Raw genomic sequence first — 144,179 nt, forward strand, 5'->3', positions numbered from 1 at the left:
ATCTTTCAACCTTTCCGTGTAAGTTTTATCCTGTAATCCATGAACCAGTTTTGTAGCCCTTCTCTGAACTCTCTCCAAGGTATCAATATACTTCTGGAGATACGGTCTCCAGTACTCTGCTTACCTTTAAGTCATCTGAAATAATTACCCCTAAATCCTTTTCCTCAGATGTTGAGGTTAGGACTCTGTCAAATATGCTAAACTCTGCCCTTGGGATTTTACATCCAAGATGCATTATCTTGCACTTATCCACATTAAATGTCAGCTGCCACAGCTCTGACCATTTTTCTACTTTACCTAAATAATTTGCCATTTGGCTTATCCCTCCTGCAACATCAACTCTGTTACATATCTTAGTATCATCAGCAAAAGTACATATCTCACCAAGACCTTCTGCAATACCACTAATAAAAATACTAAAGAGAATGTCCAAGAACAGATCCCTAAAGGTAGCCCACTGGTAACAAGACCATGCTTTGAATTTACTCTATTGACTACAACCCTCTGTTGCCTGTCACTCAGCCACTGCCGTGCCATTCAACAATATTGAAATCCAAACTTAAAGATTGCAGTTTATTGATAAGCCTTCTATGTGCAACCGTGTCAAAAGCCTTATTGAAATCTAGGTAAGCAATGTCTACTGCACCATCCTGATCTATTATTTTAGTTACCCAATCAAAAAAATCAATAAGATTAGTTTGGCATGATCTCCCTAAAGTAAACATGATGTCTCTGATCTTGAAATCTATGTGATTTTAGATGTTCAACAATCATATCCTTTAACATGGCTTCCATTACCTTCCCACTACTGCAGTAAGGCTTTCTAGCCTATAGTTGCCCGACTCCTCCCTACTACCCTTTTTGCGAATGGGCACAACATTTGTTAACTTCCAATCTTCTGGGACTACTCTTGTTAACAATGATTGGTTAAATAAATGTTTTAATGGTTTTGTTGGTACACCACTAAGCTCTTTTAGTACCTTTGGGTGTATTCCACCAGGCCCCATGGACTTATTTGTCTTTACTTTTGACAGTTGAAATAGAACCTTTTCCTCTGTAAACTCACATGTAACAAATGACTAAGTTATCCTTTTTCCTAACTGAGGTTCCTTTCCTTCATTTTCATCTGTAAATACCAAACAAAAATATTCATTGAGGCAGTTGGCTAGACCTGGATCCTCTTCTATATACCTTCCTTCTTTTGTTTTGTTTTGTCCTGCTTTTTTACTGACTGTGCTATTTTCTCTTCTTTGTTTGATTTGGAAGCTCTTATAACTTGCTTAGCCTTGTTCTGTCTAATCTTATAGATCAGTCTATCTTCCTCACTCTGGGTTTTTATAATTACTAAATGCTAACTTTTTTTTTTTTTTTTTTTTTTTTACTATTTTGGCCACTATTTTTGGTACTGGATTGTTTTTATGGGTGGCATCAGTCTGATATACAGTTGGTGTGTTATTTAAAGGTTCCCATAGCACATTTGAGATAAAATTTGTATGAAATTTCAGCATAACCAACCAAGCTGCTGAAATTTCAGTAAATGTTCCATAAAACTGCTATTTCACCAACCTTATCTAATCTGCTTCCATATAGCTCCCTATGTCTGAATTTCTTTTTATTTGCCTCCTGATTGCTGTAGTTTTCATAAAATACATAAAGAAGAGCAGGGATTACTCTTCCGTATGTATAGCAGTCAGGTTGACAAAACATGAAAATACTTCATAGAAAAGCATTGAACCTGAGCATCCGCGTCAGATGACCAAGTTTTACTCAGTCAGTGCAGCGTTAGTGCCTATTGCGGCTGTTTTCTTGATTGAAGTGGATTTAACTTTGCAATGTAAACATTGCAGTTTCCACAAAAAAAAGCTGCAATGTTATATTGCAGGGTTAAAATGGCATTGACACTGCACCCAGGCCGCTCTATTGAGATGGCATATTCTAGGTGACTATAGTCAGGCCCGGACTGGCCATCGGGCAAACCGGGCAAATGCCCGGTGGGCCGCGATGGCCACGGGCCGAGGCCGGGGAGATCCAGCCGGTCTATGCAGGGCCGGCGCTATCTGAGCGCCGGACCCGCTGTGTTGCATGTAGGGCCAGTGGGGAGATCAAAGATTTCCCTCACCGGCCCACATTGTGGGGATATTTATGGGATAATAATTGTAAACAGAGAGAATTGCCCACGATTTCAATTCTCAGATCCCTAAGAACGTTTATCGTTATAAGTGAAATGTATAACCATATACCGGTAATTAAAAATCACAAATTGTTATAAAAATAGATATTTATTTCTTAACAATTTAAATAATAATGATGAGTAACATGCATGATAATAATCAATGGAATTCGAGTATAACATGAATATGCAATACAATATGGTAATTTAAAACAACATTTCCTAATGACTAAGACGTAGTTTAAAATCTACACATTAGGTGTCAAGATTTACGACCCTTTCACAGAGACAAAGAATGTGAAGTTTCAGCGTGCAGCATGAGATCGTAAAAGAAACTTTCAGCTGGCAGTTTAGAAATAACCCTTGCAGTGCTGGCTAGACCTCCTAAGTAGTTAAGATCTACTCCTATGTAATTTAAATAAATAATATTTAACCAGTCATCAACCATTTCCTTGATTTTATCAAATGAGAGAAACCTACTATGTTATATTAGCTGATATTTTAATTAATTTGTCTAAATAGATATTTTATCTTATTTTAGAGCTAATCAATACAGCTGGATAAATGGTCATGATATGCTAACGTGATATTAATCACACAAATACATTAATGATTATATTGATCCCAGCTGCAGATGGGATGCTATAACCATATATATATTATTTAATAATTAAGATTTCTAAATATGAAATCAAACATGATTTATCCAGTCATATATCATGCTATTAATTTTAATTAATTTAAATTAATTAATTAAATGCCTGTATATTTACCAGTTATGTAGATATTTTCTCATCAGATATTCCCAGGTAGCTAAGTGTCATAGATCTCTTTCTCTGCATGGAGTGTGAGAGTTTCTTGGTTACTCTGGTCGCCCGATTCTGCCTGGATCTCTCTGAATCCCTAGAGTGTCGTAATGTCTCTCTCTTCAATCTTGAATCTTCCTACTCTTCCCTTGTCTTAACTTTTTAAAGGGGAAATTCCTCTAAGTGATAGCCAATCACAAATGTGGGGTGTGGTTGCCTTCTAGGTAATCATTTTAATATTTGGACTCTAGATGGCAGTATTGTTCCACTACACATACCTATCCAGGAAAGAGTTAACTTTTCCTGGTGGCTATTTTTGACGTCATTTACGTTATCTTTATGTAACCAATAACTTATTTTATCTGTCAGATCAAGAGAATTTCTTCAGACTATGCGTCTGCAAATTCTGCTATATTTCCTAAAATTGATAGTTTGTGAACTAAGTTTCACCTTAAACTATAATGGGACGTTGTACAATATCGAAAGTAAAATTTAATCCTCTGTCACCTAAGTCTGGGAATAGAATTTATTATATTCTGTCCATCCCCCGTTCTCAATGTCTTATCTCTTTGTTGTTTATATACACATTCCATTCAGCTCTGGCTAAACGGTCAGCAATAGAGAAAGGAAAGAAATGTTGTGTCTTTGTTAACTTGAAGATACAAAATGGAGTCTGGTCTATTTAGATTGACTTCAGAATATACACTTTGTACTTCTATCATAGCACAAATGTCTGCCGATATAAATACCCTGACATAACCCCCCTTTAGTGGATATCATAGTCAAGTAATTTAGCTTATGAGTAGGCACTATGGAAGTCACAAGACATATTGTGCAATCACATCATTTCTAACATAGGCTCATGCGTGGAATGAACATGTTTGTATATATTTGTACCTGTAAGTGTTTTGAACTTTATGCTTAGTACAATCAACCATAATATCATTATTATCATAATACACCCAATAACAATCTTAACATGGATGAACCAGTCAACACGATCAATAAGGTCAGTATCTAACTCAGAGTATTTAAATGTGTCCACAGAAATGTTATCTTTCTTGATTGACATTTGGATAGTGTGGTTGGGCTTATGGTCCAGCAAGAACTTTAGATTAGGATCTAGAGGGATATCTAGATTCTGGAAGGGATCCACCATCTCAATAGCACTTTCGAGGACGTCAGTGTACACTGGGTATAGCGTAACGTCACCGATGGCGATACGAGAGTCGTGGGGTACCTTGATCAATGATACAGGTGCTGGTAAGGCAATTACTTTATTAGTCACCTGGTCCCTGCGAAAAACACTCATGTTTTTAAGACCCGTGCTTACCAACCATTTATCTTTTACTAAGATAGCATGTACTAACGCATTACTGTCGGTTTTTGACATAGTCACTTGACATGTTTCAGAGCCATGTTTAAGGTACTCGATCCCACACAAAGCATTGGTAGAATCGTACACAAAAGGTTTTCCATCACATTGGAAATTATTGTCTTTGAATTTCTCACAGTCATTCAAAATGGGTATTGAATACCAATCTGGTATCCACGGTTGAAAAGCCAAAACATCTGGGGTTTGGACTTTTACATGGATATTTTCCTTCCATGTACCAACGTTGTAAATTGTTTTCATTTGAAAAATGTTTTTGGGAGTTACATATGGTATGGCCAATAAAAAGCAAATCTCCATACGTTCCGGGTCAATTAAGAGAGGTATAGCGCTCCCCATCTCAAAGGCCAGATTTAATTGCATAGGCTCAATTGTTTCTCCATCCACATTGGCAAGCATCGCATGAACAATATCCTTGGATACAAAATACAGAGGTATGCGTCCCCCTGCCAATTCGATCATTCCAGTTTGCACTTCGTCGAGAAAAGCAAGTGTGTGGAACAATATTGGGTCATGCAGAAATAGAAGTTCACGCTTAAATAAGTCATGACTTTGGTGCAACTCTGGATTTGGCAATTAACTCCGAATGCAAATTTGTTGTAACAACTGTGTCTTCCACAATAGTTAACACGTCTTGGAGAAGTGTTCTTTGCTCTTTTATCACCTGATGAATATCGTTAATGTGTTGCTTAAGCGCATAGATTTCCATATCCAGCTTTTGGACAGTAATAGAGTTGGCTGCAGACATTCCAGTTGCGACAACTGCACCGACAGTGGCACAAACTAATGCAGTAATTATAGCGGTGAGGAACCTTTTGGGTCGGTTGCTCATCGAAATAGAACTGGATACAAATGGTTTCCGGGCTTGCTCCAAGATCTTTCGCACACGGTCCTGTGCTCTTTGGAGGTGCATCTGGTACCAAGTCTGTAACTCAGGAAGCTGCATCGATGAAATGTTGTACGCCTTCTCGATGGAAATCTTGGGGTCCAAGCTGACGAACACACGTCGGGTAAGGATCCTCTTCTCTGTCAAGATGAACCCTGGTGTCTCTTGAATCAGGATGCCGGAGGATGGTCCCATCTCTGTGATCGGGTCGGTCCGTAGCTCTTGGCACAGGAGCAGTACGATCCAGAAACACGCCACATCCTTCTTGGACATCTTTCAACAGTCACGGATCAGGAACTCGTTTCAGACTTATCTACTAATGATTCAAGGTTTGTTAAGTATACAAACTTATAACAGTGTGACATCACTTGGCCTAGGACAACACATTATTATGATTCATCAACATATGTATTCTCTCTAATTCTATTTTTATAACTTCATCCCTCACTACATTTATTACTGACTCCTCAGCAATATGCCTATAGCAGTAAAACTAGCTAGTAACCTGCTTAGAAAATGTAGTTATTGGATGGCAAGGAAATGGTTAATGACATGAACGTACATGAGATCATGACACATCACAACATTTCACATCATACGATACCACGTGAATCAAGCATTCATCCAGGTTAGTTGTTCACCCTTCTGCATCCGAATCCACACCTAGAATCCTTAATTGAGATTTAGGATGACAAGCACGCAACTGGTTAATGTGAACCCACTTTTCGATAAAATCACCATCCTTAGGAATTTTTATTTTGTACGCTACTGGGGAAATTTTGTCAATGATGACATATGGCCCTTTCCAAGAAGGTAAAAAATTATTTTCCTTGACTTGATTTCGCGCAAAATTATACAGATAGACTTGATCTGTTATCTCATATTCCTTTTTCGTGGTTTTTAAATCGTAATAGGTCTTAACCCCTGTCGCTGCTTTCTCTAGATTCTTTTGGGCAAAAGCAAACGCATGTTGTAAATGCTTGCGCAAATCTTCGATATACTGATGCGTAGTGGCAGCATTAATCAAATTATGATCTGAAGTACGATATAGTAAATGCTGTGGTAAAACCATCTTTCTTCCTGTCATCAATTCAAAAGGTGACAATTTGGTAGCAGTGCTAGGTGTAGCTCTAATCGCCATTAAAACTAGGGGCAATTTAATGTCCCAGTCTTTACCAGACTCCTTAACATACTTCTTCAGAATATTGATAGACTGGTTATATCGCTCTACCCCCCCGCTAGACGCAGCGCGGTATGCAATATGTAGCTTTCGTTTAACACCTAGAATATTCCACATCTTAGCCATTACTTCACTGGTAAAATGACTACCTCTGTCTGACTCAATTCTTTGAGGCAGACCGAACCTGGAAAAGACATGGTTAATCAACAAAGTGGCGCACACGGTACTCGTGTTCTTCTTTACAAGGCAAACATTCTATCCACTTTGTGTACATACATGTAACGGTTAACATGTATTTGTTACCTCTTGAAGATCTTGTTACAGGACCTATAAAGTCAATTTGAATATCAGACCAGGGTAATGACACCCCCCTCTTCTGAAGTGGTGCACGATGGGTTGGACCATGGGGTTGATATTGAGGACAAATCAAGCATCCCTGACAGTATGTCTTAACATCTCTCAACATGTGTGGCCAATATGCATAATCACGCAATATCTCATATGTAATCTTATCACCACGATGCCCAGATGTAGGTGCATCATGTGCGTGTAGGAGCATTAACCCTCGGTATACAGTTGGGACTACCCATTGTTGAATACCATGTTTAGAAGTTCTGACCAGCAACCCATCCATGATACTAAATTGGACTTTATATCTCATCAAGATTCGTAAATCTTCATTATCTTTGCAATCCTCATCTGTGATGGGATTGGCAGTAGGGTCTTCTATATGTTTATAGAATATGCCTATGACAGGATCGTTCTTCTGACTGGTAATCAGGTCCTCACTAGGAGCTTCTTTAATCCATTGCACGACATTTAAGTCGGCATTATCTCTAGCCTGTCGTCTAGTTATGGCTTCAACCTGAATTGAACCCATAAGATCATCAATGTTTAGGGTTTCACCATTGATGGCTGCTTGTTTTGCCAGTGAATCGGCTAAGTCATTACCATCCTTGTCAATACCTTCTATTTTAGAATGGCCTTTGGTTTTCTTCCAATATATGGTTAAACCATGTTCTTTAACCAACTCATCGATTTTACAAAACAATTTCCCATGTTTAACAGGTTTGTTATTGCTTTTCAGCATTTGGTTACGTTTCCAGCTAGGCAGATATTCAACGAAACTGTTGCGAACATAGTTGGAATCAGTTATGATAACAAATTCTGTGATACTATATTCTATTGCCATTTGAATGGTCTTATATACTGCACAGAGTTCGGCTATCTGACTGCTTTTCGGACCAATACTGTATCCTATAGATACATTGGGATAATCACCTATCCAGGCGATTCCGATACCTGCAACTAACTTCCGTTCAGCACCAGCGACGTGGTGATATGAACAACCATCAATGTATACCCACGGTAGTGGTCGACAGTATTCCTCGTCATAAACTTTATAAGGGGATAACAATTGCTCTTCTAGGAAGTCATCTCCGGTGTCATTATCATCCAGAGATGGAGCAGTACAGTCATGTAATTCTGCTAAACCTTGGGCAACTGGGCTTCTCTTATTATGTTTATAACGGACTTCTAACGGCCATCCCTGTAAGGATAGAGTCCATGCAGTAATTCGACTGTTAGAGAGATTACCGTCTCTAATTCTTTCACTCTGCAGATACTGTAGAGGTTGGTGAGCTGTTTCTACAATTATTTTCTCACCTTGGATATAGCTACGAAAATTTTGTAGTGCCCAGACAGTCGACAATAACGCCTTCTCACACGTGTTGAATTTAACTTCAACAGGTGACAAAGTCTTGCTAGCATATGCAATAACTTTGTTTAAACTGTCCTGCTTCTGATACAGTACAGCACTTATGCTTAAATCGGTATAACCTGTCTCCAGATAGAAGGGTTTACCCCCCTCTGGGTATGCTAAACAGGGTGCCTGAGTGAGCTTCCTCCTCAGTTCACTTACCGCTAGGTCCTGAGGCTCCCCCCAGTTCCAGGTAGTTTCCTTTTTAAGCAGGTGTAAGAGTGGTTTCGTTATTTCTGCATAGTTATCTATAAACTTACGGGAGTAGTTAGTCATACCAAGGAACGATCTTAATTCCCTGATATTTGAAGGTGTTTTAGCCTTCAGTACGGCTTCAACCTTCTTCCTCTGGGGATTTAATCCTTCAGAGGTTACCTCATGTCCGAGGAAATTGACATGGGTGCGACACCATTGCGCCTTTTGTAAAGACAGTTTAATCCCTGCCTCTCTTAACTGAGTGAGAACATGTCTAATCTCTATGATATGCTTATCAAAGGAAGTGCTTTTCAGCAAGACATCGTTGACATATGATAACGTTCCTCTCTCTAGTGCGTCAGGCATAGCTTTATGCATGAACACAGCGAATTCATGACCAGAGTTTATGTAACCGAAAGGCATACGGGTCCAGGTATACTGCTGCTTTCCAAATGTGAAGGCCAATTTGTATTGATCTTCATTATGGACTGGTACAGTCCAATATCCCTGCGCACAGTCAATGGCAGTGAATATTTTGGATCCCTGCATTTGTACCAAACATTGGTCTATGTATGGCACTGGCCAACCAGACATATAGACGCGTTTATTTAGCTGTCGTAAGTCAGCGCATAAACGCCATTGTCCATTAGGTTTCAGAATCCCCAAGATCGGATTATTATACGAACTGTGCACTGGACGTATAATGCCCCTTTCCTTTAAATTCTGAATGATGTCTTGTAGACCATCGTATGACGCTAATGGGAGTCTATATTGTTTGATAAATACAGGTGGTAAATTTGGATCAGTTTGTATTCTGGCTACGTGGAGGTTAGTTAACCCACAGTCGTAGGAATCTTTGGCAAAAATATCTTGGAATTCCAAAAGGATTTCCTTTAGCTGCTGTCGCTCAGCATCGTTGGAGCAACCGTCAGCTAAAGATATTTGCTCTTCTAGCCTTTCCTGAAATCCTGGAAAGATTTCAGGCTGGCCTATCTCATAAGCTTCTTCAAGCCTAGAAGTTAGGTCAGTTCGGTGTTGACTCACCTTTTCTCTTTGGTCGTGATACTCTTGTGATTCCTGCTCATTGAGCGGATGATCGAAGGTTATTGATGCTTCTTCGATATTACACAAGCCGTCTTCGACGTTGAAGGGATATACAGATAGGATAGTGAATAATCCTTCTGGGGAGGAATGGAATATTTGATCGACAATTTCGTCCTCAGTTAAGTATTCTTCAGGGATGAGGCCTATAATTTGGTTTTGGAAACCAAATGTATAGTACTCAGCATCCAATGCTAGACCTAATAATGTTCCTTTTGGTAAAGTAACACTATTGGGTGTAACATTGTTAACCATTATACAGGTGGGATTCTTACCAATACTTACCATTGGTGTATGCGTTACCACCATCCCTAATTGTTGTATCCTGTTGGATAAACAGATTAGGGCATCAGGGTTTTCTAATCTCTGACCCTCCTTGACCTGTAGGGGTAAAAGAAAGTTACTTGTCCCTTGTGGAATGGTTATGTCACCAGGAACTTGGATACTTACCGCATATGGGAGTATTTGTCCTGATTTCAGGGCGTTTTCCTCGTGTAGGTATCCACAAGGATTACCTTTTAACCTTGTCCACAAGTTGGAATTAATCAGGTCAAGGTGTATGGCAAAGCGATGTATGACATCATTGCCAATGTAAACCTGATAGCGAGGTTCGTCTATCACTAGGAATAAATGTTTAACTGTCTTATTTCCGATGGAAATAGATAGTAAACATTTTGCTATCACATTGTGACTCTCTGATTCGCCATCCAGGTTCTGGATCCACCTGTCATGTGGGGAAGCGTACCTGATCATTTTAGGATTAGCGATCTGCTTTAACAGACTTCTGCTAATATAGCTGTTCTCACTCTGTAAGACCAGCTTTGCATTCCTACTTCTTCCTAAGTCATTTATCTGAATAGGGAAGAATAAGTTGTCATTAACCCTTTCAATTCTGGCAAGGAATTGAGCATGACCTGCCAGATCTACAGATTCAACATAGTCCCTGTGGAGAGAAATGGTTAAAACATCACCTTCCAGAGAGACATTCTGGATTCTCTCTGGAGCAATTCTTACGGAATGCTCATCTACAGGTGCGATTGCGTCATTCACTTGCAGGATAGTCACGTCAGGTGACTGACTATCCCTAAAATGTACCTCTATCGAGTCAGGTCTTTCCTCTATTACATGGCAGTTACGATCAGATTGTACATGTGATTTCTCATAGGTTATAGGAACCTTAGCTTGTGACCATACAATTCCATTCACACAGTCAATAATTGTGTTAAGTCTTCTGAGTAGGTCTATACCCAGAATCAATCAGTTATAGGGGAGATCTACAACTATCACCGGGTGTCTAAAGGTTTTGTTACCTATTTTAAACTTTAACCAAGTATTGCCAATAACATGAAGTGCATTTCCTCCAACACTCAACAGAGCATTGGGGAAATCTCTTAGCTTCGGCTTATCCGTTGCTAAGTCCATTACCTGTTGGAAGTAGGTATTGGATAAGATCGTGGCTTGTGAACCAGTATCTATTAACCCTTTGAAAGGCTGGGGTAGCGAATCCTGTATTTCTACAGACATGTAGTACCTTCCTTCATGTTCTTCTAATTCACATAAGAATTTAGAATGTGTCAACATATTACTTGTTTTCCATACATTACCGGTCTCAGCAGTAGTTTCTACCTGTACTGAGGAATGCTCAGTCCTACCCACAGGCCCATCCTTTTTAGGATTATCTTGAACTGTCAAGCGGGAACTAGTGGTCGGCATCTCATCAGTTAACCCTTTCAGGGCTGGATCCTGGAAACTAGTGGTTGCTGGGGCTATTTTAGCCTTTGGCTGAAATGAAAAAACAGAGGAACACGTTGCGCCTCCTTCACCCGGAAGTGAAGTGACGGGATTGGCAATAGGTTTCCTAACACAACTATCGTTTATTTGACTGTTAGTACCTGGAAAGGAAACAGGGTTAGGCATTACATCTACTGACAACCTATCCTGTTTAGTCACTGTAGCTATATTTGCTGCGGCACTTGTTGTTGTTGCTGCAGTTGCACAGGTGTCTCTGTAATTTGAGCTGTCCCTAAAAAAGGATTGAGAGCAAAGACTTGGTTAATTTTTGTCATTTGCTCCATTAATTTGCCCATCTGGTCTGTCAATTGACCAACCTGACGACGCAAATTATTTCCCCCATTGCCGTTTTGTCTTTGCCCATTAGAATTTGGCTGGGATGGCTGAGACTGTTGGGAGTTATTGGAAGCAGATTGGTTGTTTCTGTTTCCATATCTCCTATTTCCCTGAGGATTCCTTCTCCATTGGGAATTGCCTTGGTTTTTATTAACCCAGGGGCGTTTATTCCCATTGGTATTGGATTTTTCCGAGTTATTGTCAGAGGAGTTTGCAGAATTGCTTCTGGCGTTTTCCTGTTTCTGAGGCTTTGGTGTTTTCAAAACCTCAGAATAGGTCCTCTTTTTCTGTTGGGTTTCTAAACCTAACTGAATTTTAGTCTCTGATACCATTTTATCACCAGGTTTCTTAACCTTTGGCTGATTTTCGTCATGTGCATGGTGTATGGTATACAATTTCATGCACTGACTGACTAGCCATTCTAATGGTAGCTTACAATCATAATCTCTTGCTAGATTCATTTGTATACTTACCGGCATGGCATGAAAATACAGATCTTTGAAATCTGTGCTTTCATACCTGGGTTTTCTTTGGGCCACGGAGTATGCATTCTTAAGAATTACTAAAAATTCTCTGGGACTTTGATCTGGACGGCACTTTAAGTTATAAAGCGCCTTCTTTGCAGAAGCAACGGTTTTATACTTACCATATTCCATGATTATTTCATATTTCATCTTGGACCAGGACATTAACTGCATAGCTTGAAGACTTTCAAGATGAACACGGCACATTGAATCAAAGGTCCATGTAATGAACCATTTCTTTTGAATGTCATCATACATGCCCAATGAATTCATTGCTCTATCATAATTTTCCAGATGTTCAGATATGTTTCCTGAACCTCTAGAAAATTGTGGGACAGTCTCTCTAAGGAACTTAACAACCTTTGGCGATTCATAAACAGGCGTCGTTGATTTACGACTTCTGTTTCTGTTTTTGGGTAAACGTCTATGCGATCTGTCTGCTGAAGAGGAATTAGACCCGTACAACAGTGCAGATGGCATATCAGTCACATGGCCTTCAGAGTGGACAGTGCAATCACTTTCACTCCCATCACTCTGAGCTTCTTGTTCACTGTCACAATTCTGATCAGCATCAGAATCCTGCCAGTGTACAGAACCATGTCTGTTTTCATTCCTATCATCTTGAACTGGACTCTCCCTCTCAAGTTTGGCCAAGACAGCTTTTTCAAACTGTTCTGCCCAAGATTGCCAATGTTGTTTGGCAATGCCAGGAGATGGAGAATTCTGTTTCACAGGTGATATTCCTGAATTACTCACCTCATTCCTTACAGACTGTTTTATGAAAACCTGGTCTGGTGTGGGAACATCATAACAAGGAGGGGATTTATAGATAGTCTTTTCTTTCATTTTTGTGCAACTTTTTGGCACAGAATGATGGCTATCAACCTCACTGCCTGATTTCAGACTCTCCTCTTCATACTTATCCAATTGCATTTTGAGCTGATTTATTTCCTGTGCATATTTATCCATCAAAGCTGTCATTTCTTTTTCATGATCAGCCTGACGAGTTTTATGCTCAGCAAGTAAATCTTGGAGTTTCCCATCTTGAATGCCAAATTGTTCACTGTACGTGTCCAGTTTGGTATTCAATACCTTGTTTTCATCTAACGCCTTAAGAAGTGCTGTCATAAAGAAAGGCCAGGAGTGTATTATGTACCCCATCTTTTTCTCTATGTTCTTTTGTTCAGCAATTACTTTAAGTTGTTTCAGTATGTGTTCATCAGTCATAAGCGTCCGTTTAGCATCCCATTCTACGCTCTTTAACCAAACGTCATAGCTTAAATCATTTTTCATATGTGTATGAATATTGATTAAAGCATGTTTTCTTAGGTCTTCAATTATTTCAGTATTATCTGTTACAGATGTATCGCTGCCGCTGGCCATATTTTATACAGTGATTTAATCTCAATACAAAACTCTTTTCTTTATTAAGATTAATTGCATGAATTACACAAATATTATTATTGTATATGGAATATAATTTCAACTTAAACGATCTCAGCAGCGTGCCTCCAATTTGTGGGGATATTTATGGGATAATAATTGTAAACAGAGAGAATTGCCCACGATTTCAATTCTCAGATCCCTAAGAACGTTTATCGTTATAAGTGAAATGTATAACCATATACCGGTAATTAAAAATCACAAATTGTTATAAAAATAGATATTTATTTCTTAACAATTTAAATAATAATGATGAGTAACATGCATGATAATAATCAATGGAATTCGAGTATAACATGAATATGCAATACAATATGGTAATTTAAAACAACATTTCCTAATGACTAAGACGTAGTTTAAAATCTACACATTAGGTGTCAAGATTTACAACCCTTTCACAGAGACAAAGAATGTGAAGTTTCAGCGTGCAGCATGAGATCGTAAAAGAAACTTTCAGCTGGCAGTTTAGAAATAACCCTTGCAGTGCTGGCTAGACCTCCTAAGTAGTTAAGATCTACTCCTATGTAATTTAAATAAATAATATTTAACCAGTCATCAACCATTTCCTTGATTTTATCAAATGAGAGAAACCTACTATGTTATATTAGCTGATATTTTAATTAATTTGTCTAAATAGATATTTTATCTTATTTTAGAGCTAATCAATACAGCTGGATAAATGGTCATGATATGCTAACGTGATATTAATCACACAAATACATTAATGATTATATTGATCCCAGCTGCAGATGGGATGCTATAACCATATATATATTATTTAATAATTAAGATTTCTAAATATGAAATCAAACATGATTTATCCAGTCATATATCATGCTATTAATTTTAATTAATTTAAATTAATTAATTAAATGCCTGTATATTTACCAGTTATGTAGATATTTTCTCATCAGATATTCCCAGGTAGCTAAGTGTCATAGATCTCTTTCTCTGCATGGAGTGTGAGAGTTTCTTGGTTACTCTGGTCGCCCGATTCTGCCTGGATCTCTCTGAATCCCTAGAGTGTCGTAATGTCTCTCTCTTCAATCTTGAATCTTCCTACTCTTCCCTTGTCTTAACTTTTTAAAGGGGAAATTCCTCTAAGTGATAGCCAATCACAAATGTGGGGTGTGGTTGCCTTCTAGGTAATCATTTTAATATTTGGACTCTAGATGGCAGTATTGTTCCACTACACATACCTATCCAGGAAAGAGTTAACTTTTCCTGGTGGCTATTTTTGACGTCATTTACGTTATCTTTATGTAACCAATAACTTATTTTATCTGTCAGATCAAGAGAATTTCTTCAGACTATGCGTCTGCAAATTCTGCTATATTTCCTAAAATTGATAGTTTGTGAACTAAGTTTCACCTTAAACTATAATGGGACGTTGTACAATATCGAAAGTAAAATTTAATCCTCTGTCACCTAAGTCTGGGAATAGAATTTATTATATTCTGTCCATCCCCCGTTCTCAATGTCTTATCTCTTTGTTGTTTATATACACATTCCATTCAGCTCTGGCTAAACGGTCAGCAATAGAGAAAGGAAAGAAATGTTGTGTCTTTGTTAACTTGAAGATACAAAATGGAGTCTGGTCTATTTAGATTGACTTCAGAATATACACTTTGTACTTCTATCATAGCACAAATGTCTGCCGATATAAATACCCTGACATAACCCCCCTTTAGTGGATATCATAGTCAAGTAATTTAGCTTATGAGTAGGCACTATGGAAGTCACAAGACATATTGTGCAATCACATCATTTCTAACATAGGCTCATGCGTGGAATGAACATGTTTGTATATATTTGTACCTGTAAGTGTTTTGAACTTTATGCTTAGTACAATCAACCATAATATCATTATTATCATAATACACCCAATAACAATCTTAACATGGATGAACCAGTCAACACGATCAATAAGGTCAGTATCTAACTCAGAGTATTTAAATGTGTCCACAGAAATGTTATCTTTCTTGATTGACATTTGGATAGTGTGGTTGGGCTTATGGTCCAGCAAGAACTTTAGATTAGGATCTAGAGGGATATCTAGATTCTGGAAGGGATCCACCATCTCAATAGCACTTTCGAGGACGTCAGTGTACACTGGGTATAGCGTAACGTCACCGATGGCGATACGAGAGTCGTGGGGTACCTTGATCAATGATACAGGTGCTGGTAAGGCAATTACTTTATTAGTCACCTGGTCCCTGCGAAAAACACTCATGTTTTTAAGACCCGTGCTTACCAACCATTTATCTTTTACTAAGATAGCATGTACTAACGCATTACTGTCGGTTTTTGACATAGTCACTTGACATGTTTCAGAGCCATGTTTAAGGTACTCGATCCCACACAAAGCATTGGTAGAATCGTACACAAAAGGTTTTCCATCACATTGGAAATTATTGTCTTTGAATTTCTCACAGTCATTCAAAATGGGTATTGAATACCAATCTGGTATCCACGGTTGAAAAGCCAAAACATCTGGGGTTTGGACTTTTACATGGATATTTTCCTTCCATGTACCAACGTTGTAAATTGTTTTCATTTGAAAAATGTTTTTGGGAGTTACATATGGTATGGCCAATAAAAAGCAAATCTCCATACGTTCCGGGTCAATTAAGAGAGGTATAGCGCTCCCCATCTCAAAGGCCAGATTTAATTGCATAGGCTCAATTGTTTCTCCATCCACATTGGCAAGCATCGCATGAACAATATCCTTGGATACAAAATACAGAGGTATGCGTCCCCCTGCCAATTCGATCATTCCAGTTTGCACTTCGTCGAGAAAAGCAAGTGTGTGGAACAATATTGGGTCATGCAGAAATAGAAGTTCACGCTTAAATAAGTCATGACTTTGGTGCAACTCTGGATTTGGCAATTAACTCCGAATGCAAATTTGTTGTAACAACTGTGTCTTCCACAATAGTTAACACGTCTTGGAGAAGTGTTCTTTGCTCTTTTATCACCTGATGAATATCGTTAATGTGTTGCTTAAGCGCATAGATTTCCATATCCAGCTTTTGGACAGTAATAGAGTTGGCTGCAGACATTCCAGTTGCGACAACTGCACCGACAGTGGCACAAACTAATGCAGTAATTATAGCGGTGAGGAACCTTTTGGGTCGGTTGCTCATCGAAATAGAACTGGATACAAATGGTTTCCGGGCTTGCTCCAAGATCTTTCGCACACGGTCCTGTGCTCTTTGGAGGTGCATCTGGTACCAAGTCTGTAACTCAGGAAGCTGCATCGATGAAATGTTGTGTGATGGGCAATTGTAGGTATAATACACATTGCTAAATCGTATTTCTTTAAACTGCAACTGTTTCTTTAACTAATAACCTTTTACCTATTTACAGTACACAACATGTTTACTCCATCTTGTCTTAGACTAATGCAATAACAAATCAAGGCTTTGCCTATGTCAACCTAACGTCTAGTCCAAATAAAGATTAAAGATGTCTAGGTTATGACATTAGACTGTTAAGTATGTTTTTCTTTTATTTTAATATATGAACTGCTTTTAACCCTAAGATTAATTAACCCATACATTACCAGTAGTAATTAGAAATGCTATACTATATATACATGCATAATCAATGCTAGGTAGAGACTTACTGACCGACTCTGGAGGTGACATACTGAGAGATTACCTGTATATGCAGGAGGGTATGTTATACTAATACTTTTGCAAGCATTTATTCATTTAATTTTATATACTCTGCTTTATGATTTATTGATGGATTATTATATTCAATAAACTATATTAAAGACAAAGTTATTGCTTCCAACTCCTATTTTTATTGTATTCTCAATTATTTATGTATTTTAAATAGAGAAACTCTATACCGACTATACAAAATTTTAGCTAAGATATCTGTATGGTTAGCCCTGCTAAATTCTAGGTTTTAAGACGTTATAGCGGTAAATAGGAGTACAAGCGGTTACATTGGCGCCCAACGTGGGGCTGGAAGCACTAACTTTACGCATTTTAAACAAAATTACCTAGGTAACCTCTTATACGTAAGAGAAGACACAATTCTTTGTCATGGGACAATTATTCTTGAGATATCGAGAATTTAATGAACTATTTGCAGCCCAGGCACAGAGAGATCTTCATCATGGAGAAATGGTACTATGTGAACTTGTACAAGGCCCTTGGGGTGCAGGAGCCAGGTATGCTGTAATCAGCATTCAATTGACTGATGCGGAAAATGTGGATCTAGATCAGCCAACATTTACAGAACTACCTAATATTCTACCAGATTTAAGTACACAGACCTTAATTAATATGACAAGAGAGACATATATACAACTATTTGGTAGACGCCCTAATATACCTAATACAACAGCAAGACATGGTCCATTAGTCCCAGGACAGTGGGGTATAGGTAGGGGATTACTATATGTCCCCGTACACAGCCACGAACTACCGGCGCTTGCACAGTCTGCACGAGCAGAAAGAGAGAGGTTAATGCCAGAAATTATTTTCTTGAGAGACTTGTTACGACAAGCGCTAATAGCACCAATTGTTAGTGCTCCTATAGTTCACACCGTAGGGACAGGAATACAGGGTATTCCTATGTCAAATATTAAAGCTACTATTGGTACAGTACCAACATCTGCTAAGGAAATAGCATTATGGCTTAATGAAAAAACACATGCGTTAGATGGGGTATACCCAACTCAAACTGCAGTTCAGAGACAGGGGCTAGTAAATGCATTACTGCCCTCTGGACTGTCAATTACACAAGCAGAAGCTGAAAACTGGGATATTGTAATATCCACTCTATATGAAAAGACTTATGGCAAAGTGACAATTTCTACACTGTCAGACACACTAGCGGGAGTGAATACAAAGTCAGGGATTATAGCAGCATATAATTTAGGGATGAGATTCACAAGCAGAAATCATTCCATGGTTTGGGGTTGCTTGAAACCACTAGTAAAAGGTCAAGCATTAATACTTGACATAGAAAGAAGGTTGCATGGATTGACTGAGAATGAGAAAAGTGACAGAATGCCTGAAATCCTAAGGAGCACATACACACTCTTAGGTAAGGATCTTACAGGAGAGGGGTTTAAAAGCAAAGAAAAAACAGGAAACAAAGAGAGAAAAAGTAACGCAGCATTTACCCCTAGAAAAGACAGGCAGAAGCAAGATAGGAGAAGTTCTACATACATAAAAAGGGAATCTAGACCATCTACATCTTCAGATGGCACTAACAGGGATTATTCTCGTCCCTCATATAGGACATATCAAAGGGAAAAAGAACAGACTACAGAGATAGATCGTACTGAACGATATCAGTCAACTTCCAAAGGAGAAGCCCCAAGATATTCAGATTTTCCGGGATATAGCGGAGGATATAGATTGAGACCAAGGGTTAAAGGTCCAGACAGATACGGAGGGTCCCCAGGACAAGTCAGGGACAGAGACAGAACAGGACAAGATAAAACTCCTACTACATCATCATCATCATCATCTACACATCCTCCAACACATCCTCCAGCAACAACCAGAAAGATACAAAAAATAAAGAAAACTGAGAATCAAAACCCAGAACAAGAAGAAAATCAGGATGAATAATCTTGATTTGCAGATTACATATGATCTGAGGACATATGCAGGGGTTTTAGATACACAAGCAGAAATCTCACTTGTACAGAAAAACATATTAAAAACCAATCCATTTTCTAATGTTACTATTGAAACGTTAGAGGGCAATGGTACATATCCTTTATATCATGAGACCATTAAAGTTAATGGAAGGAAGGTTAATCTTGAACTGGCTGAACATCCTAGTTTGGATGTTTCATTCTTAATTGCCTATAAAGATGTTTCACATTTCATAGATATAGTTTCGAAACCTACATTACAGCTTACTGTACCAATTAATGTTGATTCACAAATAGAACATCAACTAAATTACACCTCATTGTCAAATCAACAAAAATTAAAAGAAATTCTAGTGCAGAATCAGGATGTTTTTCAACAATGGGAAAATCAAGTAGGACACAGGAGAGACATTTGTCATCATATAGCAACAGGTACACTTGCACCTAAGAAACAGGCACAATATAAAATTAACCCACTTGCAATACCTGATATACAGATCGTAATAAATGACTTGCTGAAACAAGGTGTTATTAAGGAACAATATAGTTCCATGAATTCCGCCATCTATCCTGTACCAAAATCAGACCATAAATGGAGAATGGTATTGGACTATAGAGAGGTGAATAGAGTTACACCACCTGTAGCAGCTCAGAATACACATTCCCCATCCATATTACAGCATATGTTTAGAGGAAAATATAAAACTACATTGGATTTATCCAATGGTTTCTGGAGCCATCCCATCAGTCCTGAAAGTTATAATATAACTAGTTTTACCTGGGCAGGTAAACAGTATGTTTGGACAAGATTACCCCAAGGTTTTCTTAATTCTCCCGCATTATTTACAGCGGATGTTATTTCATTGCTAACTGACATTCCTAATGTGGAAGTTTATGTAGATGACATATATTTTTCACATGACACTGAAAGCGAACATTTGGATGTTTTGAAAACAGTTCTTCACAGACTGAAAATAGCTGGCTACATCATTTCATTAAAAAAGTCACAAATAGCAAGACATACTGTAAACTATTTAGGATTTGAAATTTCGAATCAAGGTCGTGGTTTGACTACGTCCTACAAAGATAAGATATCGAATATTTCTGCTCCAAAGAATTTAAAACAACTGAGGAGTATTGTTGGCCTTTTAAATTATGCAATGTTTTTTATTCCAAACTATAAAGAACTGATAGTCTCATTAAACTCAGCCATCTCAAGAGAAATTAACAACGAACGCAATAAAATTGCTTTTGAATGGACAACAGAAAATGACAAGGCATTAAAAGCTCTTATTAATGCTGTGAATAACACATCATATCTTGCCCAACGAAACTGTGATACAAAGCTCATAGCTATAATCACATGTTCCCCACATGTAGCATATGCACGTTTATATAATGATAATGACGTGATTCCTTTATGTCTACTATCTTATGTTTTTACTAAAACTGAATTAAAATATACTCCTCTGGAAAAGGTTTTGACAGCTATTTCAATTACATTATTAAAATCAAGAGACATAGCTCAAGGACAACAGATTTTGTTATATACACCTGTTGCTTCACTAAATGCTCTGCAAAAACAAACGATTACAGAAAGAAAGGCTCTAAAAGGCCGTTGGCTCAAATGGTATGCTCTGCTAGAAGATCCACAACTGACCTTTATTCATGACAAAACACTACCAACATTAGATGATCTACCAACCTCATCAGATTCTGAAAATAAATGGGAAAGGCAGACACACCCTAATGATTTTTATAAAGCTATATTTTATACAGATGGGTCGGCTGTAAACTCTTTAGCCGAAAACAAAAATAAATCTGCAGGTTGCGGTATTGTAAAATGTGTGCCAGGACAAGTAGATCAGACTTGGTCAATACCCATAGGTGATCATTCAGCACAGTATGCCGAAATATATGCATATACACATGCATTAAAGGAAAGTTTGTCAATAGTGGGACCGGTTTTGATAGTGACAGACTCAGCTTATCTCGCAAGATCCACTGTACAAGACCTCTCAGCCTGGCGCTCAAATGGTTTTCTTACTGTACAACGTAAACCGTTGAAACATATTTCTTTGTGGAAACAAATTGATGCATATTTGCAAAAGAAACCTGACATTGAAATTGTGTATGAACCTGCACACAGGAAGTTAGGTTCTTCACCTCATACAGTTGGTAACCAGCTGGCAGACACTTTGGCACAGAGTGTCAGCCACAGCTATTCTGTTAATGTGGTCACTAGATCACAGAAACATACCCTTTCTCTCAAAGTAGATGCAGAGTTAAATGCTTGCCTGGATAAGACCAGACTTAATCCACCTGGCTATCCTACCAAATACGCTTATCATCTAGAAGGGGTTGATTGTATAGTAACCATTGATGGTAATAACTTCATTGTTCCCCCTGTAAAGGAGAGGGAAAAACTTGCCCTAGAGGCTCATTCGGGATTGGCACAAGCTCATTTGGGTAGAGATAATGTACTTATTACTCTAAAAAAGAAATACTGGTGGCCCAATATGAGAAGGACTGTTGTTCATGTTATTGGTAATTGTAAGCAATGCTTATTAGTGAATAGACCGAATCATTCAGTCGTACCATTTATTGAAAAATCAATACCCAATATACCTTTCGACTTGTTATATGTTGATCATATTGGACCATTGCCACCATCCCATGGTTATAAATATGTTTTAGTATGTGTTGATGCATGTACCAGGTTTACTTGGTTGTACCCTGTGCGAAGTGCGACCTCTAATACCACGATTGCTAGTCTCACTTCCTTAGTATGCATTGGTAAACCTAGGACCATCCACTCGGATGGTGGTCCTGCATTTACTGCAAAAGAAACCCAGAACTGGGCAACCTCGTTTGGGTTACTTTGGGAAATCAGTGCACCTAACCACCCCCAAAGTTGTGGGGTTGTGGAAAGGAAAAATGCTGAGGTAAAAAGACTATTAACCAAGTTGCTAGTTGCTCGCCCCACACAGTGGTATCCACTTATTCCTATAGTACAATTGGGCATTAACAACATACCTAATACTACTAATAGTAAAACTCCATATGAAATGTTGTATGGTGTCCCTTGTAACACAACGTTTACTGAACATATTTCTGCACCAGGGAGATTAGAACAGCTGGTTCTGTTAGAGGAAATTAGAGAATTGTTTTCTCGACCCACGACGCACCACAATCCGTCACCTACTACTTGGGTTCCTACTGTTGGCCAGTTCGTCCTGGAGAGGGTCCATACAGTACGCCCCCTGCGACCACGCTGGAAAAAGCCTGTGAAAATAGTGACGATTCTAAATCCGAGAACTTTTATTACAGAGAACCAACAAGGCCAACAGAGAACAGTAAGCATTGATAATTTAAAACCAGCAAAGCATTTCCAAAATGTCCACAGAGCCATTGACCCTGACACAATGGATACTGTCGAAGGAAGCAAGGGAAACGCAAAAGAGAATGGAAAAGCAACCCGTCTCACAGCCTCGCAATAGACTAACTCATGACCAGATGCTTGCAAAGGAGAAGGATCTACGGACAGACGATGATATTTTTACAATTGATATGGAAGAATTGGAACCTGAATCATCATTACCAGAAACACAGACTGTACATAAATTATGGAATATAGTAAGAAAGAAATGCAAAGATGGAAGCAAATGGATACTAAAGAATTGGATGTGGTGTCTCTTTATTACTATCTGCAGCATTATCATGATAACATCAACCCTAGTAGTCGTTTTGAAACTGCACTGGGATTATGTTAACAACCAAGAAGCTCCTGTATTGAATTGGACTGCACACAATACAAGTTCCGTGATCGTGAGGATGACCTCCAGGAACCATCTTATGAAAAGAGACACAATTCACAGCGAAGTAATAGCCAATGTGACTTACTCTGGTATTCCACAAGGAACCTACTGGAAACCATACCCAAAACCGATTATACACAAGAAACAGGTGATTGGACTATCTCAAATCCTAATATTAGACTCAGCAGTGATGGCTAAAGATGCTGGAATTAGGAGCGAGACGGGACAGATGCTTGTCAAAGAAACTTTGGATGCACACATGAAGGTGATTCAAGAAAAGACTTTGCCATATAGTTTACCATTGGATGACTATCGCAAACAGCCTTCTTATGCTGAAAAGATGTGCTATGCTACTTTTGGACATTGCTATTATGTTAATTTCCAGACAAACAGAAGATGGCCGGAATCAGAAATAAAGGCTGATCACTGTCCACGCCCAGGTATTACTCAAGATGGAATACAATATAAAGAATACCTAATTGATTATCTAAGCACCTCTCAGTATAAGACACAGATTTTTACTTACAATTCAGAAAAAAATGGTTACTGGGAAGGAGCAGAAGAAGAGGAGTATAGATATCCTGGTGGAGTGAGAAACCATACTGGAACCATATTTTGTAGTAATGAACTTTATAATGACTCATGGTGGCGTGTGAATCTGAATTCAGACGAAATACATCAATTAATGATAGAAACTTTGCAGCAATTGATGAGCAACAACAAGACAGGCCTACTAAAAGCAGAAGCCTTGCCGAAAGAATGGAATATAAATGGTCAACAAAAGCTTTTTAGAGATTTGACACCATGGGACACTTGTACTAAACCCCGATTTGCAGCATTCCTTAATTCTACATATTATGTACATACCTGCAAAGCAAGGAATTCCTGTAATATAACTACAGAGACATTAATAAAGCAAGGAATCTGTAATGGTTCTAATCCAGATATAATTTATCGTTGTGCCCCTTGCTCTCTCTGGTACAATTATACCAATCAGAACTTTAAATGGCTCCCTAAAAACATAGACCAAGGATTTTTGCTATATTCTGGACTTCCAGGAATGTGGTGCATCGAGAGAAAACCGATAAGTATTGCAAATTATTCAGTATACTCCCTGTATCAGAAATGTGTCAGTGACAGTATGATATATAATACAGATATTGTAATTAATGGTATAAAAACGCAAATGCATGTTTTAATTGCTAATGAAGATAGACCTTGTGAGTTTCAGACCTGTACTTCACAAAATGTTGCAGAGATGCCATTTGCAAGCGCAGCTTGGCCTACCAATAAAACATTTTTAGATATTACATATAAAAATATACAAAATAGTGATCCAGATGAATGTAACATGAGAAGTGTGTCTCGCAGAAGAAGGACTTTGTTAACTAATACAAACTCCTTCATACATACTGGCCAATTACTTGTCGAAGCTATTCAGGTTGTATCCCATTATTCTGATTTAAATGATGAATTGCTACGTCAAGGTATATTGATTCTTAAAGACCACCTGATAACGCTTACTGCAGCATTAATATATGACATTTCTACACTAGAAGAAAGTGTGAAAATATCTATGTTAAATCAGAAGATTTCTGATATTCGATCAAATTTACAAAATGGTTTAATTGATACAAGTCTGGTTAACATAACTAAAGTGCTTCAAAAGTTAAAATTAACTAAGAAACAAATTGAAGTGTTATTGCACATTTCACAGACCTTTGTTTATGATATCAGAGAAACAAAACATTTAAACAATGCCAAGGTTAGCCAGTGGGAAGTTAAAATCTATTATGAGTTAACTCTTCCAGGTGAAATATACACTACGAATTGGAAGCTTGATAATATAGGTCACCTGTTACAAACAGGTGAAAAGTTGGCAAAGATAACAATACAACATCCATATCAATATATATCAAAGACATGTGATCAGATATATTATTTGTCTGTTTCTAGATGCCAAGAAAAAAGTTATGTAATATGTGAAGATATAAAAGTACAGACTCCTTGTGGAAATAATCCTGCCACATCAGCTGATTGCTTACTTAATATAGAACCAATACAAAATGATTTTCTGTATTTTGAATCTTTAAGAAATGGCTCTTATTTAATTATGAGCCCTTATTCAGATTGCAAGTTACCTGCTTTACAGCCATTAATTGTAACCACGGATTATGACATTTACTGTTATGGAAGATTGTTAAAACCTCCTTTACAAAATTATAAACTAACAGATATCGTTAAAATACATATACCCCCAATATCTTTAAAACTTCCATACATGAGTGCTTTCTTGGCTCACTTACAACAATTCAAAATCACCTTAAGCTCCACCCATGAGCAAGTGCAAGATATATTAATAAGGGTTAGGCTTTCTCTTCTCAATATTCAAGCCCACGAGAGAGATTTCCCATATTGGCTGAAAGAACTTGGTAAGATATTGACTCCTATTTTACCTTCAATTGGTAAAACTGTTCAAAGCATAGCTGATTCTTTGGCAAATTTTGTTAAAGGGGTAATAGGAACAGGATTTAGTATTTTTTGGTATTTGAAACCAATAATGATAACTATAATTATTATATTTTTACTAATTGTAACTTGGAGAATAATTTCTTTTCTCCCTCACAGGGCAAAGAAACATGAATAAATTCATTTCTACCTGTTTTCAATTATCCACTATACCAAAAAGATCTAGAGAGATTTTGCATAAAAGAACAATCTTAACTTTTAAAGAAATTATACCAGGACAATATTATTTTAAATACCAATGTAGGAATTGCCATAAATATTTTGCTGATTCCAATAACCCATATATCTTTAGACCCAACAAAGGTTTTTGTTCTATAAAGAAATATCAGAACAATTATCATTACATATATCCAATCTATACACATTATAGGAGGTGTAAAAATGTATCACGGAAGAGGAAACATGCAAAGACAAATACCAAGACCAAAGGTGCCAGTGTCCTTATGGCAACCAATGATGTTAAAGGAATACCTGTTACCAATACTAACCCGGTATCCAGATGCTCCAAAACAATCACCACCACCAGAAATGCACCCCAGAAACCTGGATTACAAGAGGAAATTGATGACTTTGACATGCTTCTCCTTTCAGGATCCAGCCATGAACATTCTACCGAGGGATTTGATGACCTTCTTAAATTTCTGTCAGACAACAGCTCTATTGACTCATTACAACCAACCATCCATTAAATGTGTGGATCGAGTTAAAGAGATTTTTCAGCTATATACTTTAATCAAAGATATTGGTCATATTAACATTGTCTCTCATGGTGCATATGGGATCACAACAGTGATGGTGTGTACACGTAATTTCAACAAATGCTGGGGTGGAATTTGGAAAACTGACATGAGAAAAGAGTTTACTCAAAATGACATAACGCATTACATGCCGGGTGAATTTTATTATTTACATATTGATCACGATGACATAATGTGCAATCACACAGGTACATATGATTGTAACTGTTTCATTCCTGTCCCTTCCACTGTGTCCTATTCACCACAGTCCCCTCCCTTACATGAGCAGGGAAGTGTTAAGCACAGAAAAAAAAAAGATATCCTCCAAAGAAACCCTCAGTTTAATCAGGAGGGTGTGATGGGCAATTGTAGGTATAATACACATTGCTAAATCGTATTTCTTTAAACTGCAACTGTTTCTTTAACTAATAACCTTTTACCTATTTACAGTACACAACATGTTTACTCCATCTTGTCTTAGACTAATGCAATAACAAATCAAGGCTTTGCCTATGTCAACCTAACGTCTAGTCCAAATAAAGATTAAAGATGTCTAGGTTATGACATTAGACTGTTAAGTATGTTTTTCTTTTATTTTAATATATGAACTGCTTTTAACCCTAAGATTAATTAACCCATACATTACCAGTAGTAATTAGAAATGCTATACTATATATACATGCATAATCAATGCTAGGTAGAGACTTACTGACCGACTCTGGAGGTGACATACTGAGAGATTACCTGTATATGCAGGAGGGTATGTTATACTAATACTTTTGCAAGCATTTATTCATTTAATTTTATATACTCTGCTTTATGATTTATTGATGGATTATTATATTCAATAAACTATATTAAAGACAAAGTTATTGCTTCCAACTCCTATTTTTATTGTATTCTCAATTATTTATGTATTTTAAATAGAGAAACTCTATACCGACTATACAAAATTTTAGCTAAGATATCTGTATGGTTAGCCCTGCTAAATTCTAGGTTTTAAGACGTTATAGCGGTAAATAGGAGTACAAGCGGTTACAGTTGTACGCCTTCTCGATGGAAATCTTGGGGTCCAAGCTGACGAACACACGTCGGGTAAGGATCCTCTTCTCTGTCAAGATGAACCCTGGTGTCTCTTGAATCAGGATGCCGGAGGATGGTCCCATCTCTGTGATCGGGTCGGTCCGTAGCTCTTGGCACAGGAGCAGTACGATCCAGAAACACGCCACATCCTTCTTGGACATCTTTCAACAGTCACGGATCAGGAACTCGTTTCAGACTTATCTACTAATGATTCAAGGTTTGTTAAGTATACAAACTTATAACAGTGTGACATCACTTGGCCTAGGACAACACATTATTATGATTCATCAACATATGTATTCTCTCTAATTCTATTTTTATAACTTCATCCCTCACTACATTTATTACTGACTCCTCAGCAATATGCCTATAGCAGTAAAACTAGCTAGTAACCTGCTTAGAAAATGTAGTTATTGGATGGCAAGGAAATGGTTAATGACATGAACGTACATGAGATCATGACACATCACAACATTTCACATCATACGATACCACGTGAATCAAGCATTCATCCAGGTTAGTTGTTCACCCTTCTGCATCCGAATCCACACCTAGAATCCTTAATTGAGATTTAGGATGACAAGCACGCAACTGGTTAATGTGAACCCACTTTTCGATAAAATCACCATCCTTAGGAATTTTTATTTTGTACGCTACTGGGGAAATTTTGTCAATGATGACATATGGCCCTTTCCAAGAAGGTAAAAAATTATTTTCCTTGACTTGATTTCGCGCAAAATTATACAGATAGACTTGATCTGTTATCTCATATTCCTTTTTCGTGGTTTTTAAATCGTAATAGGTCTTAACCCCTGTCGCTGCTTTCTCTAGATTCTTTTGGGCAAAAGCAAACGCATGTTGTAAATGCTTGCGCAAATCTTCGATATACTGATGCGTAGTGGCAGCATTAATCAAATTATGATCTGAAGTACGATATAGTAAATGCTGTGGTAAAACCATCTTTCTTCCTGTCATCAATTCAAAAGGTGACAATTTGGTAGCAGTGCTAGGTGTAGCTCTAATCGCCATTAAAACTAGGGGCAATTTAATGTCCCAGTCTTTACCAGACTCCTTAACATACTTCTTCAGAATATTAACGATAGACTGGTTATATCGCTCTACCCCCCCGCTAGACGCAGCGCGGTATGCAATATGTAGCTTTCGTTTAACACCTAGAATATTCCACATCTTAGCCATTACTTCACTGGTAAAATGACTACCTCTGTCTGACTCAATTCTTTGAGGCAGACCGAACCTGGAAAAGACATGGTTAATCAACAAAGTGGCGCACACGGTACTCGTGTTCTTCTTTACAAGGCAAACATTCTATCCACTTTGTGTACATACATGTAACGGTTAACATGTATTTGTTACCTCTTGAAGATCTTGTTACAGGACCTATAAAGTCAATTTGAATATCAGACCAGGGTAATGACACCCCCCTCTTCTGAAGTGGTGCACGATGGGTTGGACCATGGGGTTGATATTGAGGACAAATCAAGCATCCCTGACAGTATGTCTTAACATCTCTCAACATGTGTGGCCAATATGCATAATCACGCAATATCTCATATGTAATCTTATCACCACGATGCCCAGATGTAGGTGCATCATGTGCGTGTAGGAGCATTAACCCTCGGTATACAGTTGGGACTACCCATTGTTGAATACCATGTTTAGAAGTTCTGACCAGCAACCCATCCATGATACTAAATTGGACTTTATATCTCATCAAGATTCGTAAATCTTCATTATCTTTGCAATCCTCATCTGTGATGGGATTGGCAGTAGGGTCTTCTATATGTTTATAGAATATGCCTATGACAGGATCGTTCTTCTGACTGGTAATCAGGTCCTCACTAGGAGCTTCTTTAATCCATTGCACGACATTTAAGTCGGCATTATCTCTAGCCTGTCGTCTAGTTATGGCTTCAACCTGAATTGAACCCATAAGATCATCAATGTTTAGGGTTTCACCATTGATGGCTGCTTGTTTTGCCAGTGAATCGGCTAAGTCATTACCATCCTTGTCAATACCTTCTATTTTAGAATGGCCTTTGGTTTTCTTCCAATATATGGTTAAACCATGTTCTTTAACCAACTCATCGATTTTACAAAACAATTTCCCATGTTTAACAGGTTTGTTATTGCTTTTCAGCATTTGGTTACGTTTCCAGCTAGGCAGATATTCAACGAAACTGTTGCGAACATAGTTGGAATCAGTTATGATAACAAATTCTGTGATACTATATTCTATTGCCATTTGAATGGTCTTATATACTGCACAGAGTTCGGCTATCTGACTGCTTTTCGGACCAATACTGTATCCTATAGATACATTGGGATAATCACCTATCCAGGCGATTCCGATACCTGCAACTAACTTCCGTTCAGCACCAGCGACGTGGTGATATGAACAACCATCAATGTATACCCACGGTAGTGGTCGACAGTATTCCTCGTCATAAACTTTATAAGGGGATAACAATTGCTCTTCTAGGAAGTCATCTCCGGTGTCATTATCATCCAGAGATGGAGCAGTACAGTCATGTAATTCTGCTAAACCTTGGGCAACTGGGCTTCTCTTATTATGTTTATAACGGACTTCTAACGGCCATCCCTGTAAGGATAGAGTCCATGCAGTAATTCGACTGTTAGAGAGATTACCGTCTCTAATTCTTTCACTCTGCAGATACTGTAGAGGTTGGTGAGCTGTTTCTACAATTATTTTCTCACCTTGGATATAGCTACGAAAATTTTGTAGTGCCCAGACAGTCGACAATAACGCCTTCTCACACGTGTTGAATTTAACTTCAACAGGTGACAAAGTCTTGCTAGCATATGCAATAACTTTGTTTAAACTGTCCTGCTTCTGATACAGTACAGCACTTATGCTTAAATCGGTATAACCTGTCTCCAGATAGAAGGGTTTACCCCCCTCTGGGTATGCTAAACAGGGTGCCTGAGTGAGCTTCCTCCTCAGTTCACTTACCGCTAGGTCCTGAGGCTCCCCCCAGTTCCAGGTAGTTTCCTTTTTAAGCAGGTGTAAGAGTGGTTTCGTTATTTCTGCATAGTTATCTATAAACTTACGGGAGTAGTTAGTCATACCAAGGAACGATCTTAATTCCCTGATATTTGAAGGTGTTTTAGCCTTCAGTACGGCTTCAACCTTCTTCCTCTGGGGATTTAATCCTTCAGAGGTTACCTCATGTCCGAGGAAATTGACATGGGTGCGACACCATTGCGCCTTTTGTAAAGACAGTTTAATCCCTGCCTCTCTTAACTGAGTGAGAACATGTCTAATCTCTATGATATGCTTATCAAAGGAAGTGCTTTTCAGCAAGACATCGTTGACATATGATAACGTTCCTCTCTCTAGTGCGTCAGGCATAGCTTTATGCATGAACACAGCGAATTCATGACCAGAGTTTATGTAACCGAAAGGCATACGGGTCCAGGTATACTGCTGCTTTCCAAATGTGAAGGCCAATTTGTATTGATCTTCATTATGGACTGGTACAGTCCAATATCCCTGCGCACAGTCAATGACAGTGAATATTTTGGATCCCTGCATTTGTACCAAACATTGGTCTATGTATGGCACTGGCCAACCAGACATATAGACGCGTTTATTTAGCTGTCGTAAGTCAGCGCATAAACGCCATTGTCCATTAGGTTTCAGAATCCCCAAGATCGGATTATTATACGAACTGTGCACTGGACGTATAATGCCCCTTTCCTTTAAATTCTGAATGATGTCTTGTAGACCATCGTATGACGCTAATGGGAGTCTATATTGTTTGATAAATACAGGTGGTAAATTTGGATCAGTTTGTATTCTGGCTACGTGGAGGTTAGTTAACCCACAGTCGTAGGAATCTTTGGCAAAAATATCTTGGAATTCCAAAAGGATTTCCTTTAGCTGCTGTCGCTCAGCATCGTTGGAGCAACCGTCAGCTAAAGATATTTGCTCTTCTAGCCTTTCCTGAAATCCTGGAAAGATTTCAGGCTGGCCTATCTCATAAGCTTCTTCAAGCCTAGAAGTTAGGTCAGTTCGGTGTTGACTCACCTTTTCTCTTTGGTCGTGATACTCTTGTGATTCCTGCTCATTGAGCGGATGATCGAAGGTTATTGATGCTTCTTCGATATTACACAAGCCGTCTTCGACGTTGAAGGGATATACAGATAGGATAGTGAATAATCCTTCTGGGGAGGAATGGAATATTTGATCGACAATTTCGTCCTCAGTTAAGTATTCTTCAGGGATGAGGCCTATAATTTGGTTTTGGAAACCAAATGTATAGTACTCAGCATCCAATGCTAGACCTAATAATGTTCCTTTTGGTAAAGTAACACTATTGGGTGTAACATTGTTAACCATTATACAGGTGGGATTCTTACCAATACTTACCATTGGTGTATGCGTTACCACCATCCCTAATTGTTGTATCCTGTTGGATAAACAGATTAGGGCATCAGGGTTTTCTAATCTCTGACCCTCCTTGACCTGTAGGGGTAAAAGAAAGTTACTTGTCCCTTGTGGAATGGTTATGTCACCAGGAACTTGGATACTTACCGCATATGGGAGTATTTGTCCTGATTTCAGGGCGTTTTCCTCGTGTAGGTATCCACAAGGATTACCTTTTAACCTTGTCCACAAGTTGGAATTAATCAGGTCAAGGTGTATGGCAAAGCGATGTATGACATCATTGCCAATGTAAACCTGATAGCGAGGTTCGTCTATCACTAGGAATAAATGTTTAACTGTCTTATTTCCGATGGAAATAGATAGTAAACATTTTGCTATCACATTGTGACTCTCTGATTCGCCATCCAGGTTCTGGATCCACCTGTCATGTGGGGAAGCGTACCTGATCATTTTAGGATTAGCGATCTGCTTTAACAGACTTCTGCTAATATAGCTGTTCTCACTCTGTAAGACCAGCTTTGCATTCCTACTTCTTCCTAAGTCATTTATCTGAATAGGGAAGAATAAGTTGTCATTAACCCTTTCAATTCTGGCAAGGAATTGAGCATGACCTGCCAGATCTACAGATTCAACATAGTCCCTGTGGAGAGAAATGGTTAAAACATCACCTTCCAGAGAGACATTCTGGATTCTCTCTGGAGCAATTCTTACGGAATGCTCATCTACAGGTGCGATTGCGTCATTCACTTGCAGGATAGTCACGTCAGGTGACTGACTATCCCTAAAATGTACCTCTATCGAGTCAGGTCTTTCCTCTATTACATGGCAGTTACGATCAGATTGTACATGTGATTTCTCATAGGTTATAGGAACCTTAGCTTGTGACCATACAATTCCATTCACACAGTCAATAATTGTGTTAAGTCTTCTGAGTAGGTCTATACCCAGAATCAATCGGTTATAGGGGAGATCTACAACTATCACCGGGTGTCTAAAGGTTTTGTTACCTATTTTAAACTTTAACCAAGTATTGCCAATAACATGAAGTGCATTTCCTCCAACACTCAACAGAGCATTGGGGAAATCTCTTAGCTTCGGCTTATCCGTTGCTAAGTCCATTACCTGTTGGAAGTAGGTATTGGATAAGATCGTGGCTTGTGAACCAGTATCTATTAACCCTTTGAAAGGCTGGGGTAGCGAATCCTGTATTTCTACAGACATGTAGTACCTTCCTTCATGTTCTTCTAATTCACATAAGAATTTAGAATGTGTCAACATATTACTTGTTTTCCATACATTACCGGTCACAGCAGTAGTTTCTACCTGTACTGAGGAATGCTCAGTCCTACCCACAGGCCCATCCTTTTTAGGATTATCTTGAACTGTCAAGCGGGAACTAGTGGTCGGCATCTCATCAGTTAACCCTTTCAGGGCTGGATCCTGGAAACTAGTGGTTGCTGGGGCTATTTTAGCCTTTGGCTGAAATGAAAAAACAGAGGAACACGTTGCGCCTCCTTCACCCGGAAGTGAAGTGACGGGATTGGCAATAGGTTTCCTAACACAACTATCGTTTATTTGACTGTTAGTACCTGGAAAGGAAACAGGGTTAGGCATTACATCTACTGACAACCTATCCTGTTTAGTCACTGTAGCTATATTTGCTGCGGCACTTGTTGTTGTTGCTGCAGTTGCACAGGTGTCTCTGTAATTTGAGCTGTCCCTAAAAAAGGATTGAGAGCAAAGACTTGGTTAATTTTTGTCATTTGCTCCATTAATTTGCCCATCTGGTCTGTCAATTGACCAACCTGACGACGCAAATTATTTCCCCCATTGCCGTTTTGTCTTTGCCCATTAGAATTTGGCTGGGATGGCTGAGACTGTTGGGAGTTATTGGAAGCAGATTGGTTGTTTCTGTTTCCATATCTCCTATTTCCCTGAGGATTCCTTCTCCATTGGGAATTGCCTTGGTTTTTATTAACCCAGGGGCGTTTATTCCCATTGGTATTGGATTTTTCCGAGTTATTGTCAGAGGAGTTTGCAGAATTGCTTCTGGCGTTTTCCTGTTTCTGAGGCTTTGGTGTTTTCAAAACCTCAGAATAGGTCCTCTTTTTCTGTTGGGTTTCTAAACCTAACTGAATTTTAGTCTCTGATACCATTTTATCACCAGGTTTCTTAACCTTTGGCTGATTTTCGTCATGTGCATGGTGTATGGTATACAATTTCATGCACTGACTGACTAGCCATTCTAATGGTAGCTTACAATCATAATCTCTTGCTAGATTCATTTGTATACTTACCGGCATGGCATGAAAATACAGATCTTTGAAATCTGTGCTTTCATACCTGGGTTTTCTTTGGGCCACGGAGTATGCATTCTTAAGAATTACTAAAAATTCTCTGGGACTTTGATCTGGACGGCACTTTAAGTTATAAAGCGCCTTCTTTGCAGAAGCAACGGTTTTATACTTACCATATTCCATGATTATTTCATATTTCATCTTGGACCAGGACATTAACTGCATAGCTTGAAGACTTTCAAGATGAACACGGCACATTGAATCAAAGGTCCATGTAATGAACCATTTCTTTTGAATGTCATCATACATGCCCAATGAATTCATTGCTCTATCATAATTTTCCAGATGTTCAGATATGTTTCCTGAACCTCTAGAAAATTGTGGGACAGTCTCTCTAAGGAACTTAACAACCTTTGGCGATTCATAAACAGGCGTCGTTGATTTACGACTTCTGTTTCTGTTTTTGGGTAAACGTCTATGCGATCTGTCTGCTGAAGAGGAATTAGACCCGTACAACAGTGCAGATGGCATATCAGTCACATGGCCTTCAGAGTGGACAGTGCAATCACTTTCACTCCCATCACTCTGAGCTTCTTGTTCACTGTCACAATTCTGATCAGCATCAGAATCCTGCCAGTGTACAGAACCATGTCTGTTTTCATTCCTATCATCTTGAACTGGACTCTCCCTCTCAAGTTTGGCCAAGACAGCTTTTTCAAACTGTTCTGCCCAAGATTGCCAATGTTGTTTGGCAATGCCAGGAGATGGAGAATTCTGTTTCACAGGTGATATTCCTGAATTACTCACCTCATTCCTTACAGACTGTTTTATGAAAACCTGGTCTGGTGTGGGAACATCATAACAAGGAGGGGATTTATAGATAGTCTTTTCTTTCATTTTTGTGCAACTTTTTGGCACAGAATGATGGCTATCAACCTCACTGCCTGATTTCAGACTCTCCTCTTCATACTTATCCAATTGCATTTTGAGCTGATTTATTTCCTGTGCATATTTATCCATCAAAGCTGTCATTTCTTTTTCATGATCAGCCTGACGAGTTTTATGCTCAGCAAGTAAATCTTGGAGTTTCCCATCTTGAATGCCAAATTGTTCACTGTACGTGTCCAGTTTGGTATTCAATACCTTGTTTTCATCTAACGCCTTAAGAAGTGCTGTCATAAAGAAAGGCCAGGAGTGTATTATGTACCCCATCTTTTTCTCTATGTTCTTTTGTTCAGCAATTACTTTAAGTTGTTTCAGTATGTGTTCATCAGTCATAAGCGTCCGTTTAGCATCCCATTCTACGCTCTTTAACCAAACGTCATAGCTTAAATCATTTTTCATATGTGTATGAATATTGATTAAAGCATGTTTTCTTAGGTCTTCAATTATTTCAGTATTATCTGTTACAGATGTATCGCTGCCGCTGGCCATATTTTATACAGTGATTTAATCTCAATACAAAACTCTTTTCTTTATTAAGATTAATTGCATGAATTACACAAATATTATTATTGTATATGGAATATAATTTCAACTTAAACGATCTCAGCAGCGTGCCTCCAATTTGTGGGGATATTTATGGGATAATAATTGTAAACAGAGAGAATTGCCCACGATTTCAATTCTCAGATCCCTAAGAACGTTTATCGTTATAAGTGAAATGTATAACCATATACCAGTAATTAAAAATCACAAATTGTTATAAAAATAGATATTTATTTCTTAACAATTTAAATAATAATGATGAGTAACATGCATGATAATAATCAATGGAATTCGAGTATAACATGAATATGCAATACAATATGGTAATTTAAAACAACATTTCCTAATGACTAAGACGTAGTTTAAAATCTACACATTAGGTGTCAAGATTTACAACCCTTTCACAGAGACAAAGAATGTGAAGTTTCAGCGTGCAGCATGAGATCGTAAAAGAAACTTTCAGCTGGCAGTTTAGAAATAACCCTTGCAGTGCTGGCTAGACCTCCTAAGTAGTTAAGATCTACTCCTATGTAATTTAAATAAATAATATTTAACCAGTCATCAACCATTTCCTTGATTTTATCAAATGAGAGAAACCTACTATGTTATATTAGCTGATATTTTAATTAATTTGTCTAAATAGATATTTTATCTTATTTTAGAGCTAATCAATACAGCTGGATAAATGGTCATGATATGCTAACGTGATATTAATCACACAAATACATTAATGATTATATTGATCCCAGCTGCAGATGGGATGCTATAACCATATATATATTCTTTAATAATTAAGATTTCTAAATATGAAATCAAACATGATTTATCCAGTCATATATCATGCTATTAATTTTAATTAATTTAAATTAATTAATTAAATGCCTGTATATTTACCAGTTATGTAGATATTTTCTCATCAGATATTCCCAGGTAGCTAAGTGTCATAGATCTCTTTCTCTGCATGGAGTGTGAGAGTTTCTTGGTTACTCTGGTCGCCCGATTCTGCCTGGATCTCTCTGAATCCCTAGAGTGTCGTAATGTCTCTCTCTTCAATCTTGAATCTTCCTACTCTTCCCTTGTCTTAACTTTTTAAAGGGGAAATTCCTCTAAGTGATAGCCAATCACAAATGTGGGGTGTGGTTGCCTTCTAGGTAATCATTTTAATATTTGGACTCTAGATGGCAGTATTGTTCCACTACACATACCTATCCAGGAAAGAGTTAACTTTTCCTGGTGGCTATTTTTGACGTCATTTACGTTATCTTTATGTAACCAATAACTTATTTTATCTGTCAGATCAAGAGAATTTCTTCAGACTATGCGTCTGCAAATTCTGCTATATTTCCTAAAATTGATAGTTTGTGAACTAAGTTTCACCTTAAACTATAATGGGACGTTGTACAATATCGAAAGTAAAATTTAATCCTCTGTCACCTAAGTCTGGGAATAGAATTTATTATATTCTGTCCATCCCCCGTTCTCAATGTCTTATCTCTTTGTTGTTTATATACACATTCCATTCAGCTCTGGCTAAACGGTCAGCAATAGAGAAAGGAAAGAAATGTTGTGTCTTTGTTAACTTGAAGATACAAAATGGAGTCTGGTCTATTTAGATTGACTTCAGAATATACACTTTGTACTTCTATCATAGCACAAATGTCTGCCGATATAAATACCCTGACAACATGCTCTCAAAAGCGGCCGCCGGCGGGGAGAGAGAGAGGGAGGGAGGCGGACCCGGCGGAGCTCTAACTTGTAGCTCCGCCGGGTTTCTCTCGCGAGATCCGGGCCGTTGCCATAGCAACCGGCCGGGTCTCGCGAGCGTGAACTCTAGCCCCACAGGCTAGAGTTCACTTACCACGAGGCCCACCAGGGATGGATGTCAGCTCCATCGCACAGTAAGATGTCAAACGTGCCACATCAGTTACAGTCTTCTTCAGCAGGAGTAGCCACCATGCTATACTCCACAGAGACTTCTGGTTTCTCATGCAGTGTTTCTCCAGGCTACAGGTAAGAAGGGAAGGGGGAGGGGATTAAAAAAAAAAACCACAACTCAATGTTGGCATTTACCTGCCTCCCCCAATACACAATCCTTGCAAACACACACATCACCCTCACCCAGCACCCTAACATTCACCTATCACCCTAACATACTCACACAGCACCCTAACATTCACCCATCATAGAAACATAGAAACATAGAATGTGACGGCAGATAAGAACCATTCGGCCCATCTAGTCTGCCCAGTTTTCTAAATACTTTCATTAGTCCCTGGCCTTATCTTATAGTTAGGATAGCCTTATGCCTATCTCACGCATGCTTAAACTCCTTTACTGTGTTAACCTCTACCACTTCAGCTGGAAGGCTATTCCATGCATCCACTACCCTCTCAGTAAAGTAATACTTCCTGATATTATTTTTAAACCTTTGTCCCTCTAATTTAAGACTATGTCCTCTTGTTGTGGTAGTTTTTCTTCTTTTAAATATAGTCTCCTCCTTTACTGTGTTGATTCCCTTTATGTATTTAAATGTTTCTATCATATCCCCCCTGTCTCGTCTTTCCTCCATGCTATACATGTTAAGATCCTTTAACCTTTCCTGGTAAGTTTTATCCTGCAATCCATGAACCAGTTTAGTAGCCCTTCTTTGAACTCTCTATAAGGTATCAATATCCTTCTGAAGATAGGGTATCCAGTACTGTGTACAGTACTCCAAGTCACCCTAACATCACCCTAACATACTCACCCATCACCCTAACATACTCACACAGCACCCTAACGTACTCACCAGCACCCTAACGTACTCACCAGCACCCTAACGTACTCACCCAGCACCCTAACGTACTCACCCAGCACCCTAACGTACTCACCCAGCACCCTAACGTACTCACCCTATCTCAAACAGCACCCTAACACTCACAGCACCCTAACACTCACAGCACCCTAACACTCACAGCACCCTAACACACACACAACCCTCACACAGCACCCTAACACACACACAACCCTCACACAGCACCCTAACACACACACAACCCTCACACAGCACCCTAACACACACACAACCCTCACACAGCACCCTAACACACACACATCACCTTCGCACAGCACCCTAACACATAGCACCCTCACACACACATACTGCACCCTCCCACACACACAGCACCTTCCCACACACACTATACTCCTCACAAATGCACACTACACCCCTCACACACACAGCAGCCCCCAAACACGCTGCACCACTCACACACACACTCACTAGATCTCCTATACGCACTCCTTCACACACACTAGATCCCCTACACACAGACGCTGCACCACCTACACACAAACTACATTTCTGACATACACACTCTGGATACCCTATGCACACACTAGATTCCATTTAAGCAAACACATAGTGTCTCCATAAATGGGATACCGTGAGTATCCCAATTATGGAAACCCCTGAGACAAGTTTCAAGCAAACACAACGCAAGCATGTTATTAAATTTGCTTGCGCTGTGCAGAACAAATACAGGGCCCTTTTCTCATGCCCTGGAAGAGCATTGAACCAACATGCTCACTTTGAGATGGGGCGTGCTTGTCATTGGGGATGACAAAACACACCCTATCTGGCCCCGCCCCATTTTCAGTGGGCCGCTGTGAATAAAAAATGCCCGGGCCGAATTTTTTCCCCAGTCCGGCCCTGACTATAGTTGTTCTTTAAAGTTGTGTGGGAGAGTCCGACAGAGTAGGTTAAATATTTATAGAGGGCAAATGCAACATGGGAAAATGTCTTGGTAAACAAATAGGTGAAAGTGATGGAAGGAAGGACTAAATCATATGCAAAATGAACACAGTTTTTTAGGAAAATTTGGAGATTAGTGAGCCAGAATGGACGGCATATTGCTATAGAGAGAAAAACAAATAGCAAGAGAGGTGAGAACAGACAACAGCTCAATTAGCCTGCCCTTCGGTGGGTCCCCACTCAGATCTCAAGCTGGTTTTAGCTCATCTTGTGCCATTACAGAGAGAACATATCTGAATCATATCAGACTGGTCTCACCCATACGGGCAGTCCAGATCCAAAATGTCAGCAAGTTCCCTCTGCACAAGAGATACAGCAACCCCAGACAATCATTTAACTCCTTAAGGACCAAACTTCTGGAATAAAAGGGAATCATGACATGTCACACATGTTGTGTGTCCTTAAGGGGTTAAACCTTGTAAGGTATCATCAGTGAGGTATAGCCAACATCCCTCTAGGCACTGTGAGCAAGGTTTCATGTCTGGATTCCCCTTTAAACTTAAGGAGAGAAAATCAAGTAGCAAGAGAGGTGAGAACGGACAACCGCTCAATTAGCCTGCCCTTCGGTGGGTCCCAGCTCAGATCTCAAGCTTTTAGCTCATCTTATTCCATTACAGAGAGAACATATCTGAAGCATATCAGACTGGTCCCACCCATACGGGCAGTCCATATTGCTATAGATGTCTCTTTATTGAGATTCCTTATATATCTGCCTATTTACCTCTGTATCTCTCTACCTGTCTATTTGCACATGCTCAGAGGGACAATATGCTGCATGCGCCCATTTGTTTTTTAAATAAAAAAAATTATCTCTAACGTTCTTGAAGCTCTTGCAAATTGAACGATAAGCAACTGCACCATGAAGCGGTTCTACCCATGAGGAGGCTCTTTTTCTGGCCTCCATAAAGTCTAATTAGTTCAGCCCCTCAGCAGCAATTCCAGTTATAATATCAGAGGAATAAAACTGCTGAATAAACTGATAACATAGAGACCTGTTTGGACATTTTGAGTGTAATATTTAGCCATGTTGAAATTAAAATCTTTACATTCAGGGTTACTCAATGCATAAGATATTAATTTTAACCAAAATGGGTAGGACAAGCAATATATTCCTTAGAATAATAACAGAAGGAGAATTGGCTTTGTAGGCTTGGGTGACATAACATATAACTTTCACTGTAGATCTAAAAAGAATTAGGCCGTGGCATACCATAGGTACGTGCAGGGATATACTGTGTGCCCAAACACTCCCTAGTATAGGCTAAAATGTCCTCCATGTCCACTGTTCAGATCTTTAAGGGTGTTTTTGTGTGAGTTTGGCATAGTGTGTTATATTTTTGTGAAAGAAAAAAATCACTAACGCCAGTTTATCACTAGGGCAAAAAATATAGTTTGGGCCTAATTTTTTTACTCAAGTATATCTATGTACAGATGAAATGCTGGTGGCACACTAATGATCACAAAACATGGCCAAGAGGCAGAGGTGCTACATTTATATTTAGAAACAATTGTTGGCATTCATAGAACTATGAAGAATATTTAATTTGTTTCTTTTTCTTTCTGCACAGATCTTAACCCCAGTTTCAGACTACCGGGACTCCCAGACTGTAAAGGAAAAAGTCAGAAGTGCATTCGGGAAATCCTAAACTCCAGAAATGCTGTTTTTACAATAATAACCGTGGGGCCCTTGTGATACTTCAATAAATACTAAATACCAAATGTACATTAGGTTCTGCTCTCTCTTTGTTTCCATTTTTCATAAATTATCCCAAAAAATAACTGAAGAAAACTGTTTTATTTTAATCTTGTCTCCAAACACATTCTTTCATTTGAAGTTTTGCTTATTTATATAAGACCATGTATGTTTTTTGTGTATTTTAATTGCTGTTTATTTTTTGTTTTAAATCTAATTATGAATATCTCTTAGTGCAATTAACTAAAATATGAACGTCTTAAAATTTTAAAATCCTTAAGAATTTACCTTGAATTCTCAACAATACACACTTTAGTCATTTATTGAGAAAAACTATCCTCCAGAAAAATTAGATGCAGCTCTTAATGTGGTTAACGGTAAAGATAGGAAGGACTTGTTAAAATACATAAGTAAAAGCGAAAAAGAAAAAGCAACGTCGACACTACCCATCATTTTAGACTTTAATAGCAAAAACAAAGTTATGAAAAAGATAATAAATAAACACTGGCACATCCTGAGAGAAGATCACCTCTTAAAGGACCAAATTCCAGACAAACCACATATCATATTTAGAGGAGCCCCCAGTTTCAAAAGTATGCTTACTAGTAACTACACCCCAAAAAATAAAAAATAAACTATAAGTTCCCTTCCGAAACCCAAAGGTTGTTTCAAATGCAACAAATGTATTGTATGTAAAACTACAGACTCGACTATTAAATAGAAGACTTCTCTTTTTTCCTCTACAAATACTGGTAAATCTTACCCAATTAAAGACTTCATCAGATGCAACTCTAAGAATATTATCTATTTACTAGAGTGCCTGTGCGGTCTTCAATATATAGGGATGACAAAAACATGCTTAAAAATAAAACTTGCAGAACACTGTCGTAACATCATTAAGTGATATGAAAACCACTCTGTATCAAAACATTTTTGAAAACATAATAAGGATCCTGAATTATTAAAATGCATCGGAATTGAACAATGCAATATCCCATGGAGAGGTGGAGATATAAGAAGAATCCTAGGCAAAAGGGAAATGTATTGGGTATTTGAGCTAAATAATCTCTCTCCAGAAGGTCTCAATGTTGAATTTGACCTTTTTAACTTTTCATAATTAAAAAAAAAAAAAAAAATCACATTTTTATTTTTCCATTTTCATTTTTTTTAATATATACTTCTCAATAATTTTTTGAACTAATGTTTTATTCTTATTGAATCATTTTATAATATACAGTTTTTTCATTATATATTTGTTTTCCGTTGTTGCCTGTTTTTTCCCCCTTTTTTCTTCTCCTGCTTATACATCCCACACCCCATGTATGTTTTTCCCTTTTCAGTGGTATTTACATATCTCCATTTTTGTTTTCTAAGATTTCCAAACCACATCTGTATATATTTAAGGGTTTGCAATCCATCTCTGGCCTGATAAGGTAGGCTATCTTATATATTCCTTATATTGTTTTAAGCCTTTGGTTCCCCCCCTTCCCCATTTTCCCTCTTATATATATCCCCTCTATGTCAGCTGATTATATTCAGTTTTTTATTCACACACCATTTTGTATAGTATGATCATTGTTTTTTATTCACACACCATTTTGCATAGTACAATCATCTTTTATTTATTTCATTTAAATATTTGTAGATTATCATGATTCTATAGTTATATGTGTGTCCTCTGGCCACATCTAGCCATTCTCCATCCAAGAACTTCATTTCCCATATTCCTTTTCGGTAACACGCACACACGTGTTGGGCTCCACCTACAGGTATCTTCTCAGACCAATCAGGTCACATTAGAGTTGGTATTGAACCACCATACATAGGATATTTCTGATGATTGTTTTCCTATATAGATATGATGTATAGTGATGTACCGAACTGTTCGCCGGCGAATAGATCCTGGCGAACATAACGTGTTCGCGTTCGTCACGGCGGGCGAACACATGCGCGGTTTGATCCGCCCCCTTTTCGCCATCATTGAGTAAACTTTGACGCTGTGCCTCACGGTCAGCAGACACATTCCAGCAAATTAACAGCAGACCCTCCCTTCCAGACCCTCCCACCTCCTGGACAGCATCCATTTTAGATTAATTCTGAAGCTGCATTCTTAGATAGAGGAGGGAAAATGTAGCTGCTGCTCATTTGATAGGGAAATTGATAGCTAGGCTAGGGTATTCTGTGTCCACTACAGTCCTGAAGGACTCATCTGATCTCTGGTGTAAGGACAGCACCCCAAAAAGCCCTTTTTAGGGCTAGAACATCAGTTTTTTTTCTGTGTAATGTAATTGCAGTTGCCTGCCTGCCAGCTTCTGTGTCAGGCTCACAGTGGATACTGTGCCCACTTGCCCAGTGCCACCACTCATATCTGGTGTCACAATAGCTTAAGCTTGCATTTAAAAAAAATTTTTTTCACTGTAATAGATTGAATAGCAGTTAGTTGTCTGCCAGCTTCTGTGTCAGGCTCACAGTTGATACTGTGCCTACTTGCCCAGTGCCACCACTCATATCTGCTGTCACAATAGCTTAAGCTTGCATGTAAAAACAAAAAAAGAAAAAAGGTTTCACTGTAATAGATTGAATAGCAGTTAGTTGTCTGCAAGCGTCTGGGTGTCAGGCCTTCAGCGTGTACTCTGCCAACCTCTGCAAGTGCACTTTGCCACTCATATCTGGTGTCACAATAGCGTGCCTTTAAAAAGCAAAAACGTTTTTCACTGTAAGCTAATAGCAGTCAGTGTCCTTCAAGCGGGTGACAGGCCTTCAGCGTGTACTCTGCCAAACTCAGCCAGGCCACTTTGCCACTCATATCTGGTGTGACAATAGCGTGCCTTTAAAAAGAAAAAAAGTTTTTCCACTGTAATAGATTGAATAGCAGTTGCCTGCCTGCCAGCTTCTGTGCCAGGCTCACAGTGGATACTGTGCCCACTTGCCCAGTGCCACCACTCATATCTGGTGTCACAATAGCTTAAGCTTGCATTTAAAAACAAAAAAAACTCGAGGAGGAGACGAGTTGGAAGCAGGGGGAGGTCGTCGCAAGGAGCTAGTGGCACAGTCAGACAGCATGCATCGGCACCCGGGGTCAGCCCGACAGCACGCCAATCAACGCATGCTGTGTCCACCACCAGAATGCCGTCATTGCAGAGCTCAGCAGTGTGGCATTTTTTTGTGTGTCTGCCTCTGACAACAGCGATGCCATTTGCAGCCTGTGCCAAAAGAAACTGAGTCGTGGGAAGTCCAACACCCACCTAGGTACAACTGCTTTGCGTAGGCACATTATCGCACATCACAAACGCCTATGGGATCAACACATGAGTACAAGCAGCACGGAAACTCAAAGCCGCCATCCTCCTCCTGGTCCAGCATCTTCAGCCACGTCAACCACTGCTGTCCTCCTTGCCCCCTCTCAACCATCCGCCACTCCGTCTCCAGCCTTGAGCAGTTCCCGCTCATCTGCCCACAGTCAGGTGTCTGTCAAGGACATGTTTGAGCGTAAGAAGCCAATGCCAGAAAGTCACCCCCTTGCCCAGCATCTGACAGCTGGCTTGTCCGAACTATTAGCCCGCCAGCTTTTACCATACAAGCTGGTGGAGTCTGAGGCGTTCAAAAAATTTGTAGCTATTGGGACACCGCAGGGGAAGGTACCCGGACAAAATTTCTTTTCACAAAAGGCAATCCCCAACCTGTACTCGATTGTGCAAAATGAAGTAATGGCATGTCTGGCACACAGTGTTGGGGCAAGGGTCCATCTGACCACTGATACCTGGTCTGCAAAGCATGGTCAGGGCAGGTATATCACCTACACTGCGCATTGGGTAAACCTGCTGACGGCTGCCAAGCATGGAATGCGTGGCTCTGCAGAGGAGTTGGTGACACCGCCACGACTTGCAGGCAGGCCTTTTGCCTCCTCCTCTACTCCTCCTACTCCATCCTCTTCCATAACCTCCTCGGCTGAGTCCTCTTCTGCTGCTGCATCTTGCTCCACATCAACGTCACCCCCCCAGCTACCCAGGTACTTTTCCACATCCCGGATACGGCAGTGTCACCCTGTCTTGGGTTTGACTTGCTTGAAAGCAGAGAGTCACACCGGACAAGCACGCCTGTCTGCCCTGAACGCACAGGTGGAAAAGTGTCTGACTCCGCAGCAACTGGATATCGGCAAAGTGGTTTGTGACAATGGAACAAATTTGTTGGCGGCATTGAAGTTGGGCAAGTTGACACATGTGCCGTGCATGGCACATGTGTGTAATCTGATCGTACAACGCTTTGTGCATAAGGCTTACAGGCTTACAGGATGTCCTGAAGCCGGCCAGAAAGGTGTGTGGCCATTTCAGGCGTTCCTACACGGCCATGGCGCACTTTGCAGATATCCAGCGGCGAAACAACATGCCAGTGAGGCGCTTGATTTGCGACAGCCCGACACGTTGGAATTCAACACTCCTAATGTAAGACCGCCTGCTCCAACAAGAAAAAGCTGTTAATGAATATTTGTATGACCGGGGTGCTAGGACAGCCTCTGGGGAGCTGGGAATTTTTTAGCCACGTTACTGGACGCTCATGCGCAATGCCTGTAGGCTCATGCGTCCTTTTGAGGAGGTGACAAACCTAGTCAGTCGCACCGAAGGAACCATCAGCGACATCATACCAGTTGTTTTCTTCCTGGAGCATGCCCTGCGAAGAGTGCTGGATCAGGCCGCAGATGAGCGTGAAGAGGAAGAGGAAGAGTTGTGGTCACCATCACCACCATAAACAGCCTGATCAGCATCGCTTGCTGGACCTGTGGCAACGCTGGAAGAGGATTGTGAGGAAGAGGAGTCAGAGGAGGAATGTGGCTTTGAGGAGGAGGAAGACCATCCACAACAGGCATCCCAGGGTGCTCGTTGTCACCTATCTGGTACCCGTGGTGATGTACGTGGCTGGGGGGAAGAACATATCTTCATTGAGATCACTGAGGAGGAGGAACGGGAAATGAGTAGCTCGGCATCCAACCTTGTGCAAATGGGGTCTTTCATGCTGTCGTGCCTTTACTGTGTACCAGACCCCGGCTAGTCCTAGTTTACGCTGTCTCTTTGTGCCCTTGACCTCGGATCATTCCTGACTCTGTACTTCTCCTATATACGTCGAGTCTGGCCACTCTAAGGACCGGTAGACGTATCTCCCCTCTGTGTTGTCTTCTGTTTAGCTGGATCCTGCGTGTTGGGGTATATTCTCGTTACAGATCTCCTTCATGGGAGATTTTTTCTTTTTTCAGTTTATTAGCATACCTGGGTACAAGCCTTCGGTGGGGCTGGCACCACCACCTGACCACATTTCCTTGTTTCTTCCACTCATACCGCTTTTTCCATCTTTGAAGGGGTTTGGCGAAACAAGGAAATAGTCCTCTACTCGTAACAGGGATTAAACTGATAAGAATAGTACTACTTAACACACCTTATAATAACGCAGAGAGAGGCAACGCAGAGAGAGGAGTCTGAAGAAGAGGAGTCAGAGGAGGAAGGTGGCTTTGAGGAGGTGGAAGACCAAACACAGCAGGCGTCCCAGGGGACTTGTTGTCACCTTTCAGGGACCCTTGGTGTTGTACGTGGCTGGGTGGAGACAGAGACCTTCAATGGCATCAGTGAGGACAAGGAACGGCACATGGCTAGCTTGGTATCCAACCTTGTGCAAATGGGGAGTTTGCGGTTGTGTAAATGGACTGTTTGCGGTTGTTTGCGGTGCGTTAAACGGGGAGCTTGGTCTGTCCCTATTCTGCTCTGTGTCAGTGTGTATCAGGGTCTCTGAGGACAGGTGTCAATCCATATCTGCCAAGTAACCCTATGTAGGAGGAACAGTCCCTATTCTGCTCTGTGTCAGTGTGTATCAGGGTCCCTGAGGACAGGTGTCAATCCATATCTGCCAAGTGACCCTTTGTAGGGGGAACAGTCCCTATTCTGCTCTGTGTCAGTGTGTATCAGGGTCTCTGGGGACAGGTGTCAATACATATCTGCCAAGTGACCCTATGTAGGGAGCACAGTCCCTATTCTGCTCTGTGTCAGTGTGTATCAGTGTCTCTAAGGACAGGTGTCAATCCATATGTCAAGATGTCAATATTTCATATGTCATGTGTCAATCCATATCCATTGTGATTTAGGAATGTTAGGTGATTTATGCCCTTTATGGATTAAAACCAGACTCTGCATCAACTGTGTAATTTTCCATGGGAGCTTTGCCATGGATCCCCCTCCGGCATGCCACAGTCCAGGTGTTAGTCACCTTGAAACAACTTTTCCATCACTTTTGTGGCCAGAAAGAGTCCCTGTGGGTTTTAAAATTCGCATGCCCATTGAAGTCTATGGCGGTTCGCCCGGTTTGCCGGTTCGCGAACATTTGCGGAAGTTTGCGTTCGTCATTCGCGAACCGAAAATTTTATGTTCGCGACATCACTAATTCACAGTCCTGATCCTCTCTCTCCTGACATAGGGGGATTAAAATTGGAAGTTTAAGAAGCCATCAAATTAGAAAGAAAACCCCATTATGCCAAGCTGATAGTACTCTTTTCTAGCTACTGCTTATTACCTGCTACCAGATTCTTATCTGTACCTTATACATGCATTCCTCTCCAACTTTCACACCATGCATTGTTGAAGGATTTTTCCCTCTAAATTTATGATGTGGATTTAATTTATGCCGCCAGCAGCAACTGGGTGTTAATTGATATAGATCCAAATATTGATCTTTGTTATATTCAGAGGAAGCCCAAATTATTATTACAAGTGCACTTGGAGAAGCATGAATTAGACACCAGACGTGTGTTGGTTATCAAAATAAGCCTCTGTCCTTTTATTCGTAGCTGGGTTTTTATACATTAAAAAGTAATTTCTTGAGTGCAAATACTCATAGGACAGTAGTAGGAAGGGAGTGAAAGGAGTACAGATAAGACATAGGGATGAACATCATGTACATATAACAAATAAGTTCAGAGAAAGAGAAAGATCAAAAAGATTAGAGTAGAGACATCTCAGGTGGGGGCTCTCTGCTCCCGGAACGAGACATATATGGTCTTAAGTGTTGTGTTAAGCATCAAGCATTTCCTGAGTCCAAGTTAGCCAATTTTAATATAGGATATCATTATATGACACTGTTAAGACACTCACAGCTTAAAGGACCACTCTAGGCACCCAGACCACTTCAGCTTAATGAGGTGGTCTGGGTGCCAGGTCCCTCTAGGATTAACCCTTTTTTTTTATAAACATAGCAGTTTCAGAGAAACTGCTATGTTTATACTGAGGGTTAATCCAGCCTCCAAATCCTCTAGTGGCTGTCTCATTGACAGCCGCTAGAGGCGCTTGCGTGCTTCTCACTGTGAAAATCACAGTGAGAGCACGCAAGCGTCCATAGGAAAGCATTGTAAATGCTTTCCTATGCGACCGGCTGAATGCGAGCGCGGCTCCTGCCGCGCATGCGCATTCAGCCGATGACGTCACGAGGAAGAAAGAGAGGAGGAGTAGAGCTCCCCGCCCGGCGCTGGAGAAAGAGGTAAGTTTAACCCCTTCCTCCCCCAGAGCCAGGCGGGAGTGGGTCCCTGAGGGTGGGGGCACCCTCAGGGCACTCTAGTGCCAGGAAAACAAGTATGTTTTCCTGGCACTAGAGTGATCCTTTAAATGGGTGAAACCGCCGTTTAGTTGATCTTCCCCCTTTCAGAGACACAGGCTCTATTGCAGTCGACCGCCAAACTCCCGAACGGAGTGCAAGGGAATGCGGTAAATCCACGAACAAAGAATCAGCCGAACCCCTTCCACGGCTAAAACAGGCGAAATAAATGCTTCCAAATAGCAATCCCCCCAAACACGAGACCAAGCTCCGTCTTGAGGGTAAAACAGGAATCTGCTTTAATGAGGGCTACCTGCCCGGTATTTATGCAGGTCTCCCACCTGGTGGACACTCCCCTAGGGGACCAGATGGAAGACTGGGACACATAACGTACAGTAGCCAATCACAGTGGCTCGGGTATAAACCCTCCCCTTTATACAAGTAAATCCCTCCTCTCTATCCTGGAGATAATTGGGAAGAAATCCAATTATCTCCAGGGATAGAGGCAAACCACCATCTTACATGGTATATTAAAAACACATAAAAATACATAACTGTAAAAATACCGAATACATTGGATTCGTGTAACGTATCCCCAGATAGCCTGGATCTGAGCGCATATTACTACCGAATAGTGCTCAGACCCAATGCACACAGTTCAATCGCCATGGAGTCAAAGTCTTTTACGTGTCTTTCGGTATACGATTGACTCCATGGGATGGCTATCTGGGTTAAGTCCAATCGGATCATCCAAACTCCCGAACGGACCGGTGTTCGTATGCCTCGACGATAAAGGAGGGCGATCGGCAAGTTCAGCGGTGTTCGGTAGGAAAAAGTGTCCGTTTATAGTTCTATAAGTTCTTCGTCAAACACCGCTGTTCATTCGCGTGTTTAAAATGGCCGCTGCCTCGTGGTCGGCATACGAACGACGGCCACCCTGTATACGGTTAGAATGAAGAGGTGTCTGCAGTTAACCACAACGTTCTAATTGGGGCCAAGAGGTTAACCAGCAGCACACTTCTCTTCTTGGTGGCCGTCCGTTTTGTAGTTTTGTTCGGTATAATCCTGCAATAAACTAACAGGGGCATACGAATGGAGATAAAACAGACGATCAGCAATATTAGTTATACAGATGGATCTGTCACAGACACCTATAAGCTTAAGCCTTGGAATCGAGATACATTCTATCACATAATTCCTCATAGAATTGCTCTGCAGTACTTGTTGTGCATCCTGCTGCTCCTTATTCTCAGTTGTGAAAATGCATTTTAATTTTATTTTAGAACATTTGTAGATATATTTTGGACTGCAATACATCAATTTTAAAAAAAATATTAATTTCAGAAAATATTGTTAGGCTTAGTAGATGAAGCCCACTATAATACAGGAAGCTGGATAAAATGATACCAAGATCACAGTACAGATAAGGGCCAGACAATAGTGTGGCCAGGTGGCACAGGTTCTTTAATGGTGAAACAAGCGAGGGTCGCATACCAGAAATCAGAAGCACAACAGGAAAGGAAGAGTGACAGCAAAGTATAACTGAGCGAAGAGGAACAGGAGGATACTGTTAGGGGAGAAGAGGCATGCCCCCCCACATTACTTCCACCTTCTCTACACACTCCCTGTTTGGGACCACCCCCTCTCCCTTTAAGTGGGCACTATTCCAGCGCATTTGCACCTATGGAGGTGGGTCTCCCCAAGTCTTGGCCCATCCGCCATGCATCTGTGGAGAGGGCCTTTTCCTCCAATTCGCAGGATGCTAATGGGAAGCGGCACCACTTTGAATGGAGAGAAAAAGACCAGCCACCAGTTTGCAGCAGCAGCGGCTAACAGGCTGAACCAGGAGACAATGGAGGCACTCACCTCCAAGAAGAGAAAGGAAGACACGAAGAGGGGGTAAGCCAAAGGGAGAGTGGGGGCCTGACAAATACTCTGTATTGAACAAGTTGAAAAACTTTCCCCCCATTCAGCATCTCCACAGGCTGTTCATGGCCCTGCTGTCTCCTAGGCAAACAAAGGGCATTCAGTTGTATGGCATGTTCCACCTTCCCACAGCTCAGTCAAGTAAGACCTCAGTCGCTCCTTGTCAATTCCAGAATGAGCAGGATTAGGTGACCTTCTTGCATGCAACCAGAGGAAAGACGCTATATTACTTTGAGGAGATGGAACTCACCTTTTTTGAATATCTCTCTTGCTTCACCTTGCAGTGGAGGAAATCTCTCAGACCTTTAATGGCGTCATTGTCTTCCCACTACCTGAAACATAGATGGGGCTACCCAAGTTTGCTCATTATCCACCACAAGAACACCAAGCACAAAGCAACTGATGCCTCAGAGATGGAGACTGTCTTGTTCGCCTTGGGCCTCAGTCAACAACCTCAACCCACTCTCTACTTTTGGAATCCAGTTAACATTATTCTCTTTACTCCTGTGACTGGAGGCACAGCGGGTGTGGTGGTCACCTAAGTTTAGTTAATAGTATTAGAATTATCTGTTTTATTTTCTTTCTTTCTATTATTTTCTATTTTTTCTTATGTTATCTTCTTACTTCAATGCCATGATTCTGTGGCCTATGTAGGTCAAACCAGGCATGTCCCAGACAAACTAGCTCCCAAGTTAACCCCCATCCCCCTGATTACTCTATTTTATACTCAAATCTACCTGTGGAGCTGTCTCCCCTAGTACACCACAATAAGTCGTTCTGTTGTATGCTAAATATATTTTTGCCTATTGTAGCTGTGTCACCAGGAATCTCAGTTATTTGTATAATGCGTTTCAAGTTCAGACACAGCTAGTGTTTGCTATAATAATCACAAAATCCACACTCAGATGAAATTCCCTTATGTTGACATTATGCATTGTCTGATCTTTGATCTTTATCTGCTTATGTATGATCATTTATGTATCGCATATCTGATTGCTAGGAAGCCAACCACTCAAAGCGCTGTGAAAGCCAAGTCTCAAAGAAGTGAGATTGCGGCAAGCAGTCACAGGGTGAAGATGGAATGATTAGATTATTTTTTTTTTACATCATTTTATTTTGTGATTAGTTTTATTGGTCCTCGTCAATATTATTAGGTTGAGGGGAGTAGATATGGGCAATTATATTTTATTGGGGTGGCTAGGGACTTGGTGACCCATAGCCACATGGGGAAGGAGGTGGACATAATGCTAGTGGGGTTGACAGTGATCGGCCTACCTTCCAGTATATTTTTAATCTTACCATCCCAATACCCACAGGTGGTTGCATGGGGAGCCCTATGTCCCCAACTGTTATTTCACAGGCCCCATGGTTGCCCAGTCACTAGTTTTATCCAAAGTAAAAGAAAAATGTCCAAGCACTCCAAAGCTCAGCAAGGCACATTTATTAGAACAAAGTTTTCCAGCAACATTTAAACCCTACATTGGGACTTTGTCAGGTTTGGCTTGACAAAGAATATAGGGTTGAAACGTTGCTTAAAAAAATTGTTCTAATAAATGTGCCTTATTGAGCTTTGGGGTGCCTGGACATTTTTCTTCTACTTTGGATTTCACTGTTTGGGGCCCTTGGCCTGGTTGCACCCAGTTATTGGTCAAATGAAATGAGTGCAGTTCTTTACCATTTTTGATGGTATACAGTTTTAGATATTTAGTAGATATAGGGAACTGTTACACTTCCCTTATAGTCATAAGGCTCAGGTTAACTTGAATGATTCTGTAAAAAGCTACACCCATCACATATATTTGTTGCGATATTGAATGTATTTTGCTGTTATATCTTTTATACAGATTAATACTTTCCACTTAGAATACGGAATCCATTGTGATTAAGAGCTATTTACAATAAGTATTTTTTACTATTATTTTTACCTGTTGTTTTGATTGACTCCCCTATTGCATTGCGAATGTGACGGTCACCGTCACAGATACCCCTTTTCCAAGAGAAATGGTAAATAATTCCCACAGGCAAAATATCACTGGGATAGAATAAACCCCCCACACATGAGCCAAGGCTTAATGATGGGTGAAGACTGATTTTAATGGAAGTACAGGCATCAAATGTATACAGTCCATAAACTCCTCCTCTGTGACTGCGAGATAATTGAATCAGTTAATATACTAAACTCAATTATCTCCAAGAACAGAAAAATAAACAAATTTGCAACACCCCAAAAGTACCCCCAAAATAAAGGGAAACCCCACATCCCTGGATGACTTGGATCTGAGTGAACAATATATCCAAAAATCACCCAGATCCGCTTGGTAGTTTTGAATCGCCATCGCAGGCAAGTTCTGACCGGTCTGCCACGAGGAGTAAGCCTAAAATAGTTAAATGGAAATGGTGGCAAGAGCCAGTCTCCGTTCATGGGGTTTTGTACGAATACCACATAAGATAGAGGAAAACTGGTTCATGTAGAATGCTCCCCATGTTCGTTAGTCTGTAACTCCTGAACGCCGTTCGTATAGGGTAACTGGAACTGGGACGAGCCGTAGGTCCATGGTGACCGGTGTTCGTTGGAGTTCCTGGCACTCAATGACCAAGTCCCGCTGCCAGCGTTCGGGAGACAAGATGGCCACCATCCATTGTTTCAGCCACGTGCGTTCATATGTACGAAATGGCGGCCACCCAGTGGAGCATTCTATTAATGATTTCCTTTGCGGTATTCATGTAGATACATAACGTTCTATGTTCTAATTGGTTTCCAGGGTGGTCTCGGTTCGAGAACCGAACGAAATAAACAAAATTAATATAGAAACAAACAAAATAGTTGAAAGGAGCAGAAAGTGATAGGGATATTCCTTTACAGTGAGTATCTCACATTAGAGTGTTTAATTTCTTGTTTTTTCTGCCGGTGGCACAGGGTATTGTTTTGTGAATATAGAAGCGCCAAGTCACAACTTATTTGATTAACTTATATAATTCTTGGTTGACGTAATACTTAGGCAACAGTAACAATTCACTTCAAACACAAAAAAACATAATGCAAATGATCTTGGTTATTTATACTTGGAAGTATAAGAATAAATGGTTTACTTTTTTATCACAAATGTCGCCATATCTGTGGGCTCCTACCTTGAAATCTGAAAATTGCTATTATCTTGAGAAGCGCCCACCACTCAGCCCTTTGCACAACAGAATCGATACCGGGATCGGACACTGAGTCGGTAGATGCCTTTCCTGCATACACCGAGGTCTGGCAAATTAAAACGCAGACCCAAGGCCTACCAAACACAGACCCTCCACGACTTGGAGAACCTAATCGGCGGAGGCTACATACATGGTGATTCCAACCCGGACAACGACTTCTACCCATACCAAATCAAAACACCCAAGACCAAGGGGAGGCATACACAAAAGTCTCACCCTGGACCTTCTACAGAACAGCACGACATCAGCGCCTTGTGAGTGTGTGTTTAACATTATTGTCCATTCTATTGTTATTACATATTGCACTATTATTGTATTATTTTTTCTTTTAAGCTATACCGCTGGCCAGTATTCCAATTATGTATGTACCTTCCCTATTGTTAGCGCTGTTCACCTTTTTTATTCTGTAAAATTTGCCTTATTACAGCAGCAGGCACAACCTAAAATGGCCCCCTCTGACCAGACGCCATCCCGCTCACCGGCCCACTCTTCTACTCAAACGGGCACAAAAATCACAATGCCGGCAACAACTGCAGCGCCGGATGGCACCTCACTTGCTACCAAGAAGACCACCAAAACTGGGTGCAGGACATACAGAAAATGCTGGCTATAGATGTGGGACTCTTAAAAGCTGACATGCAAAATGTCACCAACCGCATGCGAGCGACAGAGGAAGACATCATGCACATACAAATTGGCTTGACACACATGAAACACACAAGACATCAACTGCAAATGTCCACTCATGAAGACCGCGCCCGACGCAACCACATAAATATCCGAGGAATACCCGCCGACATACAAGCTGACGAACTACCACATTACCTAAGGAGACTCCTAGCCACTATCCTGCCACCGGCAGTTAGCCGGAAAATCGTGTTGGACGGCCTATACCGACTACCAGCAACTCCCAAGGTACCTGCTGCAGCTAACAGGGATGTCATACTGCGCTGTGCCACCTCTCATGATTGAAACCACATTATGTCCGCAACCCGAGGTAAAACTCCTTACATTTGAAACGGCCCAATTATCGTTCTTCCAGGACTTAACCCAAGCCACATTGCAATGGCGCAAATCGCTGAACCACCTCACAAGTCACCTACGCACAATAGGAGTGCCTTACCGCTGGGGAGCACAGAGATCCCTATTAATTACCTACAATGGAATCACCCACAAGATATCCTCTGACATGGAGGTACCCGCACTTCTAGATGGGACTGCCAGACATACCTGCCAACATACCCCAACAGGCACAGCCTAGGTATGGGACCCAGCCAATGCCGCACCATTCATCCCACGACTGATGGCATCTATGAGCCCAACGACCTGACCGGGACCGGAGAGTCTACAACCCAAGCAGTCCTAAACAACCAGTCAGCACTGACAGGAGCCAGTGAAAGTGTTCTCTCATTTCTTTATGTTACCTGTTATGAAAAGTTTGAATGTATTGTTTTTAATTGCTCTTGTACAGCTTCCACACAGATCCTTAGTTCATTAAACATTAAGACACCATGAGCACACTTCACCCATCCCCCCGCTATGCCCTTGGTTAGGGGTAACACAATGGCTTGAGTTGCCGCAGTCCCCCGAATGCCTCAGAGACAGGCCCATCTGAACCACTCCACAGGGCCACTCCTGACATCCCATTGGAGGATACGCACACCCAACGCCCCCCACACTCGCCGTCCGGCGAAAGTAAATACCCCGAGAGCTGTCCCTTTAACACATGCACAGGTACCACAGACACACTCTCGCCCTAACCGGCCACAACTTTCGACTCCCAGGTACGACAGGGCAAGCTGGAGGGCGGCTTAGATAGGTCACAGGCTCAATTTGAGCGCATATAAGGGTCCTCCTCACACGGGTCTTCTCTTTTTAACAGTTTTAATTTTAAATTTTTTTCTCCTGAATCTTAAATTAAACGCATTTTATATTATATTTTACAGTTTGCACCACCCTCCCTCGGCTATGCGCTCAATTTAACTCCCGAGCCTAAGTACTTGCCGAGCCCGGACACCTGATCAAGTTCAGTTCCTTACACAAACAAACACACACTAGATACCACCCAGTTTAAACAACCTTGTTCTTATAATGTACAGGCATGTACATTTCATCAAACATCACGCCCCAATGGATGCAATAACCTCATTGACTGCGAGATAGCCGTTTTCTCCTACTCAGGCAATTACTACATCAAATTATACTACATAAAATGTGCAGACAGCTCGTCATTGTTATGTTGATATATAGATTACCCATCTACTCAGTTACCAATTAATGTCTTGAATGCCTAACTGTTGTTTATCTACTGCACAACAAAAATAAAGAATTATAAAAAAAAAAATGTAATTATTAGTCACTATGTTCATGAATGCTACCTTATGCCATAAACCTGTCTTTACAAAATACCAAATAGGAACCGCACTCAATCCACATAGGGTATAGGTGCTAAACCAGACCATGGGTCAGCACAATCCCCACAAATGGAAAATTTCAATAATCAAGAAAATGTCCAAGCACTCCAATAGTTTCAAGCACATTTATTAGAACAAAACAAACACAGCATCTTTTCGACCCAAAATTGGATCTCTGTCTTTCTGGATTGAGTTTATATTGTTCTAATAAATGTGCCGGTAACTATTGGAGTGCCTGAACCTTTTCTCTATTATTAAAATAAGCCTACAATTAAACACATTTATATTTGTATAAATGTAATTTTATATATAAACGCTTTCATATCTTCCCATATATATTATTTTTTTTTTTCAGAAGCAAAGAAATAAGCTATTAATTTTCTGAACTTCCCTTTTAAAGTTTCACAAATATTTACAAGCATGTCAAGGAGAAGTGACAAAGTGTGGCAATTGGGAAACGATCAACAGATCTAGAAGAAATGCAGACTTGATTCTTAAGAAGTCTTTAAAATTCAGGAGTGGGTGTGAGCTACTGACTCAAGCAAAATCCCACTTCTGAAAGTACTAAAGAGAAAACAATCTCAGCTCTGTTTACCGACTAGAAGTCATCATGCCTTGCCAGTCCAATTTTCTGACACCAAAGAAGAGATATATTTTATTGACTGTGGGTATCTTCATTTTAATATTAATCATTGTGGCATCATGTGTCCTTGGTATATATTTAAAATCTCAAGAAGAAACAAAATCCTGGAAAGGAAATGGAACTTCTAGAAATCTGCAAGAAATTGTCCTTGGGAGATGTTATGGCTATTTGGCAAAAAATCCAAATTTAGGGTAAGATATACTATAGTTTACATTATCTGATATTGTCGAAATTAATTTAGTTGTTATGTCGTCCTAGACTGATAATGGTGTATCTTTAGCTTATTGTAAGTGTGCGAGCTCATTTGGATGTTAAGCTGGGGAATTACTATATATTTAACTCTTTCAAGATATAGATTCAGTCAATAGTTATGTAGGTGTCATCAAAGATTTATTTAAGAAGGGACAATGTTAACATTTTGGTTTGTAGAACCATATATAAAAGAAGTATTCTTCCGAAGGATTTTTATACTCTGCTACTTTTTTACATAATGTATTTTACTGTTTCACGTTTGTACAGCATTGTTGAATATATTTGTGGTTTGCATATACTATCTGGGTTATTCACTACAGAGAATGTAAGGACAGAGTAGCTGAACGGTAAGCATAGCTTATAGAATTTTCCCAGTTCAACTAATTTGCCTTTAAATTTGAATTTCACTTTATTGAATAACCCTGTAAATGATTATATGAAGAAAACGAAAAAAAGTCAACCTAGAGCCTAATTTTAAATAACACAAGGAAAAAAAATTGCTGAAGAAAATTGTAAACTTAAAAAGTAACTTTTAATAAATAAATCTAAAATAAATATGGAAAAGAAAAAATTCTAAGTAACCCTGTAAATGAATATTACTCCACACATGCAGATAATATGCTTGCCAGGGGTGGAGGTCACTTTCCTTCCACATCTGTGACCAGTTTGAGGATCACTGACCTAGGAATATATAAGGGATTGTAAAACAGTATCTTTCCCAAGGCAGAGGGGTCATGACACAATAGAGAAAGCTCAGAGGCCTGGGACAGCATACATTTTCTGGAAAATACACCGTTCAATAAACACTATAGCGTTAGGAATATGAACATGTACATGCACTCTTCACTGCTGTTCTGTCTCTTTGGCTGAGAGCATTAATGTTGATGATCTCAGTCAATCCAATGCTTCTCCATAGAGAAACACAGGGATGCCAGTGCGCATGCGCGGCAAAACACCTTCCTGCGCCATTAAGATGAAGAGGTTTAGCGGTGTATTTTCATATAAATATATTGTAACGATTTTGCATCACAATCTAGGTCATTTCTGGCATAGCCAAGGCACACATCGCATACGGATAGACTAAACATAAACATGACTTTTTTGCTTCTCCTCCTATCTCTAGCTCTCCCTATGGTAACTTACAAGTGCAAAGGTTACTTATAACTGATTGAAAGAGAGCCAAGTTAGAGATTTTTCAGTTGATACAATCCATACATTACTGTGGATTTCTGCATTTAATTTTTATTTTGCTAAATCGAGAAAAACACCTAAAAAATCCTGGGGAGTGACCGTTCCCCGTAAAGGTGAAATTACACCTATAAACCTCTTAAAGCACAAATAAAACAAACACTGCAAAATCTCCAGTAAGTTCCGTGAAATATCAAACAATACAGTTTTAGAAGGGCAGCAATCCCTACGGACACCAATGGAATGTTCATGCTGATTGTTATGGTCCATAACCCCCATAAGGTTTGAAAGAAGTCTGATCAGTGAGGTCAGAGGTTACCACTGCACAAATTCTGCTCCACAAGGCTTAGATCACTGAATAGCTAAACCATTCCATGTGTTTCTGGAGAAAAGATATTCAAACTACATTCATTTAAAGCTTCTTTTGAACGATACATCAGTATTGTGTCTAATAAGGAGAAGGGCTAATTTAATTCCCTGCAGCACACAAGGCTCCGTCATTCAGCGAGTCCATCTGGAGGCCCTAAGGAGGTAGAAAAGAAAGATGTAGATGTACCCTTCCCTCCTTCTTTGTTGCAACCAACAGGGCAAAAACTTGAAAACGAGAGAAGTCTCAATACAAGCTGAAGCTTCTTAAGAGTTTGGACTGTTTAGTAAAATATTTATGTTGGAAAATATTTTTTTCCCCCCACTTTATCATTCTAGATGAGAATATTTGCATATCTCTGGAAATGTGTGTCTATATTTGGAAATCTAAGGAACTTAACTATGGCAAATACTGGTGCCTGTATTTATAGCCATGAAATAGCGGCCTCTCACCCAAAGATGTGTTGAAGATGTGTCAGATTTAGTAAACTTTATATGGTGCTCCCTTGTATTTTACAAACAAAGAGGAGCATACTAAATGAAAAATCTATTTTATTCAATGCATACTAAAATATATCATATGGAAATACACACAAAATATAAAAGACATACAAAAACTACACCACAAACAATGCATATGTTAAATACAGATCTGCACAACAGTCAAGCCATAAGCCTTGCTTTTCCCACAAAAAACTGAAAACTAACACTCAAACATGAAAGAAATCGTTTGTGCGTGGAGAGAGTGCCGTTTGTGCATGGAGAGAGTGCCGTTTGTGCGTGGAGGGGTGCTGTGTGCGTGAAGGGGTGCTGTGTGCGTGAAGGGGTGCTGTGTGCGTGAAGGGGTGCTGTGTGTGTGAAGGGGTGCTGTGTGCGTGGAGGGGTTCTGTGTGTGTGGAGGGGTGCTGTTTATGTGTGGAGGGGTTCTGTGTGCATGAAGGGGTTCTGTGTGCGTGAAGGGGTTCTGTGTGCGTGGAGGGGTTCTGTGTGTGTGAAGGGGTTCTGTGTGTGTGAAGGTGTGAAGAGGTTATGTGTGTGTGAAGGGGTTCTGTGTGTGTGGAGGGGTGCTGTTTATGTGTGGAGGGGTTCTGTGTGCATGAAGGGGTTCTGTGTGCGTGAAGGGGTTCTGTGTGCGTGGGGGCATTCTGTGTGCGTGAAGGGGTTCTGTATGTGTGAAGGCGTTCTTTATGTGTGGGGGTTCTGTGTGTGTGGGGGGGGGTTCGGTGTGTGAAGGGGGTTCTGTGTGTGGGGGGTTCTGTGTGTGTGTTAGGGGGTTCTGTGTGTGTGGGGGGTTCTGTGTGTGTGGGGGTTCTGTGTGTGTGGAGGGATTCTGTGTGTGAGGGGGGTTCTGTGTGTGTGTGGGGTTCTGTGTGTGTGGAGGGATTCTGTGTGTGGGGGGTTCTGTGTGTGTGTGTCGGGGGGTTCTGGGTGCAGGCTGACTTCACTCTCCTCCCGCGAGAACAGCAGGCAGGTCGGAGCGTTGCCATGGTAACGCACGGCAACGCTCCAACCTGCCTGCTCGAGGGAGGAGCGTTCTCGCTTGCAGGTTCCTGTCAGAATGGGTAGGGGAACAGAAGCTCTCCTACCCGGTCTGCCTGCTCGGCCACGCTACATTCTGTGACTGGCAGGAGGGGAGCACATGATCACATCCCCTCCTGCCGGTCACCCTGTAATTGCGGCCCGGGCTGGTGCACACTAGGCGGCCGCGCACTGGCCCCCTAGTGTGCCGGCCCACCGGGATATTTCTATTGCTATTGAGGCTTGCCGCTACTTGCAAAGAACAAACCAATAGCGTTAGTGTGGGGAAAGAATTCTATTGGTGTTTGCTCTGCAACTAACTCCGAGCCTCAATATCAAGCCAGTAACCAACCTCATGCCTTAACAACAAAACAACTGTCCACGAGGGGTTCACTGGTTTTGCACCTTTTATTGAGTTGTGTTACAAAGCTGCTGTATACAGCAGACATAAACTCCAATTAATCCATACTTAAAGCGGAATAATGAGGAAAAAAGGTGTTTTTTTTGGTTGAACTAATTTGCATATGTCCACTAAAAATCACTTTCAGTAGTAATATAACTGCAAATGTGAGGTTTCTGTGGCAAAAACAAGTCTTATGGTTTAACTGGTGTGCAGATCTGTGTTTAACAATGTATTAACTATCCACTGACTTCAGGTGGACGGAGTTTTCAATCAATTTATTTTCCTCACCATAACTCCATTGGTTTTGTAATCCGCAACAATCTATCTGTGAGACAGAAGGAATATAAGAGATTTAAGCAGGATCTTGACCCACCTCTTATATAAGGTTAAACAACAAGCCAAAAGTGATATATAAAGGCATGAAGTCGAAGTAAAAACATACCAAAAAATACTGGTGAAACCATGAATAGAGAAGAGCGAGAGGACACCAAAAAATATCCCCCCCAACATTTCGACTGTGAGCCTTTCTCAAGCCTTAATGTTTCATTTAGTGTGCTGCTCTTAGTTTGTATATACCAGGGTTCTCCAAGCTCTGGCCCTCCACATGTTGCTAAACTACAACTCCCATGATTCTTTGAATGACATAGCAAGAGAATCATGGAACATCTGGAGAGAGAGAGTTTGGTATATAACATTGATGTATTAACTCCGGGGGAATGGGGTGATAAAAGAGAGCACATAGTTCGTAGGTACCAATTTTTCTCTTTAGCTATTTTTTCTTGCTTTTGATCTTGATTCACACAGTGTACCCTCCATGTTAATAGTTTATAAATGCTCACTTGTATTTCAACAGATTTATTTGGGTTTATCCAATATCAACTGAGTTCTACAAACGATAGCATAGCATCCTGGGAGTTGTAGTTTTGCAAAAGCAGGAGAGCCTGCAGTTATATATTTAGAACTTCCAGTTCATGGAAAACATAATAACTTCGACAATCTTCATTCACAGATAATAATTTGCTTAATTGCGACCAGCTGAGTTGCAAAACAGTGAATAGACAAACCACGATTAACAAATTCCTCTAGCTTCTAGATTAAAGAGAGGCATCCGATAAGAAGAAAATTGCTATTTTTGTTACTCCCCATAAACACAGCAGGTATTCGGACCATTAGGTCAAGACTTCTCAATGCAAGTGAACAACAAAGCCTTTAACCCTTGGAGATAAAGGTTAGGCACATCCTTCCAGCATTAACAAAACCTGAAATATTATAGAGGTTTCAATGTTGTGATGTTTGGAGCATTTTATAAGATGCCATCTCTGACACTGAAAGCAACAATGAAGCATTGTGGGTAAGCACATTTTATTCATTGCTATCCAACATTCTACATACTCTATACTTTCTTCCTATACAGTCTCCTCATTCTATTATTTTCCTCACTAGGCCTCCCGTTCCAGGCTGGTCCCGGCATGTTGTGACCACAGTTCATATCTTCTTAGAAAGAGAAGTACATTTAGTCTTTGTGGGCCGTTGATGTGTGCATATCAAATAAAAAAAAAAATCTCCCTCATTCCTTGTTGAATTGCATTCCCCATTTGGAAAACTAAAAGGAGCTGCTAAGGAGGTGTTTGCTTTGTTTATTTATTTATTACTAGTATTTATAAAGCGCCAACAGATTCTGCAGCGCTGTACAATTAGTGGAGAACGTACAATATACACAGACAAATACAAGACCTTTTAATCACTCCTGCTTTTTACGCCACCATTTCTGTATTGTGTGAAAATATTATTATCTTCCTTCAGGTTGTATTTCTGCTTTTTTTTTATTTATTTTTTTATTATTATTAATATTGCTCCCTTTCTGTTTTTTTTTTTTTTTTTTTTACTGATGATTTTAGCATTGATTACATTCCCAAAATAAGACAAATAAGACATATTCCTAGAAAACTAAAGTGCATATATACATTAAACAAAACAGAAAAGTTTAGCAGGACAGCAGGAATTGTCGGAAATAAAAGGTGGACTTTTGCACATACCTACATACAAAATAAAAACACAAAAAAACAAAAAAGAAACAAAATTTAACCGGAAATTAAGTTGACACAAGAAGCACAGTTAGGAGTCCTTTGGCACAAATAAGGGACTATATCTGTTCATATAGGGAAAAAAACATAAAAAACCCACATAAAACCGAATGCAGTAGGTTTCATGGAAAATAGGGAAATATTTTTCATAGATTGTAAGGATTTACTTAAATACTAGTGAACATGTATACGAAAAAACAAAGAATATTGTATATACAGTCATTAAAGTGCACGTGAAAATATAAATTCTGTTGGATCAGAGTGGGTGCAGGTTTCACTTTATAAATTAGATGAAATATACTGAATTGCACGGTGTCCAGCTATACCATCAACCCTTAATTAATACAACCAAGAAGTTTGTTCACTAAACAGTGAGTTTTGAACTGGTTGAAAAAACTCAATTGGTAAAACGGTCAACTCAATTCATGTTTTAACACCACAATGTTAGTCTAAAGATTGCTGGCTTGTTTCACAAATAAACTAGTATATAGCTAACTAGCATGTTTGTATTGAATACTTTTATGTAAAAAAAAAAAATTCTTGTTAATTCACGTTTATCTTCATTTTGTTTTTTAATCTTTAGCGAAAGGGATTGTAATAAAATCTGGCAAGAGCTGACGAATGCAGTGTACAAGAAAGACCCGTGCTCAATTACAGAAGACAGCTACAACAACTTAATAAAACTCACACAAGAAGCAATACCGTGTAACAAGGTAAGAAATATTTCTTAAACTTCAGCTAAGCCAAACCAGCGATCAATCATCTATTTAAAGAAAAATTGACCCATTTATCTTGAATAAATTGGCTATAAACATTGTTGAACACAAATTCACATGCTATTTTTTCACATTTGGGGGACAATATATTTCACTCTTTATATGACTATGCAATTAAGAATGAAAGCTTTCCAAGCAGTGACGTAGCAGCAAGGAGCAGTCTATCAAGTGTGGTGGAGAATTTCATATTCATTATCATCTGCCTGGTCTGACAGAGACTTGGTGGGGTCAGGGGTATGATGCCCAGTCAATGCATGCTGCAGTATCACTGCTTAATTCTCTGCCATTTAGGAGTTAACCCCCGAAGGGCAGGCTATTTCAGCTGCTGCCCGTTCTCAGTATACTCTTGCGACCCATTGTTTTGCTCTCCACAAGTTTAAAGGGATAATCCAGACGTGGACCCCTTGCTCACGGTGCCTAGGGAGATATCAGCTATGCCTCACTGATGATGCCTAACAAGGCTGAAACGATCGTCTGTGGTTGCTGTATCTCTCGTGCAGAGGGAACTTTCTGGCATTTCTGTTCTGGACTGCCCGTATGGGTGGGACCAGTCTGATATGTTTCAGAGATGTTCTCTCTGTAATGGCACAAGATGAGCAAAAACCAGCTTGAGAACTGAGCGGGGACCCACCGAAGGGCAGGCTATTTCAGCTGCTGCCCGTTCTCAGTATACTCTTGCGACCCATTTTTTTGCTCTCCACATTTAGGAGTTAAATCACTTTATTTATGCATCACTAGTCACACCTCCCTGCATGTGACTTACACAGCCTTCCAACACTTCATTCAAAGAGTCATCTAATGTTTACTGTATTGCAAATTCCATTTAATTTAGAAATTCTTACATCCTGCTGTATTAATAGCTTGCCAGACCCTGCAGGAGCCTCTTCTATGTAATAGTTACATAGTTACATAGCTGAAAAGAGACTTGTGTCCATCAAGTTCAGCCTTCCTCACATTTGTTTTTTGCTGTTGATCCAAAAGAAGACAAAAAACCCAGTCTGAAGCACATGCAAGTTCAACTTACAGAGCAGGAGATTTAAACTTTTAAAGTAAGTTACATTTAAATGAAAGTAAAGCCATTTTTCTCATGCAGGCTGTGTCAGTCACAGCCAGGGACAGTGTGGCTACGCTGAAGGCCTGAAACCCGCTTTAAGGACACTGACTGCTATTAGCTTACAGTGAAAAACTTTTTTCTTTTTAAAGGCACGCTATAGTGATACCAGATATGAGTGGCAAAGTGCACTTGCAGAGGTTGGCAAAGCACACGCTGAAGGCCTGACACCCGCTTTGAGGACACTGACTGCTATTAGCTTACAGTGAAAAACTTTTTTTCTTTTTAAAGGCACGCTATAGTGACACCAGATATGAGTGGCAAAGTGCACTTGCAGAGGTTGGCAAAGCACACGCTGAAGGCCTGACACCCGCTTTAAGGACACTGACTGCTATTAGCTTACAGTAAAAAACTTTTTTTCTTTTTAAAGGCACGCTATAGTGACACCAGATATGAGTGGGAAAGTGCACTTGCAGAGGTTGGCAGAGCACACGCTGAAGGCCTGACACCCGCTTTGAGGACACTGACTGCTATTAGCTTACAGTGAAAAACTTTTTTTCTTTTTAAAGGCACGCTATAGTGACACCAGATATGAGTGGCAAAGTGCACTTGCAGAGGTTGGCAAAGCACACGCTGAAGGCCTGACACCCGCTTTAAGGACACTGACTGCTATTAGCTTACAGTAAAAAACTTTTTTTCTTTTTAAAGGCACGCTATAGTGACACCAGATATGAGTGGGAAAGTGCACTTGCAGAGGTTGGCAGAGCACACGCTGAAGGCCTGACACCCGCTTTAAGGACACTGACTGCTATTAGCTTACCCTGAAAAACTTTTTTATTTTTAAAGGCACGCTATAGTGACACCAGATATGAGTGGCAAAGTGCACTTGCAGAGGTTGGCAGAGCACACGCTGAAGGCCTGACACCCGCTTTAAGGACACTGACTGCTATTAGCTTACAGTGAAAAACTTTTTTTCTTTTTAAAGGCACGCTATAGTGACACCAGATATGAGTGGCAAAGTGCACTTGCAGAGGTTGGCAGAGCACACGCTGAAGGCCTGACACCCGCTTTAAGGACACTAACTGCTATTAGCTTACAGTGAAAAACTTTTTTTCTTTTTAAAGGCACGCTATAGTGACACCAGATATGAGTGGCAAAGTGCACTTGCAGAGGTTGGCAAAGCACACGCTGAAGGCCTGACACCCGCTTTAAGGACACTGACTGCTATTAGCTTACAGTAAAAAACTTTTTTTCTTTTTAAAGGCACGCTATAGTGACACCAGATATGAGTGGCAAAGTGCACTTGCAGAGGTTGGCAGAGCACACGCTGAAGGCCTGACACCCGCTTTAAGGACATTGACTGCTATTAGCTTACTGTGAAAAACTTTTTTCTTTTTAAAGGCACGCTATAGTGACACCAGATATGAGTGGCAAAGTGCACTTGCAGAGGTTGGCAAAGCACACGCTGAAGGCCTGACACCCGCTTTAAGGACACTGACTGCTATTAGCTTACAGTGAAAAACTTTTTTTCTTTTTAAAGGCACGCTATAGTGACACCAGATATGAGTGGGAAAGTGCACTTGCAGAGGTTGGCAGAGCACACGCTGAAGGCCTGACACCCGCTTTGAGGACACTGACTGCTATTAGCTTACAGTGAAAAACTTTTTTTCTTTTTAAAGGCACGCTATAGTGACACCAGATATGAGTGGCAAAGTGCACTTGCAGAGGTTGGCAAAGCACACGCTGAAGGCCTGACACCCGCTTTAAGGACACTGACTGCTATTAGCTTACAGTAAAAAACTTTTTTTCTTTTTAAAGGCACGCTATAGTGACACCAGATATGAGTGGGAAAGTGCACTTGCAGAGGTTGGCAGAGCACACGCTGAAGGCCTGACACCCGCTTTAAGGACACTGACTGCTATTAGCTTACCCTGAAAAACTTTTTTATTTTTAAAGGCACGCTATAGTGACACCAGATATGAGTGGCAAAGTGCACTTGCAGAGGTTGGCAGAGCACACGCTGAAGGCCTGACACCCGCTTTAAGGACACTGACTGCTATTAGCTTACAGTGAAAAACTTTTTTTCTTTTTAAAGGCACGCTATAGTGACACCAGATATGAGTGGCAAAGTGCACTTGCAGAGGTTGGCAGAGCACACGCTGAAGGCCTGACACCCGCTTTAAGGACACTAACTGCTATTAGCTTACAGTGAAAAACTTTTTTTCTTTTTAAAGGCACGCTATAGTGACACCAGATATGAGTGGCAAAGTGCACTTGCAGAGGTTGGCAAAGCACACGCTGAAGGCCTGACACCCGCTTTAAGGACACTGACTGCTATTAGCTTACAGTAAAAAACTTTTTTTCTTTTTAAAGGCACGCTATAGTGACACCAGATATGAGTGGCAAAGTGCACTTGCAGAGGTTGGCAGAGCACACGCTGAAGGCCTGACACCCGCTTTAAGGACATTGACTGCTATTAGCTTACTGTGAAAAACTTTTTTCTTTTTAAAGGCACGCTATAGTGACACCAGATATGAGTGGCAAAGTGCACTTGCAGAGGTTGGCAAAGCACACGCTGAAGGCCTGACACCCGCTTTAAGGACACTGACTGCTATTAGCTTACAGTGAAAAACTTTTTTTCTTTTTAAAGTCACGCTATAGTGACACCAGATATGAGTGGCAAAGTGCACTTGCAGAGGTTGGCAGAGCACACGCTGAAGGCCTGACACCCGCTTTAAGGACACTGACTGCTATTAGCTTACTGTGAAAAACTTTTTTTCTTTTTAAAGGCACGCTATAGTGACACCAGATATGAGTGGCAAAGTGCACTTGCAGAGGTTGGCAGAGCACACGCTGAAGGCCTGACACCCGCTTTAAGGACACTGACTGCTATTAGCTTACACTGAAAAACGTTTTTATTATTAAAGGCACGCTATAGTGACACCAGATATGAGTGGCAAAGTGCACTTGCAGAGGTTGGCAGAGCACACGCTGAAGGCCTGACACCCGCTTTAAGGACACTGACTGCTATTAGCTTACAGTGAAAAACTTTTTTTCTTTTTAAAGGCACGCTATAGTGACACCAGATATGAGTGGCAAAGTGCACTTGCAGAGGTTGGCAGAGCACACGCTGAAGGCCTGACACCCGCTTTAAGGACACTAACTGCTATTAGCTTACAGTGAAAAACTTTTTTTCTTTTTAAAGGCACGCTATAGTGACACCAGATATGAGTGGCAAAGTGCACTTGCAGAGGTTGGCAGAGCACACCCTGAAGGCCTGACACCCACTTTAAGGACACTGACTGCTATAAGCTTACAGTGAAAAAACGTTTTTCTTTTTAAAGGCACGCTATAGTGACACCAGATATGAGTGGGAAAGTGCACTTGCAGAGGTTGGCAGAGCACACGCTGAAGGCCTGACACCCGCTTTAAGGACACTGACTGCTATTAGCTTACACTGAAAAACTTTTTTATTATTAAAGGCACGCTATAGTGACACCAGATATGAGTGGCAAAGTGCACTTGCAGAGGTTGGCAGAGCACACGCTGAAGGCCTGACACCCGCTTTAAGGACACTGACTGCTATTAGCTTACAGTGAAAAACTTTTTTGCTTTTTAAAGGCACGCTATAGTGACACCAGATATGAGTGGCAAAGTGCACTTGCAGAGGTTGGCAGAGCACACGCTGAAGGCCTGACACCCGCTTTAAGGACACTAACTGCTATTAGCTTACAGTGAAAAACTTTTTTCTTTTTAAAGGCACGCTATAGTGACACCAGATATGAGTGGCAAAGTGCACTTGCAGAGGTTGGCAGAGCACACCCTGAAGGCCTGACACCCACTTTAAGGACACTGACTGCTATAAGCTTACAGTGAAAAAACGTTTTTCTTTTTAAAGGCACGCTATAGTGACACCAGATATGAGTGGGAAAGTGCACTTGCAGAGGTTGGCAGAGCACACGCTGAAGGCCTGACACCCGCTTTAAGGACACTGACTGCTATTAGCTTACAGTGAAAAACTTTTTTTCTTTTTAAAGGCACGCTATAGTGATACCAGATATGAGTGGCAAAGTGCACTTGCAGAGGTTGGCAAAGCACACGCTGAAGGCCTGACACCCGCTTTAAGGACACTGACTGCTATTAGCTTACAGTGAAAAACTTTTTTCTTTTTAAAGGCACGCTATAGTGACACCAGATATGAGTGGCAAAGTGCACTTGCAGAGGTTGGCAGAGCACACGCTGAAGGCCTGACACCCGCTTTAAGGACACTGACTGCTATTAGCTTACAGTGAAAAACTTTTTTTAATTTTAAAGGCACGCTATAGTGACACCAGATATGAGTGGCAAAGTGCACTTGCAGAGGTTGGCAGAGCACACGCTGAAGGCCTGACACCCGCTTTAAGGACACTGACTGCTATTAGCTTACAGTGAAAAACTTTTTTTCTTTTTAAAGGCACGCTATAGTGACACCAGATATGAGTGGCAAAGTGCACTTGCAGAGGTTTGCAGAGCACACGCTGAAGGCCTGACACCCGCTTTAAGGACACTGACTGCTATTAGCTTACAGTGAAAAACTTTTTTCTTTTTAAAGGCACGCTATAGTGACACCAGATATGAGTGGCAAAGTGCACTTGCAGAGGTTGGCAGAGCACACGCTGAAGGCCTGACACCCGCTTTAAGGACACTGACTGCTATTAGCTTACAGTGAAAAACTTTTTTTAATTTTAAAGGCACGCTATAGTGACACCAGATATGAGTGGCAAAGTGCACTTGCAGAGGTTGGCAAAGCACACGCTGAAGGCCTGACACCCGCTTTAAGGACACTGACTGCTATTAGCTTACAGTAAAAAACTTTTTTTCTTTTTAAAGGCACGCTATAGTGACACCAGATATGAGTGGCAAAGTGCACTTGCAGAGGTTGGCAGAGCACACGCTGAAGGCCTGACACCCGCTTTAAGGACATTGACTGCTATTAGCTTACTGTGAAAAACTTTTTTCTTTTTAAAGGCACGCTATAGTGACACCAGATATGAGTGGCAAAGTGCACTTGCAGAGGTTGGCAAAGCACACGCTGAAGGCCTGACACCCGCTTTAAGGACACTGACTGCTATTAGCTTACAGTGAAAAACTTTTTTTCTTTTTAAAGTCACGCTATAGTGACACCAGATATGAGTGGCAAAGTGCACTTGCAGAGGTTGGCAGAGCACACGCTGAAGGCCTGACACCCGCTTTAAGGACACTGACTGCTATTAGCTTACTGTGAAAAACTTTTTTTCTTTTTAAAGGCACGCTATAGTGACACCAGATATGAGTGGCAAAGTGCACTTGCAGAGGTTGGCAGAGCACACGCTGAAGGCCTGACACCCGCTTTAAGGACACTGACTGCTATTAGCTTACACTGAAAAACGTTTTTATTATTAAAGGCACGCTATAGTGACACCAGATATGAGTGGCAAAGTGCACTTGCAGAGGTTGGCAGAGCACACGCTGAAGGCCTGACACCCGCTTTAAGGACACTGACTGCTATTAGCTTACAGTGAAAAACTTTTTTTCTTTTTAAAGGCACGCTATAGTGACACCAGATATGAGTGGCAAAGTGCACTTGCAGAGGTTGGCAGAGCACACGCTGAAGGCCTGACACCCGCTTTAAGGACACTAACTGCTATTAGCTTACAGTGAAAAACTTTTTTTCTTTTTAAAGGCACGCTATAGTGACACCAGATATGAGTGGCAAAGTGCACTTGCAGAGGTTGGCAGAGCACACCCTGAAGGCCTGACACCCACTTTAAGGACACTGACTGCTATAAGCTTACAGTGAAAAAACGTTTTTCTTTTTAAAGGCACGCTATAGTGACACCAGATATGAGTGGGAAAGTGCACTTGCAGAGGTTGGCAGAGCACACGCTGAAGGCCTGACACCCGCTTTAAGGACACTGACTGCTATTAGCTTACACTGAAAAACTTTTTTATTATTAAAGGCACGCTATAGTGACACCAGATATGAGTGGCAAAGTGCACTTGCAGAGGTTGGCAGAGCACACGCTGAAGGCCTGACACCCGCTTTAAGGACACTGACTGCTATTAGCTTACAGTGAAAAACTTTTTTGCTTTTTAAAGGCACGCTATAGTGACACCAGATATGAGTGGCAAAGTGCACTTGCAGAGGTTGGCAGAGCACACGCTGAAGGCCTGACACCCGCTTTAAGGACACTAACTGCTATTAGCTTACAGTGAAAAACTTTTTTCTTTTTAAAGGCACGCTATAGTGACACCAGATATGAGTGGCAAAGTGCACTTGCAGAGGTTGGCAGAGCACACCCTGAAGGCCTGACACCCACTTTAAGGACACTGACTGCTATAAGCTTACAGTGAAAAAACGTTTTTCTTTTTAAAGGCACGCTATAGTGACACCAGATATGAGTGGGAAAGTGCACTTGCAGAGGTTGGCAGAGCACACGCTGAAGGCCTGACACCCGCTTTAAGGACACTGACTGCTATTAGCTTACAGTGAAAAACTTTTTTTCTTTTTAAAGGCACGCTATAGTGATACCAGATATGAGTGGCAAAGTGCACTTGCAGAGGTTGGCAAAGCACACGCTGAAGGCCTGACACCCGCTTTAAGGACACTGACTGCTATTAGCTTACAGTGAAAAACTTTTTTCTTTTTAAAGGCACGCTATAGTGACACCAGATATGAGTGGCAAAGTGCACTTGCAGAGGTTGGCAGAGCACACGCTGAAGGCCTGACACCCGCTTTAAGGACACTGACTGCTATTAGCTTACAGTGAAAAACTTTTTTTAATTTTAAAGGCACGCTATAGTGACACCAGATATGAGTGGCAAAGTGCACTTGCAGAGGTTGGCAGAGCACACGCTGAAGGCCTGACACCCGCTTTAAGGACACTGACTGCTATTAGCTTACAGTGAAAAACTTTTTTTCTTTTTAAAGGCACGCTATAGTGACACCAGATATGAGTGGCAAAGTGCACTTGCAGAGGTTTGCAGAGCACACGCTGAAGGCCTGACACCCGCTTTAAGGACACTGACTGCTATTAGCTTACAGTGAAAAACTTTTTTCTTTTTAAAGGCACGCTATAGTGACACCAGATATGAGTGGCAAAGTGCACTTGCAGAGGTTGGCAGAGCACACGCTGAAGGCCTGACACCCGCTTTAAGGACACTGACTGCTATTAGCTTACAGTGAAAAACTTTTTTTAATTTTAAAGGCACGCTATAGTGACACCAGATATGAGTGGCAAAGTGCACTTGCAGAGGTTGGCAGAGCACACGCTGAAGGCCTGACACCCGCTTTAAGGACACTGACTGCTATTAGCTTACAGTGAAAAACTTTTTTTCTTTTTAAAGGCATGCTATAGTGACACCAGATATGAGTGGCAAAGTGCACTTGCAGAGGTTTGCAGAGCACACGCTGAAGGCCTGACACCCGCTTTAAGGACACTGACTGCTATTAGCTTACAGTGAAAAACTTTTTTCTTTTTAAAGGCACGCTATAGTGACACCAGATATGAGTGGCAAAGTGCACTTGCAGAGGTTGGCAGAGCACACGCTGAAGGCCTGACACCCGCTTTAAGGACACTGACTGCTATTAGCTTACAGTGAAAAACTTTTTTTAATTTTAAAGGCACGCTATAGTGACACCAGATATGAGTGGCAAAGTGCACTTGCAGAGGTTGGCAGAGCACACGCTGAAGGCCTGACACCCGAATTAAGGACACTGACTGCTATTAGCTTACAGTGAAAAACTTTTTTTCTTTTTAAAGGCACGCTATAGTGACACCAGATATGAGTGGCAAAGTGCACTTGCAGGGTTGGCAGAGCACACGCTGAAGGCCTGACACCCGCTTTAAGGACACTGACTGCTATTAGCTTACAGTGAAAAAACTTTTTTCTTTTTAAAGGCACGCTATAGTGACACCAGATATGAGTGGCAAAGTGCACTTGCAGGGTTGGCAGAGTACACGCTGAAGGCCTGACACCCGCTTTAAGGACACTGACTGCTATTAGCTTTCACTGAAAAACTTTTTTTCTTTTTAAAGGCACTCTATAGTGACACCAGATATGAGTGGCAAAGTGCACTTGCAGAGGTTGGCAGAGCACACGCTGAAGGCCTGACACCCGCTTTAAGGACACTGACTGCTATTAGCTTACACTGAAAAACTTTTTTCTTTTTAAAGGCACGCTATAGTGACACCAGATATGAGTGGCAAAGTGCACTTGCAGAGGTTGGCAGAGCACACGCTGAAGGCCTGACACCCGCTTTACGGACACTGACTGCTATTAGCTTACAGTGAAAAACTTTTTTTCTTTTTAAAGGCACGCTATAGTGATACCAGATATGAGTGGCAAAGTGCACTTGCAGAGGTTGGCGGAGCACACGCTGAAGGCCTGACACCCGCTTTAAGGACACTGACTGCTATTAGCTTACAGTGAAAAACTTTTTTCTTTTTAAAGGCACGCTATAGTGACACCAGATATGAGTGGCAAAGTACACTGGCAGAGGTTGGCAGAGTACACGCTGAAGGCCTGACACCCAGACGCTTGCAGACAACTAACTGCTATTCAATCTATTACAGTGAAAAAAATTTTTTTGTTTTTAAATGCAAGCTTAAGCTATTGTGACACCAGATATGAGTGGTGGCACTGGGCAAGTGGGCACAGTATCCACTGTGAGCCTGACACAGAAGCTGGCAGGCAGGCAACTGCAATTACATTAAACAGAAAAAAAAAAGCAGACTGATGTTCTAGCCCTAAAAAGGGCTTTTTGGGGTGCTGTCCTTACTGCAGAGATCAGATGAGTCATTTAGGACTGTAGTGGACACTGAATACCCTAGCCTAGCTATCAATTTCCTATCAAATGAGCAGCAGCTACACTTTCCCTCCTCTATCTAAGAATGCAGCTTCAGAATGAATCTAAAATGGATGCTGTACAGGGGGTGGGAGGGTCTGGAAGGGAGGGTCTGCTGCTAATCTGCTGGAATGTGTCTGCTGACCGTGAGGCACAGGGTGAAAGTTTACTCAATGATGACAAATAGGGGGCGGATCGAACCGCGCATGTGTTCGCCCACCGTGGCGAACGCGAACACGCTATGTTCGCCGGGAACTATTCGCCAGCGAACAGTTCGGTACATCACTAATCCCAAGTTAGCCAATTTTAATATAGGATATCATTATATGACACCTATAAGCTTGAGCCTTGGAATCAAGATAAATTCTATCACAACCCATAGACTGAAGGGATAAACAAAAGAAGAAATGAGTGTCCTAACTAATAACATATAACTTTTAATAGTAATACTAAAATCTAGTGATAGTTTTCTTAATAGAAATAATATTCACATAAATTATAATAAACTAAAGTATATACATTCTAATATTCAGAGGTATAATGGTAAACCAATGTATATATATTCTCTAATTAGTAACTTGTCAGTCAGAGAATATGTTGGGGAACCCTATAGACTCTTTAATAAAGTATAGGGCTGAAATAGATCCTATTTTAGAGTTACAAACCCTTATCTAGTAATATCTGCCCGTCTGTAATAGACCACAATGTAACAATTCTGCAACCGCTAAAAGACAAAAATGTAAGTTCTGAAACAGCAACAGAAGTGAGCTGTCTAGTATAAATAAAAAAGAGGGCTGTTCAAAAAGGTCACAAGAACCTTTATCTGAATGGTATGTGTTCAACGATGTATTCAAAACACATAAAATATTCGTTATATGATTATCAACTATAATAAGTGCTGCTGTAGGAAACACAGAATGCAGCCTCTTTGGATAATATGAAACCGTAATTGCTGTGGGAACAAAAGGAGGGCTATCCGTTCCAAACTAGTGACTTGAATCTGACTAGAGAAAAACTAAATGTAAATATGTAGCCCAAATTACTACGAGAAGCAAAAAACGGTAAAACATACTCGGGATCCGAGACTATGTAAATCAATTCTAAAGGAAGGGTAAAGTGAACATAAGGATAAAGTCTCTGGATCGCCAAGTGCCCCTGACGCGCGAGTTTCGCCGACAACTCATCAGAGGGGAACCGATGTGCGGGAAATAACCAGAGTTATAAAGAGAGATGACAGTTCTGATATGTAAATTCAAAAATCGTCATCATTTTGTAAGCCAATTAAAGGCATGCTAGTCGATGACGTAAGAGATTGTCAAAATTAACCCTAAACATTATCTTAGAGAATGGTTTTTAACCCTTTGTGAACTAAGTAATCAAACCAAGAAATTTGAGAACTATTATACAAGATTGGGAGACATGAACCAAGTCCTAACTGAAGGGTTATAATATAGAGTTTAACCCCTTAAGGACCAAACTTCTGGAATAAAAGGGAATCATGACATGTCACACATGTCATGTGTCCTTAAGGGGTTAATCATTTATCTCTGCAGATTGTCGGCAATACAGATATTTGATGTAATATAACATGTAGCCGGCTCACATGTATCCTTACTGTGAGCGCTTAGGTTCTCCATCCAACTAATATCTCCTGTGATGGGGGGATATTAATATTACGTTAATGATGAGAGTGAAAGGCATAGACCAATAAGAAACTATACCATAGCTCATGGTACAAAATACCGAGTAAATTGCTGACTCGTGGAGAAAATCCTGAGTCCGGCAATACATATGTCATATAGCAATTAGTCCGTTACATGATTGTCATGTTCATTTGTCACAAAAAAGGTAAAGTAAAAAAATACAAAACTATCTCATAAATTAAATATAAATGCACATGTGTCTTGCAGTGGATGTAATCCTACGTAATTATCACGTTTTGTTGATTCACCAAGTGATTGTCACATAGGATAGGTTACAAGAGGAAGAAAATTCTAAATGATAACTAACTTATAGATTTAATTCTAGGTATGACAATGCATTTATCCTTAGGGTGATGTAGTTATCACATTGAATTACAGTGTAATTGCCGATAATAAATCATAAAACACTGACTAATATGTTAGATCGAGCTGCACATATATTCAGTAATAAATGTGCTACGATATAGTTACCTCGCTTCATTAATGAACCAGGAAGTTATCACAAAATTATTGGAAATATTTTGACACTCAAAATAGTTGTATTGGAAATAAAGATATATATACAAGCAGTGGATGAAACCTCTTGATATGAGATTTTATCTAAGTTCTAAAAAGTAATAATGAGTGTCTATAAAAAAATGGTTTTTTTTTGGTGCATCGGCACACTTATCCTAATGGAAGTGTGCCTGACATATTCTAGCTGATACTTTGGTTTATTATAATTTCTGGGAATATTATTTCTATTAAGAAAACTCTCACTAGATTTTAGTATAACTATTAAAAGTTATATTTTATTAGTTAGGACACTGAGGACTCAAAATTACGACTATTACGACTATTTTGAGACAGTTTGCTGACATACACCGTGCACGACGTGTTTCTTAGATCGTTAATAAATAGCGGTCATAAACCCCAGGTTATTACATTCAGAATGAAACCAAGAGGGCTGCACTCACCTGAACATGCATACTTATAAGGGTAATGCTGGGGCCAATTTATACAACAATTCATACAACATACAAGATCCAGCGAACTCACTCTTTCACTAATTCACTAGTGAATGAGTGAGTGAGCTGGATCTTGTGTATTTTATTCAGCATGTTTGTTTATACGCTTGACATGCGCACAGTCGTTATTCGACTTGTGGCATTTTTTAACCCCAACAACTCCCCAATAAACACAGACACCGAATTTCTGTTGGAAATATAAAAGTCCACAGCTTTATTTAATTTTTTACTCAACAAAAACAAGATAACAAATTGGGGTCATTGCCATATAAAATTAATTTACCCCCACCCCCTTCCGTACAGCATTAACCCAGACAATGACCCCATACCATAAACAATGTATAACAATATAAATAACACATAATATATAACACACGGCCTACCGAAGAGGCCCCATAATCATAACTTTCTTAACTGTAGGGGTGTACCGAGATACCCCTACACCACCAGGTTCGGAGCCACCGATGAGCTCGAACCAACAGACCACTTACAACTCTGGCCTAATTCAGCCTAAGCTTAGCCTAGCCACTTGCTAATCCTCTTCCATCCCAATTACCCTAGCCCTACCCCGCCGCTGTGACCAAACGGGAACTGCTACAAAACCAGGGAGGGTGGGAGGGACAATAAACAGGTAAGTGCAGATTCTGATTAAAATGGCCACTTGCTAAAATGGCCGCTTAATATACTTGCACTTTCCCCACCCCCTATTACACTCCTTAGTAGCTACCCACCCCTAAATCTTTAGCTCCACCTGCCTACTCCTTGGCTCTGTCAAGGCCCATTCCCCTGACTGCGCTGATCCATGGGCTTCAGGTGCGAGAGACTTTGGTACATGTAAGTGGACTAGTGACATGGCAGGTCTGTGCATCTGTGTAAACACACTAGTGATATAACTTTATACACGCTAGTGATATAACTGTAGACACACTAATGGTACATAACATACAATAGTAACAATAATGCATAGGAATCACACTGAATTATGGCCTTTCACAAAACTAACTCACTTTCTTCAGTCACTACCTCGTGGTTGATTTTATCCCACGCATGCTTAAACTCCTTTACTGTGTTAACCTCTACCACTTCAGCTGTAAGGCTATTGCATGCATCCACTACGCTCTCAGTAAAGTAATACTTCCTGATATTATTTTTAAACCTTTGCTTCTCTAATTTAAGACTATGTCCTCTTGTTGCGGTAGTTTTTCTTCTTTTAAATATAGTCTCCTCCTTTACTGTGTTGATTCCCTTTATGGATTTAAATGTTTCTATCATATCCCCCCTGTTTCGTCTTTCCTCCAAGCTATACATGTTAAGATCCTTTAACCTTTCCTGGTAAGTTTTATCCTGCAATCCATGAACCAGTTTAGTAGCCCTTCTCTGAACTCTCTGATACCCTTCTTGACATGAAACCTGCAAACTACCCTTCAACAACGGTGTAACATCCCCAGATAAACTTTATGCTGTGTATGGCTATCATTTGTCTGTTCCTGGCTCTGTATTATGCTGTTTAGCTCTCTGTTTCAGGGGAAATAGAAAATAAACCGTAGAGTTAGTTGCTTGTAAACCAAACATAGCATCCATAACACTCTCTGCCAGCTCATTGGAATGGATCTGATGGAGCTCTGAATGTCTCACTCCAGGTATTTTTCGGTTGATGTTTATGTAAAGCAGGGGTTCTAAAAAGATAGATCCCTAGATGTTTTAAAACTACTGCTTCCATGATGCTCTTTCATTCTACAGGCGTTCATAGCATCATGGGAATTGTAGTTCTACAATATCTGGGGATCTACCTTTTGCACACCCCTCATATAAAGAATGCCAGAGATATACTAGCCCATTCCCTTAATATGGGTTAAGAAAAAAACAAACTGGTTTTAGGTTTCTCCAAGTGCACTGGTTAAAATACCAATCTTGCATTATGCACATGCAGCCAGTGTGTACATGTACCCTGGTGTGCATTACTTGCGTCAAATGCTAGTCACATGACCATAAGGATTTATATTGCACACATTTCAGTAAAAGAAACTTGTTGTGCTTGTGTGTGAACATTTTAAAGTGTAAATTGATAGGTACATATTAGATTTCAGTAAAACTATCAATACAGTTATGTTTTTTTTGTTTGTTTGTTTTTTAACCCCTTAGTCACTTCTTTGGAGCAGAACAAATATTCTTGTTCATCAGTTCACAAAAGTAAGAGAAGATTTCACAACCTTAGAGGATACATTCCTGGGCTCTATGTTCGATGGCCTTACGTGGTGTGGGAAAACCAACAGCGCAGGTATACATTTATGGCTTTTTTCTAGTCTGTTTTAACTCATCTTATCAGTATATTTCAGATCAACCAGGTTTTATTTTGTTGTTGCTGTAAGCAAGGGGATTTATTCACTAAACAATGAACTGCATTACATTACAAATAAATAATAACAATATAACTGAGCGTGATAATCTACTAGTTGAAGAAATAGCTAAAATGACAATGAAGGGGGAAGTTATCATCATGGGTGACTTTAATCTTCCTGATGTGAATTGGAAAACAAAAATAGCTACTAGTGCCAGAAGCACACATATTCTAAACTCCCTACTGGGATTGTCTCTAAAACAAGTCGTTGAGGAGCCAACTCGTAAAGAGGCCATACTAGATTTAGTGTTAACAAATGGAGATTTGGTATCAGATATTACTGTAGGTGAAAGTTTAGGATCCAGTGATCATCAGTCAGTGTGGTTTAATATAAGAACAGTGACTGAGTCACACCACACAAAAACAAAAGTTTTAGACTTTAGAAAAACAGACTTTTCTACAATTAGAATATGTGTAAAGGAGTCATTATCAGACTGGAGCAACTTAAATGGAGTCCAAAAGAAATGGGATTATTTAAAAGCTGCACTACTGAAGGCAACAGAAAATTGCATTAGGCTTGTCAGTAAAAGCAAAAAATTCAAGAAACCACTGTGGTACTCCGCAGATGTGGCCAAAATAGTAAAAAAACAAAAAGTTAGCATTTAGTAATTATAAAAAAAACCAGAGTGAGGAAGACAGAATGACCTATAAGATTAGGCAGAAAGAGGCTAAGCAAGTTATAAGAGCTTCCAAATCACACACAGAAGAGAAAATAGCACAGTCAGTAAAAAAGGGGGACAAAACTTTTTTTAGATACATAAATGAGAAAAGAAAAGTAAAACAAGGATTAGTTAGATTAAAAACAAAAGAAGGAAGGTATGTAGATGAGGATAAAGGTCTAGCTGACTGCTTCAATGAATATTTTTGTTCGGTATTTACAGCTGAAAATGAAGGAAAGGGACCTCCGTTAAAAAAAAAGGATAAATTAGTCATTTATTACACGTGAGTTTACAGAGGAAGAGGTTCTATTTCAACTGTCAAAAGTAAAGACAAATAAGTCAATGGGACCTGATGGAATACACCCAAAGCTATTAAAAGAGCTTAGTGGTGTACTAGCAAAACCATTAACAGATTTATTTAACCAATCATTGTTAACAGGAGTAGTCCCAGAAGATTGGAAGTTAGCGAATGTTGTGCCCATTCACAAGAAAGGTAATAGGGAGGAGTCGGGCAACTATAGGCCAGTAAGCCTTACTTCAGTAGTGGGGAAAGTGATGGAAACCATGTTAAAGGATAGGATTGTTGAACATCTAAAAACACATGGATTTCAAGATCAGAGACAACATGGGTTTACTTCAGGGAGATCATGCCAAACTAATCTTATTGATTTTTTTGATTGGGTAACTAAAATTATAGATCAGGGTGGTACAGTAGACATTGCTTACCTAGATTTCAGTAAGGCGTTTGACACTGTTGCACATACAGGGAGTGCAGAAGTATTAGGCAAGTTGTATTTTTGAGGATTAATTTTATTATTGAACAACAACCATGTTCTCAATGAACCCAAAAAACTCATTAATATCAAAGCTGAATATTTTTGGAAGTAGTTTTTAGTTTGTTTTTAGTTTTAGTTATTTTAGGGGGATATCTGTGTGTGCAGGTGACTATTACTGTGCATAATTATTAGGCAACTTAACAAAAAACAAATATATACCCATTTCAATTATTTATTTTTTACCAGTGAAACCAATAAAACATCTCAACATTCACAAATATACATTTCTGACATTCAAAAACAAAACAAAAACAAATCAGTGACCAATATAGCCACCTTTCTTTGCAAGGACACTCAAAAGCCTGCCATCCATGGATTCTGTCAGTGTTTTGATCTGTTCACCATCAACATTGCGTGCAGAAGCAACCACAGCCTCCCAGACACTGTTCAGAGAGGTGTACTGTTTTCCCTCCTTGTAAATCTCACATTTGATGATGGACCACAGGTTCTCAATGGGGTTCAGATCTGTTTTAACAAGGAGGCCATGTCATTAGATTTTCTTCTTTTATACCCTTTCTTGCCAGCCACGCTGTGGAGTACTTGGACGCGTGTGATGGAGCATTGTCCTGCATGAAAATCATGTTTTTCTTGAAGGATGCAGACTTCTTCCTGTACCACTGCTTGAAGAAGGTGTCTTCCAGAAACTGGCAGTAGGACTGGGAGTTGAGCTTGACTCCATCCTCAACCCGAAAAGGTCCCACAAGCTCATCTTTGATGATACCAGCCCAAACCAGTACTCCACCTCCACCTTGCTGGCGTCTGAGTTGGACTGGAGCTCTCTGCCCTTTACCAATCCAGCCACGGGCCCATCCATCTGGCCCATCAAGACTCACTCTCATTTCATCAGTCCATAAAACCTTAGAAAAATCAGTCTTGAGATATTTCTTGGCCCAGTCTTGACGTTTCAGCTTGTGTCTTGTTCAGTGGTGGTCGTCTTTCAGCCTTTCTTACCTTGGCCATGTCTCTGAGTATTGCACACCTTGTGCTTTTGGGCACTCCAGTGATGTTGCAGCTCTGAAATATGGCCAAACTGGTGGCAAGTGGCATCTTGGCAGCTGCACGCTTGACTTTTCTCAGTTCATGGGCAGTTATTTTGCGCCTTGGTTTTTCCACACGCTTCTTGCGACCCTGTTGACTATTTTGAATGAAACGCTTGATTGTTTGATGATCACGCTTCAGAAGCTTTGCAATTTTAAGAGTGCTGCATCCCTCTGCAAGATAACTCACTATTTTTGACTTTTCTGAGCCTGTCAAGTCCTTCTTTTGACCCATTTTGCCAAAGGAAAGGAAGTTGCCTAATAATTATGCACACCTGATATAGGGTGTTGATGTCATTAGACCACACCTCTTCTCATTACAGAGATGCACATCACCTAATATGCTTAATTGGTAGTAGGCTTTCGAGCCTATACAGCTTGGAGTAAGACAACATGCATAAAGAGGATGATGTGGTCAAAATACTCATTTGCCTAATAATTCTGCACTCCCTGTAGAAGGCTTATCAATAAACTGCAATCTTTGAGTTTGGATTCCAATATTGTTGAATGGGTAAGGCAGTGGCTGAGTGACAGGCAGCAGAGGGTTGTAGTCAATGGAGTATATTCGAAGCTTGGGCTTGTCACCAGTGGGATACCTCAGGGATCTGTACTTGGACCCATTCTCTTTAATATTTTTATTAGTGATATTTCAGAAGGTTTTGATGGAAAGGTATGTCTTTTTGCTGATGATACTAAGATATGTAACGGGGTTGATGTTCCAGGAGGGATAAGCCAAATGGCTAATGATTTAGGTAAACTAGAAAAATGGCCAGAGTTGTGGCAACTGACATTTAATGTGGATAAGTGCAAGATAATGCATCTTGGACGTAAAAACCCAAGGGCAGAGTACAGAATATTTGATAGAGTCCTAACCTCAACATCTGAGGAAAGGGATTTAGGGGTGATTATTTCTGAGGACTTAAAGGTAGGCAGACAATGTAATAGAGCAGCAGGAAATGCTAGCAGAATGCTTGGTTGTATAGGGAGAGGTATTAGCAGTAGAAAGAGGGAAGTGCTCATGCCATTGTACAGAACACTGGTGAGACCTCACTTGGAGTACTGTACACAGTACTGGAGACCATATCTTCAGAAGGATATTGATACCTTAGAGAGAGTTCAAAGAAGGGCTACTAAACTGGTTCATGGATTGCAGGATAAAACTTACCAGGAAAGGTTAAAGGATCTTAACATGTATAGCTTGGTGGAAAGACGAGACAGGGGGGATATGATAGAAACATTTAAATACATAAAGAGAATCAACACAGTAAAGGAGGAGACTATATTTAAAAGAAGAAAAACTACCACAACAAGAGGACATAGTCTAAAATTAGAGGGATAAAGGTTTAAAAATAATATCAGGAAGTATTACTTTACTGAGAGGGTAGTGGATGCATGGAATAGCCTTCCAGCTGAAGTGGTCGAGGTTAACACAGTAAAGGAGTTTAAGCATGCGTGGGATAGGCATAAGGCTACCCTAACTATAAGATAATGCCAGGGACTAATGAAAGTATTTAGAAAACTGGGCAGACTAGATGGGCCGAATGGTTCTTATCTGCCGTCACATTCTATGTTTCTATGTTTCTATGTTTCTTCAGGCTAATGTGCTGCTGTCATCAGAAGCTGCCAATAATTCATATATAGCACTCTAAACTAACTTGTTAAGAACGTTTCTAAAAAAAAAAAAAGAAAAGTGTATGAAAAAAGATTGAAAATGTGGCACATAGAAAGCTGGGGGGGCGAGGCACAAAGAGGGCTAAGGGGGAAGGCACACAGGCCTAAGGGGGAGGAGAGGCACACAGAGGGCTGAGGGGGTAAGGCAAACAGGGCTGAGGGGAGAGAAGAGGCCCACAGTGGGCTTAGGGAGAGTCACACAGAGGGTCTGGAGGGAAGAGGCACACAGAGGGTCTGGAGGGAAGAGGCACACAGAAGGCTGAGATGTGAGGCACACAGAGGGCTGAGAGGGGAGGCACACAGAGGGCTGAGGAGGGGAGGCACACAGAGGGCTGAGAGGGGAGGCACACAGAGGGCTGAGGGGGGAAGGCACACAGAGGGCAGAGGGGGGAGGCACACAGAGGGCTGAGGAAGGGAGGCACACAGAGGGCTAAGTGGGGAGGCACACAGAAGGATGAGGAAGGGGGCACACAGAAGGATGAGGAAGGGGGCACACAGAGGGCTGAGGAGGTGGAAGCACACAGAAGGCTGATGGGGGAGAGGCACGCAGAAGGCTGTGGGGGGAAGAGGCACACAGAAGGCTGAGAGGGGAGGCACACAGGGCTGGGGGGGAGGCACACAGAGGGCTGAGGAAGGGAGGCACGCAGAGGGCTGAGAGGGGAGGCACACAGAGGGATGAGGAGTGAGGCACACAGAGGGCTGAGGAAGTGGAAGCACCAGAAGGCTGACGGGGGAGAGGCACACAGAAGGCTGTGGGGGGGGGAAGAGGCACACAGAAGGCTGAGGAGGGCAATGAGGCAGACAGAAGGACTGAGGAGGAACAAAGAGAATAGCAAGGGATAGCACCACATCAATTGCAGGAAGACAGTACAGCAGTCATTTTGATTGCTATGCTATCGGCATAAAACAAAAACAAAAAATGAGTTTGGAATATCATTTTATCGACACATGCTGTAGCGATTTGGCGGATACAATGTACAGATCTGATTTCATTCCTTATAAAGTGGCACCTTGTTATGTTTATTATGACAAGTAGAGATGTCCCGAACAGTTTGCTGGCGAATAGTTCCTGGTGAACATAGCTTGTTCGCGTTCGTCACGGATGGCGAACATATGCGATGTTCGGTCCGCCCCCTATTCGTCATCATTGAGTAAACTTTGACCCTGTACCTCACAGTCAGCAGACACATTCCAGCCAATCAGCAGCAGACCCTCCCTCCCAGACCCTCCCACCTCTTGGACAGCATCCATTTTAGATTCATTCGGAAGCTGCATTCTTTTTTTTTTTTTTAGACAGAAGTGTGTTATATTTGAGCATGCTTGGCTGAACGTGCGTATATCATGGCTAGTTGCACTCAGGGCATGAGTATATAGCAGTACATTGTTGTGAAAGATGGCTGTCATGTTTAGGGTGTAGCTTGCACGTTATCAACTGTGTATTTATATCAGCAGCTCCACCACTAGTTATAAATCAAGTGTGAGTCGCCCCGTGAGATGAGACTAGTGAATAACATAATACATGAACGGTTAAGGTAAAGGCATGCAAGGAACTACGACAATAAACTCTTTAGGAGGTGAAATAATGACATGTTTAAACGCTTGCTACATTACGATTAGTTAATGTGCAGAGAGCAGTTCATGTGATCAAAGGCATGGTGTAGAGAATCGGCTATAGTGGGACATGCTTGGCAGGCTGCTGTTTACTGCTTGTGCTCATCCGATCTCTTCTGGGCGCCAGGTGCAGACCCTGGGAGTCCCTGATACCTGGAACAACAAAGGCAAGTCTCTGGCTGAGTGCCGGGTTCGCTGCTTGAGGTGGTGGAAGCTTGTTTTGTCGGGTGGTCGGATCTGTCCCGGTGATGCTTCACGTCTGGTGCGGGATTGTGGTGGCTTAAGGTGGAGGCGAGTGCTTGACATGGGGCAGGCTCTGCATTTCTGTTTGTGCCTCCGGTCCCGTCTTTGACGCCTCTTGCGTTGGTGGATTTTAATAGGGACTGCTTCGCTTAGCTGTGGTGGAGCTTGTTGGGGCTGTGGTGGAGCTTGTTGGGGCTTCCTGCTTGTTATTTGCTTCCAAAATTGATTAAAGAGTCTGTCCAGCTTAGACTCAATATCCTGCCATGCTTTGCTGGTACCAGGAGGACACGCGGCTGCCGCCATATTGGGAGAGTCGCAGATGAGTATGTCAGCCTAGGCGGCTGTGCTCTGTGCGTCCATTAGCTCCAGACAGCCACTCAGGGGTGGACCGGGATAACCCCCACCGTTCCGAGGGGGGGTAACGGAGCTCCTGCCGGGAAGTAGCTGCTCCTGGGCATCCCAGGATCGGGAGATCGGCAGCCTCTCCCGCCCGGTGAGCACCAGGCCACACTTGCCACGCGGAGGTAAGACTCTGTCGAGTTGCTGACCACTATTAAGCATGTCGGGTCGGTCAGGTAGGAGCAACATTGCTGGGTCATCCCCTTCTGGGGTGAAATTCGCTTGTTGATAGCTGCTTAAAGTGAGATATTGAGGGAGCTCACACAAAGTGCGTCTTTCCTCCATGACAGCTATGCCCCGCCCCCGGCAGCTGCATTCTTAGCGAGAGGAGGGACAGTGTAGCTGCTGCTGATTTAATAGGGAAATCGATAGCTAGGCTAGTGTATTCAGTGTCCACTACAGATCAGAGTCTGATCTCTGCTGTAAGGACAGCACCCCAAAAAGCCCTTTTTATGGCCAGAACATCAGTCTGCTTTTTTTTTCTCTGTGTAATCTAATTGCAGTTGCCTGCCTGCCAGCGTGTGTGTCAGGCTCACAGTGTATACTGTGCCCACTTGCCCAGTGCCACCACTCATATCTGGTGTCACAATAGCTTGCATTTAAAAAAACAAAAAACTTTTTTGACTGTAATATAATAGCAGTCAATTTCCTTCACACGTGTGCGTTTCAGGGCCTGCCAGGGTACAATGTCACACCAGTGCAACTCATATCTGGTGTAACAGTAGTGTACATTAAAAAAAAACTAGAAATTTGACTGTGAAATAATAGCAGTCAGTTTCCTTCACACGTGTGCTTTTCAGGGCCTGCCAGGGCACAGTGTCACACCAGTGCAACTCATATCTGGTGTAACAGTAGTGTACATTTAAAAAAAAAAATACAATTTTGACTGTAATAGATTGAATAGCAGTTAGTTGTCTGCAAGCGTGTGTGTCAGGCCTACAGCGTCTACTCTGCCAACTTCTGCCAGTGCACAGTGCCACTCATATCTGTTGTCACTGTAGCTTGCACGCATAGTACCACTAATCGAAAAAAAATGACAGGCAGAGGCAAGCCACCCCGCAGGGGCCGTCGTGGTCGTGGTGCTGTGATTCCCTTTGGCTCTAGAATAATGCCCAGTGTTCAGAGGCCACATACCCTGAACTCGAAAAGTTCTGAGGACATAGTTGACTGGCTAACACAGGACACCCAATCTTCTACAGCTTCCGCTCGGAACCTTGATACACCATCCTCCTCCAGCTTAGCTTCGGGCACCTCTCAAGTTACCACTCGCCCTCCTGCCGCCACCACCAACACTAGCACCACAGCCGCTTCACTTGATCTGTCAGAGGAATTATTTACACATCAGTTGGAAGAAATGAGTGATGCGCAACCATTATTGCCAGAGGATGTAGATAACAGGGATATGTCTCAGTCAGGCAGCATTACACACATGGACGTACGGTGTGATGATGATGATGTTGTACCCGCTGCTGCTTCCTTTGCTGAGTTGCCTAGGTCAAAAAAGTCTAGATTACCTCACCTTTATTAAGATGAATGAGGGATGGATCCCGAAATGACTGACAGTGGGCGATACATTCGACTAAAAAGCCCTGATGAGGGGGACGTAACAGGGATTAAACTGATAAGAATAGTACTACTTAACACACTACTCCTATCTGGTGGCACATTAGATTACACGCGCAGTGCCCCAAATTTGAAGTAGGAGGACCAACCAAGCATCTTTTTCCATCTCCCGGTTCCTAAAATCGATGCCATATACACGTCCCCTGATAGGGTACTTAACAGGGATTAAACTGATAAGAATAGTACTACTTAACACACCACTCCTATCTGGTGGCACATTAGATTACACGCGCAGTGCCCCAAATTTGAAGTAGGAGGACCAACCAAGCATCTTTTTCCATCTCCCGGTTCCTAAAATCGATGCCATATACACGTCCCCTAATAGTGGACGTAACAGGGATTAAACTGATAGGAATAGTACTACTAATAACGCAGAGAGAGGCAACGCAGAGAGAGGAGTCTGAAGAAGAGGAGTCAGAGGAGGAAGGTGGCTTTGAGGAGGTGGAAGACCAAACACAGCAGGCGTCCCAGGGGGCTTGTTGTCACCTTTCGGGGACCCTTGGTGTTGTACGTGGCTGGGTGGAGGAAGAGACCTTCAATGACATCAGTGAGGACAAGGAACGGGACATGGCTAGCTTAGTATCCAACCTTGTGAAAATTAGGAATTTGCGGTTGTGCAAATGGACTGTTTGCGGTTGTTTGCGGTGCGTTAAATGGGGAGTTCGGTCTGTCACTGTGAAGCGGGCGTAACCCTTACACTACCTGATCGATACAACATCATACCTGATGTTTTAAAGCACGTTATTCCAAACAATTTAGAAATGTTAGGTGATTTATGCCCTTTATGGATTAAAACCAGACTCTGCATCAACTATGTAATTTTCCATGGGAGTTTTGCCATGGATCCCCCTCTGGCATGCCACAGTCCAGGTGTTAGTCCCCTTGAAACAACTTTTCCATCACTATTGTGGCCAGAAAGAGTCCCTGTGAGTTTTAAAATTTGCCTGCCTATTGAAGTCTATAGCGGTTTGCCCGGCTCGCGAACATTTGCGGAAATTCGCGTTCGCCGTTCGCGAACGGAAAATTTTATGTTTGCGACATCTCTAATGACAAGTTAACCAAGAAGGTAGTTTTAACTAACTTATCTAGCAATTTAGCTAATCTCTGAAAGCATACTATGAATATTGTATTATATCAGTTTTTATAATATAACAGTATTAATATTGTTAATCACAGGAAAATATACACAGGGTTGTTCACTAAACATCATGTTTGTCTGACTGGACAACATCCATCGAAAACAGCCAGATTACGACTGGAATGTCAACTCTCATATTTACTAAACGCATATCCAGTTGGAATCTGCAACAATAGCCCAGATATAGTCAGTAAAAACACAATAATAGGTCGCGCTGGATACAAATGGATGTGAAATAACAATGTAAAATAAATAAATAAAAATATAAAATATAATACGATCAGAAAGACAAAATGAATAGTAATAAAATTATTAATATTAATATCACTTGCATACACTCTTACAGTAAGGAACGGAACAGTTATAATGAATAGTCCCAATACTTAATAGTCTGCTTGTATATTCCAATAAATAAGTGGAAGGCTTGGTATGTAGGAATTTCCAATGAAGAGAATGAGTCTTCTAATTCATGGGGTGTCTTGACTCCGTGGTATACATGGAAAGACAAAATAAAGAAAATCCAATAGTGCAAACTGAGGACCAATAAGAGCAGGGTGAATATAGGAGAGGTATATTACTCACCTATTATTGAGCATAAACTAGCTCAAGTATAATAAGCATTCAGTGGCGTCTGCCCCCCACTGGCGGGATAAGGTGAAGGTAATTCCTCGGTATAAAAAGAGGGGAAAAAAAAAACAACCAAATATAGTGCTCACTGTAGATATGATAAAAATGAGTATAAATAGTAGAAATGCAGGTACTCACATTTGGATGAGCAGGATATACTGCTCAATCTATTCGTTTGGGTGGTATAGTCCCCACCTAGGATTCTTTAGCAGGTATCAGCTTCACAGTAGTATATGACCAGGTAAAATAAATAAATAAATAAATAAAGGATATATGGCAAAGTAATTCTAGGTAAAACCAATATTCCTTTAATAAGATAATAAATATATAAAAACAGCCAAAACGCGTTTCGCCACACAGGGCTTTATCAACTGGCAATAATAAAAATCAGCCTGGTACATAGATGCTTAAATAAGCTAAGAAAACAAATGCTTATTCAAATTTTAGCGCCAAAATGACGTCATCAATACACAGTGTAAAATACAAAAACATATTAAAACAGAAAAAATACAAGTCTTTAATGATAATAATAAAAAAATATAAATAAAACCCTTAATATTAACTTAAAACGAGTGTTATTAAGTACGAAGGATAATTAATGAGAAGGGAGTACTCAATCACGTGATCGCGGATAGCCGCGATCACATGGAGTTCCCTAAAGACTTTTGGGTAATGTAGTGCTCAGCAAGGGGCATGGGAGGACCGGATGTATGAGAAGGGCAACTAGACACGTGATCGCGATCGTCCGCGATCACGTGGTATACCGCAATGAGCATTGGGCAATGTAGTCAGATAGACACGTGATCGCGATCATCCGCGATCACGTGGTATACCGCAATGGGCATTGGGCAATGTAGTCTAGACGGAGGTCGGCACAACAAAGCACACCTCCGTCTAGGTAAACGAGCAGGCAGCATAAAGAAATGGAAATAAAATGTACAGGGAAAAATAAGAATAAAAACGAGCATAATGAAAATAAAAGGAAAAAAAAAGAGAGGGGAAAGAAAGCAAACTTTGGAATAGTAACAAAAAGTGAAGAGAGAGAAATGTGTATATGTGGACAGAGTATGAATATGTAAATATGTAAAGTGGGTATGTGTGTAAGTGTAATGGATCTACAGGGATGACAAGAATATGTACAAACTGGATAGTTGCCTTATAAACAAACAGAGATAACTTCTGAGTAAGTAGTGGGAAATGAATATAAATAAAATAGTCATAGAAGAAGAAAAGTAAGAATAAGAAAAATTGTAACTTATACTGGAGCAGCAGAATATAAGAAAGTAATGTGAGAGAAAATATATATAGGTAAAAATAATAAAAATAAAATTAAATTAAAAATAAAATAAAAATAAAAATAAAAATAAAAATAAAAATAAAAATTAAATAAAAATAGAAAAGAATAAAAATAAATTTAGAGATAATAATAGGAAAATAATAATAATAAATAACGGGAAAATAAATAAGAAAATAAATAAATAAATATGGAAGAATATATATGAATATGAATAAAGGGATTTGGATATAAAGAACAGAGAAGAGAGAAATAATGATATAGTATATTATAAAAAGTTAAAAAGATCAAATTCTGCATTAAGTCCTTGTGGGGCAAGGGTTCTGAGTTGAAATACCCAATACATTTCTCTTTTGCCCAGGATATTGGTAATGTTACCTCCTCTCCATGGGAGGGTAACATGTTCTATCCCAATGACTTTCAGAAGTGTCGGGTCTTTATTGTGTATCATAAAGTGCTTAGAGACTGAGTGGTTGTCATAGCCCCTTTTTATGTTACGGCAGTGTTCTGCCACTCTTACTTTGAGACATCTCTTAGTCATGCCCACGTACTGTAATCCACATGGGCATTCCAATAGGTATATCACCCCTTTAGTGTTACAGCCAATGAAGTCTTTAATAGGATAAGAGGTTTTTGTAATGTTAGAAGAAAAATTAGTAATTTTAGAATTTGTGGTACCTTTTGTGGTTCTGCATACAATACAATTGTTACACTTAAAACAACCTTTAGGTTTAGATAAAAAATTCTTTTTTTGTTGTACACTTTTTTTTGTATAATTTTTGGTAAGCATTGTTTTGAAATTCGGCGCTCCTCTAAATATAACATTAGGTCTATCTGGGATGTAGTCTTTTAAAAGGTCGTCTTGTTTCAGAATGTGCCAGTGTTTGTTTATGATTTTCTTTAAGGTTTTATTCTTGTTGTTAAAATCTAAGATAATAGGCAATTGTGGGGGATCTGCTTTTTTCACTTTATATGTTAGGAGCTCTTTTCTTTCTTTCTCTTTTACCGACTCCAGAGCTACATCTAATTTATTTACTTCATAGTTTTTTTCTAAAAACATATTTTTCAATGAGGTAGATTGGGCAATAAAATCAGCTGTAGATGAGCAATTACGGTGGAGGCGAAGAAATTGGCTTTTTGGGATGCCATCCAACCAGGGTTTATGGTGGCAACTTGTCTGATCTATTATTGTATTTGTACAAACTTCTTTAAAAAAAGTTTTTGTTTGGATGCATCCGTCTTGGATAAAGATATTTAAATCTAAAAAATTCACTGACGTATTGCTGAATTCTGAAGTTAAAACAATACCTCTATCATTCACATTTAAATGGTCTAAAAACAGTTTAAGAGACATTTCTGAGCCTTGCCAAATAAAAAATAAGTCATCAATATAACGGAAATAGGAAACCAGGTTTGCCCGCCAGCAATGATCACCCCAAATAGCTTCGGATTCCCAATCCGCCATGAAGAGGTTAGCATAGCTGGGGGCAAACCTGGTTCCCATAGCAGTACCCTTCTTTTGAATATAAAATGAATCTAAAAACCAAAAATAATTGTTAGTAAGAATTATATTGATACCTTGTATAATAAAATTGATTTGAGAATCTGGGATGGAGCTGTATTGTTTTAAAATCCTTTCTACAGCCAGGCATCCAATATTGTGTGGGATTATAGTGTATAATGATTGTACATCGCAGGTTACCAGTATATAATTGTGACACCATTTAAAATCACTTAAAAAAGATAAAAGAGTCAAAGAGTCTTTTAGATATGATCTCGTTTGTTTAACCAAGGGTTGTAGTAAAATATCTATATACTCTGAAAGATTGGATAAAACTGATCCAATACCCGACACTATAGGTCTTCCAGGGGGTTCTTCAGCATTTTTGTGTATTTTTGGGAGAAAATAAATAACTGGAATTTTTGGGTAAAGGATATTAAGATAATCTAATTCATGTTTATTTAAAATTCCCATCTCTACTCCATCTTTTAAAAATTCACTTAGAATTTCTTTGATATTGGGGGTAGGGTCATAAGATAATTTGTTATATACCTCAACATCATTAAGCTGACGATTGGCTTCTTTTATGTACATGGACTTAGATAAAATAACTAAACCCCCACCTTTATCGGCGGGTTTTATGACGATTTCGTCATCTTTTTGAAGTTCTTTTAGCGCTTTCCATTCTTTCTGAGTGAGGTTTTGATGATCATACTTATTGTGTTTAATTTTATCGAAATCTTTGAGAACCAGTTTTTCGAAGACTTCAATAGGGCCTGATTTAAAATTGGCAGGATAAAATTTAGAAGGATTTTTTAAAACGGTATGTGTGGTAGAACTTTCTTTAGGTGTGTCTGAATTGGGATATTGTGAGGCTGAATTAGATTCTGTAGAGATGTGACTGTTGTGGTTAAAAAATCTTTTTATTGTAGCTTTCCTTACAAATTTGTTAATGTCGAGAAAGGCTTGGAAAGGTTTAAAAGCGTTAGTAGGAGCGTATTTTAGACCTTTACTTAAAACCAAAATTTGAGTGGCTGTTAAAACTTTTTGGGAGAGGTTAAAAATTCCAAGTTTTTTCTCATCTATATTATTTATTATTGTCTCTCTTTCCTTTCTCTTTTGTAGTCTTCTGCCACCTCTCCCTCCTCTATACTTAAGCTTCTTTTCCTTGTTCTGGGTAGGTATGGGGTCTGTGTGTGGGGTAGATTGTGTGTGCGAATGTCTAAAAAATTATCCTCAATCTCTGAGTCAATCGACAGTAATTGGTACCTGTTGTTGTGGGAGTAATTAGGTGGTGACTTAGGAACATCTGGATATTTATGACCAAATCTAGGTCTCTGGGGTCTTGGTGTAGGTGTTGTGGATTGAGTGTAACTAGACTTATTTGTGGTAGTGTGGTGAGGAAAATTTTGATAATCTGGTGATTTGTGATGTTTGTTGGTGTAATGGTTAGATGTCTTATAGTTGTGTGATACTCTGTATCTATTCGGTGAAGAGTGATGTCTATCATAATTTTTTTGGAGATGGGTGGGGGGTCTTTGTCTGTTTTGAGGATAGTAATTATTTTGACGGTGACGGTATGGTGGCGGTGAAGAAGAGTGATGTGAAGATTTGTTGTGACTGTAAGAGTTAGCGTGATGAGTGTGTTCATAATTTAGATTTCTATTCTTAGTTGTGAATGTATCAGTGGTGTATTTTTTGTGTAAATTATATGTCCTCACTTGATTATTGCCGTAATCTTGTTTGTCTCTTATATATTTTTTTATTTTGATATGTTTTGTGTCCGTCTCTACTTTTTCAATTTTACTTTGTATTAAGACTGAATTTTGTTTGTAGGAGTGGGTTTCTGTAAAGGGTAGTAGCTTTTCTTTAAGGTTATTTATCTCCATATCTAGAGTAGAGAGTTTTTTACTTTTCTTTATGATTAAGGTTTCCATGAGGCCGAAGGTGCATACCTCCAGTTTGTTAAACCAGTCATTCATAAACTCTTCGTCGTCTTGATCTGTAGTGGGTAATTTATACAGTCTTAGACCTCTTGGAGTAATTTTCTCGTCAATATACTTTTTCAGAGTTGCTATTTCCCATTTTAATTTTATCTCTGAGGTTAAAGATTTCTCTAGTTGTCTAAATAAGTCTTGTTGATTATGAGTTGGATGTTCATTAAAGATTAGATCGCTATTGTTTGTGTCAAAAGCATGATTTATGTCTATGGTATAGTTACGTCTATAATCAAAAATAGACATAGTTCCTATAGAGCACTCTGCTGCTATCACCAGAGGGAAATGGATAGACAAAAGATAGGTATTGGATCAGCGCTGAGTGATCTAATAGGACTGTGAACAAATCGAAAGCTGCAACCTATGGGTATGAGGTTCCCTCTAATAGCCTCAAAGGAAAAATAGCAAAAACACAATAATAGGTCGCGCTGGATACAAATGGATGTGAAATAACAATGTAAAATAAATAAATAAAAATATAAAATATAATAAGATCAGAAAGACAAAATGAATAGTAATAAAATTATTAATATTAATATCACTTGCATACACTCTTACAGTAAGGAACGGAACAGTTATAATGAATAGTCCCAATACTTAATAGTCTGCTTGTATATTCCAATAAATAAGTGGAAGGCTTGGTATGTAGGAATTTCCAATGAAGAGAATGAGTCTTCTAATTCATGGGGTGTCTTGACTCCGTGGTATACATGGAAAGACAAAATAAAGAAAATCCAATAGTGCAAACTGAGGACCAATAAGAGCAGGGTGAATATAGGAGAGGTATATTACTCACCTATTATTGAGCATAAACTAGCTCAAGTATAATAAGCATTCAGTGGCGTCTGCCCCCCACTGCCCCCCACTGAATCTAATTCAGCCTCACAATATCCCAATTCAGACACACCTAAAGAAAGTTCTACCACACATACCGTTTTAAAAAATCCTTCTAAATTTTATCCTGCCAATTTTAAATCAGGCCCTATTGAAGTCTTCGAAAAACTGGTTCTCAAAGATTTCGATAAAATTAAACACAATAAGTATGATCATCAAAACCTCACTCAGAAAGAATGGAAAGCGCTAAAAGAACTTCAAAAAGATGACGAAATCGTCATAAAACCCGCCGATAAAGGTGGGGGTTTAGTTATTTTATCTAAGTCCATGTACATAAAAGAAGCCAATCGTCAGCTTAATGATGTTGAGGTATATAACAAATTATCTTATGACCCTACCCCCAATATCAAAGAAATTCTAAGTGAATTTTTAAAAGATGGAGTAGAGATGGGAATTTTAAATAAACATGAATTAGATTATCTTAATATCCTTTACCCAAAAATTCCAGTTATTTATTTTCTCCCAAAAATACACAAAAATGCTGAAGAACCCCCTGGAAGACCTATAGTGTCGGGTATTGGATCAGTTTTATCCAATCTTTCAGAGTATATAGATATTTTACTACAACCCTTGGTTAAACAAACGAGATCATATCTAAAAGACTCTTTGACTCTTTTATCTTTTTTAAGTGATTTTAAATGGTGTCACAATTATATACTGGTAACCTGCGATGTACAATCATTATACACTATAATCCCACACAATATTGGATGCCTGGCTGTAGAAAGGATTTTAAAACAATACAGCTCCATCCCAGATTCTCAAATCAATTTTATTATACAAGGTATCAATATAATTCTTACTAACAATTATTTTTGGTTTTTAGATTCATTTTATATTCAAAAGAAGGGTACTGCTATGGGAACCAGGTTTGCCCCCAGCTATGCTAACCTCTTCATGGCGGATTGGGAATCCGAAGCTATTTGGGGTGATCATTGCTGGCGGGCAAACCTGGTTTCCTATTTCCGTTATATTGATGACTTATTTTTTATTTGGCAAGGCTCAGAAATGTCTCTTAAACTGTTTTTAGACCATTTAAATGTGAATGATAGAGGTATTGTTTTAACTTCAGAATTCAGCAATACGTCAGTGAATTTTTTAGATTTAAATATCTTTATCCAAGACGGATGCATCCAAACAAAAACTTTTTTTAAAGAAGTTTGTACAAATACAATAATAGATCAGACAAGTTGCCACCATAAACCCTGGTTGGATGGCATCCCAAAAAGCCAATTTCTTCGCCTCCACCGTAATTGCTCATCTACAGCTGATTTTATTGCCCAATCTACCTCATTGAAAAATATGTTTTTAGAAAAAAACTATGAAGTAAATAAATTAGATGTAGCTCTGGAGTCGGTAAAAGAGAAAGAAAGAAAAGAGCTCCTAACATATAAAGTGAAAAAAGCAGATCCCCCACAATTGCCTATTATCTTAGATTTTAACAACAAGAATAAAACCTTAAAGAAAATCATAAACAAACACTGGCACATTCTGAAACAAGACGACCTTTTAAAAGACTACATCCCAGATAGACCTAATGTTATATTTAGAGGAGCGCCGAATTTCAAAACAATGCTTACCAAAAATTATACAAAAAAAAGTGTACAACAAAAAAAGAATTTTTTATCTAAACCTAAAGGTTGTTTTAAGTGTAACAATTGTATTGTATGCAGAACCACAAAAGGTACCACAAATTCTAAAATTACTAATTTTTCTTCTAACATTACAAAAACCTCTTATCCTATTAAAGACTTCATTGGCTGTAACACTAAAGGGGTGATATACCTATTGGAATGCCCATGTGGATTACAGTACGTGGGCATGACTAAGAGATGTCTCAAAGTAAGAGTGGCAGAACACTGCCGTAACATAAAAAGGGGCTATGACAACCACTCAGTCTCTAAGCACTTTATGATACACAATAAAGACCCGACACTTCTGAAAGTCATTGGGATAGAACATGTTACCCTCCCATGGAGAGGAGGTAACATTACCAATATCCTGGGCAAAAGAGAAATGTATTGGGTATTTCAACTCAGAACCCTTGCCCCACAAGGACTTAATGCAGAATTTGATCTTTTTAACTTTTTATAATATACTATATCATTATTTCTCTCTTCTCTGTTCTTTATATCCAAATCCCTTTATTCATATTCATATATATTCTTCCATATTTATTTATTTATTTTCTTATTTATTTTCCCGTTATTTATTATTATTATTTTCCTATTATTATCTCTAAATTTATTTTTATTCTTTTCTATTTTTATTTAATTTTTATTTTTATTTTTATTTTTATTTTTATTTTATTTTTAATTTAATTTTATTTTTATTATTTTTACCTATATATATTTTCTCTCACATTACTTTCTTATATTCTGCTGCTCCAGTATAAGTTACAATTTTTCTTATTCTTACTTTTCTTCTTCTATGACTATTTTATTTATATTCATTTCCCACTACTTACTCAGAAGTTATCTCTGTTTGTTTATAAGGCAACTATCCAGTTTGTACATATTCTTGTCATCCCTGTAGATCCATTACACTTACACACATACCCACTTTACATATTTACATATTCATACTCTGTCCACATATACACATTTCTCTCTCTTCACTTTTTGTTACTATTCCAAAGTTTGCTTTCTTTCCCCTCTCTTTTTTTTTCCTTTTATTTTCATTATGCTCGTTTTTATTCTTATTTTTCCCTGTACATTTTATTTCCATTTCTTTATGCTGCCTGCTCGTTTACCTAGACGGAGGTGTGCTTTGTTGTGCCGACCTCCGTCTAGACTACATTGCCCAATGCCCATTGCGGTATACCACGTGATCGCGGATGATCGCGATCACGTGTCTATCTGACTACATTGCCCAATGCTCATTGCGGTATACCACGTGATCGCGGACGATCGCGATCACGTGTCTAGTTGCCCTTCTCATACATCCGGTCCTCCCATGCCCCTTGCTGAGCACTACATTACCCAAAAGTCTTTAGGGAACTCCATGTGATCGCGGCTATCCGCGATCACGTGATTGAGTACTCCCTTCTCATTAATTATCCTTCGTACTTAATAACACTCGTTTTAAGTTAATATTAAGGGTTTTATTTATATTTTTTTATTATTATCATTAAAGACTTGTATTTTTTCTGTTTTAATATGTTTTTGTATTTTACACTGTGTATTGATGACGTCATTTTGGCGCTAAAATTTGAATAAGCATTTGTTTTCTTAGCTTATTTAAGCATCTATGTACCAGGCTGATTTTTATTATTGCCAGTTGATAAAGCCCTGTGTGGCGAAACGCGTTTTGGCTGTTTTTATATATTTATTATCTTATTAAAGGAATATTGGTTTTACCTAGAATTACTTTGCCATATATCCTTTATTTATTTATTTATTTATTTTACCTGGTCATATACTACTGTGAAGCTGATACCTGCTAAAGAATCCTAGGTGGGGACTATACCACCCAAACGAATAGATTGAGCAGTATATCCTGCTCATCCAAATGTGAGTACCTGCATTTCTACTATTTATACTCATTTTTATCATATCTACAGTGAGCACTATATTTGGTTGTTTTTTTTTTCCCCTCTTTTTATACCGAGGAATTACCTTCACCTTATCCCGCCAGTGGGGGGCAGACGCCACTGAATGCTTATTATACTTGAGCTAGTTTATGCTCAATAATAGGTGAGTAATATACCTCTCCTATATTCACCCTGCTCTTATTGGTCCTCAGTTTGCACTATTGGATTTTCTTTATTTTGTCTTTCCATGTATACCACGGAGTCAAGACACCCCATGAATTAGAAGACTCATTCTCTTCATTGGAAATTCCTACATACCAAGCCTTCCACTTATTTATTGGAATATACAAGCAGACTATTAAGTATTGGGACTATTCATTATAACTGTTCCGTTCCTTACTGTAAGAGTGTATGCAAGTGATATTAATATTAATAATTTTATTACTATTCATTTTGTCTTTCTGATCTTATTATATTTTATATTTTTATTTATTTATTTTACATTGTTATTTCACATCCATTTGTATCCAGCGCGACCTATTATTGTGTTTTTGCTATTTTTCCTTTGAGGCTATTAGAGGGAACCTCATACCCATAGGTTGCAGCTTTCGATTTGTTCACAGTCCTATTAGATCACTCAGCGCTGATCCAATACCTATCTTCAGATATAGTCAGTGTCCAGATTAAACTCAGTGCTTTTCGCATCCGAACACTATACAGAGTATATGATTTGGAATATTCACAAAACGCTGATTTTAAACTAAATCAGATCTGAATGCATCTGGCACAATCACAAATTATTGTTCACTTGCATTTTGCAAGTATCATTTGTCTGCAGGCAAAGCTAGCAGCCAGTGGGAAAATAGTTACATAAACCTCATCAGTGCAAAAGTTAGCCATGTGGCAACCAGCTGGTATAGACTAGCCGACTGCCACATTAAAATGTAATAAATAGATAAATATTACTAGAAGGGTGGTTTTAAACCTCTCTTATGCCCCCACCAGCCATGCCCCATAGGTCCTGGATGAAATAATTTATTAAAATGGGTGAACTTAATGTCCCCCCACGGCCCCACCCATGGACAGTGGGTGGAGTCTCTAAATATAATATTTAAGGGGGGGTCCAAGTGTTCCCACAGCCTCCCTGAATAGCAGTTAGGGGCTCTGAAAAAAATTATACAAATATCTGCCATTGTCCCCTCCTGGGTAGCGAGGGTCCCCAACCCGTTAGCTACAGCACATTAAAATTCCCCCATTCACTAATAATAGTGTGGGCGGGCATACAACTGATACCTGTACATTTGGAAAATATATATTCTTACCATGAGAAGTCTTCTTTCTTGTAAATATCCTTTTCCTCAGCCCCCCCCCCCCAATTTTGTCTTTAAATAAAAAAAAATCATACAAATTGCAAAAAAAAAAAAAGACAAAAAACTTAAAAGTGTGACAGAATCAAAAATAGTTCCATCTTTGCCCCGCAAAGAATGAGCTTCACTCAGCGCATAATGAGATTCAAGGCAGAAAACCCCTTTATAATGCTTTCCCCACACTTTGAATTGTCATTAGAGTGGTGGAGAGCATCCAGACTGGCTGAAATACAGACAAAAATCAGGCCCATTCGGTGCCTGAATTGCAAATTCCCGACATTGTTAAAAAGTGTGAAATTCAGTACACAGCCATTCAAACTGCAGTGAATAGCCCTGTACAAATAAGAAATAATTATAACTTTATTTTTCTTAATTTTTTTTATTGATAGCCGTGTTCTAAAACTCTAGCATTTAAAGGTTGAATATGTTTGCTTTGTATTTTGATTTAAAACAACAATTAGATATCCAGTCTTTTGTTTTTATTGAGTGGGTGCGATATGAATTGTAATGCAATGAAAAAAATCTATACATATATAACTATACACAGTTTTCACATAAGTCACTGATTAACTTGCTATTACATCTGTATAACGGGACATACAGAATACTGCTACTACAAATGTTTAACCTTCTCCAAAATTACTTCTCTATTCTTATGGTATTGCATCAAAATATCATTTCTCCGAAAGATGAACTGAGAGAAAATGTTAGTGATTCAGATTCTGTACATTTTACAAAAATACCATATTTTGTAAATAGACTTGAGATTTAGAAATGTATTCACCCAATTAGCATTATACCAATTCTCACATATATTACATCATTACATACATCACATTCCTAAGTAGAACTCCCCGGGAATATCCCAGGGCAATGCTAAAGTTTAAACTTTATATTTTTTAAATTCAGAGGGGGAAGGGAGGTGGTAGGAATGGACGATTAGGGCATTCTAAGACTTCACAGGTTACAGCCTTCATGCATAGCTGGACTAAACCATAGACCAGTGATGTTTGTCTTTGGTCATGACTAAGTCTAGCTGTGGATGGAGCATGTTAGATGGTTTAATGCGTACTTTGATATTTTTGAATAAAGAAGCATTTTTACATACAGTGATGGAAAAAAGTATTACTTTTTTTATTTTACTTTTTACAAATGCTGAGAAAGGACTTTGCTTTGATGTATTTCTCCTTAGCTGCAAATGTGAATTTGATGGATTTATGGTTGGCTTCCTGATTACAAAAAAATTATGTTTTCTGATTTCGAATTGTGATGTTCTTTATTGACCAGGGTGATTTCTTTCTATTGGCTTGTCGTCAGCGGAAGGAACGTGCCCTTACATTTCATGTGATATCATTTAATTTTTCACTAATATTTGTTTCTTTTGCGAAGACCTTGTAATGCAGTAATCTAACACTTGTTGTACCCAGCTTTTCTATGACATTGTGAAGCCCACCTATACATGTACACTACTGATTAAATACAAGAAAAAATAAATATATAAACAGATAAATAAATAACTAAAAAAATGTCTCTCTCTTTTTCCTTTGGTAATTGTTTTTACATACTTCAGAAACGCAATGTGAAATATGATGATACATCAGACAAAAATAATAATCTTAAATACTGGCCCAATGAATACTCCACCACTCATATAGAGAACAACATCCTTTAGAAATATCCCTAACTGTTAAAGCATTCAAATTTGATATAGAATATATTTTTCCTATAGGGATGAATTTTAAGTCTTGCCCAGCTTGGGATGAATGTGCCAACAACTCTATATCCTCCTTCTGGAAGAAGGCATCTGCTGCAGTAAGTACTAAATATCTACATTCATCTAGCTGATATAATCGATGTGGCTCCAACAAAGTAATGGTGGGTATCATGAGTATTATACAATGAAATGGTGCTGGATTCTGGATGACCAGGTTTATAGATTATGTAGGGAATATCTAATTATATCAACTAAATATATTAATTATAGTGATATATTTATGCTATATTGCTTCTACTTTCCAAGTGTCAACATGGTCAATTGAGTTTGTACATCATAAGAAATTCCTGCATGTATTGTGGAATGTGCCCTAAGTAGTGCATCCTGAACCTCCAAGAGAATGGGAAATTCTAGAGTGCCCGCGGGAACCATGATGGTGTATTATTTACTATGTCAACTTGTACTTTGATGGCTGATGAAACTATGTGATAGCCCATAATGTTATTTTTTTCCATAGTTTGCAAAATCATCATGCGGTGTGGTCCAGGTAATGCTTAATGGTTCAACTGACGGCAACATTGTTAGAGAAGACAGGTACAGTTTCCGCTTAATTTGTCCTATGCTTGTGGGGTTTATGACACATCTAGATGGTTAATTCTGTTCAAAAGTGGCTAAATGATCTATATACTAAATGTCATAATACAGATGTATATAAAATAAAATGAGTTGCACTTGTAAATGTGTTTAAAGCTCCAAAGATATATTATTGATTTTCCAAGATTAAGTGCAGATTTTGTCATTGAGCCATGAGAAAAAAAAATACTTGCGCAAATGACATTACCAAGCAAGACCTGTGGACGTAGACTTCACCTGGGAGAGTTTTAAGATTTTACACTCTCTCCTCTCTGTTGAGCATGTCCTATTTGCAATCCCTTCAGCTGAATGGAATGTGCATTCTCCGTAGGGCTTTTAAGCCCAGGGCCCTATGTGGGGTGCCAGATTGGGGCAACTCTTAGAGCTCTGGGATCTGTTTATGTGAGTATTGTATTGCTCCACTGAGTGTTGTGGGTGTATATGTATTGACTGACTTATGTGTTTGGAAGAATCTGAGAGCTGTTCATGGGAGTAGATGGAGTGTGCCCGTGTGTGCTGATTGTGTGTGGGAGTTCTCTTATTCTAATATGTAGGGGTCTGGTTGTTCTACCCACATACCTTAATCCACATGGGCAGACTAGCAAGTAGACCACATTCTTAGTATAACAAGTGATAAACTGTCTAATCTGAATTGTATTATTGTCCTCAATGCTTATATCTCTTGTTACTCTTCTAGTACATCCGGATTTTCTACACGCCGTGCATTGACCACAGCCATAGAAACCTTTTTCATTGTTAAATATAGTGGGGGAATGATTATGTTCTTTTAAAGAGCTCCGCACAAAGTATTTTTAAAATGTTTTGCACCTCTAAAAATCATCTTAGGTTTTAGTAGGTTTATAGAACTGTTTGGACATCATGACTATTCCTCCCCCCTCCCCCCTCCCCCCCCCCCCCCCTTGTCTGCGGGCTTAATTACTAAATTCTTATCAGTTTGTAGGTCTTTATGTGCCTTTTTTCAGCTAATGACATGTTATGCTTAAACTTATCTTTTGGAGCAATTTTCTTAATCTCGGTCATGACCATGGTTTCGAAAGAGATAATCTTGTCCGAAATCATGTGTTTTGGGTAAAAGGAGGACTTATTTTTCAGAGTAGTGTGTTTAAATCCTGAGGCATCTTATGCTATAATATCATGACTAATTCTTTCTCTATTCAATGGTTCTTTTAGAAAAAATTTTTTTAGACATAAACTCCGTTTGAAACGATTTAGATCTATGTACATGTCAAAATGGTTCAGACCAGTGTTTGGAGCAAATTTTAATGCCTGATTTGTGTTGTGTATCCAAATTTTTTTCACTTAGATTAAAAATGCCTTTTATCAGTTCCGTTGGTTTAGATCTCTTCTTTTTGATCTGTACAAGTCTTCCTCCCCTTGTTCCTCTACATCTGAAGTCCTCCTTTTCCTGGGATTGACAGGAATGTCTGGCCCTGAATTTATTTTGTGTCTGTCTTTGGCTTTGTATTGTTGTTCATCTGTATTAAAATAAGAGCTACATTCTTTTTTCTATAATAAATATTAATTGGTCTAACTTTCTTGGTACGTACTCTAAACGAGAGAGTGGCAAATAGTTTTGTTTCTTTTTTTTTTTTTCAATAGTTTATTCAAAACTCTCAGCAGCTTGTACAGTCAGCCTACACAGCATTTAAATGGTGCCTGAATGCGTGTGCAATTCACTCAAACGTTTAATGAACTCACAATGCTTAATTACTTTCTACAGTATCCTAAAAAGTATTGAAATACCCAGCATGAATCCAGACATGGTATCTGAATTAATAATCTGGCTTATGAACAGCCCTGGTGGTGGAAGCAGGTAAATATCCTTGGTTGATTCATTCTAATATCTATTTATTCATCTGATATCTATAGTGTTTAGCTTTGCAGATACATGTCATGTGCAACACGCAGTTGTAATTAAAATTATTCAACCCTCATTGAAAATCAATATTCTTTCAGCTAAACGTTTGTTCCAAAAGGGAGGAACCACAAAATATATTGGATAGCCTGGGATTACAAAGCTTCAGGTCAAACTAAAGGGCACCCTAAATAATAAAATTGTGTAAGCACTAAGCTGAAGGAAAACTAAAAGATCATGCCCTCACATATAACCAGTGCTTATTGTTATGGAATTATTCCTTTATTAATTGCTAGGTTAGATGTGAAGTGACATGTCCACTAAATGTCTCAAAGGAAGGGAGTAGGTAAATCATTACATAGGAGATAATGCATAAATATGTAGCCTGTTAGGACAGAGGACAGAGAATATTACAAATAAAGTAACCACCTATAGAATGTAAGCTCGATTGAGCAGGGTCCTCTTCAACCTATTGTTCTTGTAAGCTTATTTGTAATTGTCCTATTTATAGTTAAATCCCCCCCCTCTCATAATATTGTCAAGCGCTACGGAATGTTGGCGCTATATAAATGGCAATAATACTAATAATCATAACAAAATAACACTCTCTTCCCCTAGTAGCAACAATGTCTCAGCCGTAGAGAGACTTAACCAAAAACTGCTTAATGATTAATGATTCCTGCACAAAGCACAAATAAATAAACCACTGAGTGAACCAGATATCTAAATGATTAAATATAACACACTGGCTCTGCTCAGATAAAGTGAATTCCAACCATAAGATCACTAATATGTAGTTAAATAGTGCCTACCCTTGCGGTGAAAAACTTCGGGTGCACTGAATATAGTAACCCCTGTTGCGATCCTGCACATTGCACAAATCCTACAAGTTAAAGAAAAACCTCTCCTGCTGAATCAAAAGCAGCCCAGTTGGGTTTATGATGCCTGAAGATTTGAGGGGCATTCATAAGGGCTAGCACTAGAGATATATCCCTCAGCGATCCTCAGAAATACTGTGTAAAACGAAGGCTGAGACTCAAGTCCGCTGCTACAATCCGCACGCTGCCTCCTAAATCAGAGACTAACTAAATAATAATTATTCCTTGAATTCTAAGTCCTACATAACTTCCCCCAACACCACACCAAAATCTGAAATGAACAGTTAGCGTACAGGATGCCCGACGTGCGTTTCGGTAATGCTAAGATGTGCCTTCGTCTGGGGCTCGTGTAAAAGATTATTCTTTCAGCTGTTTGCATTGAGCAAATCAAACAAACGCCATTTAAGTAGATCAACACAACAAATGCTTCAAGTGGTTCCCCAGTTGAATTTGGCGAAACAACTTGAAGCATTCGTTGTGTGGAGCCATTTCTATTGCTTTTGTTTGATTTGTTTATTGCAAACAGCTGAAAGTTTGGACATTTTGACAATAAACCTGATTTTCAATGGAGGTTGAATAATTTTGATTAAAAGTGTATATGTGAAAACACTAATATCTGTTTAGAAATGAGTGAACACTTGCAGTTTGGTAAGTGATTGATGTTGCGGCCTCCCTGATGAGAAAAGGGTAGCGCCATAAGAAATGTTCTTTTCCCCCTAGTGGGAGGGATGCTGTAGAGCAGAGCAGGAACAGCTCTTAACCCCTTAAGGACACATGGCATGTGTGACATGTCATGATTCCCTTTTATTCCAGAAGTTTGGTCCTTAAGGGGTTAAAAGAGCTAGTGATTAAGCACTCCAAGCAGAAGAGAGAACGCTGGTATAGCTTTCTCCCACAAACATGAGATGAGGCTCTATGCTGTGAGATGACCGAGTTTAATGGAGCCACATACAGCCTTTTACAGTAATCCCCATGCAAGGGGCACTCCCATCTGGACCTGAAAGTAGACTACAGTACAGACAATTATACAATGGCATTGGCTCTCAGGTCCATGACACTCCCATGCACAAACAATGTAATCCCTCCTCTCTGCTTGGGAGATAATTGAATAAGGTATTGTACTCACATAACCTAATTATCTCCAAACGCAGAAAAAATATACTTTTACACAGTATCCTGAAAGTATCCCCAAAACTCATGGAAACTCCACTAAAGTTATATCCTCTGATAGCCCCGATTTGGGGGACCAACATATCCAAACATCACCCAGATCGGTTCAGGGATTTGGGATTTCCATGGAAGTCACATTTTGACCGACCGCACACGAGGCTCCTGCCCAAAAGAGTTCAATGAAATCAGGCTGTGCGGTCGGTCTAGTTCAGGGATACATGAAATAGTCAAAATACCGCACGTAATCATTCGTACGAATACTTGGTGGATGTATCTGGTTTGGGAGCATATTCCTACCGAAAGCTGCTCTTTTTATACGAATCTAGACGTATGAACGTATGAAGATATGGAAGTCCCAGCGGTGTTTGCGCCGTCGAGTGTCTGATTATAGTTCCATGCACTCTGACCAAATATTTGCGGCTAAAGATGGCCGCCGCCACGTGTTCGTATACCGAACGCCGACCACCCGGGCGGCTGCTTAGAATGCCTGTGGTTTTCGAGGTGTTACAGAGGTGATAGAAGTTAATGAGGGGCACACTCTACACACGGGTGCTCTGGTCGTTCGGTAGTTTGTTCGGTAGGTGAATAAAATACAGAATAAACGAAAGAGAAGGCAATGTCCCGAACTTATAGGGGAATGAAATGAAGGGGTTCTCAGTCCAGGGACAGGGTGATCCGTCACAATTGATATTGTTGCTGCAATCAGAATATCACATTTTGTATAATGACAAATGAAATAAAAGATAACTCAAGAGTCAGGATCAATTGTGTATCCTGCAAGTTGTTTAAGTGCAGACTGCCACGTTCGTCGGAATTGCCCCATTGAACAGAAGAGTGAAACATCACCTAAAATTTATTTTAACCAATTCAATCTGTGTGATGCTCAGTTTCCTTTCAAGTGTATATTTTAGAAGAAAGTAGGTGTCAAAAGGTAAGTATGAAGTTTTTGTTTTAAAAGGTTATTTTTATTAATCAGGGCTCCCTTGTCTATAATTAGATTATGAGGTATATTTAGGGTTAATTTATTTATAAATTTATTTTATTGGGAGGAAGGGTTTGATGACCCCTTGAAACCCAAGTAAGGTTTAAATTGGTGATGGGGGCATAAACTAATGACCTGACTATTCTCCTCCAGTTAGCCATGTGTGTGTGTCCACCAGTATCTATGTATTAGCCCACTGGCTGGCCATAGGTGAGATGATAATGACATTTCCTCTCTCTAAATAGTAGCCACCAACCACAGTCCATGGGTGTCACGATTCTGGGAACCAAACACGCTAACACACACACAGAAAAGGTGCAGTACCAGACCTTAGAGTGGCCGGGCTAAGCACACAAAGAATAGTCAGGAGACACGCCGAGTAAGGGGAACCAGAAGACAGAATAACGAGAAACAAGCCGAGAGCAAAGGGTAGGCGAAAGTCACAAAGTCAGATAAACAAGCCAGAGAGTACGTAATCAGAAACACAAGTTCAGTAGCAATACTAGCAAGCAAAGACCACAACAGGGCAGAGAGGAACAGGAAAGGTAAGTATTTAAATCCATAGGTTAATTCTGATTGGATAATTTCCAATCAGAATTAACAATCACACGTGGGAGATATCTAGACCTCCCACTGTGATTGAGGCACTGTGCCTTTAACGCCGGGTCAGGTGGCTGACCCCGGCGTTTATTAAAATAGGCGGTCTCCCAGCATGCAGCGTCATGCATGCTGCTGCTGGGGGATGTAGAGGAAGACGCGGACGGCATCCGTGGCTGGGAGGATGCCGCACGCCGAGCGCACGCCAGGAAGGGGACCGCGGACGGCTGGAGGGTGAGTGCCGCGAGCGGACTGCAGCCTCCCCTCGCAGCCGTCCGCGGGATCCTGACAATGGGTGAGTACTTGGAGTGACAAAGGCAGGGAATTTGTTTGGGTGCTATGCCCCTATCATGTTGGCACAATGGAATATTATGGCGATTGATCCCCATAAGCATTTTTTTTTTATCTGGCCAGTAACCAACCCTCGCACTGCCAAGTTTTTTTCATTTATTTTTTCTATTTGCCCACATAGATTAATTATTTGTAAATGTGCCTCTTACTGGATGCATGCAGTCACAACATGGGTTCAAATCTATGCTTGATTAGTGTCCATATTCTATAATTTATATAGGATTCAGATGGCAAAATCACTGATTGTAACCCCCCTGTAAGACTGCAGATGTACCTAGTAAGCCCGCAGCAAATATGAGCACTGGTGTCACGGTTCTATCAATTCCATCCAGACGGCCAAGAATGGTCGCCCCACAGGGGATTTGAACCAGGTCCGTTCTATGTCCTAAGCCATCTTCCCTGCCTCTGAGCCACTTCAGAGCGTCTAGTTTGAGCCACTTCAGAGCGTCTAGTTTGAGCCCTGTTTACCTGGTATTGTCTGCAGCACTGGGGGCTGGACATCACCTGTGGTTGCTGTCTATCACTTTAAGACCACCTTGGGCAGATTACTCATTATCCACCTATATAACACTGCCTCTCCCTAAGGGCAGGGTCAGTTTGTTGTTTCATATTGCCTAAGACTGATTTGGCTTGTGACCCCTGCTTGTGGAATCTATGTTATTGCCTGTTTGCCGCCTGTCCTGACCTTTTTCATACCGTGCCTGACTACTCTTCTGGATTTGCCCTTGTCTGTTTCCTCGTACCCGGTTACTGTTCCTGCCTAAGCCCCCGCGCACAGATTCACAGCCCAGGTAGCTTCTTACCTGGTAACCATGGGCTGTGTTTACCTGCAAGGGTGAGCATACATCTCTGCACATCAGACAACAACTAAGGTACCTTACAACTAAGGTAAGCCGTGACAACTGGAAGCAATCGTGCTCGCTTCCAGCCGCTCTAAGGGTATTGCAGCAATGCCTCAATGTCAAGGCATCCTGCATTACCTCTCCAGACTGCAGAGCCGCCGAGTGATTGCTCTCCAGGAGCGATCACTTCCGGGTTGCCCCACGTGGCAGTGTCGGGGGGGTTGAGGCACTCAGTGAAGACTTAAATAAAATCAGTAACCCTTAAATTTAAATAGTCAGTAACCCTTAAAGTTCTTAAATTTTTAATTTTTTCATCATATTTTATAATTGTCTTAATAGTAAATTATATAATGAAAATAATGGTATCTTTAGAAAGACCATTTAATGGTGAAAACAACTGTATATAATATGTATGTGTACAATAAATGAGTAAGTAGAAAATTACACAAACACCACAGAAATGTAAAAAAAGCCCTGGTCCTTAACGGTTAGAAAATTGAAAAATGGTCTGGTCACTAAGTGGTTAAACCAGACACCCAATGGATCTGGTTGGATGGTGCTCATTCGGTCAGCAAAGCAGGATTTCGTTCGGGCCTGGTAAATATTAGAATATGATTGGATTTGCCTTTATCCCAATACTGGGAGAGTATTCTCACTGTGTCTCTGAACCACAGCTTGTGAAGTCATCATTACTAATACCTTGTGAACAATCAGTTGCTTTTCATAATGAAGCATTTGGACACATCTGCAGTGTAAAACAGAACACTAATTTCCACTTTGAACTACAGGTCAAAGTGAGTTTGGCAGGAAACCCTCAGTTTAACAAATGAGAGGCATCACTTTATCTTAAAAATGTCCGGATCGTGCAGTTTACCTCTATTACACCCCTTTAATAGTTTCCCTTTGGGTGCCACATAAGACACATAGGATAATGGAGCCAAAAAGGGAATTCTCATTTTCATTCATTCACTAGCTTGCTGAAACACTTGAGATAGTTATTCGAAGACTGTATTCATTTTGCATGCTTAGATATTTTAAGATGATGATTTCCTTTATAAATACTTATTCTATGTCTCTCCATATATCTACAGCAATTCATGCAGTAACAAGTCATTAGTGGCTTTAAAAGAATATATTGAAAAACACAAGATCAGAAGTTCTTGCAAAGTTGACTACAGGTAAGCACTGTACCGACCTACTACAGGAAGTATGGGTGATACTGCTATATGTTTTCCAGATCTTAGGATTACTTCTGTTGGCACATTGGGAGGAAACACAGTCCCTGCTATATATATTTATATGTCAAAACTGTGTATGTAAGAAAAATGTATATTTAAAATATATTACAAATATCTTTCTAATAAACATTTTATGCAATTTTTCTCCCACTACAGACCAGTTCGGCTACTGCAATGTATAGAGAACCCGGGGGCTGCAGACTGCACAACCTATTATTATTAAAGAGCATTTAGCTTTTTTTTGGAGCTAAATCTGTCCTCTAGCAGCAATTCAGTGCCTCTTCCCAGAGTCAAGACGCAATGCTCAATGTGATCTCTTAGGACCAAGTTTAACAGTGAACTTTGTTTAGGGTTGCGATAGTATGTCGTCTACAAGTTTACAAGGCCTTTAAAGCACATTAGCGAATGCAATGCAAGGGAGCCTTTTTGAAAAACCTTTTAAGAATTAGATCTACAAGGACCACAAACAACATGATGCATTATTACACAATTTTCAATACACTTATGCTTCTGTGATGCATAATTTACATGGGACAGTTTGTTGATGGTGCTTGGAGGACCCTGCGATTGGTTGGGTCTAGACAGAACACTTGCTATTGGCTACTCCAATTCTATCTACAGAATGTGTTCACTCAAACAGCAGAGAATTGAGCAGTGGGACTGAAGAGGCATGATCTATACACCCAAACTGCTCCATTATGCTAAAGTTGTTTTGATGCCAATAGTATCCTTTGAAGCGTCCCTTAAATAAACAAATTAAAAAAGAATTTCAAAATTGGCATAAAACGTTCAAGCAGCATTAAACAGGAGCTCTAGCCAATCACTATTTCCAGACTGGTGTCTACTATTTGATCACTGGCTGTTGCTCATCACTTGATTTGTAGAACCACCACAAGGTGGCAGCATGCCTGCAGTTTGCTGACAATCACTCCAATTAAACTAAATTCCTTAAACAGGCATATCCTTCAATGCCTCTTTCCAGATGGTGTAACAGGTGGATTGCTATATTATACTGGTTTTAATTTCCGTTCCTTTTTTTTCTATAAATTGTGCGAATGTACGTACCCAGAACATATTTGAAAACGAGAAATCTCAATGTATCCCCTTACTGGTAAAATATTTTATAAATAAAGAAATACATGTAATGGTATGTATTTTCTTGTGTATGTGTGTGATTTATATGTAGAATGTTGAGCTACTTTGGATGAATTAAATGCATAAGTGGTTTATATGTATATGTTGTGCTACTTTGGAATAATATGTAATAATTCTAGGTTTTCATTACCACAATACTTCAAGCTACCAGAAAACATGCATAGTACAATAAATGTGGAAATGTATCGATAGAACCAAACTGTCATTGTACTTTTTGGGGGACAAATTCCATCCTATCTTCTCAATCTCTTGACATATTGTCCACATGGAGTATCTCTAAAGTTCCCATGGATTACATCAGTAAAGATGCAAGTTAAAATAATTTGATGGGGAATATTTAAATTCCAGGTTCACTTTGAATGACAAGTTGGCATTGCACTATTTGGCTGGAAACCTATTGCTTTTCACACTGAACATCCTTGTTCAAAACGGATTATACACAGTGTTCTAAGTAAGGTACTAAGCATGAGAAAACATACACGAAAATGACTATCTTTCTCTAGAGCTCAGTTGTTAAATTCGTCTCTAGCATTCTGTGTTAGTAAGAACCTTGTTCGACTGCTTGGCCTTTTTCAATGGTTCTTGAAGTTCTTGGGCTATAAATACGGTCTGACATTCTCCCCTGGGTAATTATTGCTATTGGAATCTTGTCTAGGGTCCAACAACCAAAGCTGATTTTATGTCCCTTTGGCAGATATTTGGCAAAGGAGTTTGCCAAACCAGTCCAAATATTTCGATTTAAAAGGGAAGGGGAATATCTTTTTCTGAGATACTCGGCATACGTTAAAGGCACATGTATCCTATTCAGAACTGGGTGTGCTGTTGAATGAGACTGTTGTCTCATTTTACAGGCAGAAAAAAAGCGGGTAAATGTGATTTTTACATTTTTCTTTCAACTACCTTTTTTTTTTTTTTACATGCTTTTCTAAGAGTACCACAAAACTCTGATAGAGCCACTGATTGTCCTATCCATAGAAATGGTGGAAAAAATACCTCGGACGCGCTGAATTATTGACTTCACCCCCTTATCCTTCAACCCCTTAAGGACAAATGACGGAAATATTCTGTCATGATTCCCTTTTTATTCCAGAAGTTGTGTCCTTAAGGGGTTAAGTCCTGCAAGTTGTGAGTTGGGGCCTCCACAGATTGGATTTGTTGTTCTAGCACATCCCGCAGATGGTCAATTGGATTGAGATCTGGGGAATTTAGAGGCCAAGGTAACACTTTGAACTCTTTGTCATGTTCCTCAATCCATTCCTGAACATTTTTTGTAGTGTGGCAGAGTGCATTATCCTACTATAAGAGACCACTGCCATACAACTCCCCGAAGTGCATTAAATTGTATAAAGGTATTTGATAAAGTGACATACAAAATAATATTCTATTACTATACTAGAACATGCTCTATGATTACCTGAACTTATTTGCCGTCCTAAAGTTGTAAATACATTTCTCAAAAGAAAGTTTAGAATGTTGTACATTTTAACCATGGACAGTTGATTCAGAGCTCAAATAAATGCAAACTACCATTTTAGTCCATTAGGGGGAGACATAAGACATATTTTCCTACAGAAATTGAACTATTTTGTAGTTACAGTTTGAGTACACCAATACATTATTTATTATTGATTACTGATACATGATAATAATTCATACAATTAAAGCAATTAATATTACTAAAGTACTATTTATGTAATAATTTAATATGCCCTGTTATACTGTATGTGAGATTATCAAATAAAGGGAGATATTAACCCCTTAAGGACACATGACATGTGTGACATGTCATGATTCCCTTTTATTCCAGAAGTTTTGTCCTTTAAGGGGTAAAACTGTTCATAGGCATTCAACTGGTTTCCAAGGTTATTCGATAGACATATAGATACATATAGACTTACAGACGGACATATAGAGATATATACATATATGTTCTTAGCTTTATTTATTGTTCTGAACTTTAATAAAATGCTTAAGGAGAGAAATAACTAAACTGTATTAAAGGGGCACTCCAGATCCCTAAAGCACTTTAGCTTGCAGAAAAGCATTATGTGTGGTGCGGACTAGGACGGGGGGCAATTGCCCCAGGCCGCCCTAAACCCAGGGCCGCACGCATCCAGCAAAAAAAGGAAAAATCTGAATGGCTGAACTTACCTCTCTCCCTGCAGCCATTGGAGTCGGACGACCTCTCCTGATGATGTCAGGAGGAGGGGGCATGACTTTCACTGCTCTTCTCCCAGGACCGCTGGGGAATCTGAGAGAAGAACAGAGGAAGTCACCCCCCTCCTCCTGACATCATCAGAAGAGCCTGACCGACTTCACTGACTGCTGCTGCTGTATGCTGGCTGCTGCCCACCCCTCCCTTGCCTAAGGTAAGACTCACAGAGGCTGGGAATACGCTTTAGTTTTTTTGTTTTTTTTACCCCTCTCCTCAGCCCTGTCCCCCTTCCCCATTCCTAAGCCCCTGTCCCCTCACTCTAAGCTCCTGTCCCCCTTCCTCAGCCACATGCCCCTCCACCACAGCCCCCATATCATCCCCACTAAAGCTCCTCTCCCCCAATTGTAACCCATATCACCCACATGAAAGCCCATTTCCCAAAGTGTAGCCATCAACCTACTTCAGCCCCTATCCCCCCAATTACAGCTCATACCCCCTACTACAGCCCTGTCTGTGTGGGTGTGTGCCAGTATGTCTGTCTATGTTTGTGTATCACAACTACTAGTGTGGTCCAGCACGCAGAAACTATGTAAACATATACATATGCAAGGAAAGGAAAAATAAAAGGACAGAGCGTAAACCGGACCTTAGAATGGCCGGACTAATACGCTAGAGACAGAGAATGGTCAAAGGGAAAGCCGAGGTCAAGGAAGCCAGAAAATACACAATACCGTAAACACAAGCCAAGTCAGGGAAAGCAGAATTCAGAATAACCAGGGAAAAGCCAAGATCAGGATACCAGGAAATCAGATACACGAATATAGAGCACTCTCAGGAAACCAGGAAACGGAAACCACGACAGGGCAAGGTACTGGGGTGTCAGGGTACCTGCCGTCTCTACCTCTGTGGAGGTGAGACACTTGGACGTTCTTCCTCGCAAAAGGGTTGAATCACTCGTTCCTCGCGGTTCCCTCGGTCGTTTACACGCCGGCCGCGAGGGATCCACTTCCTTTTATGACGCGGCGTTCAGTAGCCGACGTCATGACGACAACCCAACCCGATCTGTCAATCAAGCCCCAAGCACGAATGAGGATTCGTCGGGGGCGTGATTACCTGTTTAGATCAGGGTATAAAAGAGGCCTTTCTACGTTTGTTCATTGCCCTGTCGTGGTTCTAGCTTGTCTAGTCACTCAGTGCTCTTGTATGCTGTTAGTTTCTTTGGTTTTGACCCGGCTTGTCTGTTCTACCTCGTTTACCTCTATTACCCTTTGACTCAGCTTGTCTCTCGTTTACCTGCTCTCTCGTTCCCTCGACCTCGGCTTGTCTCTAGACCATTCTTTACTACTCTTACGTTAGTCCGGCCATTCTAAGGTCCGGTATACGTACCCTGTACCTGTTTGTACTCTGCGTGTTGGATCCCTGTCCCGATCCTGACATTACGACAGGGCCATGGATCCTGCAGGTACAAACACTCAGGTTGGTTCTTCCGATTCTAGATTTGATGCCATGGATCACAGAATGGACCAGATGGCTCTAGCGCTGCAAGCTTTATTATCTCGATCTAGTAATCCACCGGAGGAGATGCGAGCTATGTCCATCTCTCCTGTAAGTTCAGGTCTAGAAGTAGCCACTGTAGGTGCTTCTTCCCGTATTACACCTCCTGTACGTTATGGTGGTTCTCCGGAGAAGTGCCGTGGTTTCTTAAACCAAATTGGTATTCATTTTGAATTACAACCTCGCTCTTACCCTATAGATAGGGCAAAGGTTGGATTCATTATCACACTCCTCATTGATAAAGCTCTGAGATGGGCCAATCCTCTGTGGGAGAATGAGAATCCGTTAGTCTATAATTATAATGCCTTTGTCGCTGCTTTTAGAAGAACTTTTGACCCTCCAGGTAGAAAGGTCAATGCAGCTAGATTACTATTGCGCCTTAGACAAGATAACCAAACCCTTGTGGATTATGCACTAGAGTTCAGGTCTTTGGCGGCAGAAGTTAAGTGGAATGAACAGGCCTATATAGACGTATTTGTAAACGGATTATCTGATGTAATCCTAGACGAGGTGGCTACTAGAGAGCTCCCTGAAAGTTTGGAGGATTTAATTTCGTTTATTTCTCGTATTGACGAACGTTTAAGAGAGAGACAGAACACTCGTGATAATACTCGTAGACCTTTCTCTAAACTAGCGCCTTTATTTCAAAGTCCTCAAACCACTATCCCATTTTTTTCTGAACCTATGCAAATAGGCAATACTCGCCTCTCAGAAGAGGAGAGACAGTACAGAAGAAAGGAGGGATTGTGTATGTATTGTGGAGTAAGAGGGCACCTTCGCCTAAATTGTCCTAATCTTCCGGGAAACGCTCGCACCTAAGTTTCTCTAGAGGACAGGCCTTGGGTGTTTCTATTTTGTCCTCTATACACAATTATAGAGATCACAGGCTTCTACTACCGGTTTCTTTAGCATGGGAGAAGGGAGTAATAAAGACTATGGCATTGATAGACTCCGGAGCTGCTGAGAGCTTTATCGACCAAGTTTTTGTTTCTAAACACTCTATCCCATCTCAGCTAAAAGATACTCCCTTGGCCGTTGAGGCCATAGATGGTAGACCATTATCTCAACCTGTGATTTCTCATGAGACTATACCTGTTATTTTGACTGTTGGTATCTTACACGAGGAGGATATATCCCTTATGCTTATCTCTTCTCCTTCTGTTCCTATAGTTCTGGGGTATCCATGGTTAAAGAAACATAACCCTATTATTGATTGGGAGCTAGGGGAGATAACTTCATGGGGTCAGGGTTGCCAGGACAGGTGTTTACAGAAAGTCTCACCACTTTGCGTAGGTAATACACCGGTTAACTCCACCCAGTCTACAGACTTACAAATACCGTCTCGATACATAGATCTAAAGGCAGTCTTTGACAAGAAGAATGCTGATACTTTACCTCCACACAGGTCCTTTGATTGCAAGATTAATCTCCTACCTGGTACTATGCCTCCGAGGGGCAATGTATATCCTTTATCCACTAAGGAGAACTTAGTCTTAGAGGAGTATATCCGTGAGAATCTAGACAAGGGATTCATTAGGAGATCGTCCTCGCCTGCCGGGGCCGGGTTTTTTTTTGTGAATAAAAAGGATGGTACGTTAAGGCCTTGCATTGATTACCGAGGTTTGAATAAAATAACTATCAGAAATGCATACCCAATTCCCTTGATTACTGAGCTCTTTGATCGTTTAAAGGGTTCCAAGATTTTCACCAAGTTAGATCTCAGAGGGGCGTATAACTTGGTGAGAATTCAGCAGGGAGACGAGTGGAAAACAGCGTTCAATACTCGATATGGGCACTATGAGTACACGGTAATGCCTTTTGGGCTCTGTAATGCACCGGCAGTATTTCAGGATCTGATCAATGAAGTTCTTAGGGAATTTCAACAGGATTGTGTTATTGTATATTTAGATGATATACTAATACACTCTAGAGAAATTGTGACCCACCACAGACAAGTCAGAAGGGTATTGCGCAAACTCCTACAACATGGATTGTACTGCAAATTGGAGAAATGTAGTTTTGATCAATCTCAGATAAACTTTCTTGGTTACGTGATTTCTGGGGAAGGCTTTAAAATGGATCCGGATAAACTCCAGTCTATTTTAGATTGGCCATTACCTAGGGGTCTCAAGGCCATTCAGAGGTTTATTGGATTCTCCAATTACTATAGGCGCTTCATTAAAGGATACTCTTCCATTATTGCTCCTATTACCAATATGACCAGACAGGGGGCTGACACTAAGACTTGGTCTACTGAAGCTCTCGTTGCCTTCAAGACACTTAAGGAACTTTTTGCTTCTGCATCAATTTTGGTTCACCCCGATACGACTTTACCTTTCCTACTCGAGGTAGACGCCTCAGAGACAGGTATAGGTGCCATCTTGTCTCAAAGGTTAGGCGTGGATAAACCATTACATCCATGTGGGTTTTTCTCCAAGAAACTATCTGGGACTGAAAGCAGATATGATATTGGTGACAGGGAACTACTAGCTGTTATCATGGCCTTAAAGGAGTGGAGACATTTATTGGAGGGGACCTTGCATCCTGTTACTATTCTGACGGATCACAAGAACTTGTCTTATATTGGGGAGGCCAAGCGCTTATCCGCCAGACAAGCTCGTTGGTCCTTGTTCCTCACCCATTTCAATTACGTGCTCACTTATAGACCTGGTTCTAAGAACTCTAAGGCCGATGCTTTGTCTCGCCAACATGAACCTTCTACTATATCTGAGACGGTTTTCTCTTCTATAGTTCCCAAATGCAATATTATCGCCAACACTAGCCTCAGGATTCATTCTCCGTTGCTTGCCGAGATTATGAAGCTACAACATCTGGCTCCTAGACAGAGTCCTGAGTCACGGCATTTTGTTCCTGCTGAACTCCAACTAGAACTGCTACAATGCTTTCACAATAGTAAGGTGGCTGGGCATCCTGGCATTCGTAAGACATGCTCCTTAATAGCCAAAGATTTCTGGTGGCCCACCTTACGTAAAGATATTAGGGATTTCGTCGAAGCATGTGAGGTCTGTATGAAGACTAAACGACCTCAGACGCTTCCATGTGGGCTGTTGCATCCCTTGGAAATTCCCGAGAAACCATGGACCTGTTTGGCTATCGATTTCATTGTCGACTTACCTGTTTCTAAAAAACAGACTGTGATTCTCACGGTGGTTGACAGGTTTACTAAGATGGCTCATTTCGTGCCCTTACCTAAACTTCCATCTTCCCCTAAATTGGCTGAGATATTCGCTAAAGAGATATTTCGTTTACATGGGATACCTTCCGAAATTGTTTCTGTTAGAGGTTCCCAATTTGTTTCCCGTTTTTGGAAGTCATTCTGCTCTCAAATGGGTATCAAATTGAATTTCTCTTCTGCCTATCATCCCCAGTCTAACGGAGCTGCTGAACGCACTAATCAAAAGATCGAGCAATATTTGCGTTGTTTCGTTTCCGAACACCAGGACGATTGGGTTGGTCTGATTCCTTGGGCAGAGTTCGCACACAACAATCTCGTTTGTGATTCTACTCGTTCTAGCCCCTTTTTCATGAATTATGGCTTTCATCCCTCCATTCTCCCCTCGGTTTCTCCTTCCCAAGGAGTACCGTCGGTTGATGTTCATGTTGCCAATCTGAGGAAGTTGTGGGATCAGACTCGACAAATTCTTCTGCATAATTCCATGTTGTTCAAGAAACACGCTGATAAACATAGAAGGGCGGCTCCAGTCTTTGTTCCAGGGGACAGGGTATGGTTGAGTACCAAAAACATTCGCTTGAAGGTTCCTTCTATGAAATTCGCTCCTCGTTATATTGGACCTTACAGGGTCTTGACTCGAATTAACCCTGTTGCGTATCGTCTGGCTCTTCCATCTGCCTTACGCATTCCTAACTCCTTTCATGTTTCCTTGTTAAAACCCCTAATATGTAACAAGTTTTCCTCCACGGCATCCTCTCCTCGCTCTGTTCAGGTTGAGGGACAAGAGGAGTATGAAATCAATTCCATCATCGATTCTCGTATCTCCCGGGGGAAGTTACAATATCTGGTTGATTGGAAGGGATAAGGTCCTGAGGAGAGGTCTTGGATACCTCAGGAGGATGTGCATGCGCCTCGCCTCCGCAGGGCTTTTCACTCCCGTTTTCCATCTCGTCCCGGTTCCTTCCGCCCGGTGGGCGTTTCTGAGGGGGGGGGGGTACTGTCAGGGTACCTGCCGTCTCTACCTCTGTGGAGGTGAGACACTTGGACGTTCTTCCTCGCAAAAGGGTTGAATCACTCGTTCCTCGCGGTTCCCTCGGTCGTTTACACGCCGGCCGCGAGGGATCCACTTCCTTTTATGACGCGGCGTTCAGTAGCCGACGTCATGACGACAACCCAACCCGATCTGTCAATCAAGCCCCAAGCACGAATGAGGATTCGTCGGGGGCGTGATTACCTGTTTAGATCAGGGTATAAAAGAGGCCTTTCTACGTTTGTTCATTGCCCTGTCGTGGTTCTAGCTTGTCTAGTCACTCAGTGCTCTTGTATGCTGTTAGTTTCTTTGGTTTTGACCCGGCTTGTCTGTTCTACCTCGTTTACCTCTATTACCCTTTGACTCGGCTTGTCTCTCGTTTACCTGCTCTCTCGTTCCCTCGACCTCGGCTTGTCTCTAGACCATTCTTTACTACTCTTACGTTAGTCCGGCCATTCTAAGGTCCGGTATACGTACCCTGTACCTGTTTGTACTCTGCGTGTTGGATCCCTGTCCCGATCCTGACATGGGGTGAGTTAGGGATTTAAATATCCCTCTCTATGCTCTGATTGGTCAGAGGGCGACCTCTGACCCCAAAACGTGCGTGTGCGTTGATGTCGTGACGTCACGCACACGTTAGTATAATTTCCGGGGGCGGGGCTAGTGATAGACGCGAGCACGCGGTCGGCGCCATCTTGGATTTGGGCGCGATGCCCGGAAGACCTGGGGGAGCGGTTGCCGGCGACCGCAACAGTGTGCAAGTATGTCTGTTTGTCAGTAGGTCTGTCTGTGTGAGTCAGTATGCCTGTAACAGTGTGTCTGTCTGTGTGTCTGTCAGTGAGTGTGTGTTCAGCAAGTGTGTGTGCCTTTTAGTGAGTGTGTCTGTTTAGGTGACTGCCCCCCATTTCAATCACATGGGAAAGGTGTTTTACTCGCCTCTTGGTGCAATGGGCCACTTGACTGGATTTGCCCCCCAGGCCTAAGGATGCCAGCCCTGCTCTGGTGAAGTGTGTCCTCTTTATTTCATTTTGCAAAAAGTACAGATTGTATTAGAAATTGAAACTTTTATAAATTAACCTGATTACACCCCCTGGCCTTTCAAGCAAACAGGTCCTATTGCTTCCTGGTTTGGTTAGCTTAGTTTAGTTAGCATTACAATTCCCAGATTTTACTATTAACATGACGTAAATTCATGATTTTATTAAAGAGACGGAGGTGAGTATTATGCATAACTCTTTGTTTAATTCCCTCAGCAGCAAAGATAGAGAGGGATATAAATATATCAAAATGAGAAAAAACTGTATAGTAACACAAGCAACCAATCACATAACAGAAGTGTTTCCCAAGATCCCACTCTTTCTTGTGAAAACCGAAGACCAGTAACCATGAACCAAACTCATCCACCGGAACCAACAGAAACCAGACCGCAGCAATAACTTCAAGCTAAAAGGGGGACAGAGACAAATATGATAATTTCCAAACTCCGAACCAGAATACTCACAAAACAAGTCTGTTAATATCCAGCCCAGTTAAACAAACCGATAAAACAGAATACATGATTAATAAATAACCAAATCATGAAAAACCCATAGAAATAAACAAAACATATACAAGGAAAAGAACGAATCCCAAACGGAACACTTACCGAATCATCCAAATGTTGTCGCATCACAAACACCCTCATAACCGGGAGCGCGTATGGGAATAATACTCGTCTCCGTGTCTTTAATAAATTCATGACTTTACGTCATGTTAATAGTAAAATCTGGGAGTTTTATTAAAGACACAGAGACTCCTATTATGCAAGTTCAAAGCTGAGCAACCACTTGAGATGCAATGTGATCAATCGGTCTTAAGTAGAAATCACGGAAAGCCGATTCACGCGACCAATTAGCAGCCCGCAGAATATCAAGACGACAACCAACCGCTGAAGCCTTAGATACCATGGCTCCATGCACCTATTGGGGCGTAAAAATCGACGTGTCAATTCCTGATAATGATAACAGCCAACGAACCCAACGTGATAACGTAGAAGTCGACACCGGGAGATGAGGATTCCTGAAGGAAACGAACAAAGGGTGAAGATCCGGTGAACGCAGAGATCAGGTATTATCCAGGTACATCTTCAGACATTCCACCGAGCAGAGCGCCAGAACTCCCTGGAACCTAGGGTAAACAAAGGATTTTGAAAACCAAAGAAAAGAAAGTTGCCTGCACTCTCTCCTTAATCCCTATGTATATTTAGACAAATGGAGGTCATTTAGTTACTCCAATGGCCATTGGAGGGAATGCCCGTCTGCCAACGTCAAGGCAGACCCCCCTAAGCGGGTCCTAACACTGACCCTTCAGCCTGCTTCCTTGAGCTTCTGGCAAAGATATCTCCACTGAGACAGAGAGGGGTATTTTTTATATACACCCCTATATACTTATTAACCCTTAATAGGGCACACATGGGATGGGCGGCTGCATTGTAACACGGCTGAGTGATACAAAAAGTGAATACAAATACAAAAAGAGAAGCGCTCACTCCCATCACTCCTGGGCGGCAGCAATGACCACAGTACACATCAGCCCCAATATATAGTTAAAAACCAAAGAAAAAAAATTACCTGCGCTCTCTCCTTAATCCCTATGTATATTTAGACAAATGGAGGTCATTTAGTTACACCCATGGCGAATCCCCTTGAGGAGATGACACACTAAAGGATGTTTCCCGACCGGTGAACCATCTATGCACCGATGTCCTGCTGAAATAGCCGAATGGAACAAATTGATGGTGCGATACGCCTTTCCCCACTCAAACATGCCAGAGAGGAACTCCAAGATCATATGCAAAGGGACAGATCCGTGATTCATAGCTCGTTCTACGCACCAACCAGACCACAGCTGCCATGATGAGCGATAGGTAGATTGAGTACCTGGTGCCCATGCATTGTCGAGGAGATGGAGAGTTGCCTGCAGAACGCCAGTGAGAGTCCAAGGTCCCTGGAAAGGAGCCACATCACTAGATGTAGGAGGGCCCATCCAGATCCAGAAGGAGGTTCTGGAAGTTCAGAATTAAGCACGGGCAATCTATCGCCATTTCAAGTAACCAAGGAAACCACGGCTGCGATCTCCACAGAGGAGTGACCAACACCATTGTACAGTCTTGTCAGACCAATTACGAGAGCGTGCGCGCAATCAACTTGAACGGAGGGAAGGCATACAGCCATGCCTGAATGAAGGCATCCGTTGCCAATGCCACTGGATCCGGCCTCCATCTCTAAAACGTCAGCAACTGGGTGTTTCGCTGGGAGGCAAACAGATCCACTTCAAATGGTCCCCAAAACTGCTCTATACCTTGAAATGCCGAAGCGTGTAAGCGCCAATCCCCAGAGTCTTTCAAATTTCGAATTTCCAATCCACTCACTAATTGTCCAGGCCCGGGATATGCTCCGCCGTCACCTAGGTGTTGTTGCGTAGGCAGAATTGCCAGAAATCCTTTGCGAGGATCGCTTGCATCTTTGACTTCGTGCTCCCCAGGTGGTTGATGCAACACACCGTCGAAACATTGTTTATCTTGAGCACAACGCAGCAGTTCGCGTGAACAGGGGCAAGACTGCGAATAGCAAAGGCACCTGCTTAGAGCTCCAGGCAGTTGATATGCAACGACTTCTCGATCTCGGTCCACCTGCCTCTGGTGGAAACGTTGCCACAGCACGCTCTCCATCCGTGCAAGCTGGTGTCAAATTAGATCACTACGTCTGGAACGGATCCAAAGATGGCTCTGCCGTTCCATGCCTCCATGTGAGTGAGCCACCAGAACCGCTTGTCCCTGGACTCGTCGTCCAACTTCAGCTTTGCCTCCTAAGAGTGTCCTGATCGGAGGTACGAGACTCTGAGACATTGAAGGGCACGATAGTGTAGTGGCCCCGTAAAAATAGCCTGGATGGAAGCCGCTAGTAGGCCCATGATCTTTGCCAACTGTCTGATCGACAGATCTGATGCTCGAAAGGCTCGCCTGAGTTCTTTCTTTATGGCTTTTATTTGGGGTTTTGGGAGATACAAAAACTGCTGGATAGAGTCTGCCCTGAAACCCAAGAATTCTCCGGATTGTGCGGGAGTCTGCACTGACTTTTCCCAATTTATGAGGAAACCCAAGTTCTAAAGCAAATTGGTCTTCCATGTCACATGGAACTGAAGCTGATGCCGCGACTGGGACATGATCAGAATGTCATCCAGATAGATAATCAATCGAACACCCCGTGTGCGGAGGAATGATACTACCGGTTTTATAACATTGGTGAAGCACCAAGGAGCCGATGAGAGACCGAACAGTAGACACGTAAACCTCCAACGTTTCCCTCACCATGAAAAATTGAGAAAATCTCTGTGTTCCATGGTGATTGGACCCATGAAATACGCATCCCGTAAGTCCAGTTTGGCCAACCAGTCCGACATCTGGAGGAGGTCTCAGAGGCAATGGATGCCCTCCATCTTGAAGTGCTGGTACTGAAGGAAGGCATTAAGAGGATGGAGGTTTATCACAGGGCGACCCCCCACACCCCCCCACCATTCTTCGGTACCAGGAAACTGGCGCCTAGATGTCTCTACTTTCCGCACACTGGCTTGCATCCAGAATGAACCGACAACTCCCGAGGTTCTTCAACTGGCTGCCGGATCCAGATTGCGAAGCAGTGGACGCTTTCCTGCAAATTTGGCCAGATGAGGGAGCCTATGCCTTCCCACCATTCTCAGTTGCTGACGCAGGTGGTCCACTACATACGCCTTCACGTATGTCTCTCCTCCTTATTACTCCCCTCGGGCAGAATCAAATCTGGTTCCCGGACTTTCTGGAACTGTCTCATATGGGATTCAAGTTGTCTAGGCCTCCCGCACTTAAATATAATTTTCTCTGGGACGTAGATTTAGGGCTGCGTTTTTCTTCAAGGCTGCCCAGATAATTCGGGCTTACTACTGAGACAGCTTTCCACGAAAATTAAAGATGCTGTTGTGCCTCATCTCCTTCTGACTCATTTTGGTTCGGATCTTCAACGTGGACGGTTTTTCCTTTTCCCCGGATGGCGTTTCCTTTGTTTTACACGTTTGATGGGATCGGATTCTTACTCAGTTTCATATCTGTTTTTTTTTCTAGTAATCCCCCCGACTGTGCGTTGTGGACACGCTTTTACAGTATGTAAAGGGAACTTCATATAGGTCTTTTGTCACTGTGCCTATGCAAAGTTTCTTTTAAAGGCAGTGGTTTGCCTCTAATATATATAACATGAATGCAATCCATCTAACTGCCTGTATTTGGAGATATAGAGTTGTGTCTCTTATCTACCGTCAATGTGCACATACGCTATATATATCCGTCTCTTAGCTAAGTGCTTGCATTCAGGTTAAGCACGGGTTATCTTTATTTACTTCTTTATTTAAAATGTTCAATTTCTGGCAGTTGAATTATTCTTTATGTATTTGCACAACACCATGCTTGGCTAGACAAGCTAGTTTCATATTTAAATTCACAGAAATTTGTAAGGAATATTTATACAAGAAAAAGAAAAATTATTGTTTGCCTATGCATCGAGGCTTTTAAAGTGATATAAACATGTAGAAAGGTAGAAATGATAACTTATTCTGATGTCTTTAACTATCGCCTTCTGCTACTACCAGTCTTTACGATAATCGTAGCATGTCACTGTATAGTGTGTGTAAGCTATCTGCAAGATGTTTAATAATGTTGCAGAGAAAAACACTCACAGAATTTGTCTAAAAATTGGAAAACTGACAGGGGAATTGCCAATTTTAGCGCTAAATCAAATGTTTACAATTTTTGGCTTAAAATCTACAGTACAGGGAGTGCAGAATTATTAGGCAAGTTGTATTTTTGAGGATTAATTTTATTATTGAACAACAACCATGTTCTCAATGAACCCAAAAAACTCATTAATATCAAAGCTGAATATTTTTGGAAGTAGTTTTTAGTTTGTTTTTAGTTTTAGCTATTTTAGGGGGATATCTGTGTGTGCAGGTGACTATTACTGTGCATAATTATTAGGCAACTTAACAAAAAACAAATATATACCCATTTCAATTATTTATTTTTACCAGTGAAACCAATATAACATCTCAACATTCACAAATATACATTTCTGACATTCAAAAACATAACAAAAACAAATCAGTGACCAATATAGCCACCTTTCTTTGCAAGGACACTCAAAAGCCTGCCATCCATGGATTCTGTCAGTGTTTTGATCTGTTCACCATCAACATTGCGTGCAGAAGCAACCACAGCCTCCCAGACACTGTTCAGAGAGGTGTACTGTTTTCCCTCCTTGTAAATCTCACATTCGATGATGGTTCTCAATGGGGTTCAGATCAGGTGAACAAGGAGGCCATGTCATTAGATTTTATACCCTTTCTTGCCAGCCACGCTGTGGAGTACTTGGACGCGTGTGATGGAGCATTGTCCTGCATGAAAATCATGTTTTTCTTGAAGGATGCAGACTTCTTCCTGTACCACTGCTTGAAGAAGGTGTCTTCCAGAAACTGGCAGTAGGACTGGGAGTTGAGCTTGACTCCATCCTCAACCTGAAAAGGCCCCACAAGCTCATCTTTGATGATACCAGCCCAAACCAGTACTCCACCTCCACCTTGCTGGCGTCTGAGTCGGACTGGAGCTCTCTGCCCTTTACCAATCCAGCCACGGGCCCATCCATCTGGCCCATCAAGACTCACTCTCATTTCATCAGTCCATAAAACCTTAGAAAAATCAGTCTTGAGATATTTCTTGGCCCAGTCTTGACGTTTCAGCTTGTGTGTCTTGTTCAGTGGTGGTCGTCTTTCAGCCTTTCTTACCTTGGCCATGTCTCTGAGTATTGCACACCTTGTGCTTTTGGGCACTCCAGTGATGTTGCAGCTCTGAAATATGGCCAAACTGGTGGCAAGTGGCATCTTGGCAGCTGCACGCTTGACTTTTCTCAGTTCATGGGCAGTTATTTTGCGCCTTGGTTTTTCCACACGCTTCTTGCGACCCTGTTGACTATTTTGAATGAAACGCTTGATTGTTCGATGATCACGCTTCAGAAGCTTTGCAATTTTAAGAGTGATGCATCCCTCTGCAAGGTATCTCACTATTTTTGACTGTTCTGAGCCTGTCAAGTCCTTCTTTTGACCCATTTTGCCAAAGGAAAGGAAGTTGCGTAATAATTATGCACACCTGATATAGGGTGTTGATGTCATTAGACCACACCCCTTCTCATTACAGAGATGCACATCACCTAATATGCTTAATTGGTAGTAGGCTTTCGAGCCTATACAGCTTGGAGTAAGACAACATACATAAAGAGGATGATGTGGTCAAAATACTCATTTGCCTAATAATTCTGCACTCCCTGTACATTAGTCAATCTTTCACAATCTCTGGTTTAGTGTATAATCCAGTCTAAATGCTAAAAGTCAAAATACACGATGCATACAAATAACGCAAAAATTGAGCTCATTGCCATTGTTGTAGGCTAAGTGCATTTCTTAAGCAATAGAAATAGCTAGAGATGGTAAGTAATTGCTGTCAAATGAAAGCCGTATAGGCTTTCTTGATATACTTGTGTTTGATGTCCGCACACTGTTCATGTCCACTGCTTCCACTGATCCCATACATCCCGCATTTACTGTTTTACACCCTGAATGAGTGCCATGAAAAAGTCTTCCATGTTATTGTCATAGCAACACCACAAGGACTTTATAAAAAGTTTAATCAGAAAATCTGCACTTCAACTGCAATCCTGAAACCAAAAGGGCATTCCAAATCTAAAATGCCAAAAACTTCCTCTGCACATACAACAGCCCCAGATATTGTTTTAGACTTCCTGGGCCTTGTCAATGTAACTGATATCTTTCTAGGCACAGTGAGCAAGGGTTCCACATCTCATTTACTCTTTTATCTAGGTTTTTGAAAACAAACAGAATCCAAGTGAACATTAGGAATTGACTAAATCTCATTCAGGTCTGAAGATGTAAGTATATCGCTATATCCCAGACATGGAACCATTTTCTCACTGTAACTTCATGGTGCCTACCAGCTATAATGAAATGACGAGGTCCACCAAAGCCAAAATACTTGTTTGAGGTTGTTATATCTCTGGGACAGAGGAAGTGTAGCAATATTGTAGAAGTGGACTGCCCTATTGACTGAGATCATTCCGATATGTGAATGGTATAGGTTCTCTATGCAATGTCACAAGCGAGTTAAACTAGCTTGAGAACTAAGTGAGGACCCATCAGTGGCGTACTAAGGGGAGGGCGGGGGGGGTGGTCCGCCCCGGGTGCCATCAGGCAGGGGGGTGCCACCAGGGCTGGCCAGGCTTGCTATTCTGTGAGCTGTGTGGCTGCACCGGGTGCCGTAGCAACAGGGGCGCTGGGCAGCCGACACAGCTCACACGCAGGGGCTGGAAGCAGGAAACCTGCACAGAGATTTGGGGGCGGAGCTAAAACGGCCGTGGGGGCGGAGCCAAGCCGGATGCGGGGCGGAGCTACTTACTGATCACACAGAGGGGAAGCAGGAAGGAGTCCCTGCTTCCCCAACTACAGCACAGGAGGGACTGAATCCACTCCTACTCCAGCCCAAGCTTACAGTAAGGGAGAGAGTGTGTGCTGTGTGTAACTGTGATTGTGACTGTGTGTGCTGTGTGTAACTGTAATTGTGACTATGTTTGACTGTGTGTGTGCTGTGTGTAACTGTGATTGTGACTGTCTTTGACTGTGTGTGAGTGTGTGACTGTCTTTGACTGTGTGTGAGTGTGTAACTGTGATTGTGACTGTCTTTGACTGTGTGTGCTGTGTGTAACTGTGAATGTGACTGTCTTTGACTGTGTGTGAGTGTGTAACTGTGATTGTGACTGTCTTTGACTGTGTGTGCTGTGTGTAACTGTGATTGTGACTGTCTTTGACTGTGTGTGAGTGTGTAATTGTGATTGTGACTGTCTTTGACTGTGTGTGAGTGTGTAACTGTGATTGCTGTCTTTGACTGTGTGTGCTGTGTGTAACTGTGATTGTGACTGTCTTTGACTGTGTGTGAGTGTGTAACTGTGATTGTGACTGTCTTTGACTGTGTGTGAGTGTGTAACTGTGATTGTGACTGTATTTGACTGTGTGTGAGTGTGTAACTGTGATTGTGACTGTCTTTGACTGTGTGTGAGTGTGTAAGTGTGATTGTGACTGTCTTTGACTGTGTGTGAGTGTGTAACTGTGATTGTGACTAGGGATCGACCGATTATCAGTTTTACTAATATAATCGGCCGATATTCGGTATTTTCGGCAATATCGGTATCGGCCAATATAGCTACCGATATTGCCGATAATACCTCCTAGGACCGCCAGGCTCATTACAAGCCCGGCGGTCCTGGGGGGGCCGGCAGCAAGCATTGACTTACCCTCCCAGCAGCTCCTGCAGCTCCATGTCTAAATCTCGCGAGACCCGCGGCTGCAGAGCGTTGCCACGGGTTACCATGGCAACGCTCCGCGCGGCACTAAGGGCCGCGAGATTTACACTGGGGAGCTGGAGGAACTGCTGGGAGGGTAAGTCAGCGCTTGATGCCAGCCGCCCCACAGTACTTAACAAGCCACCGGACCACCAGGGAATACTATATCCCCCCCCTCCCTGGTAAGAAGCCGGGAGGGGGGGGGGCTAAAAGAAACAAAAACAACACAATTTAAATATTAAAAAATAATAATAATAAACATAAAAAAATCCCCCCCCTCCATTTTACACAAATTACATCACTACACAAACACACACACACACACACACTGCATTACATACATACACACTACACAAACACACACTGCATTACATACATACAACTACACAAACACACACACACTGCATTACATACATACACACTACACAAACACACACACACTGCATTACATACATACACACTACACAAACACACACACACTGCATTACATACATACACACTACACAAACACACACACACACTGCATTACATACATACACACTACACAAACACACACACACTGCATTACATACATACACACTACACAAACACACACACACTGCATTACATACATACGCACTACACAAACTCACACATTTACCGTTAGAAAGAGTTTATTTTTTCAAAATGGTAAATGTACAGAATATCGGCAAGTTATCGGCTATCGGCCTGAAAGTTCACAGCTTATCGGTATCGGTATCGGCTCTAAAAAATCAATATCGGTCGATCCCTAATTGTGACTGTTTTTAATTGTGTGTGTGTGTGACTGTCTGTGATTATGCTGTGTGTATGTGGGACTGTTTGCCTGTGTGATTGTCTGCCTCTGATTGTGTGTGTGTGACTGTCTGTGACTGTGTGTGTGTGTGTGTGTTCCACTGTGTGTGTGACTGTCTGACTGTGATTGTCTGTGTGACTGTGTGTGACTGTCTGCCTGTGATTGTGTGTGTGTGTGTGTGTGTGACTGCCTGTGATTGTGTGTGTGTGTGTGTGTGTGTGTGAGTGACTGCCTGTGACTGTGTTGTGTGTATGTGTGACTGTCTGCCTGTGATTGTGGGTGTGACTGTCTGTGAATCTGTGTGTGTATGTGTGACTGTCTGCCTGTGTGATTGCCTGTGTGTTTGACTGTCTGCCTGTAACTGTGTGTGAGTGACTGTGTGTGGGACTGTGTGCATCTGACTGTGTCTGACGGTCTTCGCCCTGCAGTGAGCCGGCAGCCAGGATATGATGTCATCGCGGCCTCGGCATCATTACAGGACGTGCGATGGAACTGTGCAGAAAGAGCACAGAGATCCTAGCAGCAACCACTGACCACCAGGGACTGAGGATCCACTCCAGCCCTTCTAGAGCAAGGTAGGGAAGCAGGGTGGACCTCTTAATGATTAAATGTGTGTATGTATGTAATATTTGTGTGTGTATGTGATTGTGTGTCTGTGATTGTATGTGTGTGGGTCACTGATTGTGTTTGTGTAAATCTGTGATTATGTGTGATTGTGTGTATCTCTGCGTATGTGTTTAGTAGATAGCTCCCTTATTTCCTGTCCTTACATATTGCAATCCCACATAAGGATAACAAATAAGGGATTTATCTGCTAAACAACTGAAAATAAGAAAAGGGCATTTTTTTATCTTTTAGCTGTTTAGTAGATCATTCCCTGAATTGGTGCCCGTATGTGAGATTTCCATATTTAAAGATACTAAATGAGGGTGCTGTTTAGCAGATAGCACCTTATTTGGTGTCCTTAAATATGGCAATCCCACAAAGGATAGCAAATAGGAGTTATCTGCTAAACAAAGATTGAAATTAAGAGGCGTCAGCCAGCCCACAACAAGAAATCTGGGTGGCTAATGTGAATAATATGCAAATGTGTAGTCAGATGCCAGCATGCAGAACACAGCATGCTGGCATCAGACAGCCAATGGCAGCATATTACCCCATCTCCTAGTGAGAAGTTTTACTGCTCCCCCTCCCCCTCCTGTTTTGACTGTGGTATCTTATGTGCCCCCCCCCCCCCATATATATTGTTCCTAGAGTCGCCACGATGTCTGCATGTGTGTCAATGTGTATCTGTGTGTGACTGTGTTTGTGTGTATATGTATCTGCATGTGTGTATGTCCGTGTATGTGTATATGTGCAGACATCTAAAAATCTCGCCAACACTACACACAAATACACTCATGCATTTCAACGTCAACACTACATACACACCCCACCATTATATATAACCATACCACTGCATTCAAATACCACACAACACACAAATGCATGCTTGCATTCAAACGCCAACACTACATACAAACACACCGCTACATTCACTCACATATACTCCATACAAAAACATGCATACATTCAAACACACAAACACTGCTTAGTGCTAAATACATAAGAACAAAATTGGTTGTTTTTATATTTAAATTTGAGGGGGGGAGGGGGCAGGGGGGGTGCCAAAAATAGGACCCGCCCCGGGTGCCAAATGCTCTAGGTACGCCCCTGGGACCCATCGAAGGGAAAGCTATTTGGGTTGCTATCTGTTCTCAGTATTCTCTTGGATCATTTGCAAATGAGACATAGAACCCCTTGATCACCGTGTCTGTCTAGAATGATACTCTCAGGCAAGGCCCACCAAGAGAGATATAGCAAACTAACCTGTAACTCTCACACTAGCAAAAACTTTTATCACTTAAACTACCTTAACACTTACAGCACCCCACTCTTAAAACCTACTCTAGCCAAAGTACCCCTAGTGCACTAGTATTCCTCGTCCTAACACAAACACTACCCAACATTCCTGGCTTTGTTGAAAATTCCTAATATTTGCAGCTTCTGCAGTAGGCTCCAAGTAGACCAGGAAATGGATGAAATATTACAACAAATCCTTGTATTTCCATAATTTCTTCTGTAAAACTGTAAAAATCGCATAAGCCCCTACACAGCAGGAATTTACTGGGGCTGCTGGTAAAGTAAACGTGTCATGGCAGATATAGGTTTGCAGGTTTCTAACCAACTGGCTTGGCTCATGTTATACAATTAATTGTTTCTTACCTTAATACTAGGGTACTATTACAAAAAGCTCATATTTTAACGTATTTCCTTTACCCCTGTCTAGTGCTGAGAACATTATTCATCTTTTTTATAGTGGGGTTTATACTTGCTGTAAGACACACATCTCCTGCATACCCCTGTTTGTGAAGCACTGATTTGCTTTCCATAACAGGTTAAAAGTACCCAACACTTTATGATGGCAATAAATAGATGTATAAATAAAGCTTATCTGTTCTCTCTCTCCATACTCGGACTGCCTGTCCAAAGCTGAAATATAAATAATTCTGGCTATTTCTCTTTGTGCTGCAGCTGGTGCTGCTCTCACACAGAGCCTGCAACCCTCCACCCTACTTCCCCTTGAAGGCATTGCTTTCTCTTAAACTAAATTCAAGCAGGAGACGTCCCAAGGACAGGGTTTCCCCGATAACAAACCTGCAAATCACAACCTTCTTATCTCTGAGCTAATCAGCGCAGGTTCAGCACAGATTGAACTGATGAGAGGAGGGGAAAATACTGTTATTTAAGCTCTAATTATAGAGAAATCTAGACATCTGGAGTCATGCTGTCTGTGCAATGCACAGATGGAATTTGATTATCTATCATTTAAAATTAAGCTGTATTTGACATGACAGGTGATCTTTAAGATGTCAGTTTCCTATTGAGCAAATGTGCTGTTAGGCAGATATGCAAAAGAGATACAAAAAGATACAAAAAGAGATAAAAAAAAGTTGTGGATGGATTTGTAAATCAGTGTAAGGATTCTAAAGTTTATTTGTGCTAAGATGGAAGTCATTGAATGGTTTTGTCGAGTAAAGCAAAGATGAATAAGGCAGCTTTTAAAAAGATTGCTGCTGGGAGCTATGGGTCTCAAGAAAGTTGATGAAGAGAAAGTTGCAGTAATCACGATGGAACATGACAAGGGATGAGCAAGAAATTAATCCATTTAGAGGTATGAAGCAACTTGATGATGATTAAAGCCTCATGCTTTGTTCGATGAAGACTTTGTAACTCCATCAGCTGTATGGGGAAGGTGGTGCAATGGAAATAAATTGGAGGTAAGAAATAAAATGTTCTGACTTAGACAGATTACTTTTCAATGATCAACAGGATATTCAAGAAAAGGTCAAAGACAGGTAACTAGCAATGTATAATTTCATAGAAGGGCTAAAATCACTAGAGAAGAAGTTATCTGGACAATGTGACCTACAGGTGGTATTTAGAAACTTGAAGATGAACGAAGAGGTGTAGTGGGAGAACAACCGATCACTGCAACACTCCAGTGAGGAGTAGGATAAGGGAAAATATGTTACTATTGGTGAAGGAATGGATAGATACGTGTGTCAGGCAAAAACTTTATCAGAATTATTTCCACATCTAATTAGTGGGGTAATAGCTGCTTGATCCAAGGAGATATCGGACTGCCATTTTGGGGTCATGAAGGACTTTTTACCTAGTTTTTTGCAGAATTGGAAGCGCTTCAGACTGTTTTTTTTGCCTTCTTTTGGATCAACAGCAAAAAACATATGTGAGGAAGGCTGAACTTGATGGACGCAAGTCTCTTTTCAGCTATGTAACTTGTGGAAGATCCAGTCAATATGACATTGTTTATCCACAGTGTTAGAATCAATAGAGCTATGTAAGGAAAAGTGTCCAACATATTAAGAATGAATACATACAAATAGAATCTCTTTCTCAAACAATAAAAAAGGATGATAGTGATAGCAAATCTAAAAATGTAATAATGAATTTTAAAGGACTCTAAAGATATCTACGGTGCAAGTCTGTATTTGAAAAGAGCAACATCAAATTTTGTTGCATGAGAAGAGATTATTTAAATGAAAAATTGCTGGATAGTAAGCGGAACAGCCTACGCATACGAGAGTGATTCACTTTGTTCCAGTAAGAGCTTGTTAAAAGCTACCCACCCTAAAGGTAAACTAGAACAGTTCCCAGTCCTTTCTATTTCTCATGGTCTGAACCTAACACTCCGCAGGCCATTGGTAATTTAAATTCCCATTGACTGTATGACCATACCTTAAAAGTAATTCATTTCAGAGAAGTATATGTTATTTCTACAATGCGCCAAAAAAGGAGTTGGCTACTGACACTGAGGGTTCCCATACTTGGTATTATTCCAGAGTCAGAAGAAGAGATCTTCATGCAGCTCAATGTTTCAAACGGCCAAAGAGAGCCCTTTTGGATTTAATGAATGGCTGGAGCAGAGTGCTAGAGACAGGGATAATATTATGACCTACTGTTGTGTATGCATCTTATGTAGTAGGGATCATGCCCCTGCAGTCTCACTGCTCAATTCTCTTTTAGATCACTTTGTTTATGCATCCCTAGTCACATCTCCATGAATGTTATTTTCACACTCTGTTTAATTTTAAAATGCATATCTCTTGCTCAGTTAATAACCTGCTACAGCCTGCAGGAGCCTCCTATGTGTAATTAAAGTTTACAGAGCAGGAGATAAAAACGTCTAAAGCAAGTTAACATCAGATTGAAAAGGAAACCATTTTTCATGCAGTTTGTGTGAGTCACACTCAGAGAGGTGTGGCTAGGGCTACATAAACAGAAACAAAATTATTAAGTCTCAATACCGAAATACCATTTTCCTTTAGTTTAGTTCTGTTAAACAGAATCTGAACTCCATGAAAGGAGGATACTCTGATAGAGAAGAAAAGTAGCAGGTCTTCATACAAAAGAAAGTCTACCAAGACCTCCATTGCTAATTTAATCATGACCCACTTTTTCATCAATATAATCCTGTGTGCGACTTCAATGGGACACATGCATAAGTATCCTACTGTTATTTAAATATGCATAGGGATTTGAGATAAAACACAGGTATCATTTTTTTTTAAACTATGTACATGGACTGATGAATACTATAGTTTTGCTGCTGCCCAGGCATAGTGGGAGTTTGAGAGCACAGTTTAATTGCATGTGGTTGTAGGACAGATTATCTATACAAATTAAGTTAAAGCCCACTGTGCCTTTTTATGCATACCATTCACATATAGCAGAACCATGTATGCCTTGCTCAGGAAAAAGGAGTATAAATGTGAAATGCTCAAAGGAAGCCCACATGATTCTTGCAAAACGCGTCATGAGGTACGGCATCAGGAAGTAGATACGGAAGGCTCACATTACTGGAATACTATGAGGCATGGTATGAGAGTCAGGGAATGAGAGTAGGAGAATCGGATCGATTTTAACAAGTGCTTTTAGTGAGTTTTTCCCTATTGAGAGCTCACATGGGTAGAAAATAAGGGTATTTATCATTATTTACTTATATTAAAATGTAATGGTATAACACGATTGTAGCCTCTGTTGTTTTCTCTTCCTTGTTTGAGTTCCTGCAGTATCCAGGATACTGTCAAGGAGTCATTGTGGGAAGTATCCCCATTTGCATGTTTGCTGTTTTACCCAGATATGGACACAAGTGGCTCTGGTATATGCGAGAGTTAACCTTAAGGCTACACAGGGGGGTTTAACTTATTTTCTAGAGATTATCTGCACTATATTTGTGTTTTTTTTCTTTAATATGGATTACACAACATTTTCATGTGAATCTAAACAGAGGTGTATTGATCACTTATTTAAAACGATAACACCACTTATTTGGTTAGGGTTTGGTCGTGTGTGTTTCTTTATTGTATACAGCTTTCTAACACAGCACAAAAGTCATGAGTAAATGCAGTGTAAGGACTTGTGTCTTGATTAGTCTTGTCTGAATAGATACATCAGCAATAGTGCATTCCGGTTCTGGAGCAACCATAAGTTACAGTACAGGTTTTACATATAATTTATAATACAACTAGGATTTTGAATTACATTTTAAGTTCGACCACTAAGTTAAGTCCACACAGAATCTGACTTAATAATTTCTAGCTAAAGGGTTACTCTAAGCAACATCAGTAATATAAAGTAGTCATGGTGCTTGAAATCTGTGTGTGCAGCATTCCAATATGAAATGCTACACATATAGATATATTTAATAATGCTGCTGGAGATGTAACTCCACCCCTGGCAGTGTCATTAGTATGTCATTACCGAGGTGGGAACAAGAATCCCAGGCTGGATAATATCAGTTCTGTGCATATCCTGCATTGACCTAGAGCTCACAGCTGACATTCTCAGCCAATAAATGTCTGGCAGGATTGGCACCTGTCTTCTGCAGCTCCGCAGAGGCCAGATGCATGTCATCGGCCACAAGAGGCCCCTCGGCACATGGCAGGGACCCCAGTAAGTAATGGTTGCAAAACGGTTTTCTCCATTACTGGGGATTGCTCACATCATCTCAACTTGAATACTGAAAGTTTTCTATCTAAAAATAGGGATGACACCATAAGAGCAGGATTTGGCGCAAAAAATAATTTAAATATACAGTATATATGAAAATAATTTATTGGAAATAATCAAAATGTAAAAAGCAAAGTGTGTGTTATTTACAATGATGGTGCAAAAACAAAAAAAAAAACTTGTAAATAGTAATAGTATGAAAAAAACTGGAGTTGTGTAATATAGCTAAGGTGCCTCATAATATTCAGACACTTCAGTCTTAGTCTCATAGTTCATATAGTACAGGAACAGATATTTTCTATCCATAATGCTTAGTGACATTGTACTCTTGCCAAATAGATACAAATTATCTTTAAGCTCATATACAAATAACATGTAGCAATCCAAAAGAGGGAAATAGTACTGCAATTCTGCACATTAATAACATAAGTGCTCAATCTTGTTTTTTGGGAAATGTAAAAAAGGTTGTATATCCCAAAATGGGGAAGGAAAAAAAAAAACCCTAGATAAAGCTTAGCCTTATTGGTTGTAGCAAATGCACTATGCATTTAAGAGTTCTACAAAAAAAAAAAAAAAAACACCCAACCTTATAATAATCCTAATATTGTTGGCAAGTCTAAATAGAGCAGTTTCCCTGTAATAATATTTGCTATATTAGCATATAGAGATTTAAACTACATAAATTCATAGAAAAATGAAATTTTACAAAAGGGGGGTTGCCTTTTAAATAGGGAAACATATAAACCAAATAAAAGATGAGCTAGATAGATAAACCACTAGGGACATATAACTGCGATTCTGCTCATTAATTACATAAGTATTTCGTCTTTTTTATTCGGGAATATTAAAGAGGTGTGTATCCTAATATCGGGAATAAAAAGTCCTCTGGACAAAGCTTAACGTTATTGGGTGTAGGAAATGCACAATAAATTAAAGAGTGCTAAAATAATCCTAATATTATTAGTAAATCTAAATAAAGCAGTTACCCTCTAATATGATGTACTCTTTTATCATAGAGGTATATAGATCCCTAAAAATAAAACTTTAGAATAAAAGGGGACAGTCTTCTAAACATGGAAACCTCAAAACCAAATAAGATGAGCGGGCTAGATAAGCCACTAGAAATGAAACTTCAAAAGGAAGATGTGTATATCACCTAAATATTTGCAACCATGAGACAAATAAAAGTAGGAGTCCTGTTAAGTAAAGTAATTATACTTTCTACAGAGACTAAGGATATATGCATATAAACGTTCTGGAGGCAAAATTGTTGCAGCTAGATATGTGTATATGTGTGTTTGTAACTGTATGTGTCTCATTGTTTGTGTCTGTACATCTGCATGTGTATTAGTGTTTCTGTGTAACTGAGTCAGTGTGAGTATCGTTGTGTCTGCACAACTGTATCTGTGTCAGTATTTGCATCTGTGTGTCAGTGTTTGCATCTGTGTGTCTGTGTATCAGTATGTGTGACAGTGCTTGTGTACATCTGTATGCTTGTCAGTGTGCATATCTGTATGCGTCAGTATGTGTATCTGTGTGCCTGTATCTGTGTGTGTTTCAGTGTTTGTATCTGTGTATCTGCATGAGTGTCAGTTTTACTATCTGTATGTGTGTCAGTGTTTCTATCTGTATTTCTGTAGATGTGTGAGTGTGTCATTGTTTGGAACTGTGTGTCCGTACATCTGTATGTGGGTCAATGTTCATATCCAGGTGTCTGTGCATCTGCATGTGTATTGGTGTTTACTTTTGTATCCGTGTTTGTATCTGTGTCATTGTGTGTTTGTATGTATGTCAGTGTTTGTATCTTTCTGTCTGTACATTAGCATGTGTGTCCATGTCTGTATCTGTATGTGTCAGCATTTGTATCTGTGTATCTGCACGTGTCAGTTTGATCCTGTGTGTCTGTGTATCTGCATGTATGTCAGTGTGCCTAACTGCACTGTGAGCAGCAGGGGGAGTCTGGAGAAGCAGTGAGGCTTGGGGCAGAGGAGGAGTAGGGGAGAGAAAAGGGGGGGATAAGGAAGAGAAAAAAGTATATATTTGAAACAACAGAAACTGTATTATCAAAGATTTCGGTAATATGAGGGGTACAATTTATGGAAATGGTCTGCCAAGGGCTATTCAAGTGAAAATTTTTTGGAAACCACTGGTCTAGATGATAGTATAATTTCATTAAGCATCATGGATACAAAGTATCTGTACCTCTACAATAGGAGCTACTGAGACCTTTACGTGTATATGTGAGTTGCTAGCTACATATGTGCGTGAGTGTGCAGCTAATTACATGTGTATATTAGAGAATATGGCTAGTCTGGTATTTATGGGCTAGAGTGACTTAGTAGTAATGTCTGAGTGTGGTTAGTTGGGCACGTGTGTATCTAATTAAATGTGTGAAAGTGGCTAGTCAGGAGTGGTTAAGTATTGTTATTTCTGAATGTTCTGGCTTTTTGTGTTTTAATGTTCCTTATATTTGTTTGCAGTATAGCTATCAGTGGGACTGATCTCATGGCCAATATACAGGTCAGAAATTTTGTATCAGGAGAAGGGGAGGCACCAATTAAAGTTATGAACAAGATAGATTAGCAACATCTTCATAGGTAGACATGGAGGGTTTTTTTGTCTAAAATTGCGGGTGGTCTTATACACGGAACATCATTGCAGAGGTTAAAAACAAAACAAAAAACACTTGTGTGCGGGGCCTAAGCCAAGATGTGCCTGTCGCATTTCAGTAGTCAGGAATGTTCGAGGATCCTACACGTAGAATGCAAATACTAGTAATATATACTGGACCTTAGGATGGCCAGTCTAACACTACACACACAAAGAATAGTCAAATAGCGAGCCGAGGTCAGGGGTACCAGAAATCAGGATCAACGATAATGCAACAGCCGAGGTCAAAGGAACACAGAAGGAGGAATAGTCAAATAAAGCCAAAGTCAGAATACAAGAATACCAATACCGAATACGCGCTCTTGGGTCAAACAAGAACCACAACAGTGCAATGAGTCTCTCCCTGGTTTCTCTTTAAATACCATGTTCAATTAGGTAGGTAACCACGCCCCCAAAATTTTCTCGTTCGTACACCTTGGCGGGCCATGGCGCTCATAGTGTCATGACGTTGGCGCTCATTATCCGCGTCATAAAAGGAGGCGGGGTTATCGCGGCTGGCGTGATAATTGCTTGGGACAAGCTGAGAGTTGGTAGGAGTGTCCCCAATACCAGGCAATAAGACACCAGCCTGTAACCTGCCCCTGACTGATACACAAGGTAACCTGACATCAGTGTGCCACGGCCCACACACTTGGTCTTCTTCCCACCAATCTACTTCTGAATGCTTTGGTAAGGAGGGAGAGGTACCTATATGCGTGGGAGCTGCATCAGCACTTTCCACCAACGGAGCTCCAGAGACATACCATTCCATAAAGGGAGCATCTATGTTAAGGTTTACTCCACCTCAGGTAGGTCTTGCTTTCTGATTTATATTGATGGGGGAGGAAATGGGGATCAGGGAGCAGATGGAATACTGCCCTCACACCACCTGCTGTATTGTGGGAGCTGTAGTCTCCCAGCATGAACAGGGGAGGCATGATAATCAGTAGTGTGTTGTTCTCCTCATAAGTACCCTCTAAAATATCAAAGTTGTTCTATTTGATGTTTTAAATATTTATTTCTTAGTTTTGGGCTCAAAAAAATAGGGGTCATCTCATACACGTAAAAGTACGGGTCAGAACCATGTTGCTGCACATATTGAATCTAAATTCCAAAGGCAACTTCATGGAAAGTCACGTGATCTCACTCATCCCTATTTTGGCTACACTGTCTGTTCAAACCCTGACTCCTTTAGTAATGCTCATTGAACTCAGTAACACAGATCTGTCAGCTAGCCCTTGGTTCTCCAATGCATACAATTGGAGCTGGTGTGCAAAAAGTCACACATGCAGGATCCCTAATTGCTATTGTAAGTGAAAGAACGGACATACAAAGTGCATGCAATATTTTGGCTTTCAAATTCAGTTGCCAAGTGTATCTCCAATATTTTTCCCCTAGGATGACTGAGTTTTTGTTTACATAGTGTACATGTACAAGAGGTGCATATTCACTTGAGGAGACTACATTCCATGCATTATGTGAGTCAGAAGGTGTCGTTTAGGTAGCATGCCAGGAACTTGCAGAAAGATGTTTCGAACCCTTGGCCGGTTCACTCGTTTAGTGAGAGTATAATCAAGTTGGCAGCTAAACTGGAGAAGCTGATTTATTATTCAATCTTTTATGCATTACTGCTTCCCTGTCAAAACATCCTGTAAGCTGTGTGAGTGACACGTCGTAGAATCTTTCCTTAGAGTTTTGGAACTGTCAGGTTTATATTTGCCAATAACTCATAACAATAAATCTGGCTGTGAGGACTTGTGGCCTGGATTGACATCCTATGGGATGTTCATAGTAGGCTGAAAACCATTATTAAATGTATATTTAATTAATTTGCTTTTATGAAGCAGAGTTTTCCTAAAACCCAAAGAGACTTATTGACTTGCTTTAAATAAAACACATATTTAATTAGATTTTTTTTTTATAGTTTTATTCTAATAGTTTCATAACGTAACTGTATAGAGACCTAATGTCTCAACATTTTTCATATTGCTTCAACTAAAATGGACACTCTAGGCATCATAACAAATCTCTGTCATTTTGCGAAAAGGGGGAAAAAATGTTTTTGTAAGTTTCTATAAAGTAACAATGTCCCTTAGCCTATGCCCAATCTTTATTACAAAGCAACTTCCTTATGACATGTAAACCGAGTATGTACTCAGCGCAACAAATGATAGATGAGTGTGAGTAGAGTTGTTAATGGGACTCCACTCCTCCTGCCCCCAGAATGTAACTGCCTGCCTCCTTTCCCCATACATTGGTTTGTAAATACTATACATACATGGCTTTGGTAGCAGAGTCAAGTAAGCAGTTCAGCTCACACTCATCTCTAATTGACTGAGCTCCACTGTTTATCTTCCAATCAGGGAGACTTTGAGCGCAAGGTTTAATTTTTGCATGTTTATAATTAAAGGAACACTATAATATCCACAAACATGGATTCCTAACATTATAGTGCTGGAATAGATGTTTAGGTGACTGCCCCCTCCCTCTGTAGAGTTAAAAGGTGAGGGTACTTACCTTTTCTCCATCGCCTTGCCGGTCTCATCACGGCTGTCCCCGTCTCCATGGCTGAGATCATCATTGGGAGGCTATTGAGCAAGTGTAGCAAAATGCCTCGCTGCGCAAACCTGCAACTCCTCATAGAGATGCATAGAATCAATGCATCTCTACGGAGAACGTTCAGCATCTCCATTCAGAGCATGGAGATGCTGAACATAGGTGCAGCACCTCCAGTGGTCGTCTGAGTGACTGCACCTAGAGATGTTACTAGGCAGCAATGTAAACACTGACTTTCTCTAAAAAGGCAGCTGTACATTGACAAACCTACGGGGCAGGCTATAGACACCGGGACCACTACATTAAACTGTATATCGACCAAATAGTGGTTGGTTTAATTATTGTATTTGGGTCGTGCAGTGACCTTTTTTGCTATATTGGTGCCTAGAGTGTTGCTTTAAAGGCCCTATCAAGTATGGATTTGACCCCTTATTTTAATAAACTATAAAGATAATGCACTACAATGTAAAAACTAGATTAAAAGTATAAAAAATAAAAGAAATACTGACATTTTGCTTTGTTTGTGCTTAGGCTGGTGGTATGTACTCTTAATGCTCTCCGCTCCTGGCTTGGCCCACTAGAATAATTCCTTAGAGAATGCAATACTTAGAGCAAACCAGACAGCAAAGGAATTTAATTTGCGATCTAGACAGTGATGGTCTAAGTATGTAAAAAAATAAATAACGGAAAATACAGGTAAACCACAATAATAGTACAAAAAAAAATACTTACATAGAGGAAAATTGCATGTAGACTGCCCAATAAAAATGGGTACGACAATAGTTGTACCTGTAAGAGCTTGCAGGTCAATAACCCATAAGTGTTTGTTGATCACACAGAGGATGCACCTCTCAGGGTAAAAAGAAAGAAGACAAGTAGTAATGAGCATCTAATACGTACTGCGTGATTGTGTGTATGTCTGTGTGTAGCTGTATGCATGACACTGTATGTGACCCGTGAAGATAAACTGGCACCAGGGACTTCATGGCACCAAAACAATTTCACTTAAATTATTATGGTGCTTGGAGTGTTCCTTTAATGCTTACTTTATTTTTGAGTTAGTTTTCGGTATGAGCCATGTTACAAATATGTATACGGTGGGCTGGATAAAGACAGCATTCTTCTGGTATAACCCTATATAAAGGAAGGAAATATTCTACTTATAGGAACATCATAGAGTTGGGAATCCTAATGCTTTAGTGTTATACTACCTACTTAGAATCAGGGCCCACCCTAAATGAAATAATAATAAAAAAGAAAAAAAGAAAAGAAAAAAGGGTTTTACTTGCCCATTTTCCAGTGCCGAGACTCACTTTGTGTAGTTGCCCTGCGAACAGTCTAATATTCATCTTCTTGCCCAATCCTTCTAATAGAGCAGTATTGGGGAGGAGAAGCGAACATGCGCTGAGTGCCATGCTCGCTCAATTAAATGCTTCTCATAGGGCTGCACTGAATCCAATGCTTCCCACTGCTAAGCATTTGAGGACGTTTGTTGTCTTCATTCAATATGAGAAGACATTGAATGTCATATAGTCAAGTCTGACTCTGTCATAGCAGCAGAAGGACCGTTTAGTGGTTGTCAAGAACAATGAACCTATAAAGGGGCAATGTGTTTACATTGTAGGACCAAAAGCCACTACACCCAGACCGCTTCATTGAGATGATGTGAGCTTGGTGCTTATAGTGTCCCTTTAACATTAGACTATGGGTTCGCTTCAGTTACATGCAATTAACTTCTATCTGGTAACTGATGTGAAAATTGATAATTAATCACCATGGATGTTTAATTCTTTCCTAGCCCTATGTATGTCATCTGTGAGATGGCCATAGGCTTAGACTATAGAGCACAGGCACATATCCCAATACACAGGCTATCCAACACCACATCTATTTGTTTTTAAGCACATGGTGATATCTGGGTTTATGTGAGCTGTCACCTGTTTTTAGATAACAAGGTGCAGATCTATAGTGTTCCGTATGTTCAGGTAAACCCTGCTTCACCTGCACGCTGTATCAGTCTCTGGCATTCCATAGAACGCTGAGCACCAGGTGGGTTCACGTTCCATTCTGAGCTTTAGAACGTTAAACTCGCTGTGAATGAATGGATTCCTCGGTGCGCATTGTGTGAGTTTGTCGAACTTATTATAAATACTTTCTCATTGTAAATCTTGGCACACATGCAAAAAAGTGTGTAAAGAAATATTTATAATCTAAAAACTAGCCTGGGTGCTGCCTCTGGCTACACCTGGCAGGTACCTTGGCAGACCTGTCAAGCCCATGAAACAGGAGGAAGTGATCAGAGAAGGGATGTACCTGGTCCCCTTCCAGGATACATGGAGCCATGCAGCGATCAATGAGGTGAGAGCACCGGGTAACACGAGAGAGGGCGTCCCGCGCGCTGATTGGCCGAGCCGGGCTGGGGAGAGATCAGGCGTTCGGTGGGAGTGGGAGCCCGTGGGAGTGCGAGGCGGAACCCCAAGGATAAAGCATGGTGGGTGAGTCACCACTGAGTGACGTGCTGGGGAGGGCAGGGAGCGTCCGCAACACTCACCCAGTGCTGGAGATGGTGTTGTGACTGCTGATGATGGGGCTGGACTGAGAACTATTGTGTCTGCCTGTCACAGGGTACTGAGAGCACGTTGCTAACAGCCCCTACTCCGGGTCATGTGCAGAACACTGGGGAGTGATCCCTCTTCCCACGTTTCGACCCTCAAGGTGTTAAAATGCAGCCTACAACAGCTGGCCTGCCTGAGAATAACCATCACTGGTGTTATCTGTATTTATATATATATACTGAAGTGAATGAAAGGAGCTGATGGGAAGTTCAGGGTGCAGAATAAGTTTTCTCACTGCTCCTTCATTGAATATACAACCTTTCAGACAAATTTTCTGCCTTTAAAGGAGTACTCCAAACACCATAACTACTCAAGCTTTCTATAGTTGTTATGGTGCAAATAGTGCTTTGGCACCCTTCCAGAGTGAGTAGTCAAACCATTTAAACATTTGACAGTGTACCTGGTTCCCAGCAGGTGCCTACTGCCACCTTCGGGGTTGGCACTACCTTAACCCCTTAAGGACCAAACTTCTGGAATAAAAGGGAATCATGACGTGTCACACACGTCATGTGTCCTTAAGGGGTTAATGCGACAAACTCCCGAAACCTGGCCGGGGACTTGGATTTTAAACTATCTCTAGCATAAGATGGTTATGGGTGCCCTTTGGGCATTACATGCCAACATTAATGAAGGGTAAAATCAGTAGTTGCTGTAAGCCCACCCATTAGAAGCTTTACACTGGAGGTTTTAAACAGTCATGCTATTGCAATGGCACACTGCTGAAGCTTAATAGGATGTTGCAGGACTTCTTAAGGCTTTGTAAAGCCCTGCAGCAGTTAATTTGCAGCTGTCTGCAAAGCCCAGCCACTTGGTCCTCAATCAGTCCTCCCGTTACAATTCAGTGACTTCCCTGTAACCAGCGCCGATGTCCCTCGGCACTGGGACAGGCTCCACCTACGCTTCTCCCCCGCCGACGTCAGCCGGCGGGGGAAACCTATTGCGCATGCCGCAATGCCGCGCACGTGCCTTAGACCTCCCCATAGGAAAGCATTGAATAAGGCTTTCAAATTGGGATTTCAGCGACGCTGGAGATCCTCACATAGCGTGAGGACGTCCAGCGACGTTATTCTGTTCTATGAACATGGAAGTGTCCTCTAGTGGCTGTCTAGTAGACAGCCACTAGAGGAGGACTTAACCCTGCAAGGTAAATATTGCAGTTTATGAAAACTGCAATAATTACACTTGCAGGGTTAAGGGTAGTGGGAGTTGGCACATAGACCACTCCAATAGACAGAGGTGGTCTGGGTGCCTGGAGTGTCCCTTTAA

The 144,179-nt window shown here is 40.5% G+C and overlaps 1 protein-coding gene across 1 annotated transcript; it reads left to right on the forward strand.

Moving 5' to 3' along the window:
- The first annotated feature begins 56,718 nt into the window (after positions 1 to 56,718).
- LOC134615375 (ADP-ribosyl cyclase/cyclic ADP-ribose hydrolase 1-like) lies at positions 56,719 to 109,882 on the forward strand. Its single transcript, XM_063459883.1, has 8 exons — positions 56,719 to 57,024; positions 63,228 to 63,357; positions 78,190 to 78,325; positions 100,604 to 100,686; positions 101,106 to 101,182; positions 102,963 to 103,055; positions 109,009 to 109,095; positions 109,312 to 109,882. The coding sequence occupies exons 1-8, from the start codon at positions 56,801 to 56,803 to the stop codon at positions 109,376 to 109,378; spliced, it is 897 nt and encodes a 298-aa protein (XP_063315953.1). The 5' UTR covers positions 56,719 to 56,800; the 3' UTR covers positions 109,379 to 109,882.
- Positions 109,883 to 144,179: the final 34,297 nt, after the last annotated feature.

Source organism: Pelobates fuscus, chromosome 6, assembly GCF_036172605.1.
Source record: "Pelobates fuscus isolate aPelFus1 chromosome 6, aPelFus1.pri, whole genome shotgun sequence".
Classification (NCBI taxonomy): domain Eukaryota; kingdom Metazoa; phylum Chordata; class Amphibia; order Anura; family Pelobatidae; genus Pelobates; species Pelobates fuscus.

Coding starts and splice junctions, on each gene's coding strand:
- LOC134615375 (XM_063459883.1), top strand. CDS start 56,801: ATGCCTTGCCAGTCCAATTTTCTGACACCAAAGAAGAGATATATTTTA. Junction 100,687..101,105: donor GGAAGAAGGCATCTGCTGCA/GTAAGTACTAAA, acceptor TTTTTTCCATAG/TTTGCAAAATCATCATGCGG. Junction 103,056..109,008: donor AGCCCTGGTGGTGGAAGCAG/GTAAATATCCTT, acceptor ATATATCTACAG/CAATTCATGCAGTAACAAGT.